General features: G+C 53.4%; 6 protein-coding genes and 2 long non-coding RNA genes across 14 annotated transcripts; 4 read left to right on the forward strand and 4 right to left on the reverse strand.

Annotated features, from left to right (window-relative positions):
* Positions 1-26,097: 26,097 nt before the first annotated feature.
* Positions 26,098-28,995, reverse strand: LOC121067995. Its single transcript, XR_005818549.1, has 3 exons — positions 28,867-28,995; positions 28,310-28,468; positions 26,098-27,572 (listed from the first exon to the last, which is right to left on the reverse strand). It is a non-coding gene; the product is annotated as an uncharacterized LOC121067995 (long non-coding RNA).
* Positions 28,996-35,559: 6,564 nt separating this feature from the next.
* Positions 35,560-40,919, forward strand: XKR5 (XK related 5). 2 transcript variants are annotated; one of them, XM_040553864.1, is made up of 7 exons: positions 35,655-35,940; positions 36,376-36,559; positions 36,645-36,826; positions 37,511-37,720; positions 37,828-37,997; positions 38,219-38,330; positions 38,981-40,919. In XM_040553864.1, the coding sequence occupies exons 1-7, from the start codon at positions 35,883-35,885 to the stop codon at positions 40,039-40,041; spliced, it is 1,977 nt and encodes a 658-aa protein (XP_040409798.1). In that variant the 5' UTR covers positions 35,655-35,882; the 3' UTR covers positions 40,042-40,919. The 2 variants fall into 2 exon arrangements, with proteins under 2 accessions (XP_040409797.1, XP_040409798.1); XM_040553863.1 differs by having other exon boundaries at positions 35,560-35,940; positions 36,376-36,826.
* Positions 40,920-42,568: 1,649 nt separating this feature from the next.
* Positions 42,569-60,481, forward strand: TRAM2 (translocation associated membrane protein 2). The gene is made up of 11 exons (XM_040553869.1): positions 42,569-42,870; positions 48,763-48,826; positions 50,302-50,411; positions 50,642-50,758; positions 52,910-52,968; positions 53,434-53,518; positions 53,637-53,707; positions 54,045-54,149; positions 54,520-54,678; positions 55,508-55,680; positions 55,906-60,481. The coding sequence occupies exons 1-11, from the start codon at positions 42,751-42,753 to the stop codon at positions 55,977-55,979; spliced, it is 1,137 nt and encodes a 378-aa protein (XP_040409803.1). The 5' UTR covers positions 42,569-42,750; the 3' UTR covers positions 55,980-60,481.
* Positions 60,482-60,528: 47 nt separating this feature from the next.
* Positions 60,529-78,658, reverse strand: EFHC1 (EF-hand domain containing 1). 2 transcript variants are annotated; one of them, XM_040553866.1, is made up of 11 exons: positions 78,546-78,658; positions 73,951-74,172; positions 72,165-72,452; positions 70,319-70,468; positions 69,026-69,218; positions 68,494-68,714; positions 67,548-67,688; positions 66,113-66,326; positions 65,359-65,506; positions 64,303-64,519; positions 60,529-62,266 (listed from the first exon to the last, which is right to left on the reverse strand). In XM_040553866.1, exons 1-11 carry the CDS (start codon positions 78,648-78,650, stop codon positions 62,195-62,197), a joined length of 1,971 nt encoding a protein of 656 aa, XP_040409800.1. In that variant the 5' UTR covers positions 78,651-78,658; the 3' UTR covers positions 60,529-62,194. The 2 variants fall into 2 exon arrangements, with proteins under 2 accessions (XP_040409800.1, XP_040409801.1); XM_040553867.1 differs by lacking the exon at positions 73,951-74,172.
* Positions 78,659-83,443: 4,785 nt separating this feature from the next.
* PAQR8 (progestin and adipoQ receptor family member 8) lies at positions 83,444-97,142 on the reverse strand. 4 transcript variants are annotated; one of them, XM_040553870.1, is made up of 2 exons: positions 97,024-97,142; positions 83,444-88,537 (listed from the first exon to the last, which is right to left on the reverse strand). In XM_040553870.1, the coding sequence occupies exon 2, from the start codon at positions 88,458-88,460 to the stop codon at positions 87,402-87,404; it is 1,059 nt and encodes a 352-aa protein (XP_040409804.1). In that variant the 5' UTR covers positions 88,461-88,537; positions 97,024-97,142; the 3' UTR covers positions 83,444-87,401. The 4 variants fall into 4 exon arrangements, with proteins under 4 accessions (XP_040409804.1, XP_040409807.1, XP_040409805.1 ...); XM_040553873.1 differs by lacking the exon at positions 97,024-97,142 and adding an exon at positions 96,390-96,507; XM_040553871.1 differs by lacking the exon at positions 97,024-97,142 and adding an exon at positions 89,386-91,287.
* A 3,524-nt stretch (positions 97,143-100,666) lies between these two features.
* LOC121068586 lies at positions 100,667-104,127 on the reverse strand. The gene is made up of 3 exons (XR_005818970.1): positions 103,005-104,127; positions 102,557-102,883; positions 100,667-102,161 (listed from the first exon to the last, which is right to left on the reverse strand). It is a non-coding gene; the product is annotated as an uncharacterized LOC121068586 (long non-coding RNA).
* Positions 104,128-104,243: 116 nt separating this feature from the next.
* Positions 104,244-115,034, forward strand: MCM3 (minichromosome maintenance complex component 3). Of its 2 annotated transcripts, XR_005818969.1 has the most exons (18): positions 104,281-104,555; positions 104,770-104,882; positions 105,413-105,621; positions 105,971-106,101; positions 106,731-106,969; positions 107,334-107,442; positions 108,091-108,244; positions 108,328-108,459; positions 109,194-109,402; positions 109,819-109,993; positions 110,500-110,626; positions 110,944-111,094; positions 111,312-111,452; positions 111,851-111,954; positions 112,209-112,291; positions 112,461-112,536; positions 113,332-114,022; positions 114,179-114,190. XR_005818969.1 is itself a non-coding variant. In XM_040553865.1 (17 exons), exons 1-17 carry the CDS (start codon positions 104,475-104,477, stop codon positions 113,528-113,530), a joined length of 2,433 nt encoding a protein of 810 aa, XP_040409799.1. In that variant the 5' UTR covers positions 104,244-104,474; the 3' UTR covers positions 113,531-115,034. The 2 variants fall into 2 exon arrangements, 1 of the variants encoding a protein (XP_040409799.1); XM_040553865.1 differs by having other exon boundaries at positions 104,244-104,555; positions 113,332-115,034.
* Positions 115,035-125,796: 10,762 nt separating this feature from the next.
* On the forward strand, positions 125,797-127,873 carry IL17A (interleukin 17A). The gene is made up of 3 exons (XM_040550786.1): positions 125,797-125,823; positions 126,737-126,975; positions 127,556-127,873. The coding sequence occupies exons 1-3, from the start codon at positions 125,797-125,799 to the stop codon at positions 127,791-127,793; spliced, it is 504 nt and encodes a 167-aa protein (XP_040406720.1). The 3' UTR covers positions 127,794-127,873.

Genomic DNA, 127,873 nt, shown 5'->3' on the forward strand with positions numbered 1-127,873 from the left:
CAAGGCATCAACCCCATATCCTGCACAGAGAAAGCAGAAAGCTTATCACCTCCTTGAAACTTCTCCCTTTTGTCTCTCTCCCACTCTCTCCCACCTCCTCTCCAAGGACTAACGAGTCTTAAGACATAAGAGTCAAATGCCCAGAGGTGAACTCATGGCTGATGGCTTAGAACTGTGCCCTCCTTAGTGCTGGTAGCCCTGACTCCAAGTCTTTGCAGAAGCATCAAGAACAGGACCGTGTCCTTGACCATCTCCAAAAGGTAACCTTAACCCTTTGCCAGCATGGGAGAGTCCTCTGCAAAGGCTGGGCAAGTCTTGTGGGGCTGAGGAGAATGGGGAGGTGCTGGCTAAGCTTAGGGTCCTTCAGCCCCACACAAGGCTGAATCCACACGTCCGAACCCACAATCCCCTTCCTTTCCGGGCCTCTCCTGTGGAGCGCATTCTGCAGATGCTGGTGGTTAGGTGTGGACTAGGAAGAGTTCTGTAACAATCATTTAAGTGGACAAAGGAGGAATCCCTTTCCTCAGCCAGGACCTTACCTGCTGCAACAGGGTACGAAACCGAAACATTTCCCAATCTGTGTTTCAGCGAACTGGCAGCCCCCAAAACGACAATTTCCCCCTCCAATTCTGCATTGGACAAAATTTCCTGTTGCAATAGAAAGTCATGCACAGAGAAGCCATTGTAGAGATAATTGCAACATGGGTCAGAGAACTGGGACTGCTTGTCAAGAGAGGTTCTGGATACAGCCTACTTAGAGATCATCAAAAGTCACACGGCCAGGCTCGAGACAAGGAGGCTTTGGGACACTGTGCTGGGGGTCGAAATGAAACCACGTTGAGGGCCAGCCATTCCACCAACCCAACATCCCCCTTGGGCTCTCTCCCAAAGGCCAAAAGATCCCTCTGAAAGACGCTGCTGTGCTAACCTCAGCCTTGCTGACGGGAGCTCTTGCAGAGACAAGAGCAGAGGAGCAGCTGGACACAGGCTGCAGCCTGCAGCCAAACCCCTTCCAGACCCCACAAGAAGCCAGGCCTTTATTCCAAAACATTTTCTGCACCCCACTTCCATGACCTCTTACAAAGACACTCAGAATGGTTCTTTTTGTCATGTTCCTTGTAACCTTTGCATCACTCCAACAAGTGGCATTGCTTCCCTGGACATGGAGGACCACACTGCCATGGGTCCACACCTCAGCCCATCTCCCTCCTCCCCCTCTCACCTGCAGCACCCTGGAGAAAGAGGAGGAAGAAGGGGAAGAGCAGGAACAGGATCTTCATGGCTGAAGCCTGGAGCAGGTCTTCACGGGGCTGCTGCAGAGAAGACAAACTGTAGTGATGAGGACCTGGGGGAGAACCCCAGGTGGTGCTGCAGGAGACTGGGCACAATTTTGGGTAACCCAAATAGGGGCTAGCTGCACCTACGAGAAAAAGATTTTTCCTCAGCCTTTCTCTTCAGAAGAGTTGTGAGGTGTGCACCTACCTGATGAAGGTCTTGGTGCTCAGGCACAAAGAGACCCAACAGGAATCCCTCGTGTCCACGTGCCCCTGCGGCCAGGGAGTGCTGCTTTGCCCTAAACGTGAGGGTTTTATGCCATTGCTGGTGGGTGGGAGCTGGGCTTCTTCCTGCTGCCGCCTCTGCCGCCCTTGGCCAATCAGTCAGAGACCCATGGGCGTGGGCATGGTGGGGTTGCTCCTCATCCCTCCTGGCTGCTGAGGTGCCTGCTGGGGCTGTTGCAATCATCACCGTTATCCTCACGCAACACAGCTTGTGACACCCGGGGGCACAGCGGGCACGCAGCCTGCGGTGCCTGGGCATGAACCGCCCGCCATGGGCAAAGCAGGTGGGCTGGGGCAGGCAATGGCAGCACGGGCACCCTGCAAGGAGAAGAAGGCTTCCCTCAGGCGTCCTCGCATATTGTTAATGATACGACATCTTGGGATTCCTTGGAGAGGGTTTGGAAGCAGGGGGGTGCGGGCATGGCCTCTGAGAGAAGAGCCCCGCAGCTGCCCCATGTCAGACAAGAGCCAGGTCCAGCCCACTCCAAAAGGGACTCGCTGGTGGCCAGAGCTGAGCTAATGAGCGACACTGGTTGTGCCTCTGTCATAACATGGAATCACCGAATCATTTATGTGGAAAAGAACTCTGAGATCATCAGGTCCAACCCAGAAGCGAGCCCTGCCAAGTCCACCATTTAATCATATAATCATAGAATCATTAAGGTTGGAAGAGACCTCCAAGATCATCTGGTCCAACCATCCCCCTACCACCAATGTCACCCACCAAACCACGTCCCTAAGCACCACATCCAACCTTTCCTTGAACACCCCGAGGGAGAGTGACGCCACCACCTCCCTGGTCAACCCGTCCCAATGCCTGACTGCTCTTTCTCAGAAGAAATGTCTCCTGATTTCCAACCTGAACTTCCCTTGGTACAACTTGAGGCCATTCCCTCTAGTCCTGTCACTGATTACCTGTGAGAAGAGGCCGACCCCCAGCTCCCCACACCTTCCTTTCAGGCAGTTGCAGAGAGCAATAAGGTCTGCCCTCAGCCTCCTCTGCTCTAGACTAAACACCCCCAGTTCCCTCAGCCACCCCTCACAGGACTCGTGCTCCAAATAGCCTGGGGGGCATCAGGCCCAGCACTACAGCCGGTCAAGAGAAGGGATTGTCCTGCTCTGCTCTTCCTGCTGCTGACTCACCTCGAGCACTGGGGGCAGTTTTGGGTGCCTCAGTGTCAGAAGGGATTACTGGAGAACTACTGGAGAATGTCCAAGGGAGGGCTATGAAGGTGGTGAAGGGTCTGGAGGGGAAGGCGTGTGAGGAGTAGCTGAGGTGCCTTGGTTTGTTCAGCCCAGAGCAGAGAAGGCCGAGGGGAGGCCTCATGGCGGCCTGCAGCTCCCGCACGAGGGGAGTGGAGGGGCAGGCGCTGAGCTCTGCTCTCTGGGGACAGCGACAGGACCCAAGGGAACGGCATGGAGCTGGGACAGGGGAGGGTCAAGCCTGGACAGGGGAGGGTCAAGCTGGGACAGGGGAGGGTCAGGCTGGGTGTAAGGGAAAGGTTCTGCACCCAGGGGTGGTCAGGCACCTGGACAGGATCCTGCTGGTGTCCAAGGCTGCTGGAGCCCAAGAAGTGTTGAGACAACGCTCTCAGGCATAGGGATTGGTTTTGGGTGGTGCTTTGTAGAGCCCGGATTTGGACTCAATGGTCCTTGTGGGTCTCTTTGTACCTTTGTGCTGGCTCCTGTGGCTGCCCGGGACACACAGCGCCTTCCTCACCCGCAGCAAACAGCCTGGCCCCACGGGGACTGCCAGCCCCGGTGTCCCTACGGTGCTGGTGGGGAACAGCACCCCTGGGCACCCTCTGGCACAAGGACACGCTCACGCTTCCCACCAGCTGCAATGCCAAACTGCACGCCTTTATTCGAGCGGGGAAAAGCAGCCTCTGGCCAAACGACAGCAGGCCTGGGGCAGGATGTCTCCAGCACACGGGTGCCCTCGCACCCAGCAGGAGCAGTGCTTCCACTCCCACGGGCACTCCACGCGGAGACTGCAGGGGTGGGAAGGGGAGAGGACGTCAGGAGCTGTTTCCAGGAGCGAGAAGCGAGGGGGACATCCTGCTCACAGAATTCAGGGTGTCAACCCCATGTGCTGTAAGAAGGAAGCAGAAAGCATGTCACTGGCTTGCAACTTATTTCTTCCTTGCTCCCAGTTGCTCCCACCTCCTCTGTTATGAAAACCAAACACATGGTGGAAAAGAATCAGCTTCCATGGATGTAAACAGCAGCCCTTTCTGCAGACACCACTGACACGTTATGCTTAGGGGTGGTAGCCCTGCCTCCAAGTCTTTGCATTGTCATCGAGAACAGGGTTGTGGCATTGACCCTTCTCCCAGGGAAAACCTTGACTGTTGTGCAGCAGGGATATGCCCTCTGCAAAGCTGCAAAGGTATCATGGGACTGCATGGTAATGTTTGTCTTGGGATTTTGAGCTGTTTCAGCCCCAAAAAGGGCACTTCCAAATCCATGAGGACTCTTCCCTCCCTTCCTGGGACTCTCCCACAGTGCATAAATTCAGCAGAATATTTACCAGGCATTGACTGGAAAGAGTTCCGTAACAACCATTTCAATGAATAAAGGAGGAATTCCTTTCCACATCCAGGATGCTAGACCTGTGAGAAACAAAGTTGTGTTTTTGCAGTGGAACGTGGTTTTGCAGTGGAAAATTCCATTAACTTTGCATATTCAAAAGTAATTGTGCAGGCACGACAGTGGCATAGCAGTGGGGAGTATGTTAAGCAGATAAGGGGAAGGTCTCACTGTCCCAGAATAAGGAGGATAGGTAAGAAAAACAAGGCAAACAGTGCAAAATCATTAAAAACAGAAAATTGCGGGCCTCTAGTCACGACAGAAGAAGGAAAGAAAAGGAAGAGGAGAAATTAAAGGTTGGTCAAATAAAATTGTACATATATGATACAGTAATAAGCATCAAATAGTTTGTGAACCTGTAGTACTAAGCTAGCGAGGAAATGGGAGGAATCAAGTGCAGGGTAATAGGGAATATAAGGTTATGATATATGTTTGCTGAGTGTTCCTGCTTGCAGGATGCCCACCATTGCAATCACGAGTAAAATAGCTTCACACAAGACCCTCCCTGAGAACATTATTGAGGTATTTCTCACAGACCTTACCTTCTGCAGCAGGGAACGAAATCTGCACATTTCCCAATAGCCGTGGCAGGGAAGGGACATCTCCCAAAGGTACAGAATCCCCCTCTTCGTCCGCACTCTATGCCATTTCCTGGAGCTATGGAGAATCATAGACACAAAAGCAGTTGAGGTGATGATTTGGGTGAGTTGTGAGTGCTTGAAGAAGCACTGACACTCTCCATGCATTCCAGACCAATATCTAGGCTCATCTTCACGCTTGCCATATGTGGGTCTTCCAACACAAGGTGTCTCACCCAGAAGGGCTCTTTCACACCCCTTCAGGTGCACACAAGAGCAGAGAGGGAGGAAGACCAGCGGGAAGACCAAGGGAGAAGCGTGCTGGCTGTCCAGCTGCGTGTCCAGCTGTGCCTGGACCAGCGGAGCTGTCAAGTGGGGCACCCATCACAGCCCACAGCCCTGTCCCAGCTGCTCCGTGAGTTTGAGGGAGCTCTGATGGAAAGCCCTTACCCAGCCCTCACATGGATCATGGCTCGAGAGAAGGGGGCTTTCGGACACTGTGCTGAGACACCACCAGGTCTCCAAATAGGACCGCTTTGTGTGCCGGCCATTCCACCAAGTCAACATCCCGCTTGGGCTCTCTCCCATCCCTGCACAGGCCAAAAGGTCCCTCTGAAGGACACTGCTGTGCTAACCTCAGCCTTGCTGATGGGAGCTCTTGCAGAGACAAGAGCAGAGGAGCAGCTGGACACAGGCTGCAGCCTGCAGCCAAACCCCTTCCTGACCCCACAAGAAGCCAGGCCTTTCTTCTTCAGCTCTTTCTACACCCCAATTCCATGTCCTCTTACAAAGACCGCTCAGAAGGCTTCTTTTCAACAGTCCCTCCTAACCTTTGCATCACTCCAACAAGTGGCATTGCTTCCCTGGACATGGAGGACCACACTGCCACGGGTCCACACCTCAGCCCATCTCTGTCCTTCCCCTCTCACCTGCAGTGCCCTGGAGAAAGAGGAGGAAGAAGGGGAAGAGCAGGAACAGGATCTTCATGGCTGATGCCCGGAGCAGGTCTTCACGGGGCTGCTGCAGAGAAGACAAACCAAGGTGACAAGGACCTGGGGGAGAACCCCAGGTGGTGCTGCAGGAGACTGGGCACAGCTTTCAGGAACTCAGACAGGGGCTGCCTGCACCTACAGGAAAAAGATTTTTCCTCAGCCTTTTTCTTCAGAAGAGTTGTGAGGTGTGCACCTACCTGATGAAGGTCTTGGTGCTCAGGCACAAAGAGACCCAACAGGAATCCCTCGTGTCCAGGTGCCCCTGCGGCCAGGGAGTGCTGCTTTGCCCTAAACGTGAGGGTTTTATGCCATTGCTGGTGGGTGGGAGCTGGGCTTCTTCCTGCTGCCGCCTCTGCCCTTGGCCAATCAGCCAGTGACCCATGGGCATGGGCATGGTGGGGTTGCTCCTCGTCCCTCCTGGCTGCTGAGGTGCCTGCTGGGGCTGTTGCAATCGTCACCGTTATCCTCATGCAACACAGCTTGTGACACCCGGGGACACAGCGGGCACGCAGCCTGCGGTGCCTGGCGGGCAATGGCAGCACGGGCACCTTGGACGGAGAAGAAGGCTTCCCTCAGGTGTCCTCTCATATTTTTTGAAATGGACAACTAGTATGCGATGCACAAGATCATTGATTTCAGTACAGCTTCTAGTACTGATGGTCACCAGTGACGGCGACTCCACCACCTCCCTGGGCAACCCATACCAATGCCTGACTGCTCTTTCTCAGAAGAAATGTCTCCTACTTTCTAACCTAAACCTTCCCTGGCACAATGTTAGGCCATTCCCTCTAGTCCTATCACTGGTTATCTGCGAGAAGAGGCTGACCCCCAGCTCCCCACACCTTCCTTTCAGGCAGTTGCAGAGAGCAATAAGGTCTCCCCTGAGCCTCCTCTTCTCCATACTAAACAACCCCAGTTCCCTCAGCCACTCCTCACAGGACTTGTGCTCCAAATAGCCTGGGGGGCATCAGGCCCAGCACTGCAGCCGGTCAAGAGAAGGGATTGTCCCACTCTGCTCTTCCTGCTCCCACCTCACCTCGAGCACAGGGGGCGGTTTTGGGTGCCTCATTGTCAGAAGGGCATAAAACTACCGGAGTCTCCAAAGGCGGGCTACAAAGGTGGTGAAGGGTCTGGAGGGGAAGACGTGTGAGGCGTAGCTGAGGTGCCTTGGTTTGTTCAGCCCAGAACACAGCAGGCTGAGGAGAGGCCTCATGGCGGCCTGCAGCTCCCTCACGAGGGGAGTGGAGGGGCAGACGCTGAGCTCTGCTCTCTGGGGACAGCGACAGGACCCGAGGGAACGGCATGGAGCTGGGACAGGGGAGGGTCAGGCTGGGTGTGAGGGAAAGGTTCTGCACCCAGAGGTTGTCAGGTACCTGGACAGGATCTTGCTGGTGTCCAAGGCTGCTGGAGTCCAAGAAGTGTTGGGACAATGCTCTCAGGCATAGGGACTGATTTTGGGTGGTGCTTTGTAGAGCCAGGATTTGGACTCAGTGGTCCTTGTGGGTCTCTTTGTACCTTTGTGCTGGCTCCCGTGGCTGCCCGGGACACACAGCGCCTTCCTCACCCACAGCAAACAGCCCGGCCCCACAGGGACTGCCAGCCCCGGTGTCCCTACGGCGCTGGTGGGGAACAGCACCCCTGGGCACCCTCTGGCACAAGGACACGCTCACGCTTCCCACCAGCTGCAATGCCAAACTGCACGCCTTTATTCGAGCGGGGAAAAGCAGCCTCTGGCCAAACAATTGTAGGTCCGTGGAACAGGACGTCAGGAGCTATTTCCAGGAGCAAGAAGTGAGGGGGACATCCTGCTCACAAAATTCAAGGCATCAACCCCATATCCTGCACAGAGAAAGCAGAAAGCTTATCACCTCCTTGAAACTTCTCCCTTTTGTCTCTCTCCCACTCTCTCCCACCTCCTCTCCAAGGACAAATGAGTCTTGAGACATAAGAGTCAAATGCCCAGAGGTGAACTCATGGCTGATGGCTTAGAACTGTGCCCTCCTTAGTGCTGGTAGCCCTGACTCCAAGTCTTTGCAGAAGCATCAAGAACAGGACCGTGTCCTTGACCATCTCCAAAAGGTAACCTTAACCCTTTGCCAGCATGGGAGAGTCCTCTGCAAAGGCTGGGCAAGTCTTGTGGGGCTGAGGAGAATGGGGAGGTGCTGGCTAAGCTTAGGGTCCTTCAGCCCCACACAAGGCTGAATCCACACATCCGAACCCACAATCCCCTTCCTTTCCGGGCCTCTCCTGTGGAGCGCATTCTGCAGATGCTGGTGGTTAGGTGTGGACTAGGAAGAGTTCTGTAACAATCATTTAAGTGGACAAAGGAGGAATCCCTTTCCTCAGCCAGGACCTTACCTGCTGCAACAGGGTACGAAACCGAAACATTTCCCAATCTGTGTTTCAGCGAACTGGCAGCCCCCAAAACGACAATTTCCCCCTCCAATTCTGCATTGGACAAAATTTCCTGTTGCAAGAGAAAGTCATGCACAGAGAAGCCATTGTAGAGATAATTGCAACATGGGTCAGAGAACTGGGACTGCTTGTCAAGAGAGGTTCTGGATACAGCCTACTTAGAGATCATCAAAAGTCACACGGCCAGGCTCGAGACAAGGAGGCTTTGGGACACTGTGCTGGGGGTCGAAATGAAACCACGTTGAGGGCCAGCCATTCCACCAACCCAACATCCCCCTTGGGCTCTCTCCCAAAGGCCAAAAGATCCCTCTGAAAGACGCTGCTGTGCTAACCTCAGCCTTGCTGACGGGAGCTCTTGCAGAGACAAGAGCAGAGGAGCAGCTGGACACAGGCTGCAGCCTGCAGCCAAACCCCTTCCAGACCCCACAAGAAGCCAGGCCTTTATTCCAAAACATTTTCTGCACCCCACTTCCATGACCTCTTACAAAGACACTCAGAATGGTTCTTTTTGTCATGTTCCTTGTAACCTTTGCATCACTCCAACAAGTGGCATTGCTTCCCTGGACATGGAGGACCACACTGCCATGGGTCCACACCTCAGCCCATCTCCCTCCTCCCCCTCTCACCTGCAGCACCCTGGAGAAAGAGGAGGAAGAAGGGGAAGAGCAGGAACAGGATCTTCATGGCTGAAGCCTGGAGCAGGTCTTCACGGGGCTGCTGCAGAGAAGACAAACTGTAGTGATGAGGACCTGGGGGAGAACCCCAGGTGGTGCTGCAGGAGACTGGGCACAATTTTGGGTAACCCAAATAGGGGCTAGCTGCACCTACGAGAAAAAGATTTTTCCTCAGCCTTTCTCTTCAGAAGAGTTGTGAGGTGTGCACCTACCTGATGAAGGTCTTGGTGCTCAGGCACAAAGAGACCCAACAGGAATCCCTCGTGTCCACGTGCCCCTGCGGCCAGGGAGTGCTGCTTTGCCCTAAACGTGAGGGTTTTATGCCATTGCTGGTGGGTGGGAGCTGGGCTTCTTCCTGCTGCCGCCTCTGCCGCCCTTGGCCAATCAGTCAGAGACCCATGGGCGTGGGCATGGTGGGGTTGCTCCTCATCCCTCCTGGCTGCTGAGGTGCCTGCTGGGGCTGTTGCAATCATCACCGTTATCCTCACGCAACACAGCTTGTGACACCCGGGGGCACAGCGGGCACGCAGCCTGCGGTGCCTGGGCATGAACCGCCCGCCATGGGCAAAGCAGGTGGGCTGGGGCAGGCAATGGCAGCACGGGCACCCTGCAAGGAGAAGAAGGCTTCCCTCAGGCGTCCTCGCATATTGTTAATGATACGACATCTTGGGATTCCTTGGAGAGGGTTTGGAAGCAGGGGGGTGCGGGCATGGCCTCTGAGAGAAGAGCCCCGCAGCTGCCCCATGTCAGACAAGAGCCAGGTCCAGCCCACTCCAAAAGGGACTCGCTGGTGGCCAGAGCTGAGCTAATGAGCGACACTGGTTGTGCCTCTGTCATAACATGGAATCACCGAATCATTTATGTGGAAAAGAACTCTGAGATCATCAGGTCCAACCCAGAAGCGAGCCCTGCCAAGTCCACCATTTAATCATATAATCATAGAATCATTAAGGTTGGAAGAGACCTCCAAGATCATCTGGTCCAACCATCCCCCTACCACCAATGTCACCCACCAAACCACGTCCCTAAGCACCACATCCAACCTTTCCTTGAACACCCCGAGGGAGAGTGACGCCACCACCTCCCTGGTCAACCCGTCCCAATGCCTGACTGCTCTTTCTCAGAAGAAATGTCTCCTGATTTCCAACCTGAACTTCCCTTGGTACAACTTGAGGCCATTCCCTCTAGTCCTGTCACTGATTACCTGTGAGAAGAGGCCGACCCCCAGCTCCCCACACCTTCCTTTCAGGCAGTTGCAGAGAGCAATAAGGTCTGCCCTCAGCCTCCTCTGCTCTAGACTAAACACCCCCAGTTCCCTCAGCCACCCCTCACAGGACTCGTGCTCCAAATAGCCTGGGGGGCATCAGGCCCAGCACTGCAGCCGGTCAAGAGAAGGGATTGTCCTGCTCAGCTCTTCCTGCTGCTGACTCACCTCGAGCACTGGGGGCAGTTTTGGGTGCCTCAGTGTCAGAAGGGATTACTGGAGAACTACTGGAGAATGTCCAAGGGAGGGCTATGAAGGTGGTGAAGGGTCTGGAGGGGAAGGCGTGTGAGGAGTAGCTGAGGTGCCTTGGTTTGTTCAGCCCAGAGCAGAGAAGGCCGAGGGGAGGCCTCATGGCGGCCTGCAGCTCCCGCACGAGGGGAGTGGAGGGGCAGGCGCTGAGCTCTGCTCTCTGGGGACAGCGACAGGACCCAAGGGAACGGCATGGAGCTGGGACAGGGGAGGGTCAAGCCTGGACAGGGGAGGGTCAAGCTGGGACAGGGGAGGGTCAGGCTGGGTGTAAGGGAAAGGTTCTGCACCCAGGGGTGGTCAGGCACCTGGACAGGATCCTGCTGGTGTCCAAGGCTGCTGGAGCCCAAGAAGTGTTGAGACAACGCTCTCAGGCATAGGGATTGGTTTTGGGTGGTGCTTTGTAGAGCCCGGATTTGGACTCAATGGTCCTTGTGGGTCTCTTTGTACCTTTGTGCTGGCTCCTGTGGCTGCCCGGGACACACAGCGCCTTCCTCACCCGCAGCAAACAGCCTGGCCCCACGGGGACTGCCAGCCCCGGTGTCCCTACGGTGCTGGTGGGGAACAGCACCCCTGGGCACCCTCTGGCACAAGGACACGCTCACGCTTCCCACCAGCTGCAATGCCAAACTGCACGCCTTTATTCGAGCGGGGAAAAGCAGCCTCTGGCCAAACGACAGCAGGCCTGGGGCAGGATGTCTCCAGCACACGGGTGCCCTCGCACCCAGCAGGAGCAGTGCTTCCACTCCCACGGGCACTCCACGCGGAGACTGCAGGGGTGGGAAGGGGAGAGGACGTCAGGAGCTGTTTCCAGGAGCGAGAAGCGAGGGGGACATCCTGCTCACAGAATTCAGGGTGTCAACCCCATGTGCTGTAAGAAGGAAGCAGAAAGCATGTCACTGGCTTGCAACTTATTTCTTCCTTGCTCCCAGTTGCTCCCACCTCCTCTGTTATGAAAACCAAACACATGGTGGAAAAGAATCAGCTTCCATGGATGTAAACAGCAGCCCTTTCTGCAGACACCACTGACACGTTATGCTTAGGGGTGGTAGCCCTGCCTCCAAGTCTTTGCATTGTCATCGAGAACAGGGTTGTGGCATTGACCCTTCTCCCAGGGAAAACCTTGACTGTTGTGCAGCAGGGATATGCCCTCTGCAAAGCTGCAAAGGTATCATGGGACTGCATGGTAATGTTTGTCTTGGGATTTTGAGCTGTTTCAGCCCCAAAAAGGGCACTTCCAAATCCATGAGGACTCTTCCCTCCCTTCCTGGGACTCTCCCACAGTGCATAAATTCAGCAGAATATTTACCAGGCATTGACTGGAAAGAGTTCCGTAACAACCATTTCAATGAATAAAGGAGGAATTCCTTTCCACATCCAGGATGCTAGACCTGTGAGAAACAAAGTTGTGTTTTTGCAGTGGAACGTGGTTTTGCAGTGGAAAATTCCATTAACTTTGCATATTCAAAAGTAATTGTGCAGGCACGACAGTGGCATAGCAGTGGGGAGTATGTTAAGCAGATAAGGGGAAGGTCTCACTGTCCCAGAATAAGGAGGATAGGTAAGAAAAACAAGGCAAACAGTGCAAAATCATTAAAAACAGAAAATTGCGGGCCTCTAGTCACGACAGAAGAAGGAAAGAAAAGGAAGAGGAGAAATTAAAGGTTGGTCAAATAAAATTGTACATATATGATACAGTAATAAGCATCAAATAGTTTGTGAACCTGTAGTACTAAGCTAGCGAGGAAATGGGAGGAATCAAGTGCAGGGTAATAGGGAATATAAGGTTATGATATATGTTTGCTGAGTGTTCCTGCTTGCAGGATGCCCACCATTGCAATCACGAGTAAAATAGCTTCACACAAGACCCTCCCTGAGAACATTATTGAGGTATTTCTCACAGACCTTACCTTCTGCAGCAGGGAACGAAATCTGCACATTTCCCAATAGCCGTGGCAGGGAAGGGACATCTCCCAAAGGTACAGAATCCCCCTCTTCGTCCGCACTCTATGCCATTTCCTGGAGCTATGGAGAATCATAGACACAAAGGCAGTTGAGGTGATGATTTGGGTGAGTTGTGAGTGCTTGAAGAAGCACTGACACTCTCCATGCATTCCAGACCAATATCTAGGCTCATCTTCACGCTTGCCATATGTGGGTCTTCCAACACAAGGTGTCTCACCCAGAAGGGCTCTTTCACACCCCTACAGGTGCACACAAGAGCAGAGAGGGAGGAAGACCAGCGGGAAGACCAAGGGAGAAGCGTGCTGGCTGCCCAGCTGCGTGTCCAGCTGTGCCTGGACCAGCGGAGCTGTCAAGTGGGGCACTCATCACAGTCCACAGCCCTGTCCCAGCTGCTCCGTGAGTTTGAGGGAGCTCTGATGGAAAGCCCTTACCCAGCCCTCACATGGATCATGGCTCGAGAGAAGGGGGCTTTCGGACACTGTGCTGAGACACCACCAGGTCTCCAAATAGGACCGCTTTGTGTGCCGGCCATTCCACCAAGTCAACATCCCGCTTGGGCTCTCTCCCATCCCTGCACAGGCCAAAAGGTCCCTCTGAAGGACACTGCTGTGCTAACCTCAGCCTTGCTGATGGGAGCTCTTGCAGAGACAAGAGCAGAGGAGCATAGGACACAGGCTGCAGCCTGCAGCCAAACCCCTTCCTGACCCCACAAGAAGCCAGGCCTTTCTTCTTCAGCTCTTTCTACACCCCAATTCCATGTCCTCTTACAAAGACCGCTCAGAAGGCTTCTTTTCAACAGTCCCTCCTAACCTTTGCATCACTCCAACAAGTGGCATTGCTTCCCTGGACATGGAGGACCACACTGCCACGGGTCCACACCTCAGCCCATCTCTGTCCTTCCCCTCTCACCTGCAGTGCCCTGGAGAAAGAGGAGGAAGAAGGGGAAGAGCAGGAACAGGATCTTCATGGCTGATGCCCGGAGCAGGTCTTCACGGGGCTGCTGCAGAGAAGACAAACCAAGGTGACAAGGACCTGGGGGAGAACCCCAGGTGGTGCTGCAGGAGACTGGGCACAGCTTTCAGGAACTCAGACAGGGGCTGCCTGCACCTACAGGAAAAAGATTTTTCCTCAGCCTTTTTCTTCAGAAGAGTTGTGAGGTGTGCACCTACCTGATGAAGGTCTTGGTGCTCAGGCACAAAGAGATCCAACAGGAATCCCTCGTGTCCACGTGCCCCTGCGGCCAGGGAGTGCTGCTTTGCCCTAAACGTGAGGGTTTTATGCCATTGCTGGTGGGTGGGAGCTGGGCTTCTTCCTGCTGCCGCCTCTGCCCTTGGCCAATCAGCCAGTGACCCATGGGCATGGGCATGGTGGGGTTGCTCCTTGTCCCTTCTGGCTGCTGAGGTGCCTGCTGGGGCTGTTGCAATCGTCACCATTATCCCCATGCAACACAGCTTGTGACACCCGGGGACACAGCGGGCACGCAGCCTGCGGTGCCTGGAGGGCAATGGCAGCACGGGCACCTTGGACGGAGAAGAAGGCTTCCCTCAGGTGTCCTCTCATATTTTTTGAAATGGACAACTAGCATGCGATGCACAAGATCATTGATTTCAGTACAGCTTCCAGTACTGATGGTCACCAGTGACGGCGACTCCACCACCTCCCTGGGCAACCCATACCATTGCCTGACTGCTCTTTCTCAGAAGAAATGTCTCCTACTTTCTAACCTAAACCTTCCCTGGCACAATGTGAGGCCATTCCCTCTAGTCCTATCACTGGTTATCTGCGAGAAGAGGCCGACCCCCAGCTCCCCACACCTTCCTTTCAGGCAGTTGCAGAGAGCAATAAGGTCTCCCCTGAGCCTCCTCTTCTCCAGACCAAACACCCCCAGTGCCCTCAGCCACTCCTCACAGGACTCGTGCTCCAAATGGCCTGGGGGGCATCAGGCCCAGCACTGCAGCCGGTCAAGAGAAGGGATTGTCCTGCTCTGCTCTGCCTGCTGCTGTCTCACCTCGAGCACTGGGGGTGGTTTTGGGCGCCACAGTGTTAGAAGGGCATAAAACTACGAGAGAGTGTCTAAAGGAGGGCTACAAAGATGGTGAAGGGTGTGGAGGGGAAGATGTATGAGGAGCAGCTGAGGTGCCTGGGTTTGTTCAGCCCAGAGCAGAGCAGGCCGAGGGGAGGCCTCATGGCGGCCTGCAGCTCCCTCACGAGGGGAGCGGAGGGACAGGCGCAGAGCTCTGCTCTCTGGGGACAGCGACAGGACCCGAGGGAACGGCATGGAGCTGGGACAGGGGAGGGTCAGGCTGGGTGTGAGGGAAAGGTTCTGCACCCAGAGGTTGTCAGGTACCTGGACACGATCTTACTGTTTTCCAAGCCTGCTGGAGTCCAAGAAGTGTTGGGACAATGCTCTCAGGCATAGGGATTGGTTTTGGGTGGTGCTTTGTAGAGCCAGGATTTGGACTCAGTGGTCCTTGTGGGTCCCTTTGTACCTTTATGCTGGCACCCAGGACTCCCCGGGGACAAGGGCTGCCTGTGCCCGGCAGTACCAGCACAGGGCTCCCGCTTGCCCTCCCCAGCAGGCAGCGCCCGCACAGCGACTTCCTCACCCACAGCAAACAGCCTGGCCCCACAGGGACTGCCAGCCCCGGCGTCCCCACGGCGCTGGTGGGGAACAGCACCCCTGGGCACCCTCTGGCACAAGGACACGCTCACGCTTCCCACCAGCTGCAATGCCAAACTGCACGCCTTTATTCGAGCGGGGAAAAGCAGCCTCTGGCCAAACAATTGTAGGCCCGTGGAACAGGACGTCAGGAGCTGTTTCCAGGAGCGAGAAGCGAGGGGGACATCCTGCTCACAGAATCCAGGGCATCAACCCCATGTCCTGTACAGAGAAAGCAGACAAGCATGGCACCTGCTTGAAACTTCTCCCTTTTGTCTCTCTCCCACTCTCTCCCACCTCCTCTCCAAGGACTAACGAGTCTTAAGACATAAGAGTCAAATGCCCAGAGGTGAACTCATGGCTGATGGCTTAGAACTGTGCCCTCCTTAGTGCTGGTAGCCCTGACTCCAAGTCTTTGCAGAAGCATCAAGAACAGGACCGTGTCCTTGATAATCTCCAAAAGGTAACCTTAACCCTTTGCCAGCATGGGAGAGTCCTCTGCAAAGGCTGGGCAAGTCTTGTGGGGCTGAGGAGAATGGGGAGGTGCTGGCTAAGCTTAGGGTCCTTCAGCCCCACACAGGGCTGAATCCACACATCCGAACCCACAATCCCCTTCCTTTCCGGGCCTCTCCTGCAGAGTGTATTCTGCAGATGCTGATGTGGACTGGGAAGAGTTCTGTAACAATCATTTCAATGGACAAAGGAGGAATCCCTTCCCTCAGCCAGGACCTTACCTGCTGCAACAGGCTTCAAAACCTGAACATCTCCCAATACGTCTTTCATGGAAGAAGCAGCCCCCCACACGACAACTTCCCCCTCTTATTCTGCAGAGGACAGAGTTACCTGTTGCAATAGAAAGACATGCACAGAGAAGCCATTGTAAAGATAATTGCAACACGGGTCAGAGCACTGGCACATCTTGCCCAGAGAGATTCTAGAGTCAACTTGCTGAGAGATTTTCAAAAGTCACACGGAGACGCTCGAGACAAGGTGACTGTGGAAAATTGTGCTGGGGGTCAAAACAAAACCACTTCGTGTTCCAGCTGTTCCACCAAGCCAACATCCCCCTTGGGCTCTCTCCCATCCCTGCACAGGCCAAAAGGTCCCTCTGAAGGACACTGCTGTCCACACCTCAGCCCATCTCCCTCCTTCCCCTCTCACCTGCAGCGCCCTGGAGAAAGAGGAGGAAAAAGGGGAAGAGCAGGAACAGGATCTTCATGGCTGAAGCCTGGAGCAGGTCTTCACGGGGCTGCTGCAGAGAAGACAAACCATGGTGACAAGGACCTGGGGGAGAACCCCAGGTGGTGCTGCAGGAGACTGGGCACAGCTTTCAGGAACCCAAATAGGGGCTAGCTGCGCCTACAAGAAAAAAATGTTTCTCAGCCTTTCTCTTCAGAAGAGTTGTGAGGTGTTCACCTACCTGATGAAGGTCTTGGTGCTCACGCACAAAGAGACCCAACAGGAATCCCTCGTGTCCACGTGCCCCTGCGGCCAGGGAGTGCTGCTTTGCCCTAAACGTGAGGGTTTTATGCCATTGCTGGTGGGTGGGAGCTGGGCTTCTTCCTGCTGCCGCCCTTGGCCAATCAGTCAGAGACCCATGGGCGTGGGTATGGTGGGGTTGCTCTTGTCCCTTCTGGCTGCTGAGGTGCCTGCTGGGGCTGTTGCAATCGTCACCGTTATCCTCACGCAACACAGCTTGTGACACCCGGGGCACAGCGGGCACGCAGCCTGCGGTGCCTGGGCATGAACTGCCCGCCGTGGGCAAAGCAGGTGGGCTGGGGCAGGCAATGGCAGCACGGGCACCCTGCAAGGAGAAGAAGGCTTCCCTCAGGCATTCTCGCATATTTTTTGAAATTGTCAGCTAGCATGTAATGGGGAGGATCATTGATATCTGTACAGCTTCTAATACTGGCTGTCACAGTGTCCTTCTGGAGAAAATGCCACGCATCAAGCTAGGTAAGAACAGAAGACCATAGGCAAACAAGTGGCTGAGGGGTCGGGGTCAAGGGGTTATAGTAAAAGGGGTTCCATTAAGCTGGCGGACAGTCCCCATTGGGATGCCCAGGGCTCCATTTTAGAGCCAGACCTCATCAGTGTTTTTTTAACTGGTTTGGATGCAGGACTCAAACACATTCTAACTTCACAGATGAGCCTAAACAGGGAGGAGCTGTGGATTCCCCCAAGGGGTGAGAGGCCTTAAAGAGAGATCCTGACATAGTAGTAGGCTGGGCCATCACCAAGGGCATGAAGTTCACCAAGAGCAAAGCTGGGATTCTGCACCTGGTCTGGGGCAGCCCCAGCTAGATGTAGAGCGTGGGGGAGGAGAGGCTTGAGACCAGCCTGCGGAAACGGAGCTGGGGGTTTTGGCTGACAGCAAGTTGGATCTGAGGCACCAGCGTGCCCTGGCAGCCAGGAGGGCCAGAAATCACAGAATCATTAAGGTTGGAGAATCCCTCCAAGATCATCTGGTCCAACCATCCCCCTACTACAAGTGTCACATCTTAAACCATGCTCCTAAGCACCACGTCCAGCCTTTCCTTGAACAATCCCAGGGAAAGTGACGCCACCACCTCCCTGGTCAACCCGTCCCAATACCTGGCTGCTCCTTCTGAGAAGAAATGTCTCCTCACTTCCAACCTAAACCTCACCTGGCACAATTTGAGAATATTCCCTCTAGTCCTGTCACTGGGTACCTGTGAGAAGAGGCCGACCCCCAGCTCCCCACACCTTCCTTTCAGGCAGTTGCAGAGAGCAATAAGGTCTCCCCTGAGCCTCCTCTTCTCCAGACCAAACACCCCCAGTGCCCTCAGCCACTCCTCACAGGACTTGTGCTCCAAATAGCCTGGGGGACATCAGGCCCAGCACTACAGCCGGTCAAGAGAAGGGATTGTCCTGCTCTGCTCTGCCTGCTGCTGTCTCACCTCGAGCACTGGGGGTGGTTTTGGGCGCCACAGTGTTAGAAGGGCATAAAACTACAAGAGGGTGTCTAAAGGAGGGCTACAAAGATGGTGAAGGGTGTGGAGGGGAAGATGTATGAGGAGCAGCTGAGGTGCCTGGGTTTGTTCAGCCCAGAGCAGAGCAGGCCGAGGGGAGGCCTCATGGCGGCCTGCAGCTCCCTCACGAGGGGAGCGGAGGGACAGGCGCTGAGCTCTGCTCTCTGGGGACAGCGACAGGACCTGAGGGAACGGCATGGAGCTGGGACAGGGGAGGGTCAGGCTGGGTGTGAGGGAAAGGTTCTGCACCCAGAGGTTGTCAGGTACCTGGACAGGATCTTGCTGTTTTCCAAGCCTGCTGGAGTCCAAGAAGTGTTGGGACAATGCTCTCAGACGTAGGGATTGGTTTTGGGTGGTGCTTTGTGGAGCCAGGATTTGGACTCAATGGTCCTTGTGGGTCGCTTTGTACTCAGGATATTCGGGGATTCTTTGACTCTATGATCATGACCAATATTCTTCTTTTTTTTTTTCTCATTTGTACAGTGTCAGAAGAGCTCTAATTCACAGCACTGGGAGAGCACAGCCAAGCTCCCCGCACAGCCCCTAGCGGGCAGGGCTCCAGCACGCTGGGGAAGGACAAGGAGGAACATGGGGCCATCAGAACAGATTGGGTGGGCAGCCCTGGCCATGCCGACCAAGGCACAGCCCTCTGCATGCAGCCAGCGCTGCTGTCACCCGTGGCTGCCTGGGACAAGAGATGCCCGTGCCCAGCAGCACCAGCACAGGGCTCCCGCTCACCCTCCCCAGCAGGCAGCGCCCGCACAGCGCCTTCCTCACCCGCAGCAAACAGCCTGGCCCCACAGGGACTGCCAGCCCCGGTGTCCCTACGGCGCTGGTGGGGAACAGCACCCCTGGGCACCCTCTGGCACAAGGACACGCTCACGCTTCCCACCAGCTGCAATGCCAAACTGCACGCCTTTATTCGAGCGGGGAAAAGCAGCCTCTGGCCAAACGACAGCAGGCCTGGGGCAGGATGTCTCCAGCACACGGGTGCCCTCGCACCCAGCAGGAGCAGTGCTTCCACTCCCACGGGCACTCCACGCAGAGACTGCAGGGGCGGGAAGGGGAGAGGACGTCAGGAGCTGTTTCCAGGAGCGAGAAGCGAGGGGGACATCCTGCTCACAGAATTCAGGGCGTCAACCCCATGTGCTGTAAGAAGGAAGCAGAAAGCATGTCACTGGCTTGCAACTTCCTTCTCCCATGCTCCCAGTTGTTCCCACCTCCTCTGTTATGAATACCAAATACATGGTGCAAAAGAATCAGCCTCCATGGATGTAAACAGCAGCCCTTTCTGCAGACACCACTGACACGTTATGCTTAGGGGTGGTAGCCCTGCCTCCAAGTCTTTGCATTGTCATCGAGAACAGGGTTGTGGCATTGACCCTTCTCCCAGGGAAAACCTTGACTGTTGTGCAGCAGGGATATGCCCTCTGCAAAGCCATTAAAAGTGTCATAGGACCAGTGACACATTGGTCTTGGGAGCTGGAACTGTTTCAACCTCCAAAAAGGTAGTTTAAAATTTATGAGGACTCTTCCCTCCCTTCCTGGGACTCTCCCACAGTGCATAAATTCATCAGAGTATTTACCAGGCATTGACTAGAAAGAATTCTGGAACAACCATTTCAATGGATAAAGGAGGAATTCCTTTCCTCAGCCAGGAATCCAGACCTTACCTTCTGCAGCAGGGAACTAGAAATGAACATCTCCCAATGGGTCTGGCAGGGAAGCGGCATCTCCCAAAGGTACAGAATCCCCCTCTTCGTCTGCATGCGCGGGAGCTTCCTGGGGCCATGGGAAATCATAGACACAAAAACATTGAAGCGGTAATTTGGGTGAGCTGTGAGTGCTTGCAGAGTGTGTGCACTAACACTCTCCATGCATTCCAGGCCAACATCTGGGCTCATCATCTTCACGCTTGCCATATGTGGGTCTTCCAACACAAGGTGTCTCACCCAGAAGGGCTCTTTCACACCCCTACAGGTGCACACAAGAGCAGAGAGGTAGGACGACCAGCAAGAAGACGAAGGGAAAGGCGTGCTGGCTGCCCAGCTGCGTGTCCAGCTGTGCCTGGACCAGCGGAGCTGTCAAGTGGGGCACTCATCACAGTCCACAGCCCTGTCCCAGCTGCTCCGTGAGTTTGAGGGAGCTCTGATGGAAAGTCCCTACCCAGCCCTCACAGGAATTGTGGCTCGAGAGAAGGGGGCTTTCGGACACTGTGCTGGAGGTCAAAACAAAAACACTTTGTGTTCCAGCCGTTCCACCAAGCCAACATCCCCCTTGGGCTCTCTCCCATCCCTGCACAGGCCAAAAGGTCCCTCTGAAGGACACTGCTGTCCACACCTCAGCCCATCTCCCTCCTTCCCCTCTCACCTGCAGCGCCCTGGAGAAAGAGGAGGAAGAAGGGGAAGAGCAGGAACAGGATCTTCATGGCTGAAGCCTGGAGCAGGTCTTCACGGGGCTGCTGCAGAGAAGACAAACTTTAGTGATGAGGACCTGGGGGAGAACCCCAGGTGGTGCTGCAGGAGACTGGGCACAATTTTGGGTAACCCAAATAGGGGCTAGCTGCGCCTACGAGAAAAAGATGTTTTCTCAGCCTTTCTCTTCAGAAGAGTTGTGTGGCGTGCACCTACCTGATGAAGGTCTTGGTGCTCAGGCACAAAGAGATCCAACAGGAATCCCTCGTGTCCACGTGCCCCTGCGGCCAGGGAGTGCTGCTTTGCCCTAAACGTGAGGGTTTTATGCCATTGCTGGTGGGTGGGAGCTGGGCTTCTTCCTGCTGCCGCCTCTGCCCTTGGCCAATCAGTCAGAGACCCATGGGCGTGGGCATGGTGGGGTTGCTCCTCATCCCTCCTGGCTGCTGAGGTGCCTGCTGGGGCTGTTGCAATCGTCACCGTTATCCTCACGCAACACAGCTTGTGACACCCGGGGGCACAGCGGGCACGCAGCCTGCGGTGCCTGGGCATGAACCGCCCGCCATGGGCAAAGCAGGTGGACTGGGGGAGATCCCATCAGCAAACAGTCCCTTACAAGGGTAAAATATTTGTCTCTCCCTCTCCTCTCAGTTTACTTAGTAATCAACTTGTGCATGACATGCAGGATCATGTATAATATTTTTCTTTTCTCTACCGTTAACGTTACAGGTACAGTTTTGTGTTTGGCAGGCCAAGATGTGACAGATAGGACACTATCTTTCTGATGGCTGCTGTGATTAACAGGTAGTGAGCAGAGGAACACCAGCTGGGTGAGTCCGCAGCTCTCCTATGGAGCTGAGTTCCAAGAGGGCTGTCCCAGTGCTCTGATGTACAAATGCTTTGGGACATTCATCCTGAAGAGATGAAGGGTCTTGAGGATGGGCCCCAGCCCCTCCCTGCCCTGCCCTGCTCCCTGGCCCAGGACAGGGATGTCCTCTGCCCCACCAGCTCCCATGGAGACAGCCCCATGGCAGTGCAGTGGCCACCCCCATGTCTCCCTTGAGATGAACACTGTTGGTCTGCCCCAACCCTTGCCCACAGTGCTGCCCCACAGCCTGGCCCCAAGCTCCCGAGTGACCCCCTGGCCTGGCCACCAGTCCTTATTTCCTCTGGGGCAGGATGATTTCCCCCCACCCCCCACAGCATCTCCTTGGTGGCATAAATACAGGCTCCACAGCTGGGGATGGACCAAGGCCGCCACAACCCTCAGAGTGGCACGTCCCTTGAAATAGCTTCAAAGGAACAACGCAAAACAGCCACAAGGGAGAGGGACAGCTCCTCCACTATCCTTTTCCTCTCATTCTTTCTGGGGCTTCAGATGCCCTGGGGGTGACCAGCTCTGACTCAGTGGTGTTGTGCCCCCAGGGAGGAAGGAGATGGAGAAAAGAGACACACACCAGCACACCATTCCCCAGGACACACAGACTCCTCAGCAGTGGGAATACAGACTACCGCCTTTTATTGGGGACAGAGAAGTGCTCGTGGGGCCATGGTTTGGCTGTCGAGGGTCACCAATGCCTCCGGTGCACTGCGAAGGTACATGGTGGCTTCGAAGTGCCGCGTGGAGATGAGCGTGAGGAGCCCCAGAGGCCGTCAGGGATACCATCGCCTGCAGGAGGAAAAGTTTGTCAGTGTCCATCCCAGCTTTGTGGGGACTTCTCAAGGGAAATGCCCATCTCCCTTTGGGGTTGTTTCTGAAGAGTGATTCTGGGGCTGGTGGCAGCATGGGAAGGGCCCCCACACTCTCCGTGGGTGGTGGCCCGGCTGAGCTGGTGGGAAGTTCTGGAGGACACCAGGTCTCTGCAGCCCCAGCAGCATCTCCCGGGCTGAGACCCAGGGACATCCCCATGCCCTTGGGCTGTGTATTCCCCCCCTTCTCCAACATCATCACCTCTAACCCCAGCAAGCAGCCTCCACCAGGCAGCCCTGACCTCACCTCCGACAGCAGAAGACCTCCGTGGAGCAGATGCCAATGCGACCGATCCCTGGAGGACACGACCTCTGGGAGCAGAAGCCCCCGCGGCGCTCACAGTCCTGGGGCGACCCTCGAGGAAGGGACAGCCCTACAGGGAGCAGGAAGAGAGCATCTCAGCACAGTCCTGCCCCCTGCATGTCCAACGTTTGCCCACCACAACTGTCCCCTGCCCTGAAGACCCAGGCAGATGGAAACAGGGCGATGTTCCTGGCACGTGGATGGGAGACGCTCGCCACCATCCCACAGCAGCCTCTGGGAGAGGGTCTCCAACACGTGAGCTGGCTCCCTCCTGGCACAAGGGAGGACATCATGGGGAGAAGCAGGACCTGCTTCCTTTCTTCCCCTCTCCAGGAGTGCTGCTGTGCCCTGGGGGTATGGAGAAGGTGGTGAAGCCTCATCCCAGGAGTGTGAGAGCTTTGTTGCAAGGTTCCTGCTTCAGGACCTGCAACAGGAGCCTTTCCTTAAAGATCTGGGGTGTGAGGGACCCCAGCGGGGTTCCGCAGTAACAGAAGCCACATGATTTGTGATCATCAAATTCTCCATTTCCCCCCACAAAATATTTACAAAGGACAAATCCTCCACACCCCTTTTCATGCATATCTTACCTGCTGCTGCCTGGAGCATCAGGAGGAGGACAGCAAGGAGGAGAGGCAGGATCCGCATGGCTGGGAGATGCCCCGAGGGTCACAGCCCTGGGAGAAGAGGAAGCAGGGCAGAGAGGAAGAGGAGAGCCCCTGCCCGTGGGTCACGCAGCACCTGCAAAGGGACAGGACTGAGGATCAGGGGCAGCCCATCCGGGAGGAGATGCTGCTGGGTGCTGGCTGGAGGAGCCTCCTCACCTCTCTGCTTCCAGCGGCAGCAGCACTTTGATCCCAGCTGCTCCCACCGCGTGGCAAAGGCCAGCGGCTTCCTCAGCCTCTCCTGCAAAGCTTCTGCCACGCAGGCAGTGTCCCTTGGGACCGCTGACACCTCAGGATGCCTGGCCAAGAAGCATTTTTTTCCTCTTCTCCTCCTGCCAGAGAGGACAAGGAATCGCCTTCCTCCTCTGACAGCTCTGAGAAGGATTCCCAGGCCTTCAGCCCCGGGTCTTGTGTCATCCCACCTTGCGAAAGAGGCGTTTGCTGCTGTGGTTTGCTGGACACGTCTTGGGACACACACACTGCGTCCCTGTTTGTTAGGCCTTGGCAAGCAATGTGCTTTCACAACACAAAGGAGCTCTGTATTCCTCTCCTCAAGTGAAGCGTGCTCTCTCCATGCTTCGCTTGAAAATTGCTGGGAAGACGCCACGCGGGATGACATCTCCGCTCAGCTGGCAGTCCTCTGAAAGACAAGCTTTAATTATGACTCTGCCACGTAAGAGTTTGCTGTATATAATCTGTTGCTGGTTCTCAGCAGATCGGTGGTGTACTTTTATAACCCCGTTTCAGATTCATCAATCGTGTGTATATGTGTGCGTGTGTAAATATGTATATGCATAAAAATGTACTCATACATAATGTATGTTCCGAGTGGTTACGTCCGTATACCTTGCATCCCAACCCCTCATCATATTTCTTTGCTCTTTCCTGCCTGAATTTCTCTCCCCGCTGAGGGAAGCTGCACCAGGCATTTGGAGCTGTGTCTCCAGGGGGACACAGCCATGCTGCTCAGGAGCAGGGCCCTTTCTGTTCTCTCCCCCACCCCAAAACTGAACTAGGACGTTTGTTGAAGAGGAACAACACAGGGATGTAGCTAATTACCATCTTAATGAAGCTCTTTAAGGAGCTGCCATGGGCAGGACTCTCCTGGCCACAGGCAGATTTTTGCGGTGATGAAGCTGTTGGGCTGAGCTCCTCACCTCCTGCTCCTTACAGATCATGTCCTCCTCGTGGTGATGTCCCAAATCATCCTGACAAATCCCACCTGAAAAAATCCTGCGTCTCTCCCATGGTCTATAAAGAGAACTTTGTGTGCAGGGAGGGCTGCTGGGGCCCTGGGGTGAGCAGATCTCCTGTCCTGCACACCTTTATGCCAGGAACCTTTGTGCCATGAAGGCTGAACCATCTCCACAAAGCCCTCGGTCTTTGTGCAAAACATCTTGTGCCATTCCAGTTTGTGAAAGAAGCACTCGGCTGCTGTGGGTTGTGCAAAGCTTCTTAGGACATAAACTGCAAATTGCTGGTTTGGTTCCACGCGGCAACTTCCTGAGGTCTCCATCCAGGGGAATCCCTGCGAGGTGGCCGTTGGCCCAGTTTCCTGCCCTTCACAAGGCTGTGGTTTCACTGGTGGCACTGAATCACTTGCGGCAATATCTGGTTCTGCAGGGAGGCCAGGTGCTCTGCGACAAACGGCAGGCTCTGGGCTTACAGTCAGTCCCTTGTAGGCTCTCGGGTTGCTTCCCTTAAAAGCCAACCATCAGTGCTGGGCATCCCTGAGCTGTGGGAGAGCTGGGGTTAGGGTTATTCTGGCACAGTGCTCATTTGCCTGGGTTCAACCCGTGGCTCACCTGGGCAGGACTCAGGAGACAGCTGGAACCTGTTGGTTGTGAACAGGCGTTTAACTGAGGTTGCTTTGCTTTGGAGGCTGCGCGTGGCTCTACATGCATGTGCTCTGCCGGGCCAGCTGGGCTCCAAACAGAAAGTTATTCACGGGCTGTAGCCTCTGAGTGCTGGGCTCAAGGCCAATTTATCTGCACAAGGATGCTGTTGACCATGGCAGGCCAACTGCGGAAGAAGAAGTGCTCACAGAGCAACCTGCACCTTCTGAGTTTTCTGTTAGGGTTCAGGGTGGGGCAGGAGAAACCTCTTGCAAGAGGAGTGGTTGAAGAGCAGGGGTATCGGCCTTTCATACGGGTTGTTTAACTGTAAAGAAGTGTCGTGGGTTTAATTCTGCTCACCTGACTTGCTACTGCATCTGACATGAATTTTGCAGATTGACTCCAAATTTATATAGCCCAAAATAACCAAGGGTAAAACCAGGCTTTAAATCTTAAAATAAGGTCACCTGCCTCCTTTTGTTCTCAGGGTCTCCTCCTCAGTTCCCGTAACAACTGCTGTTCTCGGCTCTGAAAGCTGTGGGCTAGGAGGGGAAACCCCAGATTTTCAGAACAGAGGTGCTCGGAAGAATCACACTGGAGAAGTGACTCCTCATACTCCCTGTGGAAGTGATGGCTGACTCCAGCTTTGATCCCAGCAGGAGGGAAAATTATTTTGGTAAACATTCCTGGTAGGTGTAACCTGTTTTCAGATTTCTTGTTCGAATTTCTAAAGATGAGTAATATTTCTAAAGAAACAAATAACAACAACACACCTGGCAGCCATACAATCTCCCTGGATACTGCTTTTATTGAAAGAATGACCAATCTTTATTGAAAGAATAACCAGTACAATGGTTCCCTGAATCCAGCGATGCAAGAAGAGATCATTCCCAGATCCCTGGAGATCCTGGGCAACTGGTCACACTACAACCTACACGAAGGAAAGAATATTTCAAGGTTTTCAGGCTTGAATTGATGGGGAAAATGCCACCATACAGAAGTTAAATGAAAATTTGGAAAGTCAGCTTTGTCCCAGTCCAATCTTAATCTTACCATCTACAGCAAGAATACCCAGCACGGCACAACCCCAGATAACCATTCCCACGAGGGCATTTCCCAGGGGTGCAGAAGGTCCCACGATAGCCACATCGCATAAGACTCTTTCGAGGACGGGGAAAGCCTGTACCATACAAAAAAAAAAAAAAAAAAAAAAAAAAGTACCCAGAGCCATTACAGTGCTAACGCAATGTCCAGAGGAGGGCTATGGGCAGTACAAGCAAACACATGCTCTAATTCCTTCTTCAAATACAAGAATTGTATCTCCAAGCCCAGGACTCCCTTAGAAACTCCGATTTTAGGAACAGACAGCAGAGACGGGATAGAAAACATTGCTTAGGACTTGGTTGCAATCCAGGAGAGCTGCACCAGCTCAGCTGGGAAGCTGCCACTTCTTGGGGCAGAATGACGAGGATTTATTTTTGTGTGCCTGGATTTCCACAGATCTGGCCTATTGTCCTCGCGGTAGGTTTCACCCAGGTCTCCCAGCAGGTCCTGGTGTCAAGAGGTCCATACAGATGGCCACTGTGTACAGATAAACCCATCAGCACATGCAAAATGACCACTTCTATGCCGGGCGTTGCCCTCTAGGTCTTGGGCCAAGCAGCACAGCATTGCTCTTGTCCACATGGCTACACTTTCTTCCCACATAAAATACGATATCCCCATTCAGACCGCTTTTGGGAATGGTTTGTACTATTCCCAGAAGGATGTCTGGGTTTTATCAGTGACAGTGTTAGTTGTCAGGGGTGAAAAATTGCCCCAGGGAGCAGACTACCAATTAATACAGCATGTTCCCTGGGCCTGCCTGGTCTTTTCCCATCCTTAAACCCCGGAGAACATTTACCATCCTATTCCCACATTGATCAACCCCAAAACTCTACTGACACTTGTGCTCATAGTGCCCTGCACTGTAATTTTGCCATTTTCAAGGATGCTGTTTAAAAACAGCTCCTTTTGCTGGACAATAACGTGAGTTTGGGGTTCCAGCACCCTGTGGGTCCCCCCAACAAGCCCTAATCCTTCCTAAAACACTTGTGGTTGCATAGGATTCCCCACCAAGCAGAGGGTACCACCAGCATTTTGACCTTGACTCGTGATCTTTTGCCTCCCCAACCCATGTGCAAGGTCCTCAAGCATATTTGGAAAACACGGGACCCAATGTCTTTTTTTTTTTTTTTCTATGTGGCTTAAGAATATTTGATTCGGGGTGGTTTGTTGTAGGGTGAGCCAGAGACAATGAAAGTGCTCCAAGAGTTGGCAAGCTTTAATGGGGGAAATGCAGGCACTGAAGGGGAATTAGGGGGCTGTCCATCGTGCTTTCAACTCAGACTGGATTTTTGGAGGAGTAGCAAAGGCACTGAACTGCTGGTCAGAGCGCTTGCCTGCTAATTTCATGCATCAGCTGTAATCTGCCAGCGAGGTTTGATGATATGAGTGAAGTTACTTTGCAGGAGGCAGCTTGGCTGCTTCCCAAAGGGGACCAGAGACCTTTATGAGACATCAGTATCTGCTTTTATCATTTACACCGTACCTGCAGCTCCATGAAATGCCACAAAGAGGAGCGCCAAGAGCAAGCAAAGGATTTTCATGGCAGAAGGCGGGCTGGGAGGTGCCGTCACTAGGGAGAAATGACACCAAGACATTAATAAGAGGTTTGTCCCTCCACAGGCATCGTGGGCTGAGGAGAGAAATACAAAAATGCTCTTCGAGACCAAGAGTCATCTAGAACACACTTTCTCTATAACAATGTCCATGGTCTTAAGCGTTCCCTGGAGCATGCACAGGACCATGGCACAGGAAGAAGCTTCTGTGCAGAAAAAAATACAATTTAAAATCCTCCTTTTAATTATTGTATTAATTAACCAGTGTTTATCCTAGGTCGCTTGATACTTTGCAACGCATTGCAGTAAGTTCAATTTGCTTTACAGAAGTTAAAGTTGTTAATTCAGAAAGCAAACTAAGACAATTTTTATGTATTTATACAAAGCAACACAAAGCATGTTCTCAAGCTTTTCTAAAAAAAAAAAGTGGAGAAAGCTTCTTCACGGTTAGCTTAAAATTCTCCACTTTCTTGCTTAGAGGCTGTTGCTTTTCATTCAACTCAAGAGCTACTTGATTTCCAGCAAAATTTCCTCTTAAATCTCTATCTGCAGCCAACAAAAACTCTTATTCCTTATCGACACTTTAAATTTCTAGAACTGCTTGAACTAGCACTTGATAGACCAGAGTTACTGCACAGGTAAGGTTAAAACAGTGTAACGCATGTAATACATGAAAATGTGAAATCTCTACCACTTTTCAGAAGGATAGAAGGTTAGAAGAGAGGCTGAATAACGAGAAGATTTTGGTTGTTACCAGGTAAGAGGAGGCTCTAGGTTGGAACGGTCCCGTGGATCAGTGTCAGCCACCCAGACACGTTAAGATGAAGGAGCAGAGCTTGGCTTTATGCGGTTTCTGGAGGCTGGTGAAGGATGCTTGCTCTTCACAACCGTCCAGGGGCCAATCAGAAGATCCCTGCAGTTTTGGGGAGAATCAAGGCAGTCCAACAAACCCTCTCTGTTAGCGTCCTCCTGTGAGGAACGGAGGTATTGCTTTCAAAATATTGCAGTATTGCCTTGAGAAATATACTGAGCTTCTTGCAAGCCACGTTGGGCCACCTCCAGATCAAATACCTGGTGGGATTTAACCAGCACGTGTCCACTCAGATGGCCACAGATCAGATGTCTTTCAAAGGCATGCCCTTCATTCACATCCCCATGACATGGAAGGAAATCATAATTCTGAAGCTATCTTAAAGCTGCTGTTTAGGTAGGCTTTGTGGTTAGTGTGAGCAACGCCATTTAGCGTTACTCAATTTAACTGCTCAATGAGCACAGAAGTATATTCTACTTGATGATCATATCTTTGCTTACCTGCATCAGATTTATCCCCAGGTGAAAAGGCAGAGCACTTCTAATCTCAGCCTCCGCCATGGAGTGACTTCATCTAAATTTCCTGCTGGGAATGGTCCCCGGTCTCTGCCAGCTTTGAGACCGTATCTGGAAATCGCTGGAAGAATGCAAGAGCCAGACTTGTGCCCGGGGAGCTCTGAGGATTGCACAGTAAAAATGTTTGTGCTTCAACGCCCAGGTTCTGCCCTGTTTGATTCACCGCCAGAGCTATATGGTAGGTATGTTAGGAGCCGATGGCTAAATAATGGTAAGGTGTTGGGCCTAAGCTTGCCTTTTCCTCTTGTAACTTCAAAAAAAAAAAAAAAAAAAAAAAGTAGATCTTAATATATTGTCGTCCAGCTATTTGAGGGATATGTAAAGATTTCCACCTCTAAGTATTAATTTTGCCTTCTGCAACATTGTGCTTTGGGTTTTGATGGGGGCAGTCATGTGCATCAGAGTGCTATCAATGATCTGGCCAGTTAATTCATCTACCAAATAAATCCCGGCAAGAATTTCTCCCTAAATACCCACAACTCATTAATGAGGAACCATGGACTCCATTTATTTTTAGTGCTTCCCTTTGAATTCTTTACAAAGGTAAAAAATAGGTCACCGCAGAAAGAAAAATAATAATCAGCTGGAATTAGGTTAAAAATAGCTGTGTTAAATGGGAAGTTAGCACTTCTGTGAAAATTCAGAAACAGGATTAATGAGCTGTTGTTACTATTACATCATTTCTGTTGTCAGAAGGGAAAATTTTGACAGGTTTGATTAACACTACTTTGATTAACAGAAATTAAAAAGATCTGCAATACGAAAAGGTGGGGGGGAGTGAGGAAGTAAAACAGAAATCTAATAGTTATGAGTAAAACAAGAAAAAAGGGAAAACTTCGGTTGTTTTTATTTTACTTTTTTTTATATAACTTCTGCACTAAAATATTTTCAGTACGTATTACCTCCACTGTATGCAAGATATTTTAAGCCACCAACTTGTGGAAAACATTACGTGAACCACCCCAACATGATGTTTTACATCTTTATTGTTGTTGTTTTCCCCTCATGCTGGTTTTCTAGGACCTTCCTCTTTGGTATGAGCCCAGGTCAATCTGAAGAAGAAGCCAGCCCTGGGTGAAGTTGTCAGAGAGGGGCAGAAGTTTGCATTTACCCTTCAGCAGCTTCTCTTGGTCTGCCTTCTCAAGGAGATACTTGAGCAGGAGTTGCTGTCTTCTGTGTTTTAAGGACTAGAAGTAAGGACTGTCACGTGCTGGGATGCTCCCAATACCATACACCTGGAAGCATCTGCAAGGCTACGTCAGCTTTCCTCAATTAATTTGGGGGACCAGGCAACACTGCCCATTTTCTGTGCTCGAGCAGGGTGGTGTCACCACAGAGGGCCAAAAGGTGGCTTCAGGTCTTCCTGCAACCCCAAATCTGTGCCGGATGTGGTGGTGCAAGTGACCTCTGCGCTGGGAGACCTTGGAGGCCAGCTCAGAGGCAGACACAGAGGTTGTGCAACCCTCTGCTGGAGGACAGGAAAAATCCATCCCTGCAGTTACAGCACAGCCTCCTGGGCCTCTGCGATATCGCCAGAGCTGAGGAGAAAACGGTCTGCCTCGAAACACCTGCGGCAGATTTTCCTGTAGGAAATCCTGTAGGAAAATCTGGTCGCATTTGCTCTTTTAGCCGTAGCTTAGGCTGTGAGAGTGATGAGTCCTTGTGGTAACACTCAGCTCTCACACCGGGCCAGGCGTGTCTTGCTGGGGCAAAAGTCCTGCAGTGCAAGGCCGAGCCCGGCCTTCTGCTAACCCTTAAGTGCACAACCCCCAGAGAGACAGAGAAACTCCCTTCAGCTTTCGTCCTGCACGATGAAAAAGGGGTGTGAGGGTCACAGAGGCCGTGCCTGACTCTCCCAGTCCACCCCTTGGACTTCCCAGGCCTCAACACCTCGTGGAGTAGGCCCTGCTCCAGGGCACAGAGTCAGCATGCGTTAAATATGAATGTTGGTTTCTTTTTGCCTTCTTTCTGCCATTTACAGAAATTTCTACTATTCCTTCAGGTATCTGTTGTAAAGGGATCTTTGCTTTCTTTTGTAGCCCTCTTTGACTCCTATCGGAACCTGACCTGCCACGCTGTATGGGAGCTGCTGTTCTCTGTCAGCCGCCTGTTCACCACAGCTCTACCCTGTGAGAGCCTCCCCTGACGTGCCTTTCATGCCTTGCAGGGATTTTTCTTAGACCTCTTTGTTTTCTTTTTGAGTCAAAGCAAATATTTTACTGAGGTTTCCAGCACAGCCTTTTTAACAGCTTACAGGCTGCCTGCAGGCTTCTTGCTCCTCCGGGCTGCTCCTTTTGGTGCTTTTCTCTACTCATTTTTGCTTTTTTGAGATTGAATATTTGCACGTTAAACATATTTGGTCTCAAAACATAGTTAAACCTAATTGTACTGTGGTAAATTTTTACAGAGCAGCTCTCCTCCAAGTAACTTTTGAATTAGGCCCTCTGCACCACTCACAACCAAATCCAGAAGAAACTTTTCTTGTGGGTGCCAGGACCAATTTTTCTAAGAATCAGCCTTTTCCTAATATATATACATATATATATATATAATCACCCCTCACGACAGCTCTGCTGCATCATCTGGAGGACGGGCACTACGTGCAGAAGATGTGACCCGCTCTTTGGGCCCATCAGGGAGGGACTATTGCTTAAACCCATCTCCAAGGTGTTGACAGACACTTGCAGCTCGGGTGTGTAGCAAAACATTGGTTGAAACAAGTACACAGACAGGGCTCAACACGTGAGGGCCATCCAGGTCCATGTGACATCTCATCTGTAGGCAAGCCAAGACCCCTTTTGCCTTTGCCTCCCAATTTCTTATGCATGGGGACAGTGCTAAATGGGGTATGGGGTTGCAAGGTGTCTTTGATGCTCCCCATTGCCCTCATTCACTGGCTGAGTGGTGCCTTCAACCATCCCATCTTGTTGAGCTTCAGATTATTACCCCCTTCAAACAACGAAGGTATTTCCAGTTCTGTACAATCCCAAATCTTACAGGTATTTCCAGTTCTGTACAATCCCAAATCTTACATTATCCTTCTTTCCGATGGAGGGAAGCTTCCTGGAAAAGAGGTTTTCCATACCTGCCCTATCATAGCCACGACAAAGCAATTCAGATTTCTGGGATGTGGTCAGTGATTGTGCTCTACACAAAAGGATTTGTTGTCTCCATTTGTTGGTCACAATTAAGAATGATTTTGTATGCTCCTCAGTGATTCCTGCACTTATTTTGGAAGGGAATGAACAATTTAGGACATCTCAAGATCTTCCTCCTCCTCCTGGCAGGAGACCAGGAGACAAAGGCCTTGCTGACACTTCCCCAGTTCATGCCCCAGTTTCTTCATCTGTGCAAGACGAGTGGAGATTTTTGCATTCTCTTTAAAGCACTTGACTTCAATGATTATACAACCACTACGGTGTCTCAATTATCATTATTCCTGAAAGCCAGCCCCATGAGAGAGTCACTGCAACTTTTTGGCATTCCACCAAATACCTGCTTTGTTTGCTATTGTTATTTCTTCTTCCTGAACTGCAGTAGCTAAAATTAATCCAGGTGGAAGAGCACGGCTTAATCAGAACAGCAGGTACCTTGTGTTTGCTCAGCTACCTCCTACGGCTGGTGCAAGCCCCAGTTCACGAGTACAAAGGACTTTCAAATCCCTAGATGGAAGGAGCGATTAAGGTTCAAATACCACCTTTGGGCTTGGAGAGCTTGGTTGTTATTAATGATTACTCCTTTGGTGGTGGCAACGTGCTACGCAATAACGTCAACTGCAGCATGGAGGCAGGACTAGCTGTGCCTGCAGAAGCTGCTACTCCAAAACCAGCACAGATGTCTCATGAGATGTTTAAGCCGTCTTTCTGGGCTGAATGAATCTGAGCTCCCCAAATGTGGAGTTGACCAAACCTCCTCTGGACTTGGACCCAGGTCTAGATGGCCTAGAAAACCTTGCCCAGGTTTGTAGGTGCCTGCCCATAAGCTGTGGCTGGACACAAGGCCCACAGAATGTGTGGTCCTAGGCCTTGGGAACCAGAGCGATCAAAACACTCCTCACCAATTAATGGCTTAAGAAGCTTGGCCTTAATACCCACACTTTATTAGATATTTACACAACTCAGATAATTTGCAGACCGGACTCTTTGGACGTGGTGAATACATGTTAGAGGAGAGAAAAGGAGCACAAATCACTCCCATACTGTAAGGCTGCGATATTTTTCAGTGTCTGCAAGACAGCAGAAGACTTCAGTGTCCAGCCCTTGCTGTATCACAACAGAGACCAAATGAGAGTTGGCCAGACCTGGAGAGGAGAAGCTGGGGCTGGATCAGACCTCACCACGCAGGAGCCAGCTGGTGAGGACAAAGGCAGAGAGACAAATCACAGGCAGGGACAAGGTGGGAGGAGAGCAGTGAGACTCCAAAGGCGTCCCCGTCCTGCAGCTCTTCGACATCGGTTGGTAGAAAGGGCAGTGTGGAAGTCCATGAGCTGGAGAAGGCTCCGCAGGGCTGTACTGTGACCTCTGAGGCTTGACTGGCACGAGCCCTCTGCACCTCACCCCTCCATGGGCTTGACCGAGGTGAAGGAGCGGGGCCATAACAGGGACCCCCTTCCCAAATAAACCTCTTAGAGGTGAGAACTCCACCTTGTGCTTTCCCTTCGGGACACCCAGGTGACAAAAGTGACTTCCACCAGCTCCAGGGATAGACAGCACCACAAACAGCAGCCAGGTAAAGCCGGACAACATTGCACTGCGGGTGTCACCGCTGCTGACCCTACCAAAGCCACCAGCCCCGACATGGACCACGGATGGTCATCACAAGGGTATGCAGCACTTCGCCAGGCCATTGTAGCAGGTACCGATGGATCTCTTGAACAAGGAACACAGCAAGAAGGAGCACTCGCCCTTGATCTTCCGACACATGACAGTGTCTGGCACTGTAATTGCAAAAAAAGAGCCTGTAAGCACCTTTCTTTGAATTTTTGCACGTGAAGAAAGATTGTCCCCATGTTAACAGGTCTTTGTGCAGATAGCACAAGTCAACCTAAAAAGTGCCCGGTGGTTGTGTTTGCACTTACCTGTGGCAGCCTGGCACGCCACAAGGAGAACAAGCAGCAGGAGGAGCATCACCTTCGTGGCTTGGGCTGGCATTGGGGTTGTCACCCCAAAGCTGCTGAGAGCAAGAGAGACTGCGAGAGGAAGGGAAGGACCTGTTTATAAGGCCTTGGTTAATGCAATCTGCGGGGATTTAGCAATCGAATAAATAAAGTACTTAAAGGATGCGCGCTGTAATCTCTAATTACAAATTCCCGTGTGGATGGCCCTAGAGGCCCCCACCCCGAGAGGAATTATCCTTTTAGCACTGACATCTGGCTCCCGTGCCCTGACCCAAAGCCCCATCTCCTCTGCCAACACCACATACAGGCGGGCTCACTTCGAGGTCTTTGTACTCAAATCTCAATCAGACGCACCTTTGCCTCCAGAAGTTCTGATTCTGAACAGAAAGGAGCGTTTGTTCCAAAAAAAATCCCAACGCCACATGGAGACTGAATCCAGAATCAGCCCCAGCAAGCTGTTCTGCCTCTCGGTGCAGCTCCAGCAGCACATCCAGCAGGTCTCGGCACATCTTGTGCTCCCATTTCCAAAAGGGGTCAAAATATGAGAAAGTGCAGCAAGCCATCAAAAAATATACATATAATTCGAAGACTGGAGAAACAGCTTTGCATAGAGGAGCTGGAGAACCTTCTCCTGCTAGGCTCGCTGAAGAAAATGTGGAGAGAGGACTTCACCGTCCTCTGCTCTTAGCTCTGCTGGAGGCCCGCGGGGCTTTGTAGCAGGACGGGCTCCCGGGCGCTGAAATCCGGCAGAGAAAAGCGCGGCCAAACCAGTGGCTGGAAGGCAGCCAGCGCAACTGGGAGTAGGCTGCGAAACCAGGGAGGGCGCTCAGCCCTGGGAGCATCCCGGCTTTCTGCAGGGCCGAGCAAAGATCAGCGCTCGCAGGCCACCAAGTGATGTTCTCTGGCCGGTTTCTTACCGTGAAGTCCCCACCTGCTCTCCAGGAGAAGCCTCGTCTTTGTGCCTTTCGCCTTCCTCGCTCCCGTGGGAGCCCCCGCAGCTCCCTCGCTGCTGGATTTGTGAGCGAAGATTTTGTTCATCTGGAAAAATCAGAGAACAGAGACCTGGGAAGGTCCCAGATCCCTCGGGAGTGGGATTTGGCTCCCTGGCACATCCCTGAGCACACGCGGGGGCTTTGGTTCGTCGCTCACCTGCACGTGTCAAGGGGGGAGCTTATAGGGTACGGGCAGTGCTGGGGACCTGCAGAGAACCCTGGAAACGGAGCTGGGTGACAAACTTTGCTCCTTTTAATACAGCAGAGTCCAGGTTTAATTCCCAGGGTGGCAAAGCAACTCGGTACAACTTCCAACAATAAAATAAAATAACCCAAAGCACTGGGAAATGAGTGAAAGCCTCGAACCGCCCTCACCGCCCCGGCAGCCCGGGGGATCTCAGAGCTTCGGGAGCCTCCTGCTTGATTTTCCGGAGGCACCAACAGAGCCGTCGGTGATATTTGGACTTCATTAGGCAGCCGACCGTCCCATGGGCACATCCGAATTAATTTATGGCTCCCCCTCGCACCTCCCGGCCGCCACCTAGCGCCCAGCCCCGCGGGGACAGCCGGGGGATACCGGGGGGGCTTTGCGCGAGGGCGCAGAGATCTGGGGACACCGGGATGCTGCAACCCCCCCCCCCCCCCCCCCATCGCCCCAAAACACCCCCCAGTGCTCCGTGCTGCACCCCAAAGAGCCCGCGTGACGTCAGCAGCGTGACGTCACATCCCCGGGGAGGGGGAGAGGGGGAACTGGGGGGGGGGGGGAGGCGCCCCGGAGGCTCCTTCCTCCTCCTCTTCCTCCTCCTCCTCTTCCTCCTCCTCCTCCTCGCAGGATGCGCGGGGGCTTCCCGGGGCTCTCCCTGGCGCTGCTGGCTGCGGAGCGCGCTGCGAGTGAGTGGGCGCGCAGGGAGCGCGCAGGGAGCGCGCAGGGAACGCGCAGGGGGCGCGCGGGGGGGATAAAGTGGGAGTAAGGGGAGAAAAAGGGGAGCGAGCGCTGCGGCCCCTCCGTTCCCCAGACAAAAGCTTTTTGTATCCGGACACCGCTTTCTCCCCCTTTTTTTTAAAAAAAAAAAAAAAAAAAAAGAAAAGAAAAGAAAAGAAAAGGAGTTTTTTGAATTTTTTGTTTCTTTTTAAATTCGAATTCCGGCGCCCTTTATCTGGGCCCGCCTTCGGCCAAGCCCCTCGGCGGCGATGGCTGCGCTGCTGCTGACAAGCAGCCCAGGAGCTGGAAGCCCGAGATAAAGGCGCGGGCTGCAGATCCTGGGGGAGGCTGTGGGTAGCATCTTTAGGGTGGCATCCCCCAGCACCCTCTCCGCTCTTTTCCAGGGCTCAGCACCATCATCCACTACCTGGCGCGGGGGCAGCTGGGCTGCTTTTGGCTCACCATCGCCTGCCTGGCACCCGGCTACGTGCCTCAGCTCCTCAGCATCCTCTGGTTCAGGGCGGACGGCCAGCCGCCCGGCTGCGGGCTCCTGGTCCTCCACGTCCTGCAGCTGGGCCTCTGGAAGCGGTGAGATCCTCACCCCACGACCCACCCAGCCTCCCTACGCCTGCCAAAAATCGTGGTGGACGTCCCGTTGTGCTGCCTCTTGCAGGTACTGGGACGTTTTGCGGCTGGAGGCGAAGGCGGGCGGCAGCGCCGGTGCCGGGGAGGTGCTGCTGCAGCTCGGGGACGTCTGCGTGCTGAGGCTGCTGGAGGCCCTGCTGCAGACCCTGCCTCACCTCCTGCTGCAGGCGTACGTCGTCGTGGCCGTCGAGCCCACCAGCGTTGTCCCCGGTGAGCGGGGACCTCCCCGGAGGATGCTTCGTGTTGCAGAAGGGGGGACGAGTTTGGGTGGGCGACGTGTTCCCACCCGGCAGGGCGCAGAGCAGGCTCTGGATGGAGAAGCGTGCTGCAGGGGGGTTAGGAAGCCCTGATGCAAGGCAATCAGGGATAAATACGGCTTAAAAATCCGCTGTGGTTGAGCCTGGAGGAGTTTCTGGGCTAACCATGGCTTTTCCCAGCTGGCACGGCCACTCCTCACATCGTACTGAGCATCTCCGTGGTGCCTCGGTTGGGTTTGGACCCAACGCCCGTTCCTCAGCTCCAGCCGAATCGTGGTGCGGCGCTGAGCATTTAGGGTTTGGGGGCTGTGTCATAGAAAAGGGGAATTTCCGGCTGTGTTTTGCAAAGGGAGAAGCTGGGGCATGGAGTTGGGACACGTGCAAGGCCAGTCTCCAAGTCGTGGCAGGCTCAGGTCCGACCGCGGCGAGCGGAGATGGAGCTGGGGGCTCACGCTTTGGGCAGGCACTGGCATGACGCGGAGACCAGATTTGGGGGTGAGGTGCTTGAAATCCTCCTCCAGCTGATAGGACCTGTTGTCTAGCTTGGATGGATGCCATGCTATGGGTGGCTCCTTAAAGCAGAAACGGGGTCCTCAAGACAGTCGGGTATCCTCTGAGCACCCCTGTCCCCATGCAGGTGTCAGCGCTGGGCTGTCCCTGCTGTCCCTCTCCTGGGCGTTGGTGTCCTACAGCCGCTTCTCCTGCCTGCTGAAACCCGGCCACGTCCGCCTGCCGGCCGCAGCCCTGCTCTGCCTGCTGCTCTGGAGGACGGGGATGCTGGGGACCCGCGTCCTGGCCCTGGTGCTCTTCACCAGGCTCTATTCCTGCTGGGTTTTGGCTGTGGCAGGTGAGACCAACGCTCCTCAGCCTTTTCGCCCCGTCCCGTTGGCAGCCGGGGAGCTGCTCCCACCGCCTCCGGGGCCGTTTTGCCCCTTCGGTCCCATCCCCTCGCAGGCGTCCACTGGCTGCTCATGGCCTTCTGGCTGGTGGCCCAGCAGACGGACATCGTGGCCCAGCCGTGCCGCTGGAGGCTGTTCAATGCCCTGGTGGGAGCCGTGTACGTCTTCTGCTACGTCAACGTCCAGCCGGGTGCCTCCAGGCACAGGGTGGCTGTGTTTTACCTGGTGAGTACCCTGGGCGTGGAAATCCTCTTTTATTTTTCATTTTTAAGCAGGGGGGGGGTTTATTTACTTATTTATTTTTGGGCTGGGACAAAAAGGGAACTTGCAATGTAGGTGCAAAAGAAATCAGCAACGTCTCGAATTAGACCTGGTGCTGGTCATTTTAAGCAATCTGAAGCCCTCCGAAGGACCCGAGTGACATTTCTCTCCCCTCTGCTCCGCAGGTAATGCTGGTGGAAAACACCCTCCTGCTGCTGCTGGCCACCGAGTTCCTGCAGGCAGAGACGAGGCACAGCCTGGGCGTGACCGGGGCCGTCTTGTTGGGGTCTGCCCTAGGTAAAAACCCCCTGGATTTAGCGCTTGGATCGCGTGTTTGGAGGGCAGCTCGAGCAAACGAGCATCATCACCTGTTTTAGTTGCATGGCAATATTTGCTTTATGTCTTCAAGCTTAAGCTTCTGGATTTATTTGGGTGTACCCGAATCCACCTGGAGTTTCATTTCTCAGCTTTTCTCAGTTTGGGGTGGAGGTAAGCGGGTGCTGTAACATCAGAGAGGTGAGGTTTGGAGCAGCCTCCTGGCGGGGAGTTAAATTTGGGAAGAGTTGGCTCCGAGTGGCATCGGATGAGCTTTTAAAAGCGAACGGTGATGGGGCAGCGGGTTTGAAGCTTCAGAAGGGCACGGGTGCTTGCAGGAGGTGTTTGTGGAGCTGGCGTCCAGCAGGAATGGGAGGCTGCTGGTGCTGGTCCTGCTCCTCCAGGAGGAAGGTCGGGCACCTTAAAATGAGACGTGGATGTGGGGTGAAACCCTCTGGTGTCTCTCATTCAGTGGCTGGAGAAGTGGGATGAGATGAGGGGGGAAGGAGTCCTGCACCGTGCTCGCACGACGTCCAGCCACATCCCTGCAAAGGAGAGACCTGGGCTCTCCTCCGCCCCTCACCAAAATGCGGCCAGGATTCGTCCCTTGACGCTTTTCTGCTCTTTTGCAGGCGCCGCGGCTCTGGTGGTTTATTACAGCCTGCTCCACCCCAAGTCCGCGGAGATCTGGGCAGGCTTCCTGGAGAAATCCTGCCGGGCCGCGGCTGCCGGTGACGATCGGGCTGCTGGGAACAGCTCCCAAACGGGGCAAAGTTTGGGAATTTCAGGAGATGGCGAGTCCTTGGAGGTGGAAGGGACCACAGTGGCTCCCAAAAAGGAGAATGGCTCGTCGCTCCTGCGTGTTGGAGGGTGCTTGGAGGACGGGTGGACAAACCATCACCACTGGCTGCTGGTGAGGCTGGCCTTGAAGACGGGGGACGTGTCCCAGGTCAACGCAGCTTTTGGGGATGGTGGCGTGGGAGAGGTGTACGCGGGCAAAGCCAGGCCTGGGGCAGAGCTGTGCCTCCCCACGAGGGAAATCGCTCCCGTGCGTCTCGGATCCGATCTGACCGATGCGAAATTGGTGGTGGTGAGAAACGGAGGAGGCAGCAAAGGCGAGGTCGGTGCTGAAGGAGCAGCACGGGAGGAGAGAGCAGGGCAGGAGCTTGGTCCTCGCCCTGCCACCTCCCTGCCCAGCAGCTCCTCCCCGCTCCCGGACGAGGTTTCCTCCGTGTACTTCACTGCCGACGCTAGAGGCATCACCTCTGCCGGTGTGGTGACGGCGACGGCCACCTCCTCGACCCTGCTGCAAGGGGACAAGGAAGCCCAGCCTCCCCCAGGCTGCCTGGCAGGAGGAGGAGGAAGAGGAGAGGATTCATCCCTCGGGATGGCGAGCATCAGCCCGATCCTGGGCTCCTGCGCCCACCGGCATCTGCAGAGCAGCTCTTCCCTCTGCAGGACAAGTGGCTGCGGGGCAGCAGGGCCCCCCGGGACCCCCATGGGGTGGCATCACCTTCAGGACACCCAGCAGGGGACCGTCCCGAGGAGCGAGCTGAGGCCGCCGTGCTTCACCTCCACCCCCAAGGCTGACCCTAAACCCTGCTGCCGGGCAGACGTGGTCCTGCGTGGTGAGGAAATCGCCTCCCCTCCTGGAGCATCTCCTGCTTCTGGAGAGCCTCAGCAGCTGGAATAGCTTAAAAGTCTGGGTCTGGGTATTTATTAAACTTATGTAAAAACCCCGACAGGCAGCTGGGGCATCCTGCCTTTTAGGTCTTTGGGGTGATGTGGGGAAAGGTGACCTGAAGCAAGTGCCTGTAGGAGCTGCGGGTCTGCCCGACGTGGACACCTGGCAGCTGTCTCCTGGGCTGCAAGGCTGGCCAAAGCAGGAATCTTCTCAGGACAAACAAGTGCCTCAAACAGAAATTTGACGGGCTTTACTCCTCCTCCTGGGCAGAGCAAGGCCCAAATCAAGGCTCAGCGCCGCTCGGTTCATTTTTCCCCCACCAATTCCTTCGTGAGAGCTTTACCCCTCTGTTTGCTGGGGCCACGCCGGAGCCCAGACCCCCTGCATGCTGCAGGTGGCAACCTCGGGACGTTGAATCAGACCAAAGCCGTATCTGCGTGTCCACGGTCGGGCTGATTGGGGTCTGTTAATGAATTATTAGGGTGAGCGATGCTGGAGCAGGCAGTGGTGGCTGCTCACCCCGTCCCCAAACCATGACCAAACCAGACCTAGGAGACGGAAAACCAAATATTTTGTAGGTCGGGTGGTGGGGCTGCCCTCAAACCTGTGCTGGCTGTCACCAGGCAAAACGAGGTTGGGAAAGAAAATGCATTCGAGGTTTGCTGTCCTGCCCTGGTCCACAGAAGGATTTACACCATCCTCGCTGCACTGGTGAGCGATAAATGTATTTAACCCGCTGGGAATTGCCCTGAACAGCCTCAGATCTGCTTTAGATGTAATCACAAAACTCGCCAAGGGTCAGGAGAAGGTTGGGAGGGCTGCGTCCTACAGCAAAGGTCCCGCAGCACCGAGCAGGGGGTGAGCAACCACCCCACGGGGCAGCCGGGGATGCTCCGTGTCCCTCGGCCACCAGAGGGAGATGCTGCTCAAGGCTTCCAAAGCAGGAGCCCCGCTGCGGGTGCTGGCACCCATGGGATGGGAGCAGTGGGGTGCGTGGGACCGTCACCACCTCGACATCCCACATGGGAGCCGGTGGGGGTGAAACGGGGGCCCTGGGGTGCTGGGGGTGGCCGATTTGAGTGCCCAGCGGGCGCCTGGAGGAACCCGGCCGTGGCTGCAGGAGGCTCCTTCCAGCTCCCCAAACGTCGCCGGGCCTCGGGGGAACTTGGGGAGCCTCCGCTGGGGTCTCTCACCCGCAGAAGGGCTGGAAGCTCGGCACGTTCCCCGTTCCGCCCCGCTCAGCCAGGCCCTCCGACGCCCCAGGGTAAAGGATTTCTGCTCGTTTGTGGCTGGCGAACCCAAGTTTTGCTCGCTTGGCTCTTCGGGAAGCCCTCGGTCATGCCCCAGCGCCACCGTCGTGGCGGGGACCTGCCCCGGGCAGCGGGGCGCAAGGAACGGGGTGACAAATGGTGACAATGTGGGGAGTGACCTGCGGGAACTGCCTGTGCCGCTCGTCGCTCACCTGGAAAAAAGGAGCAGGAAAAAAGGGCAGGAACGGAGCCTGCGTCCCTCCCGGCGCCGCAAACGATGCCCAGGGGAGCACCGGGATTTGGGGACTTGGCCGGCACCGTCCCCTCCACCCCGATCCCCTCCTCGGGTGGTTTTGAGCGCGGTCAAAAGGTGGGGTAAGATAAAGTGGGCTTGGAAGGAGGTGGCAGGGCACTAGGGGTGGCTGCAGCCCATCCGGCAGCGGGTTTGGGGTCCGACCTCGTCCACCCATGGGGATTTAAAGAGGAGAAGGTCCAGAAGATCCTGCCCTCGATGGGAGACGTCCCGGCGTCGCTCGTCTGCTGCTTTGGGACTAGGCACGGCGCAAAACACCCAGCTCCGAGGTGATGCAAGCCCCTGAGCCAACCCGGGAATGATTTACCCACAAAGAAAAAAAAAAAAAAAAAAATCTTCTCACTTCCAAAAATACCGAAACGGCAGAATTAGAGAAAAATATTTGCCGCCGGTGGTTGTTGTTTGTTTTTTCCAGGCTGTGACCCGGGACAGTTTTTGGTTCCCTTTTTGGTGCTTTGCCTATTCCCGTAACGGGCACGGGGAAGCTGGGGGTTCGTCAGGCCCCTAATGAGGGCCGTGACTTGATGAGACCCCAAGGACCGCGCTCGGTGTGCAGGATTGGGCCCGGGGAACCAATTGTGTGCACCCAGCACCGGGACCGGGACCGCTCAGCTCCCTTTTGGGGGGGATTTGGGGGGGGCGCGGGGTCCGTGGGGATGCTGCGGGTGGAAAGAGCCGGCACTGCTCGAATAGGGGGGGACCCTAAAAGCGGCCCTAAACCGGGGGGGGGGGGGGGGGGGCACCGGGACACTCGTGGGGTGGGCACGGACACGGGTGGGTGCTGGGGCGGGGGGGGGGGGGGGGGGGCGCAGGGATGGGGGGGCGCGGACACGGCGGGGGGGGACGGAGGGGCCACGGGTGGGGACGGAGGGGCCACGGGTGGGCTGGAAGGGACCCGGGTGGGCCGGGGGGGACCCGGGGGGGGGGGGGGGGGGGGGGCCGGGGCCAGCCCAGCAGCCGGGGGTGGGACCGGGGAGGGGTTTGCGGGGCGGCGGCGCCTGCGCGGGGCGGCGGCGGAGCTCCGCGAAGTTGTGCGGGGCCCGGGGAAGTTTGCGGGGGAGGCGGCTCCCGGTGCCCGGAGCCCGGAGCCCGGTGCCCGGTCCCGGCGGCTGTCCCGGTGCCGGTGGCGGTACCGGTACCGGTACCGGGCCGGCCATGGCTTTCCGGCGACGAGCCAAGAGCCACCCGCTCTTCAGCCAGGAGTTCCTCATCCACAACCACGCCGACATCGGCTTCTGCCTGGTGCTCAGCGTCCTCATCGCCCTCATGTTCGAGGTGAGGCCCCCCCCCCCCACGGCTCCCCCGTCCCTCCTCGGTCCCGTTTCCCACGCGTGTCCCCCCCCCCAGGACACCCCCACCCATCTCCATGTGTCCCACCCCACCCCCCACCCCCCCAGTCCAGCCATGGGTGCTGCACCCACGGGTGACCACCCCAGCAAGCTCTGGGGGGGCTGTGGGGCAGACCCCCGCTGGTTTTGGGGCACCGGACCCCCTCCATCCTTGGGGCGCCCCATTCACCCCCCAGCTCCCTCCCACCGGCACTGGAACCCCCCCCCCCTTCCCCAACCTCCCCCCCCCCCCCCCCCCAAAAATGGACCCAGGCGCGTGCAGGACCCCACCGCTGCCTTTTGGGGTGCCCCGTCCCTACCCCAAATAAAACCCTTTAGCACCACTGAGGCTCACTGCTTGCTGCTGGGCGCTCGCCAACCCCGCTTCTCCTGCCGCCCCCCCCCCCCCCCCCCAAATCTGCCACCCCTGCTGGGGACGGTCCCTGCCCCGCATAGCACCCCGAGCACCATCGGCCTCCCGTCCCGTGCCTGGAGGCTGCCTCGACCCCCGGCCTCCTGCGAGGAAACCTCGATGGGTGCTTCCAGGTCTCGTTTCGGGGCTTTTCCTTGACTTCTGCCCCTTTCCAGGTGCTTTCTCCGCAGGCAGCCGACCCCGCGCCGTGGGACGAGCACCGCGGGCTCCTGGGCCTCGTGCGGCTCCCCGCAGCCTCCCCTGGTCCTCCGCAGGGAAACTTTGGGCCGGCGAGAGCCCCACGAAGGCCGAGCGGTGCCGGGATCACCGCCGCCTCTCCCCCTGCTCCTTCCCTCTCCCAGCTCCCTTTTCTCTCTCTTTTCTTTTCTTTTTTTTTTTTTTTTTTTTCCTCTCCTCTTTTCGGGGAGGAGGCGGGGGAGGGCTGGAGGCCGCCGCGCTGCTTTCTGCCTCTCCGGCCTCCCTACGTGGAGGCAGCTCGGGTGGTCAGCGGCCGGAGCAGATCCCCCCTTCCCCTGCCCAAACCCTCCCCTCCAGCCCAGTGCCACGTTTCAAAAGGGAATCCGGGGACGGGAAAAGGGGGTGGCCGGGGGGGGGGGGGGCCTGGCGGAGGAGGAAAGGCTCCTTCTCCAGCAAATCGCAGGAGGAGGAAATCCATTTCCTTGGCAGCCCCCCCCCCCCACCCCAAGCTTTTCTTTCTTTTTTTTTTTTTTTTTTTTTTCCTTTTCCTTACTTCTTTTTTTTTTTTTTTTTTTTTCCTGCAAAGGCGTTGAATGAGCGAGCGAAACCCTCGCGCTGAGTGCGTGGCGTGGGTTTCTGTAAGGGACAGCTTCCAAAGCTCAAGCGGGAGGGCCGGCGCCGCTCCAAAACCGCATGCAAAATGCTCCAAAGTTGGGCTGCGAGTTTCGGAGTCGTACTTCAGCAAAAAAAAAAAAAAAAAAAAAAAAAAAAGAAAGAAAGAAAAATCATCGGGGTTGCGTCACCCACGGGGTTTCCTCTCCCCACAGCTGCTGCTTTCGGGGTGCCGCTGCTTTTGGGGGATTTCAGGGGCCGTGATGCTCCGACGGCTGTTTTTCCAAAAACCAAAAACCTCCCCGATGCGAGCAGTGACCCCCCCGTGGGGCTCTTGTGTTATTATCGTTATTATCACTGCCGTTACTATTGTGTTATATTCTGATTTCCTCCTGCTTTGTCTTCCCCCGGAGGAGAAATCCTGCTCTGCTCTTCCCCGGCCCCCCCCCCGAGCCGCCCCTCTGGGGTTCTTCGCGCCGCCCCCGCGGTGAGTTTCGGTGTCAGCTCGGCCGTGTCACCTCCCCGTGACATCCCCGGCCCTTCCTCCTCGTTGTTCTCCCCCTCGTCCCGCTGGGTTCCCACCTTCCCGACGGCGGAAACGGCCGAGTCCTGCTCACAATGGGGCCGTTTCCTGCAGAGGGGAGGGCTCGTGGGGCGCGCAAACGGGATTTTTAACCTTTTCCCAGGCGGCCCCGCGCCGGGCGGGGTGGAGGGGATGCTCGAAGGCTCGCCGAGCATCTCCCCGCCTCGCAGCGCGGCGTGAAATCCACCTCCAGCGTCCTCTTTGGCTCACGACCTCTTCCCGTTCCCAGCGGACCGATGGCACAAGGAGCCCGTTCAATTTTTGGGGTGCTGCCCCGGCTGTTTTGGGGACGCGGCGCTGGTTATCGGGGTGTCGTGCGCCTCCCGGGGATGCTCAGGAGGGCAGTGCTGAAACCCAGCGTGAAAAGTTTCCGTGGTTTTTGTTGATTTTTTTTTGTTGTTGTTGTTGTTGGTGGTTTTTTTTCTCCCAAACCATTTTAAGTTTGGAAACGCGAAACAGCTGCTCTCCGTCTTCGCTTTGCATATCTTTTTTTTTCCTTTTTTTTTTTTTTTTTTTTTTTTTTTCCCACCCTTTTTGGCAGAAAAACGAAACCGAAGCCGGGCTCGGCTGAGCCCGCAGCTGTCCAGCTCGCGTCAGGGCGCACGGTGCGGGCCCGGGCAGCATCCTCACGGGTTGAATTTTGGGGGAGATCGTGTTGTTTTGGGGGATTTCTCTATCAGATGCCACAGTCTGTGTATGATGGGGAAACTGAGGCACGGTCTTCTCGCTCCTTCCCACCCAGAACCTGCCGCTGGGGGCCTGTGGGGACGGGGCTCGAGGTGTGCTAAGGGTATTTGGGGTTTAATATCGGAGCTGGGAAGGCTCGAGGCTGCCTGGAATAGGGGCACAGGCCGGGATTTCGTGCAGAAGTGACTTTTCCCCGGCCGCCACGGCCGTGCTGGTGACCGACGGCGTCCCGGGCTGCGACACTCCAGCACCAGCTGACGAACCGGGCGCTACTTCCAGGCACCCTGCTAAATAAACTCTTCCCCTCCCCACGTGTGGAAAGGGCTTTGAGAATACGTCCTTCCCACTGGAAGGGGAAGGCTTAAAGGAAGGGGAATTAAGAAACGAAGGGGAATTTAGGTCCCGTTTAGGTCCCGTTCGGAAAGGGAATAAGCAGGAGGGAGGACGGGGTGCCGCGGGCGGTGCCGCGCTGCGGGGCGAGGGTGTTTGTGCTCTGCTGCCCGCCGAGGGGGGCTGTGAAGGCTGCTGTTTACCTTCCGGGGCTCTGGTCCAAAGTTTGGTCTTCAGTGTACATACAGGGCCCGTGTCGAGCCATCCCGACTTGGGGACCAATGTGGTTTTCTTTCAGCAAGCGCTCCGGCCGGCGGAGGGGAAGAAAACGGAGAAAAATCTCCCGACGGCGTTTTATCTGTAATTAGAAGTTGTTTTTCAAGCCCGGGAAATATTTTCCCAGCTTGGGCTGCAGCAGCTCCCCCGGCCTCCCCCGCCGGAGCTTCGGAGCCGCTTCCTTCCTCGGGAGGAGCTGGAACCCAAACGGGAGCACGGCTGGGACCCCGCAGGTCCCACCGGGGTGAGGTTTTGGGGTGCGGGCAGTGGGGACGGGTTTTGGAGAGCGACCTGGTGCTTCCCCAGGGAAGGATGCTCGTGGTCGATTGACCCCAGAGGGCCGTGCTGGCATCCCGAGGGGCCTGGGCAGGCAGGAGAGGGGGGCTGACACAAACCTGCAGCTCGACAAGGAGAAGCCCAAAGCCCTGCCCCTGGGGAGGAACAGGCCCAGCACCAGGACAGGCCGGGGGCACCCAGCTGGAAAGCGGCTCTGCAGAAACGGGCCTGGGGGGACTCCTTGGAGAGCTCCCCGAGCCGCCAGGATCTGGGGCTGGGCACCCTACAGGGGCACCCAGGGATGTCCCCAAGCCCCAGCCGTGCCACGATTCTGGGATTTTGGGATAGGTGCTTGGATTCACGTGCTCAGGGGCCTTTATTAAAAGCAGCTCGCGTGCTTGTACAAGTGAATTTGGGATTTTGGTTGGACTCTTGTCTCATGGGGAAGAAAAAAAAACATCGAAAAAGGGCCAGGGAAGCTTTGGTGCTTTGTATCAGAGACCAAACCCAAGCGATGTGCGGCTTTGATGCGTGGCTGCATCGCCCCGTGAGGAGCATCCCCGGGCCTCTCTGAGCATCCCACCTTCCCAAATCCAGCTGATTTAAGCACATCCCTCGTGCCAGGCAGGATGAGGAGCATCTTCCTCACCCCGCTGGCCTCGGGTTGGGTTGCACAGGGGTGCCCTTAGCCTAGAGCAAGCACCAAGCAAGGAACGTAGAGCATTTCCCATATGGTCCCCGCGTGGCTTGGCCAGACAAATCCCGCTCCCACCTTTGAAAAATTCCCTCGTTGGGCTCTCGTTTCAGAACAAACGCCGCTGCAGGTCTTGTGCCTCTGAATAATGCTCGCTTTGCTCTTCCTGCTTACCAACTTCTCCTTTCTCTGGCCAAGAGCTCGCCGTGTGCTGAAAAAGCACCGCCAGCCCCGGCGCTCATCGCGGCTTCCCGGGCCGAGAAAACCTCGGCTCTGCCTTGCAGGGGAGCCGGAGGTGCCCTTTCTGGAGGTGCCCTTCAAGTCGAAGTGGTGGGAAGGATGCTCTGAGCCCTCAGAAAGCCCCGGGACCGCCTCCGAAAACTGCAGACGAGGCTCCCGTGATGCCCGCCAGCACCCCCGGGGCTGGTTACAGCCCCTCTGGCTGGCTAGGAGGCTTCATCCCGGGGATGCTGCCTCACTTCCAGCTGCTTCCACCTCTGGGTGGCAGCCAGACGGAGGCGAAACCCCCAGCGCCTGGTGCCGTGGGCACAGCTGCGAGGCAGCCACCCGTCCCCGCAGCATCGTGGCCACCGCTGAACCCATGCATTTTACTTCGTGCCCCGCACCAGCTCGCCGTGGGGTTTGGCTGCACGGTCCCGGCCGTGCCGTACTGCTCCGGGGTGAAGTAACTTCGCCTCCCTCGCCAGCAAGGCTCGCAGGAGCCGGGAGCGTCTCCTTAAGCCAGCCACGCGATGCAATTTTTCCGTTACCACCGCGAATTCTGCCCGTGGTCTCCCTCTCCTCGGACACTTTGCTTCTTGTTTCTCCGCCAGCGTTTTGGTGCCGCCAGCACCAGCCCCTTGCTCAATGCTCCTGGGGGCGGGACGGGAGCACTTGGCAAAGCCCCCGGGGTTGTTTTTTCCCCCCCCCCACCCCCCCCTCCAGCTACGTCCTGCAAGACGTGAAGCAATATTTCCAGCTGGGTTTTTAATAGCCTGCAGCTCTCGAGCAGCTGCAGCTACGTCTCGGGGAAGCGCAGCTCTCCTCTTTGTCAGCTGTGGGATTTTGGGGGGCGGTTGTGCGCGAGGCAGAGCCCTTTTGTTGGAGAAAAGGAAAAATCGACGGTGTCCTGGCCAGGCAGGATGAGGGCACAGTCAGAGGCTGGTGCGGGATGTCTGCATCGCACAGGGTTTTGATCTAGCTTCGGCTTTGGGATGTGCCGGTCTTGGGGATGCTCCTTTGGGGCACCGGGACGGGATGCTCGGCTCTGCCCCATTGCCATGAATCCTCCTGCTTCTCTGCTGGGGGTTCACTGCCTTCGATTAAAAGCGATAAATGAAGAGCGAGCAGCGCAGCCCCGCTTTGCAGAGGACCTGATGTCTCATCCCAAGGGTTCTATTTCGTTTGATTTTATCTGGGGGGCGAGAGCAGGTGGGAACGAGGGATGGGGGCACGCAGAGCTCGGTGAGGCCACGGCAAGGGTCACGCGGGGATGGGTGCTGCTGGAGGGACGCTCGTCCTCAGTAGGAAGCAGGATCTCCCCCGTCAGGCTTTTCTGGCTTCTCCATCTCTCTCCTTCCTTTATCCACCTCTTTCTCCTTCCCAAATCCCCTCTCCCATCACCTGATGCCTGCGCATCTCCCTTCTGCCCTGCTCGCATCCCCTTTCCCAGCACGGTAGGGAAGGGGAACAAAGGTTGGCAGAGGAATTAATTAATTAATTTAACGAGGAACTTGCTTTCTCCCCCCCCCCTCCTGCGTGTTTTTGACAGGTCACAGCCAAGACTGCCTTCCTGTTTATCTTACCTCAGTACAACGTTAGCGTGCCTACGGCAGGTAAGAGGTGCTGCTGCCCCGTGCGATTGCCCCAAATCCTCGCTGCCGGCTCGGCTTCCACCAACGCACACCGCTTGGGTCTTGCCTGGTGGTACAGGAGACTTGTAAAATCAGAAACAGGGGGAAGCAGGGCTCGGTCCCTGCTTGTGTTTTGGCTGCTGCCTCCCAGCCTGGCGGTGATTTGGGCCCCGGCGCGGGCCAAAGATTTGGGGCACAAAGCCTGGCGTGGCAGCGGAAAGCTGCCCCTGAGGCCAAGAAATCATCCAGCTGAAGATCAGGGCGGTTGGGATTAATGAAAATAAGACGAGGGAAGACGGAAGGTCTGCCCTGCAAGTCTCCGAAGGTCAGGGTTGAGGAACTCAGCCTGCGTCCAGATTAAATTGTGGTCTGCGCTCCCCCAGAGCCCGGTCCAGACGGTTTCCGCTGCCCGTGCGCCGGGTGATTTATTCCTCCCTGCTGCCAGGAGTCCCAGGGGCTCTGTAATCACCTCGCCAGGCCCAGGTGCTGAGCTCTCCGTGGGCGATGATGGGCTGGCTGAGGCCGTAGGGAGAGAGCCCTGAGTGCAGCGAGCTGCCTTGCGGGAAGGGTGGCTGCTCCCCTGCGTTTTTGCAGGGCTTTTACCTCCCTTCCCCCAGAGATACCAAGAGCTCGCTCTCATCTCCCCTCTGGAGAGGAGAGGAGGCAGAGCAGTTGCAGACGTGCATAATGTTATTTTCATTAGCCTTGCCGTATTAGTTTATACTGGGGTTATAAGCTCCGATAGAGGCGATGTTTTTACCTCTGGTTTTGCGCAGCACCCAGCAGGGGGGCTCCTAGGGAGGGGGCAACGCACAGCTTTATTCCAGGTGTCTTCAAAAACCCTATTCCGACCTTATGCAGGTTCAAACCTTTAAAAAAATCTGGCCTGAAGCTTTGTGTATGAACAGGGTTGGTGACAGGCAGATCAGGTAGGCAGGATCAGGGGAAGCAGCAGCTTGGTGGGGGCTCAGCTTCACGTTGCAGAGGTTTCTGCAGCATGCCACGAGGAGCGGCAGCTTTTTCCCAAATCTGCTTCTTGCCCATAAGCTGCGAGGCTGCAAATGGTTACCTAAATGCAGACGCTGGGGGTATTTTGGGTGCTCTTGCTCTGGAAGAGCAGGGCCTCCCATGGGTGCTATTTCGTATCCTCCAGCCCCTGCTGCTGTCTTGGATCTCTTAAAGGCACCTCTGTTCAGGCAGCAGAGTCCTGCTCCTGAGTGTCACCTTGCTTGGACGTGTGACAATTAGAGGAGAAGCTGTCCCCCCTCTACTGATGACCTAACCCAGGCTGGAGCCCTTTTTCCAAGCCCAGCAGCCCCTGGCACAGTCCTGACCTCTCTCTGCCTCCAAAACAGCCCCGGCCAAGCTGTGTCGGGAATAACCCCACCCCAGAAGACTTAAGCCCTTGGAAATGGGTTGGGTTGGGAGATTTGACCCCAGGTTTGGTCTCTCTGCAGACGGGGAGCTGGTCCAGTATCACTACGGGCTGAAGGACCTGGTCACCATCCTCTTCTACATCTTCATCGCCATCATCCTGCACGCGGTGGTGCAGGAGTATGCCCTGGACGTGAGTGTGTTTGGTGTCTTGGGTTCATTGAATATCTCAAATATCATGATGGGGACGTGGTCCTGCTGCAGTTAAACATAGCTGTGTTGTGATCCATGGGCTGGGGTGGCCACGTGTGAGCCTTCATCTCTGGGGGCTGCTTGGGACGGGGAGGAAGAGGAGGAAGGAGAGTTGTTGACTCGACGGCTCACGTTTTCTTTTTCCTTTTCTCTCCCTCGGGCCCATCCCAGAAAATCAACAGGCGTCTCCATCTCTCCAAGGTCAAACACAGCAAGTTCAATGAGTCGGGGCAGCTCGTCGCCTTCCACCTCACCTCCTTGATTTGGTGCTTGTACGTCGTCGTGACGGTAAGGGCGCGGTGCCGGCTGGACTTGGGGTTCCCTGGGTGGAATTTTGGGTGGCTGGAGCACAAAACTCCCATGGGAGCAAAGAATCCCACATCAGCCCATGGGCTGAGATGGGCACATTTTAGCAAAAGCCTCTCTGCTAACCCAGGATCCCTGCGAGAAGTAGGGGAAGGAATGGGCTTAACCTGGGGTTTGGTTCCTGTGATGCTGCTCACGGATCTGCTCACCCCACCGATGCCAGCAGGGCTGGAGAAGCAGCGTAACGACGAAGCCTTGTGCTGCTGAGAGCTCTTTCCCACGCCCGCAGATGTAAAAAACCACGTGGTTTCGGTCCTAAGCAGTGTGATGGGGGAGTGGGAACGTGGACGGGACCAAGGTTTGAACGGGACGGCAGAACAGTAGCAGGGACAGAGGGTCCCCGTGGGGTGTGGGGACCAGCACAAGAAAATCGTGGAAAAAAATGTGCTGATCTCTGCCCTGTGAAAGGCTGGGTGGGATGAGTTACTTTGGCCACGGTTTGTGGGTCTTTCTGTGTTCGCTGACCTTTGAAGGGATTTGGGGCAAACGGGCAGATGTCCGTGATCCCTCCCTCGGCGAGGCGGCAATGGGGGGAACGCAGAGAAAAAGGGAAAACATGCAGTGCCTCGGGTTGTTTTGGGGATGTTTCAGCCCAAAACAGACGGGAGAAAAACTTGGAGTGGAAATGTTTTGTATTTTTTTGGAGAAAGGGAGGGAAAAACAACAGACGGCATCGGGAGGACCGGGCTGTTTTGGCAGCATGAAGCAATGAGGATGCTCTGCTATCGGTTGGGGTCCAGCTGTGGTCCCTGGCTTGGGGATGCTCGGGGGGAGGTCCTCTCCTGCTGCTCGGGGGTCCTGCCAGCCCTCCTTGGAGGACCTCTGTCACCTCCAGACCGGCCTTTTGGGGATCTGCAGGCTCTGTTTCTACCCCACGCTGCACGGAATAGGACATCCTATGCAGCACACGCGCCTTCCCTGGGCTTTCAGGAGTCATGCCAGCCATAAAAAGGACTTAGGGAAGTGAGGGCACAGGTGACAGTGACAACAGGTCTTGGGCAGGATGAATTTTCCATGCCAAGCCCTCTTGGCAAAGGCCAGCACGGCACCCCTGTGGCAGGAGCTGTGCTCGTGTGGAACAAGAGGGGAGCCCCTGGAATCTGCTCTGCAAAGATAGGGGAACGCAGGCGGCTGGAAAATTAAGCTATGCAATACATATTTAATTATTTTTGTGGGTGTTTTCTGTTCCTCTTTCTCCCCAGAAGCACTCCTTTTTGCTTAAGTTATGCTTGGGTCAGAAAGGCTGGTGGGGAGGAAGCCCCCTGGACCACACACACAGTTCCTGGTAGCTCTGCTGCTGGTATCTTGCTCCCACGCCTGCAGAGCATTCCCTTCCCAAACCCCAAAATGTCCTGCCCTCAGCTCAGGGCCTTTTGTGCGACCGAGCAAGCAGCTTTCAATGCCCAAACATGGGGGCCTCATGAAATGAGAGACCTGTGAATGTGGCTGAGCTTTGGAGAGCTCAGTTTTGGCTTGTTCCAGGGACGCAGTTTTTACTGCATGCTAAAAGGACTCGGGCATAGACTCAGAGAATCAGAGAATGGTTTGGGTTGGCAAGGACCTTAAAGATCATCAAGTTTGAACCCCCTGCCATGGGCACGACCCCTGCCCCCAACCCAGGCTGCCCCCAGCCCCATCCAGCCTGGCCTTGGGCACTGCCAGGGATGGGGCACCCACAGCTCCTCGGGGCAGCCTGCGCCAGGGCCTCGCCGCCCTCTGAGGGAAGGATTCCTTCCTAATGTCTGATCTAAAGCTCTCCCCTCTGAGTTTAAAGCCACCCCCCTTGTCCTGTCCCTACCCCTGACACAGAGTCCCTCCCCAGCCCTCCTGCAGCCCCTCAGGCCCGGGCAGGCCGCTGGGAGGTCTCCCCGGAGCCTTCTCCTCCCCAGGCCCAACACCCCCAGCTCCCTCAGCCTGGCTCCAGAGCAGAGGGGCTCCAGCCTCTGCTCATCCTCGGGGCCTCCTCTGGGCCATCCCCAGTTCCTGTTTTCACTCCAGCATTAACCCACCCCATCGTACCCATGCACTGCCTAATTTCTCTTGCTGAAGGCTCGCGTCTCTTCTCTTTTTCAGGAAGGATACATATCAAACCCCCGGAGTTTGTGGGAAAACTACCCGCATGTTTATCTTCCGTAAGCACTCACAAGGGCATTTTGTTCTCGGGCTGACCGCTTCCTTCCTCTTTACGGTTTTCCCTGCGGCTGGGAGCGGGGTGCTGACGGCGCAGCGCCCTTCGCACGCATCCCGGGGGTGGACATCTCCTTTGTGGCCGTGGGAGGGTGTTCCCGGGGGGCTGCCTTTGTGAAGAAGGTCTTCACGGCTTGGTTATTCATCCTGGCTGCCGCAGCACCTTGGGCAGGTTGCTTTGCTCTTTGTTTTTTTGGTGGTAGAAACCAAGTGGGGGGATAATTCTCCCTTCTGGGGTTTTTGCAAGAGTGTGGTTTGCTGAGAGCGTGGGCACAAACATCTGGATAAAGCCCAGACTCGGCCAAAGGGGTAATTTCAGCCCAGAAATGATGCCTCTGAAAGGGGCATTGCCTGGTGCGGCGCGGCCGGGGATCCCACCGTGCCCCTACAGCTCACCCCGTGCCTTTCAGGTTCCAGGTGAAGTTCTTCTACCTGTGCCAGCTGGCCTACTGGCTGCACGCGCTGCCGGAGCTCTACTTCCAAAAAGTCCGCAAGGTGAGAGCCGGATCGGGACCCGAGGCTCTTCGCCCTCCGGTTTTAGGGCAAGCGGGATTTGGGAGAGGAGGGGATGGAGAAGGGCGAAGGGATTAATTCTGCTTTCTGCCCCTGCCAGGAGGACGTCCCCCGCCAGCTGCAGTGCATCGCGCTCTACCTGGCGCACATCGCCGGCGCGTACCTCCTCAAGTGAGTCCCTGCCTCCATACCCCGAGCTTGGGACTGTGCAGAATTGTTGGTTTTTTTGCCCCAAAAGCTTCAGCCGGGGATGGGGGTCAAAGGGAGGAAAGGTGGCTTGGTGAAGCTGAACTCCCAGCTGTGGAATGGTAAACAAGATGCCTTTATGGGTGGTAAAGCTACCGGTTTGGGCTGCTTCATCTCCTCGTTGCTTCGATGTTTTCGGGACAGGGATTTTGAGGAGGTGTACAGCTTTGGGCTGGTGCTTGCTGCAGCAAAGGGATGGCAGGTGTGAAGGATCAAAGTTGACCAGCTCAGTGATACTCACTTCTTCTCTCCCTCCTTCTAGCTTAACCCGCCTGGGGCTGATCCTCTTGCTGCTGCAGTATTTAGCCGAATTCTTCTTCCACATGGCCCGCCTGGTCTACTTCACCGACGAGAACAACGAGAAGCTGTAAGCGGGCGAGCTGGCCCTGGCGTCCCACCTCCAGTGCCCAGGAGAGCCGGGGGGGGCTCGCTGTCACCATCCAGCTCAGCATGGGGGGCACCAGGAGGGCAGCACGCTCATTCTCATCTCATTTTCCAGCAGAGGTTGGGTTAGGGGTGGGATGGGGAGAGTCTGGAGGAGGAAGGGGCTGTTGAGCTGGCTGTGCTTGGCTGGGAGGTGGGATGTGCTAGGAGAGAGGTCTACAAAATGCTTCTGCAGCGTGTTGTGTCGTTGTGCTGCCGTCGAGGGGCTGTGCCGATGGAGTGACCTGCTGAGAACGTGGCCGCGGGGCATGGCAGCTGCTCCTGCCGACACCTCTGCTTGCCTCTCCCCCCAGGTTTAACGTCTGGGCTGTTGTCTTCGTGGTCACCAGGCTCTTCACCCTCACCCTGTACATCTTGGTCATCGGCTTCGGGCTGCCGCGGGTGGAGAACCAGGCCCTCGAGCCAGAGAAGGGGAATCTCTTCAGCTTTCTCTTCAACAACATCCTCTTCAGGTAGGGATGTCCCATACCTGTTCCCTCTTTGCATCGTTTCACGCGGACACTGTCGTGTGAAAACCGCCCCCGTGCGTTCCTTGGTTGTTCTCCCAGCGTGGGTGAAAAAAGCTGAGTTTGGAAACCCCAGAGGGGATCTGAAACTCCCTCAGGGGAAAGTCCTGGCGAGCAGGGAAGGTGTGCAGGCAGCCAGCAGGGGTGAAGGCTCCTGAGCCACGGCAGCAATGAAATCAAGTTGTTCATTGAGGGAAGTAACCAGTTGCAAAGGATGAGTGGAAGCAGGCACTGTAGGGAAGGACTCGCGGGTTCTCCCTTCTGCACCCATAACTGCGCTCGTGTGGATGCGGTCAGTGGAAGGGAGTTTTGCCATCTGCTTGGGTGTGTTTGATGGCTGTTGACGTGGGGAGCAGAGGATGGGGTGGGTTCCCTGTGCCTTGCCATCTGCCCACCGAGGCTGGGAGCCCTTCTCACCCGTGCAGCAGCTGCAGCTTCACTTCCGAAGTTGCTAGGACTGGTGCCTGGTGTCCATCCAGCCGTTCCCAAGCTTTATCAAGCCATGGGGCTACTGTCATGCCTAAGGATTTGGGGGATCCCCAAGCTCCCTTCCAACCATATCCAGCTTTTAATTAACGATGCACTAAAGGCAGTGCACTTGTACAGAGCAGCTGGGGTTGGCTTCCCCTGGCAAAGATGGGTTGGACAGTGCTGGTCGAGGTGAACCTACCCACCCGCTCCTTGGAGGACCTTGACCACCGCTGCAGGTCAAAGGCCGGGTTTGTTGCGTCCCTGCTCCTTTTTTCTCAGCCTGCCTCTTCTCCGCCCTTGCCAGAATGAGTGTGCTGCTGTTGGTGTGCCTCTTCCAGGCCTCGGTGATGTGGCGCTTCATCCACTTCCAGCTGCGGCGCTGGCGGGAGTACTGGAACGAGCAGAGCAGTCGGAAGCGAGCCGCCGCGGCCGCCGCCGGCGCCAAGCAGCAAGCCAAGCCTCTCAAGAGGGACTCGGGTGAGCATCGATGTGCCCTGGGGTGGCACCGTGTGTATCTGTTTGGTATCTGTGGCTTGGCAGCTGCTGCCCGTGGAGGTGATGCTGCGGTGCTGCCTCTTGCTGAGCGCGGGGCGACGTCCCAAGGGCCGCCGTGGGGCTCCGTCTGTGGGTCAGCCCCGAGAGGGTTGAGGTCTGGGGCCGTGCAGGGTGAGGCGGGATGAAGTTGTCTCTCTCCGTCCCCAGGTTACCACGAAAACGGAGTGGTGAAGGCGGAGAACGGCACCTCACCGCGAACCAAGAAGCTGAAGTCGCCGTAAGGAGCAAGGGCTTGGCTCCTGGGGAGGAGGGCGAGATACCAGGACTAAGGACCAGCCCGGCCTCCCGGGCCTCACAAGCGTCACCTTGAGCGGCTGGCACACAGGTCATTTTCCCAAGGTGTCTCTCGCTCTCCTCCCTTCCTTTCTTGCTCTCTCGAACCGTTTGCAATAAAACCAAAAAGGTCCCTTTCCCCTGCTCCCTCCCCCTCATAGGAGCCTTTTCCAAGCCTCCTGGTTTTGCCTTCCTCGTTTTCATCGTAAATAAGCGTGCAATTTTTTTTTTTTCTATTTTAGTATTTGGTTATTTTGTTGTTCGATTATTTTTTTTTGTTACAAATGCATTGTAGGTGGTTCCGAACATTACTTTTTTTTTTTTTATTCTACAGCATGTTTCTCCCCTCCCTCTGTGCTGCTTCCCTGAGCCCCTGCGTCAGGGCCATGGCAGTGTGAAGGCTCCGCTTGTCTCTTACGGGAACAGGCTCCTGGGGAAAAGCGTTGGGGCTCTGTGACCCTGAGGCTCAGGGGTGCTCTCGGCTGAGGTTTGCCTCTCCTGGGGCACATCTGGCCAGCACTTGGCACGTGCTGCAGGATGTCGATGCTGCAAATAGGGACGAGGGTCTGAGGGAGGAACCTCAGCTGTGTCCTGCCTCACGATGGACTTCTGGTTGAGTAGGGTTCCTCCAGCTCCTGGTTTTGAGCTAATTTTGGAGATCTGGGCAGCAGAGAAGGGAGAGAGGATCCTTCTTCCTATAGGACCCGCATCCTAGCCTTTGCTTGCCCTAGCTCTTCTGGTACAGCTGGGTCCCTTTTATCCTCTTGACTGCCCCATAGTTGTTTGGACCTCCCAGCAGCGAGAGCTGGGCTCGGGGCGCCGCAGCTCGTCGTGCCTTGTCGTGGGGCAGTGGCATCCTCAGGTCCGGGTGAAGCCTGGAGTCCTGCCCCACTCTGAGCCCTGGCCTGGCTCTCGTCAGCCTCGTGTGCCTCATGGACCTGGTGTTCTCATGGCTCGTAACCATGTCCAGATGAGCAAACTGGCTGCTGCAAAGGGTTTTGCGTTTATGGGACTGTGCCCCTCGTGCTGTCGCCGTAGCCTTCCTCGTCCCTACCGTACCGGTCCAGCCGTGCCATCTGCAGCCACCAGCTTCTCTTTGTTTCCAAAGGATACACGGCCTGTATCCGCCCAAGGTGCTATCAAATGCAGGGTTTCTTCCAAAAAACCTAGCCCCTTCATCCCTTTCTGAGCTGTGAATGAGGTGACATGGAAGGGGAAGGAAGCCGGGGCTGCAAGGAGCAGCTCGTACATTAGGAAAGGCCTGACCTGTGACGCACAGCTGTTGGCAGATGGAGTTGTCTCAAACCTACCTCAGAGGCCATCTGTTGCTGCAGACCACTCTTCCCTCTTGCTCCTGCCCGCTGCCACCCGTACGTGTTGGCGGGAGAAGCCCAAATCCCACCGGCTCGGTCCCCTGCTGCCTCTTTGCTGGTGGGCAGCATCTTCTGCCCGGGGTTTCACCGGTCAGTGGGCTTCTTTGGGTGCCGTGCACCAGCCTGGATTTGGCAGATGGGCACTGGACAGGCGCTGGAGGGGCACCTCTCACCCCGTAGCTCTCCCCCAGGGATGCTTCTGTAGCCGGGCTTTGCTGTTGGTGCCTTTTGTGCAGCAAAGCCGGCTGTAGGCTTCGCTCTGCATAGCTACGGCAGGAGCAGGCGAGCGGTGCGCGGGATCGGGGAGAGCCTGGCAAGCCTTCGATGTGCAAGCCGGGATCGAAGCTCACCTTCCTGGTGGGCAGGGGGGACGCGTGGTCTCGTGGCGTGTCCCTCGCTCAGCCCCGCGGGCGGCTGAGCTGAATCCGAGCGCGATTCGAGCTTGGGCTCTCTTGCGGTGAGGCTGGCACAGTCGTCTTTTGTACCTTTTTTATTCCATACCTGTTTTGGGGAATGGGAGACAGTTGATTCTCTGCCACTCTTTGAGTTTTGTTATTTTTCCCCCTCTTTTTGTAGGTGTCTTTTTTCCTTTCCTCCTCCTCTCCGTGTTGAGCCTCAGCTAATGCTGGGCACCGGAGGGAGAAAATGCGTAGGGACACGAGTACAGTCGGTCAAATTCCACTTGTTCCTCCATCCCCATGACTTCTGAGTGTCAAACGAGATGCCAGCAGGATTCTAGGGGGAAGGATTCCTCCTTTTTCAAGAGAACTGAGGAAGGAGACCTTGGAGCAGAGCCCTTGCTGGCCCCGTTGGCCCCATGCAGTCGCTCCTCTTAGTCCTTGCTGGGCAGATAATTCAGCGTTTGGCTCAAGCAGAGGCAGCACCTGCAGTGCAACATGATGAGAGGGCAGAGAAAGAGCTTGATGTGAGGGAAGATGGGGAGAAGGTCTGGTGCCTTCTCCTTTCCGCTGCCTCCTCCTTCCGCAGCCACCCGCTGCCACGTGCCCTCCAGGAGCACCCGGTGGTCGGCGTCTCGGGAGCCTTGGCGGTCCCTTTCGGCGAAGCCGGTGCCTCGCGGCAGCTGGGGCTCTGGCTCTGTTAACAGATGACACGTACAACCCCCCAGAAACTGGCTGCTGAATGATTCCTCCTCCTGCCTGCTTCGCTTCAGGCAGCTTTCCCACTTGCACAACCCTGCGTCTTCATGAAGTCGCTAATTGCGCGTTGTATCCCAAGTGCCTTAGGTTGCCAGGTAGCCTCGTGTGCTAGATCGGTGTGCTGTAGCTGCACCTGAAAGCCTTCCCTCTCTACAACTTATGTACAGCGTATGCCACATCCATGTATTTTTGTTTGTTTGTTGTTTTTTGTGTTGTCTTTTTTTTCTTCCTTTCTTTTTTTTTCATGTTTGTTTTTGATAGAGCTACCAGTAAAAGGGACGGTTTGGTTTGGAAACACTTCCATGCTGTTTTTTTGGGTTGGTTTGTTTTTTTAAACCTATAGCTGATGTTTGTTGTTGGTTGTTTGTTTGTTTTTTCCCCTCCTGTCTTTAGTCTTCTGAAATCTCCTCTTGTTGTGCCTGAGCGTGGCGTGACCCTGTTGTTTTTCTGTGTTGAGCCTTTGCTGTAAGGCAACACTCACCCTCGTCCCAGAGGTTTCCAGTCTGTCTGCTTCTGTCTCCGTCTTGTAGTGCAAAGACCATCCCCGGGCTGCGAGCCTGCAGTAACTCCTCTGTGTCCACGGCATTTCTCAGCAGACCAAGCCTTCTTCTCAGCCCAAAGAACTACTTCTTCCCCCAGATGGGGAATTTCCATTGCAAGCCCTTAGCAGTCCTTGACCGCTTTGCGTTACAAAGATGCTGAGAGCCCCCTTTCACTGAGTGGATGCTCTTCTTGCACCCCATCCAGTCCAGCCCCGTGTCTTCTGCAAAAAAAAAAAACAGCAAACCCAACCCCAAACAGGCGCTCTTGTCTGCCACAGTGCAGAAACTGGTAGAGACCATGCAAAACTGCAAGTTCCTACTTCTGGTGTAACACTTTTGCTTGCTCTGCACCCTTCCTGCGGGCATGAGACTGCTCTTGTAGTCTGTGTCCGTTACAGACCTAAGGTCGGGGACTGAGTAGTCCGTGATTTTTGGTGTGAAGCATAGTGTTTTCCTGCCCTACCCTAGGAAAGCTTTGAAAAACCGACAGTAGTTCTCTCTTTTTGTCTTAGATAGTTGGGGAATGGGCTTGGGAAGAGAAGGGGGTTGAGGAAGAACAGATGTAGCATTTCACTTACAATGTTTGAGTGACTCTTACATTATGGGGCATTACGGTTATGTTTTTTTGTTTAGGATTCTTTCTTCTTACTCATTTTTGGTTTAGCGGTAAAGAAGACAAGTTCCAGTTTCCCCGTAGGACCCCTTACCCTTAACTCACTGTTTTAAGATGTATTTTTGGTAGGCTTCCCTGCTGGAGGGGAGAAGGACTGCTCTAGGATGCCTCCCCCGACCCCAAGTTACTCAGAAGCCTGTAGATACCCCGGCTCTGTTGCAGTGCGTGGGGATTTACAGCAGCACCTGCCTCTTGCCTCGGATAAACTCTTGGTAGATGGACCCCGACGTGCATCAGCAGTAGGTGGAGATTCTGGGGTCTGATTTAGAGCCTTCCCGTAAGCTTTAGGAGCGTGTAGTAGACGGTTTGGCAGGCTTTACACTCAAACTGTGAAGTATGTTACTTAGCCTCGGGGCTGGGGGGGTGGTTGCTGGCACTGGGAACAGTTGTAAAAGCCAAGCGGAGGCACAAAGCTTTTCCTTGGATACATTGGGCTCTGTGGACCAAACTTCAGCAAAGGAACCCAAGGAAAAATTCTGTTCTTCCATATTTAGTGCGAAGTTCATGATTTTGGAGGGGGTGTGGGGGAAGTAACAGCCTCCGATATTTTATCTCATTTGTTTCATCCTTCCTGTCACTTCAATTTTTTTGTACGTTTTTTTTTGTTGTTGTTTGTTTGTTGACGTTTGTTGTTAAATGACTTTTGTGATAAACTCAACAAAAGTATTTTCTGAAATAAATAAATAAAAGGCATAGATTCCTCCATTGCTGCTGTTCACCGATGCTTTATCGTGGTGCTGAGTTGTACGGGTTTACAGAGCAGGCTGGGATGGGTCGTACTTCTCCTCCTGCCATGCTAGATGAGTCTGTTCCCTTTGCTGTGGCATCTGTTGTCCTCATATTCCCCCCAGCTATGGGTCCCATTCCTGAATTTTCCGTGTCATAGGCAGCTGCTTCTGAGTTAGTTATCTGTGGCTGCCTCGCTTGCTGGGAGTGGAGGATAAGGGCATTTGGAGGGTGTGATTTATTTGATGTGGCTTTGGTGCATGCTTTCTGGTGAGCTAAATTGTATACTTCCCGCAGCTGGCCCTGGGCACGCTACATGATTTGGTTGAGTATTAGGTTACCATTTCATAGCATGTGCAGAAAACAAATTCCGACTTTCTTTTCTACAGCCTACAGCTCCAGTAATTTCATCTGTAAGTTTTTGGCCTCTGGAAAAGCTGATTAGGGTGCCCTTTAGAAGTTAGCCTTTGTCAGCAGCTGCTTGGAAGGCACCTCATGCAACGCCAAGCCATGCTTTGAAATCAGAGGTGGACCCAAGATAGCTCGAGCGACTCGGTCGGAGTGAAGAGCAGCACAAAACGGGCCCAGAAGGGAAGAGCGGTGACCTTTTTAACAAGGGGAGGCAGGAGGGAGCTGTCGTGTGGAGACTCAGCTGGCTGAGGGGAAGTGGGAATCCACAGCACAAAAGCTGATTTAAATAAGCATTTCGTTCCAAAGAGCTTTGTTCTCTGCTGCGTGCGTGATAGCTGCCCTTCATCTGTGCTCAATGGCAATACCTGGCAGGTGTCATCTGGGCTGAGAAGGCTCCTGCCCCATTTACCTTCATGACGAGATGAGCAATCTGAGCGAAAGTGTCAGAGCTCTATTGCTATGCCAACTGTTAGTTTTTCCTTTTCATTGGACCTATCCTGTAAGATGACAGGTTGCCTGAGATGGGTTTAGACAGCATCTCGGTTCGAAAGCCATTCTCCCAACCTTTGTTAAAAAATGCAAAGCTGCTGTCAGCAGGTCTGTGTACAAACCCTGCAACTTCCATGAGATATGTGAGAGCTAAACCACTACTCCATTTCAAGTAAATCCAGAATCAGAATTGTTTCTGTGGTGGTATTTTTTTTTTTTTTCATTTTAATCCTTAGCTACTCGAGGCATAGAGGTACATTTATTTAAAGGGGACTTGTTAACGCTATAGCAGCCATACGTGACTTGCTTACATTCAGACTAGCAAGCATGAGTTTATTGTGGTCCATGGCAGGGCTCTTAGGTCTTCTTGCAATGCAAATAAAAAATTAAACTGGCAGTTGTCACTGCTTGAAGGTGAAAGGCACCTTTCAACTCTGTAAGAGAAATCCAGAGTGCTCATCACTCCAGGCTTTAGAGATCTTTTGCTCTAGCAAGCCTTGCTTGCTAGTACAAGCATGGAAAAGTTGAGGGGCCAACTGAAGAACCCGGCTTTTGGTTCTCCAAAACTTTTTTCCTGTGAGTTTCATTTCAATATCCAGCAGTTTGGAGGTTGAGTTTGGTGGTAGCAAAAAGGGCAGGGAGAGGTTGGGAAAGAAAAAAGTTAACCAAGCCAGGGCGAAATTAGTAAGGAAGTAAGTGAAGCAAAGGTGAAAACTAGAGCATCCTTTTTGAAGTATGATGTCTTCCAGTCAACTCAGCTAAGGATATTACTGCTGGTCTTGTGCTTCAGCTTCACGAGGGGAAGGCTCTGAGGAAGTCACGGTAATTTATCTTGTCTTCTCCACAAGAACATAGGTCAATAAGCTGGGGAAAAAAAAAAAGCAACACCATAAAGAGTTGGAAGAAGCTGCAAACATATTTTTTGTTAGGGAAAAGTATCCAGAGGTACGCCTTATGTGACAGAGCAGAAGATCTTGTTCCCCCGTGTGGAAGAGCCTACTACCTTAGTAGACCTGCATCACAGGTAACCTCGAGTGCTTATGGGTGACAGTAACCTATGCAAAGACAGGAGTTTAAAGTGTGTGAGTTTACCCCTGATTGCCCTCTAAGTGTCACCACAGTGACAACAGAGCCACAAAAAATGAAGTGTGACCACAGACTGACACAGGTCACAGCAAATCCTTCAGAAACCCCATAGAAATCCCTGCCAAAAGTGTGATGGAGGCAGCATATCTGAACAGTCACTGTTCAGTGGTGTCGCTTGCTGTGTGCACATGGCATAAAGTGGAGACACAGATAATTGAGCTCAGTGACAGCCCTGCTAATGAGCCAGTTCTGGTATCCATGCCTGACCCTGCATTGTGTTACAGAGCTATAGCCTTTGTATGCTTACGGGGAAGAAAGAGGGCTTTTGTTTCTTTAACTGCATAACTAATCTCCTTCTGACACCCAGGGAGATGGAAAAGGTCTAATATCACAGTTCCTTGAAAGGATTCTTCTTCCCCTTGTCGCCTGGAGACAGATTTACTAGTGTTGTTCTTGTGTGACTGACAGCTGTGCTCCTCTCCGGGCCAGACAGTAGTTAACTATCTGCCGTATGCTTAATTTATAGCGCCGTCACGGTCCCAAGGGCTGTGGGCACGTTCTTATTAAGATTTCAGGAGAGAAGAGGAATGCTTTTAGTGTTCAGGTCCTAGGTGGGGATTCAGACACAAGGTTTGAGCCTCAGTTGTCGCAGGCTCCCTGCGTGTTCTCGGGCAAGCCGCTTCACCTCCCATTCTTGGAGTGGGAGAAGGAAGGGTGGTCACCACCTTGTACTTTAAATTCCTCAGGGCACTGGGTAAAGGCCTTTACTCAGTGCACATGCAGAGAATTAACTACCCTGCCTGTGCACCTTTCTAACCACGGTTGTGATGCTCACATCTGTGGGTTAGAACATGTTGTTTTAGCAAGGGAAATAATCTCTCTGGTTTCTAGGCTTCCTTAAAGCATGAGTCTGCCTTTCCTGGCCCCTAATCTATTGTATATCTCCTTATGCTACGCAAGGATCCTTGCCAGTCATGTTCCTGGAAGCGTTCTCCCTCCCCTCTGCAAGAATTTTTCTCTTTAGTTTCTTTCCTGTTTTTGCTCATTGTGCCCAGCAAGTCTGTTTCAGTTGGGTTAACCAAGAGGCCACAGGCGGCCCGAGCTATGGGCAGCAGAGGAAGCTGGGTTGCCTTGTGAGCTGTGGGCTTGCTGAACTTCAGTGACAAATGGGCACAAACATTACAACCTGAAGAATGAAGGATCACGGGCTGACTTCTCACAGAGGGGTCAGGCTGCCAGCTGAATGTGGAAAGGATTAGTAATGGATATGATTATTACTATATTTTTGGACTACGCTTAGTTCTCAAATCTTGGATTCAGTTGCTGTTAAATTCACAATGTGTCTATGCTTTCCTAAGGTTGATCCCCCAAGCACCTCGGTGTCAACTCCCCTCAGGCCCAGGCGTGCCTAAGTCACGACAGACGCTCAGGAGCTCTGCAGTAGCCTGTTCCTCATCTCCATCATGATTTACAACCTCCTCGTCTGCTTCTATCTGAGACCTGACCCAGCAGGCACTTTCAGCTTCACCTAACAGTGCAGCTGAAAACTAGGCTGCTCATGTTGGGGGCAACCTGGGTTACATTTCTTCCCTTCGCTTAGCACACATGAATCATTATCTCATCCTTTAAGAGAAGAAAGGCTCAGTCCAACAGCTCAGAGGCCTTTCTGAATCTCACCCCTTTCTTGAAGCTGTTCCCCTTTGTAGGATAGAATAGCTGTTGGCCTAGCCTGGCTCGGGCTGGTTTGTAGAAGAGCTCTTTTGGAACACCCACAGGAGGGGAATTCAACATGCACAGCACCCCTTCCCTCTAACCTTGTTAACCAGGACGGCATTGGTCGGCACGCTTAAGCTGTTGCAAAGAGAGAAAAATTTTGCTTTGTCGAGGACACCAGAGTCGTCCTTGTCACACTGAAGAAACGCCTCCCGAATGCTGCTGTTGTTCAAGTAATTATGGAGCTTCAGCTCTTCCTGAACCCGCACGATTAATTCATCCAGTTCCTGCTGGCTGGTCCCTAGTGCAGGGACATCACTGTAGAAGGAAAGGGAGAAGAGGATTTCATGTAGAAGCTCTTTCTGGCAGCCCTACTGTGATGCTTCTGTGCTGGCTGCCCACCATGGCTGGCCAGACTGTATTTCTGAATACAGAGCAGGCTTCCGGGGCACTTGGTTCATATGGCAAGCTCATCTCAGCTTGGACTTACAGATGAAGCTTAATCTTCATCTTGGACATTAGGTAAACACTTTTTTCCATCTGCATGACATTTGCTTTGTGCACCCTTTGCCTACGATTACTTTGGGACAAGGAGGATTTTCTTGTATGCTTCATGCAGTCTGAGGAACTGCAGTGCAACTCCAGTTTCAACCAGACCTTCTGAAATACCATGCTATGAGCTGACTCTTTGTGAGGTTATAGGATTGTTACTAGGACACCTAAAATGGCTCCAGACAGACACCTAAAAAGGGTATGTGGTCTAGGCTCTGACAGGCCAGAGCAAACAAGAAAAAGACTCCACCGACCCTCCTCTGCCCTCGCAGCCAGATGGTGGCTCATGCAGACAGCGTTAGCAGCACCTATTACAGTTTACTGCTCTCTTTTGGAAAAAAAGATGACTGCATCCATTTAGCTGAAAGTGTCTCTTCTGCTGAGCCAGAGCTGTCCCACAAGGCTTTGGGGTCAGTGGCAGCCGTGACATTATATTGTACACACCTCATACCCCCTGTATGTGTTCAGACACAAGATTTTGGAGCTGAATTATAGCTGAGCAGCCATTAGACAGCAGGCTGGAGCCCATGGAGGCTGCTGAAAATCCCCTTCGTTGTCAGCCCTGAGTCTCATTTAGCTCCACAACACCATCCTTTGAAGCCTACCTTTTGGCAGTCTCCTCCACCACCTGCCGTGGGCGAAAATGATCCCTCAGGGACTGCAGTGTTGCTGCAGGGAAGCTCTCTGCATTGCTCTCCATGTAATTAAGCACGTATTCATCAGCATCGGTGATAACAAACCTGTGGCCAAACACTGTGGAAGAGGCATTAAAGCAAGCAGTGCTACCTGCCTTTCAGCGTGGTTAAGTCACTTCATCACCCAGGAGGGAGCATGTTTTCTCCCCTGTGGTTAGGGTCAGAGCTGACTGGGCTATTTGTTGCAATCCTTATAGTGTGAAGGGTTTCACTCACCCAAAGGGAATTCTGTCGCAAGAGCAGCTGCTGAAAGCAAAGACACCATGCTTGGGCTTAAAATGACTCCCCCATTAGCACTGGTGTGTTTCGAACATTTCAGTATTACATTTATGTTCCATACAGGATCGGTTAATGGCCTTTGTTACTGGCCACAGTAACAAAGTTACTGGCCGAGCTTTAACCCTGTGAATCCGGGCAGCTCCCAAAATGTGAACACCTACAATGAAGAACATCTCTCTTTTCCTAATTATGTCTAAGGTCCAAACACTGACAGTAGCAGAGTTATATCAGAGTTACTGGTGACCTGGTAACTCAATGCAACCAGATCCAGAAGGAGCTCATCTCTCAAATGCAGGAAGACTTGTGCACTGTCTGTGCCATAGAGGACAGGTCAGGCACTGGAAACCCAATGCTCAGAGAATTCCTAAGCCAGGCTGGATCTTACCTTCAATCGTAGAACCTATGATGAAGTCAGAGGGCCCGTAGTACGTGGCATTGTCTGTAGTAGAGCCTGGTTTGGCGACCCTGGTCTTTCCTAAGTACTTGCCCCCAATGATGCCGGAGTTACGGACTGGGGGTTCGTAGATGCTGATCATGTCATTGGAGAGGAAATAAGAGAGGATGAAACGACGCTTTCTGTCCTCGGGGTTTGGTGACTCCTAGAAGAAAGGTAGTAGCTTTGGAAAAGAACATTTGAACCAGGTTTCTTCTTTTCCTGAGGAGCTGAGGCCTACAATGGAACCTACTAATAATAAGCGCCCAGAGTTCATAGCTTTTTTTCTAGCTGACTAAACAAGGCAGTTGATACAGGCAAAAGCTGCAGATACACTGACACCAGGTAACGAAGCCCTAGACAGCATTAAATACCTGAATTTCAAAGGTTACTTGTTCCTGTTGGGCTAACAAGCAGAATTTGGGATGCAGTGACCAAATGCATTCAGTGTTTCCAGACTGAGTAATCCAAGAGAAAGGAATATCCTATATGGAATGATTCATCCAGAGGAATTCCAGCTGTAAAGTTTACCATTAAAGTTATATTTTTCATTCTAATGGTTGCCTGAGAGGGGCCGGTGCTGCTTGGTGCTCTTACTCACAGGAAGACACTCCCCTCACACACCAGTGGGTTTACTTGCTTAGTTTAAAATTAAGTTGATCTTAACTCGTCAGCTGTGACCTTTAGGAACTCGTGCACAAAAGAGAAAAGAAATCAGCCCTTGTTCACCCTGAGTGTTTGGAGAGGGCAGGCACCAGGCAGCACAGGAAATGCCATTGCTGCTGCTGGACGTGCCAGAGGTTCCTTGCATAAACCAGCTGCAAAGCTGGCACAAAGGCGAGGGCCTGAATGCTGCGGGTGGAAAGCGCCGTCCCCGTGGTCTGCCCCCAGCTTCTGCACCGGCACTTCGCCGCTCTGCCAGCACAGCCCCTTGCTGGCTGCTGCAGCTGGGACTGGCCTGGGGAAGGACAGGTGCTGAGAGCCAGCAGCAGAGAGACAGCAGGCTCACGCTTCTGGCAGCAGTTGGAGGCAGGCAGAGGCACGGTGCCCAGTTGCAATGCAGTTTCAATGAGGGCCATCTGTCACGTGCTGATGTCAGTGGGAGTTTTTCCATAAATGGCTGTGGTTTTGTAGCACGTCTATTTTGCACTGCCTGGCCTTGTTTTTTTTTTTCCTACCTTTGCGTGCTACTAATTGTCACAGCAAGTACACAGTAACCCAGGGGCATCCCCTAAGGGTCATGAGCGTTGGCTCAGGGAAATCTCTTGTCCCACCAGCACAGAAGAAAATTTGCTAGCAGCCTTGTCTGAGCAGCCTGTTTTTCCCATCCTTCTGACTCTGCAACATGAACTGATGTAAGCACTATATCATCACGGAAAACTCTTACCAGGGCCACCTGGTATCGCAGCACTTTGTGGTCGTTCTCTAGCATCTTAATTATATCTTTCCGGGGAGGCTTTGGAAACAGAGAAAAGCAGTTCTGAAGAGAGTCTTCAAGGAAGCCGTAACCATTATAGGGAGGAATTACCTGCAGCCAGGGGAGATACCAAGCAGAAACAGCTGAAACTAAGAACAAGACAATGTTTGCAAGACAGCTTACCAGAAACCATTTGTTTGGAAAGACCTCTTCTGTCACCAGGTGGCAACAGTTGTGCCACCCTGCCCAGTAAAGACGCTACTAGCCCAATCATGTGTTGGACCCCTTATTTATAGAAACACTTTAGAGAGCTAAGAAAATTTTAGTCAGAAAGCCAGGTAATTTCTTTGAATAAAGAGACTAATGGTATGCTAATAACTTAACCCTTCCTGTGCAGAGGAACTCAGTCATCTAAATGGTTACACTGCTAACCAAAGCCCCATCGCGTTTGTGAGCTAGGCCAGCTAACACTCTGCACTATTCCTGGGCCCAGTCTGGGAGATAACATGGGCAATGACTATCCAGCAAGCACTTTGGACTTAGCAACCCTTTTTTGGAGAATGAGGGAGAGCTTAGTGGTATGAGTACAGCCAGACTGTGCCAGTTAGCCTCCCAGTCAGAAAACAAACCCTGACATTATTTCATTTTCTAGTATAGACATAACCAGAGTGCTTTCTATCACCATTAGCAAGTACTCTGTCCTTTATGCTATTCACAGTTGACAGTTTCAGAGGGTTTTCCCTGTTATATGACTTATGACCATCCTTGCCTTGTCTTCCTCAAGGTACTTGCTTACAGCTTTTCTTTATGCTGAACCTCTTTACAACCTCTTGCTAAGCTGAACCTATACTTTAAAACCAGAGCTTACACAGACTGCAGCTTTCCCTCCCTTCCTTTGGGAAATTGTTTACAGTACCTGGGGCACTTCCTCAGGTGGTTTTTCCTTTATCTCCACTGGTTGGAAGTCTGTGATGCCAAATTTGTCACGATAGAAGTTTCGTGTGAACTCATCGCAATCGTAGATGAAGAAAGTGCGTCCAAGGAGGGTGGTGGATTTGCCAACAGCAAAATCTTTAGCTGTGTACCACTCAAGTACCTCCTGATCAGAGATTTCCAGCACACAGCTTGGGAAGGTCTCTAAAGCACAAGGGGGCAAAAAGAAAAATAAATCAATCAGGTAGATATTAATATTTCATTGCAAAAAGGAGTACAAAAGCAAGTTGTATAAAAATCTCCACGGAGCTGTTGGTATTGCTCTGCTTCCCAAAAGATAAAGACTTTAGTGATCACTGAAAGAACTTTTCTTTGGCCAAAAGCTGATGATGCTTGCAGTGTTCTCACATCACAGATGCTCCAGACTTGATGTATCCCTGACACAGCTTCCACATCTACACCCACCCACTGAGGCACTTTAGCACAAGCAGATGTGCTGGCTGGTCTAAACTTACTTTTCTTCTCCACAAAGGTTTTGGGCAAGCGTTGGCGTTTTATCAGTACTGGGAATGGGTCTCTGCCATCGTTGTGCTTGTGGACCTCCCGAACCTCCACCGTGTCATCTGCCAAGTAGTAATGTATGATGTAAGGCCGATTCTCACCAAACATGCTGTTGGTGTCATCCCACATGGCATAGAAGCGAAGGACCTGGGGTGGATAAAAAACAGGCACAGAAAACAAACATGGATTAGAATTACTAACACTTTGTCCAAATGAAGTTGATTGAAATGGGTGGGGTGACTGGAGACAACTCAGCACTCTTCTCTACCAGGAACAGAAGAACCAAGCCCTTGTTATACTGTGGGCACTGGGATGCATGGGCTGCTGAGGCAGCAGAGGGAAGGGCCTGGAGAGCTGAACAGGCCTGGCTTACCTTGAATGCAGCCACGAGAGAGAACAATATGTGCTAAGGCAAGAAATTTAGTTCAGGAAGTGTGAGGAAAAATGGGGGGAAAAGTGATTAAAAACTAGCAGAAAATAATTACCCAAGGTGAGTAGGGAAGTCCTCTTAATGGAGGTGATTTTTCTAATGAAACTTAACAAAGTAGGACAGAATATAGTTTTGACTCTTAAACCTCTTTGAGGTTTCATGGCCAATTCTTTACTACTCTCACGATGAGGAAGGCAGAGGGTATGGAGCTCTCCTAAGGAGACCGCATTAACTGTAGACCCCAACTTATTTCTTACTATTGGAAATATGTTTTAATGCCACAGAAGTCAAACACCTCATACTGCAGTGCTTCCAAGTCCATCGCTTACTGGTGCAACGCCTGCTTAGCTTTGTGGGATCATGTTGACCTAATGGCAATCTAACAAATTCAAGTGGCAGGCACTGCTTTGGGAGCGCTGCACTCAGTGGACCAGCTCAAAAGTTCCCCAAGGTGCAGCTCTCACAGGCAGAGCTGGCCCAGGCGTGACTGCATCATCCCCACTCACATTAGAACTGCATCTGCTCCTATCTGCTAACTTTCCAAGGCAGGTGGCCTACAGCATCCCAAAAGAAAGCAAGAAAGAGATGAAGGATCTGGAGAACGGGCTCTGCAGTCCAAAGAGAAACTGTTCACAAAGCACAAAGTTGAGCAAAAAAATGATTTTGTTTCTCGCTAACACCAAGAAAGGAGCAAATTTTGAGTCTGTCCAGTGGACTGAGGTTTTTTAGAATGATTAGAGTTGCAGGCACTCATAAGACCCAGGTTTCTATGACACGTATAGACTATAACGTGGGTGATTGCTGCCAGCTCACTCACCTGCTTGTCATAAGTCAGAAACTGCTTCAGCTGGTCGAAATCTGATGGCGTGATGTACATGCGCATGGGCATCCGACGCATTTCTGTGTAAGGATCAAAAACCATTTTCTCTGGAGGGTTCAGTTCAATTCCTTGGCTCTCCAGGAACACCTAGGAAAGTCACCTGAGATATTAGTTGCTGCCATGAGTTCTACAGATAAGAGGTGACCAGAGATAGGTGACTTTGTCTGCCTTTTCATTGCTCAGGGCAGTCCTGCCCTCAGTGTCCTAAGTCAGATTTTACTTAAGCACCATCTTCCTTGGCCTTAGGGACTTTAAATGGAGGATAACAGTTGGGTTGATCTATTTTACGTAAACCAAAAAGATTAAGTAAATGCATAACCATGGATGTAGTCAGTCTAAATTTGCAAGAGACACAGGGTTCTCCATTCCATCAGACAATGGAAGTTAGTGTGACCCATTCCAGGCCCACTGAGGCCCCTCTGGCCAGAAGGATATGTGTCTAGAGTAACAGCTTTAGCTCCTCTTCCAGGAGGAGCACTTTTCCCACAGAAGGAGAACAATCTGTTTGTTTATAAAGGGAATTTTTGGCTTACCTTGGATGCATAAACAAACTCTAGGGTATTGCTTGTGCACTCTGTCACTTAAAACAACCTCTGAAGTCAATGGACCTCTTCCCTGTTTGGCTTTGGGAAGTGGCCCATGAAAATATTCAACCCAGAAAGCACCTGTGCAAACATCTCCAACAGACTTGTGAGATCACCCTGAAAACTCACAAGGCAGGTTCACGTTTTCAGACTCTTCTGGTCTAGAGGATGCCAGTTAATGATAAAATTGACCAGAGACCTTGACATGTAGACCCATGTAGCTCATTTCATGTTTTCCGTCGAGCAACCAAGATTAACAGGTGAACCAGCTCTTCATCTGATGTCAACTGACTTTAACGGCCATCCAGTTCCAGCAGAGTAGGCCCCACATGCTCTTGACAGATATATATTAATATATTACACACGATTGGGAACATTCCTGGGCACTGAGGCCAACTGGCAAGGAATAACCCTTATCTAAACTCTCTCAGCCTCCAGGATGAGCTGGCTGCGTGCAATTCATCTATTGAGAATGGTCCCTGGAGCATTCTAACTCCTGGATTGTTCCTGGGAAGTGCTTGGAAGAATAGTGGTTAGCCAGGGCCCAGATTACACTGGGGACAAACTAAGAGTATACCAGTACATTGGTATTTGTTATTTTTGTTAATGCATTGTTATTATTTAATTTACTTGTACAGAAGTAGCCAGAAATAGAAAAGTAAGCAATGAGTAAGCGCTCTTAGGTCAGTTTGTACCACGATTCTCAACCCATGAGTGCTCTTCTGGGCTGGCTGTGGATAAATGCAGAGTTACTGACAGCATTCCCTTGCCCTGTTCTTACCAAAGGAGTATTAAGCTGGAAAAGAGCTAAGATCAGTAATTTCCCTTTCATATATGCACAATGGTTCATTAGGACTCCAAGCAGTTAAACCGTTGTACACATAGAAATGAACTTAGACCAATTTTCTTAACACAGAAATGAGCTTCGAGTTTTTGTTGTACCGAATCTTGAGGACAGAGAACGGAGTCAAAGCAGCCCTGGGGCAAAAATACTGAGCACTTATTGTGCCCTCAGCAAGTATCATACCTTGAACCACCCATTGATCTAAGGAAAGAAGTCTCCACAGAACACAAAACGAAAGATCTCAAGCAACCTCAGTGTGAAAGCTGCAGGTACAGGCTACTGGGACTCCAGCAGCTCTTGCCACCTGTACCTCCTGGGGTTCTTCGTGTCAGTATTCTCTGTACAGGCAACACACCTGGGTGAACGGGTCACAGTTGACTATGTGGTACGTCCTGCCATACATGGTGATGTCCATGCCCCGATTCAGGTCCTTCCAGTGGTAATGCTCCCCACGGTCATTCTTGGGCACGCGATGGCGTCTGATAAGTTTGCCTTGAGGGAGACCAGAGTTCTTCACAACAGGCTCTATGACACATATGCTGTCGTCTTCCAGATAGTAATAGATACCCACTTGGCGAATACGGTAATGCTCTTCTGTAGAGAGAGGAACATCTTCCTGGAAATAGGCATCGAACTTCAAAATCTGTTGTTTGGGACAACATCCCAAAGGGAGAGAGAAAGAAACAATTTGAAAATCATAATTAGTCCGAATAGTTTATTTGTAAGGTGTTTCGACAGTGCAAAATTACTGGATTGTAATCTATAGAATCATCAAAGCCTGCTGTAGCCTAATCCGTGACTAATGGTGGAGGCATCATGAGGGCTTTTATCAGCATTTGCCTTTTATTAGTTTGGTAGGCATGAGACACTTGTAATAAACGTGGTCCTTTCCCTCTTCCTTTGATCACCTGCTATTTTACCTCCTGCCAGGTGCTTGGTTGCTGCCAGTAATCTCGTGACTTTCTTTAATAGTCAGCCTCCTTAAACCAGGGTCTACAAAGCTACCTGGTGATTTTAGCTGAGTTCCACCACATCTGTGGACCTTAGGACCTGCATGGCTCAGGAACTCATATCCATGCAGTACTGAACGGAAGAGCCAGTGTGTGCTGGAGAAACGAGGAGAGAAATCAGGGCCCAGAGAAAACGCATGCTGCATACCCTGCCAAAAGCCAGTCGCTCACAGTTTCTGCGCGTGAAAGAAGCACAAGTATTCCCTCCAAGAACATTCACTGCCCCTAAGAGGGCGTAGGTGGCTAACCAAGCCTTGCACGCCCAGCCTACGTCAGCCCACAGAGCTAGGTAAGCAGGTGGCTGCTCCTCTGGCCTGAATGAAGGGGCTGAGAAGTGTCTGACAGATTAAATGGCAACATCGACGTGACTCTGAAAGAATGGCCTCTGAAGCAGCAATTAACACAGCACATCTGTTCCCCAGGCTGTCTCACAGATGGGCTGAGGGTTGGCTGCAGGCTGCCTTTGCAGGCCTGCCTGGCAGCGTGCAGCTCCCGCTGTGTGCTCAGGACTGCTGAGCCCTGCACACTCTGCAGGGACTGCTCCGCCTGGGGCTGCACACGCCCTCGTGCAGCCTGTGCAACGTTGAAAATCAAGGGTCAGCTCAGGACTGCTCCGGGCAGACACACAGCCACCTCCTAGACCGATACGATCACCAAGATGTAATGCAGGAAGTACTAACGGGGCAGTGCAGGCTCTAACACGCTGCGGTGACAAGCACGAGCATAAATAGATAGACCACAGCCAGACAGTGCGCGAGCACACCGTTGCAGAGTGACTTTTACAGTCTAAGCTCGGTTACAACCTCAATATAGTCCTGGAAATGCAGAGGGGCAGGCTGGCTTTTACAGAGCAACAGTTATAAACTGAAGCTTTTCAGAGTTAATCAAACTTCTTTTCAAACTCCTGCTGGCAATGCTCCGGCATAACTCGTGGGGAATGTCTTACATCGTTTACGTATTACAATCCTCCTCCTGAGCAAAGAAAGCCTCTTTCAGACTGGGGTTCAGCTGTCTCTGACTAAGGGCAATGGCATCTGAAAACTGCTGCACGCTGTCCCGTGAACCCTGGAGCTGACTGTTTATGTCTCCGAGCTTGGCCAGCTGATATTCCTGGAATAAGCTTCTTTATACCTTTTTGTCAAAAGCCACGTGTGCTGGAATGAAGCCCGAAGGAGGAGCCTGCCTGGCTTGCCCGTAGGTCAGCGCGGGTCTCGTGTTGGATAATTCATCTAATTCAGCCTGCGAAAGCTGATTCACGTGCAGTCGCTCCCCGCCGATCCCCACTGTTGGCAGCCGAGAAAAGGCAAAGCCATTTTTGTAGCCCAGGGTCTGAGAGCGATGAAAGGATGTTTTCTGGGGAAGAAAAACCAGATGTGAAAATACTACACGCACTCAGCAGAGACGGCTACTGAAAGCACAGAAAAACAGTAAGAGTCGGACATGCAGAATGCCTCCACGGCGTTTTATTAGAACCTACTGCAGCAGTGAATTACAATCAAATTTTATGCTTAGATCAAAAAGGCTGAAAAAAACAGTGACCGGAGGAACAAAGCAGCAGAGTGATCTCAAATCTAGCTCTGGCGCAGACTGACCACAAGCCTCGGTGTCCAGAATGGGGAAACAGCACTCTATCTGCCCTAGTATTTGTCTCACTAACTCTGCGCTCCCTTCTCTGTGCTCCTGCCGTACAACACCTCACTGTTATGCCTCATGGTGCTCCCTCGGCTATCGCACAAGGATGGTTGTGCACCTGCTGCGTCTTCTGTTGATATTTTGTCAAACCTCTCCTGGGGATGATATTCAGAGGATTTTCCTTGCTGCGTTGAGTCAAGGCGTGTCGTGCGCACGGAACTGCAGTCGTGAACCACACCAAAGCACAGCAGTTGTCCCACCACGTCTCCCCACAGCCTGTGCAGAGGTCCACACACGAAGAAAGCCACAACCACAGCGTAAGGCCCTGTAGCAGACTTGTGAGGCCTGATAAGACAAACAGAATTCTGTCTTTGTGAGCACTGAATAACGTTGTCTGTGGGAATCACCTGATATTTTTTGCTTTGATGGCTTCTTCTTGGTTTTGACCTTCTTAGAGCCCTTCACCTGTCTCTGCTCCCTGCTTCACGCCGGCTCCTGAGCCGTTCTTGAAGCTAAATCGTTATCCAGATGGCACAGGAAGGTCCCTGCTTTGCTTACAGATGCACAACAAGAGAAGATCAGAGCTGAAAACAGGATGGGATCTCCGCCTGCCCAGTCGTGTTCGTCACTGCTGAAGATGAAGACCGGACGTGAGTCCCCTCACAGACCACCACATCTGGTACCTCACCTGCAATCCCAAAACCATCTGAAACAGCACAGGGCTGGCTGCTCCCACCAGGCCTTCAGCACGCAGTGTTCCAGGGAAAACAGGAGAAACTGCGAGTCCCTGATAATAAAGTCTCTGACTTTACCTCGGGTTTTGCCAAATAAAACAGAACTGTAGGCATTTCCAGATTTTCTTCAGCTCCTTTTCCAGACCTAGACGTGCGATCGGTCCAACCCCAGGCATGTGAACCGCTTCTCCTCCTCCCCCTCTTCGCCCCCCATGGTTAAGCCTCTGATCTTATTCACACCTTCAAGGCCCCGCTTGGATTTCAAGTAGCTGCCTGTTTTCTCCCTGAACCGGCGCTGTGCATCTCGCAATGCTGTGGGCAGAGCAGTTAGGAAAAGAGGTTCAGGTGAAAACAAGAGAATTTACTGAAGACGCGTTGTTAACTGAGTGTTTTATAAACATTAGCCCTGCCACAGGATTGCCATTTCCTCCCGGGAACTAAGTGCCTTTATACAGGGAAAGCTCTGGGGAAAACATTCAAGGGAAAACCAAGAAGTTTGGCCTTAAATTGGGCAACAGCGGTGTTTGTCAGAGGCAGACGGGCTTTTAAGGGCCACAGCTGCCTAAAGAAAACACCTCATGAATGAACAAGGCTCCCACGTCGCCGGGCCAGCCTGCATCTCGCAGTATCAGGTAACTAATGTCACTTTGAAAGGGAAAGCCCAGAATGTAAACTCCTAATCTCAGTCGCTGCCGGTCGCTATCTGAGAAAATCCGCTGAATTAAGTCCTTGGCTAAGTCTATAAAGCCTCGCACAAATGCTGCTTCCCCTGCCGGTGTCTCTGCACACGCACACACACACAAAGCAATAACTAACCACAGTCTCACTCAAACACCGAGATTTTCTTCTGCACGTCTCAAAATTCACTTGGAAAACCAGTATCACGATGCTCATCTCATAGGCTGGCAAAGTGAGGTGATTTCACTCGCTCAGGCTCGTCCTGAGGAGCAGTGCAAAGCCATTTCCGGAGCCTGGACCCCCTTAAAAAGTTACCAGTTGTTATTTTAGGGTAACCAGAACTGTTGAACTATCTCCTCTGTTAAGTCCTGTGGGTGTTTCTTACACGCCGATGTCAGTACAGCCCTTCACGTGACTAAAGCACGCAGCATTTTACCGACAGAGGAAATAATATTTTGCCAGGAGCAGAGACTTGCATCGTAAATTTCCAGCCCAACAGCGAGAAGAGCGCTGAGACAACCTCTATAGCTGCCCGATCGAGAGTGTTTGTTACGAGCAAGTGACTCCACTTACTGCTGAAGAACTCATCGCTGACTTCGAAACCAGTTCGACTGTGCTGGAGGGCACCACTGAGACCGCACAGCAACAACGACGTGTCCCGGGCTAACCCACACACAAGCAGAAGAAAGAAAAGAGAGCTCCCTCCCCGCTCCCGAGGAGCAGTTAAAGAGTTATAGAAGTTTCTGTCGTGAGGGCACCTGGGAAACGCTGCAGCCTCCTCCGGAAATAACTTTGTGGTGGCAGGGGATGGAGGGGAAGCGACCTAGGGAAGAAGCCGTGGAAGTGCTGGGTCTGGGAGGGTCGGTGTTCAACAGGAGCATCGAGGACCAGGAGTACCATCTCCAGGCATCTCTCTCTCTCCCTTTTTTTTTTTTTTTTTTTTTTGATTGTTTTTCAGCGGAGCACGTCCCATGACAAAGGTCCCCACGCATGAGGTTCCTTTATCCTGCAATACCAGAGCATGCTGGGGCCCTGCCAGGAAATTTGAATGCATTGGGAGGGAGCAGGGGACAAACGAGGGGGACAAACAGGCCTCGCTTGAGTACTGAGCTCTCTGGAGATGGGATATTAAGGCCATCCTCAGGGATATTAAGCTCCAGGGGAACGTCAGGCATGCCCTGGTATATCTGCTCCCCGCTGAAGTTTGGGAGCATTGCTTCTGAGGGAGGCACTCCAGAAAATTCAAGGATATTGGATTCTCATCAGAAGACAAGTAATGGCGTCGAGACTCGAGATATTAGTTCCCTGGGGAGAAGGAAGCCGCTCCAAAACAGCACTGGAAGGAGCCCGGGGAGTGTCAATTTTCTTCTGTGCTACTGCTTTCACAAGAGGTTATCGGGATGGTTTGGGGTTATCAGAACCTCAGCGCGTGGACCGTTGGGAATGGGGAAAAGGAAAGGTTGCTTCTTTGCCTAGGTGTTAATTCAAGTGCAGAGGATGAGGAAGAGGCTGCTTCTTCCAAGGAGCCTGGGCACAGCTGAGTGGGTCTTGCTTCTTTGGGAGGATCCTGCAAGCTGTGATGGCATCAGCCCTGCGCAGGGATCCCAGTTGTCTAACAGAGTATTGGATTCTCAGGTTCCTGAGCATCCCTGTGGTCTGATTAAGTTCTCCAGGGGATACAGAGAAGGCATTTGTGGAAGCTATCAGGTGCCTGCATGGGGCCTGGTTCAGGGCAGTATCAGAGTGAGTATCAGGTCCTGAGATGGGGCAGAGAAGCTGTAGTTTTCCTGGGGGGGTTGGAGTTTACAGAGTGACTTTGAGGGTACCCCTTCCCTTGGGGTATCACATGAATTGGGAGGGGAAACCTAACTCTGCAAAGCTACCGGGACAATTTCAGGGGCTACCAGATGGATGCAAGATGCAATGGGTTCCTCGGGGATGAGTTTAAGAGTACCAAATCCCCAGGAGGGCAGGCTCAGGGACACCCAGTTCCTTGTGAACAGGCTTGAAACCACACTGGGGGCACTCAGGGAGCACCAGGTCTCCTGTGGGCGACCTCAGGGGTACCAGGTGGGGTCAGAGTGCTCAGGTCCCAAGGAGTGAGATCGGCAGGTACCTGTTGGCTTTGGGAAACACCAGGACACGGAGGGTCGGCGGGTATTCGGTCCCTTGGGGAGCACCAGGTGAGCTTAGAGGGCACCAGGTCCCTTGGGTGCCACCTCGGTGGGTGTCACCTCAGCGGGTGTCACCTCGGTGGGTACCCCAAAAGGGTGCCCAGCGCGTTTGCGGGCTTCCCAGCTCCCCAGGCGTGGATTGACAGGACGCCGGTGAACTGGGGAGCTACCACATCCCTCGGGGGAATCAGCGGGCGGTCTGCGGGACCAGCGGGTTCCCTGGGGCTGGGCTCAGGGAGGGACAACACGTCCCCTGGAAGGACAGCAGGTGGATGTGGGGCCAGCAGCTCTGCCAGGGAGCCAGGGGAGGGTCTGAGGGAGCGCTGGGGATCCCTGAGGGGGTGCCTGAGGCGGTCCCTGAGGGGGTGCCCGGGGGGGGGGGGGGGGGGGGGTGTTTACCCCCTAAGCCAGCCCGTTACTGGGGGGGGGAGGCGTCCCAGGAGGACGGGACCAGAAGCAGGGACGCCGGGGGCCCCGGGATAGCGTGCTGCCGGGCGGCTGGGCTCACCGTGGGGTCCCTGAAGGCGCAGCCCGGCAGGAAGGGCAGCGCCGGGCCCCGCTCCGAGCTCATGGCGGCGGCCGCGCTCCTTCCCCGGGGCGACGCCGTCTCCATGGCAACCGCCCCCCTTTCGGTGCGCATGCGCCCGCCCTCGGAACGCGCGTGCGCGCTGGGCGACCCGGAGCGGTTGCCATGGCAACGGGCGGGCCCGCGGCCTTGGCTGCGGCCCTGGGAGGCCTCAGGGCCCTGGGGTGTTTTAGTTTGGGAGCCCTCAGGTCACAGCTGGGGCTGTGCCCCCCGTGTTAAAATGTCCCCAACGGGTGGTGGGAGCCCAGCCTTCCCCTCTGGGAGTTGTGCACTGTGGGGTGCCCAGGGAGAGAAGGAGTTTAGGGGGCAAATCCATACCCGGAGTGCTCAAAATACTTCAGCAGAAGTGACTGTGCTGATTTATTATGTATATAGTTTGTATATTAGCAGTGCATTGTAGCACTGACATCATTTCCCTCTTCTCTGCATGATTTTTTCACTCCAGAAGGAAGCAGCAAAAAAAAGCAGGAGGGTCTCCAAGGAGAAAGTTGCTGGGCAAAAGTCGCTGTTAAGCATAACAGATAAAAAGAAAGCCAAGTAATTGCCACAGTAAAAAAGTTTTCTGCATTTCTTTCCCTTGGTGTCTTTATCATCAGCGTACAAGACAGACCAGGCTGCAATTCAAGGGCAGGCAGCGGGACCTGGGAGTTTTGTAAGCAGAAGTCAGGCGGAGAGAAACACAGTCTCTCTAAGCATGCTGTGGGAGAGAGAAGAAAAGCAGGCAGTGAGAGATAAAGAATGGCTCTGATGAGCCTAGAAAGGAAAATAATAGACTGAAGGCCAAGCAGGGCTGAAAGAGATGGGTCTGAGAGACAGCGAGCAGCTAGCGTGGCTGTGGACTCGGATGCGGGTGCTGAGACCCAAGCGCCTCTCTGATTTCTCCTGGTGTATCCAAGCACCATTTAGCAGGCGTCTTGAACTCAGCAAGGGCCAGAACCTTCCTCAGAGAAGGAAACTTGCCTGCTATCCTCTTACCATCCTCTAAGCAAGAGACAGCAGCTTTTTCACAAGGCTGTGTGGCAGTGTGCCCTTTGAGCAATGGGGCGGGAGAGCTGCTGTCCCCCACTTTGCATGAGAGGGGGACTAAAGCAAAGAGAGGCCATCACAAAGGGGGATTTTAGGCTCTAGACATGAGCAAGGAGAGGATCAGAACACTTTAGTCTCCGTGAATATATTCCCCCTGAGTGTTTCTGGGGAGATGGGAATGAAGAAATGACAAGTAAGCAAAGCCATGGCAGAAGCTAATACTTTGTTAGAAATAGTGACCATAAAGCAGGAGAGGGGAGAAATGGGGAATAAAGAATTGAACTCAGAACATCTTGATCCAGCTGCATCTTTGACACCCATCTGCTTCTGTTACAGGTGAGTCAGACTTGCAAAGGTTAAGGCGACCCTCTTTAGCTTCCTACATCTCTACAGCCCTACTCCTAAAAAGAAGGATCAGTGTTTCCTATATCAAGATTTCCTAGCTCTTATCTACTTAAAGCTCGTATATTTTGGAGCAAAGGCTGTGCTGTTACGTGTACTTACGCCCCTGTCATGTATGGTTACAAGAAGTCTGACCTGTGAATCCCATGCTAAGAGTGGACAATGATTCAGCACACCCCATCTGTGGTCTGAAAGGTCTGAGGGCTGCTTCCAATGGGTCTGTTAAAAAACACTTGGAAGCACAGGCTTGTTGGCAGCAGGCTGAAATTTGATAGTCGAGTATCCAAAATCAGGGATTCAGAAATCAGTCTGTTCTCCCTCACCACTTTCTACACTGCTTTGTCGTCATGCCCAGCCTTTGTCCAACTGACACCTTGAAGCAATGCAAGCTTGGATTTTTTTTCCTTTCTTCCACCTCATCTATTGGTCCTCAATAGACAAGTATTTGATAGAGGTATGTTAGGATACTGCTAAAGAATGAGGTTAGTGCTTTTCATATCTGGAGGAACTGTTTTTGATTGAGAGTAGGTCTTACCTTCAACCAGAAGAAAACAAAGAACTACAGGATAAAGAAAAGGAGATCACTGGGGACAGCTGCAAAGTTTAAGGCCCAGCTGGTAGCTTAATGCTTTATTTCAGGTATGTTCAATCCTGATTTTCAGGCTGTTAAGGCTCTACTTCTCTGTTCTGGTGTCAACAGGAGAAGCAGTCAACACTGGGAAGTATTCTTCCCCTGACCTAGTTGCTGAGACCATCTTCAACAGCTGCTTAACGGAACAGAGGAAACATCTCACTTAGAGCTGCTCCCTAACGCTCTGCCTCTTAGCCCATTGTTTCCAGAGAGCTGCAAGGATAAAACCAGGCAAAGATTGCCTGTGGGTAACAGAACCTCTTCTGAGGCAACTCAGAATATCTGCTGCAACATCTGAGGCTTGAAGTAAAAATCATACCTTCCCTCACATTCTCCCCTCTGTGGCCGGTGACACAGGAAATAACCAGATTAAAATACTTTGCTCCTCTGACACGGAAGCTCTTTTATTTTTTGCATTTGACTTCATCTGCTTGGGATAAGCCAGTTCACTCTCGCTAATAACCATATCTAGCTTTTCATGCATTAAGGATTTGTATATGTAAAATCAAAGAGTAAAGGGCACGTAGTAAACACGTTCCCTAAAACAGTATTGCCAAGCAATTTCTCAGCATACCAAAAGTCTCTATTTTTGCTTCTTGCTAAAAAGGTTAACAGCCCTGTTTTGGTATTTTGTCCCGTTCCTCTTCAGTTTTTGCTTCATGGAAACATAAAACTTTGCCCGAACTCATTTGGCAAAATCCCTGTCGCTTACGCAGAGGGCGAGACGTTAGCGAAGCACATCCCTCGCTCGGAAAGAAATGCATCTCCTCGCAGGGCTGGCTGCGCGCCCGCTTGAAGGGCAGCATTTTTTCCTAAGCTTGTCTGGAGAGCTGAAGCAGAGCCCTGAAGGCTCTGCTTTCGTGGCACCGGAGGCCTCTTTGGGCTACAGATGAAGACATCTCGCCCTCTGCTGGGTGAAAACATAATTGTACGGAAGCCTTGCTCTGCACATCCTCTTAAATAATGACTAAAATTATTCGTATGGTGCTAATAAAAGGAATTTTTTTTTTTTTTTAATGGGACTGAAATTCACACTGAGTGTATATCCTAGGGATGAAGTATGTATGTGATTGCACATGGCCCTACTGGTAAGGAGGGCTTTGAACTAGGAATAACAGGTGAGGGAGAGTTAGCAGCCCCTGCAAGGGAGCGATGGACGGGGTTGATAAGCAAATAGCTTGGAGACCTATGCCAGAAACGGATACTAAAATCAACAAAACAAAGTTTAAGCGGGGGCACCCGCAGCATTTGCATAGAAGCGAGGAAGTGCAGTAGTATGGAGAAATCCCCAAAACCTCAACACAAAACTCTGACATGAAAGGGAAGCACAGAGAGGATGAAAGCAGGGACAGGTTCCTGTATTCCTGCGATGAACACGGGAATATATGATTGAGCATCCAGGGATGAAGTTAGGAAAGCCAAAGCCCGGATGGAATTGAATCCGGACAGGGATGTCAAAGGCTACAGGATGGGCTTCTGTAAGTGCAACAGAGACAAAAGGAAGACTAGGGAAAATGGGAGCCTGTTGCTGCATGAATGCTGCTGGTGGTGCAGGTCTGTTTAACACCTTTATTAATAGCCTGGATGATGGGGCACAGCGCACCCTCAGCAAGGCTGCAGATGACACACAGCTGGGGGGAGCGGTGGATATGCCGGAGGGCCGTGCTGGCATCCCGAGGGACCTGGGCAGGCAGGAGAGGGGGGCTGACACAAACCTGCAGCTCGACAAGGAGAAGCCCAAAGCCCTGCCCCTGGGGAGGAACAGGCCCAGCACCAGGACAGGCCGGGGCACCCAGCTGGAAAGCGGCTCTGCAGAAATGGACCTGGGGGCCTGGGAGGCACTGAGGTGAACGCGAGACAACAGTGGGCCCTTGGGCAAAAAAAGGGCAGCTTTAGGCAAAGCATCGCCTGCAGGTTGAGGGAGGGGATCCTGCCCCTCTGCTCAGCCCTGGTGAGGCTGCACCTGGAGTGCTGGGACCAGTTCTGGGCTCCCAGTACAAGAGGGACGTGGACATACTGGAGAGAGTCCAGTGGAGGGTCCCCAGGGTGCTGCCAGGCCCGAAGCCCCCGTGCTGTGAGGAGAGGCTGCGAGAGCTGGGGCTGCTGGGCCTGGAGCAGAGGAGGCTCCGGGGGAGCTCCCCCATGGCCGTCAGTACCCGCAGGGAGGTGCGGAGAGGCCGGAGCCATTTTCTTTTTATGTGGGTGCCAGAGGACATCTTCAAAAGCTGCCTGGACATGGTCCCGGGCACGCTGCTGTGGGTGGCCTTGTCTGAGCAAGGATTGAACCAGACGGCCTCCAGAGGTCCCCGCCAACCTCAACCAGTCAGCGATTCTGCAAGAGGATGTCCTTCTGGCCATCGATGGCTGCATCTCTTTGGCTTAATTTTAAGCACACACTTACATCGCTTGCTTGAACAGGCTCCTGTATTCACAGCTCGGCCACAGGAGCTGCACTGCTTTGGGCCAGGCCACCACGGCACTTCAGATACTCGCCTCTGGCAGAAATCAAGGAAAACTGGGCACCCAAATACTCTTGTGGATGATGAACTTAATCCCTCTAATCAGTGTCAGGGCATAATTATCACAGAATTACTATGAAACCTGGAAGGTGGTTTGAAATACACAGATAAAATTACACCCTGGTGTTAATTATTGTTATAATTATTGCCCACTCTTCCTGTAAGGCCAAAGTTTCTTCCTCGTGACTCACAACCTTCTGTACTTGTGCATTTGGGAATTTCACACCACACCAATCATTTTCCTTTCACAGTTCTCTTTTTTTTTTCACTAAGGTTTTTAAATAATGATCAGTACAGTACAAAGCTTAAAATATTGTCAATGTTTTCACCAATACAAAGTCAGCAGATGGGAGGTGGGAAGGGGATGGTTAGTATCGAACACCCATATCCTTCCCTGTTTCCCAGGGGAAAAAAAAAACGAAACGAAACAAAACAAGAAACTCTTTTGTACTTCTGTTTAGTAAAAAACAGTGCTTAAAAATAATCTCGTCAGTAGAAGCTGTAAATTGCAAGGCACATGAGGAACCTGTCCTTGCCCTGCTACACAAATCACTAGGCATAACTGCAAGTTTAAGGCAAGTTTAAGGCACCTTTCTCCACCCTCCTCTTCTGCCCCGTACACCAGGCAAAGCCAGTCCCCGGTAAAAGCAGCCATGGGCCAGCAGAGAGCAGAAAACCCAGGAGGTGACAGCGTAAGGCACGTTGGGATGACTTCTCAGTTGACCTGTACAGATCCAGGCTGCAAGATCTGCTAAAATACTATCTCAGGAGTGGAGATTCCTGGGGGTGAGGGTTAGGACTTGGGTCCCTTCGTGATCAACCTTTGATGGCCTCCTCTTCACCAAACCCCTGCCACCGGTTCGCCCTTCCCAGCCGCGCCTCCTTAGGAGCACCAGGATGGAGGAAGGCGTGCTCCAAGCAGCGAGCCCAAGGAGAAGACCCCGACAGGCCCTCAGATGGGCTGAACATTCAGCACAGCAGCACTTTTACTCCCTCAAAACACAGCCCTGCTCTCCCCTAGATCAATGGCACGGCTTTCAGGAGGGTCTGCAGCCACTTCCCGGCCCCGCTGAGGTGCTGGAGACTGCTCGGCGTGTGGAGCCTGCGCAGGTAGGTAACCAGGTGTGTAAGGCACACGGATGAAGTCCTGAAAGAAATACGCTCGTTGGAGGAAGAGGAGGAGGATGGAGACGGGGATGGAGGAAGCTCCAGTGGAGACAAGCCCCCTGTGACACCAAGGGTGCATCCTCACAGCAGCAGCGACCCGTGTGGTGGCTCCCTGCTAAATTAACCCGTCATAGTGACCAGGAGGTCAGCTCCGGGTCCGAGCGCAGGGCCCCACGGGGACAGGAGTGGCCTCAGCTGAGGGCTAACGTGGGAGGATGTAGAAACACCACCGCTGTCACACAACGGTTGCTCCACGAGGAGAAGTTTCACTTCTGCTGGACCAGGCAGGAGACGACATACGGCCAGAAATACCTCGGGAGAGTCATGGGGCACCTCCTACCCCGCTGTGAACTGGGTGGCGTTACAGTAGTCATCCTCCTTAGCCAGGGGCTGAACATCTCATCTGTTTTCAAAGCCTTAGAGAAGGAAATGCCTGTGTGACCCCTGTCTTTTGGTACCGGTATAAGCAGGTAAGAGCAGAGCGCGGCTGGCTGCTAGCGGTGCCCACTCCCTCCGTTTTAGCCCAAAAAGGAGCTGGGAACCACCATGGTTTTTTCCCCTTCCTGCACAGAAGCCAGAGACCCACACGTAATGCTGCAAAGACCACAGAGGGAGAAGTCCATTGGTGTGGCCGAACTCCCTGAGCAACCCGCTGCTGTTGCTGGAACTGGAAGCCTAGAGTGATGAGAAAGGGTGGACTAGAAGACCTCTTGAAGTCTCTCCTACGGTTTCTTCTCCTGTCATCAAAAATTTCTCCCCTCCTCCTTTGTATCCAGGTTGTCGAGGAGGCCAGATTTCCAGGTTTGTCCACAAAACGCAGGTTGCAGCAAAGCACCCATTAATAGCTGAGCTTTCAGAGATGCTGTTGTCCGGCCCACCGTGCTCCTCCAGCAGCGTGGTGGTATTTCCTTCAAACTAATCTTGAAACAACTAGGAAGCTCTGTAGACAAAAAAGCCAAAGGCAAAGCCTTCCTGGATGTTAAACCAGGCATGCACACACATACATAAACACATCTCAATAGTAAAAAAAACAGATCAAGTGCAGAAATCAGTGCTTGTCATGATAAATCATATCCCCAACCCTAAACCCTGCCTGCTCAGTACCAGCAACCACAATTCGTTTGCCTGCCCTTGGATTCAGTGAGAGAGATCCCTGGCTGGAGTAGATCCCACGCCTCCCTGGCTTTCAGCAAAGATCTGTACCTCCTGGAGATGTCAGGGCATATGAGGCTTCAGGTCTTGCGTAGCGTACAGCTGGGAGGACCCAGAGCTTAGTGTGGAAAGTGAGCAGTGGGTCAGAGAGGAGGTGTCTGGTCTGAATGGAACAGGTCTCTGCGAGGGCTCTCAGCATCAGTCCTGTAAGTGCTACCGACTCCAGTGCAGATATGTGGCTCCATACCTGATATTCCCCTCCGCAAACCCAGAAGAGACTCATCTACTTGTGGACACCATAAACCAACCCTTCCTACACCTTGGACTGGAGTGAGCCATGGACGTCGAGTATCCCTGACCACTGTCTTTGCTACCCCACACGAGAATCACCATGTTCCAAGGACAAACCCATCCCGGGATTACAAAGAACCTTAATTCTGCCAACCTGCTCCTGCCTTTTGCCACTCTACCTTCATCTAGTGCTGATAAAAACGTGCCCGATCCACAGCCCTATGGGTCAGAGAAGAGCAACCTTGAAGCTTCACGGTCAGCTTCAAGGCCCACCAAGGATTGCTTGGCATCCCGAAAAGAACCATTAACAGGGGAACAAAGGCTTCACATCCACTTCACTTTCATCCCCTGTTGGCCACGACCATCCTAGGGCTGCTGGAGGCCCAGGGCCTGGAGCCTTATCCCTATCAGACCGATCACACCCAAGTTACTTCTACACCATGTGGGCAGCGTTGGAAGTCAGCCAGACTCCTGTGGCAGATGATACGGGGTCAGTCTACGCAGGAATGCACGAACATGTCACACACAGGCAGCCAAGACGGCAGGGGGTTGGGACCAGATGATCTTTAAGGTCCCTACCAGCTGCTCTGTGGTTCTAAAATGAGGCGCTGAGCATCGAATGCGTTTCCCCTCCCAGCGCCCGCACCCTGAACGCTGGTGGCCGCCGGGGAGCTCAGCCTCTACCACTGCTCCTGAGGAAGGCTGCGAAAACCAGCTCCACCCTGAGCCACGAGCAGCTCCTCAAAGGCAAGTAAGCTGTTAAAATGGAAGAGAGGAGCCTTCGAAGACTTGGGACAGCCTGACAGCTCCGCTGCAGATGGTGCAACCATGCAGATGGAGAAGATGGAGATGAGCTGACATCCCCACCTGGGCCGGGGGTGGCTGGACCCACACCAGTGCCTGGCAGACACGCAAGTTCAGACCCAGTTCATCCTAAAGAAGGTTAAGTCCAGGTCTAGATGCTTTGCTGATGCCACCTCAGCAACCTGGCACTGAGATACTTGAGAAGGAGGTCGTAGAGAGAACCTGGCTTAGCCCAGCCAGGAGAAGGATTATTGCAGCCACTGTACCACACATACCCTTCGCAACCGAACCCTAGAAGTGTGGACCCCTCCCGAAACCTTGCTACTGCCTTTGATGCTAACAGGTCTCCTCAGAGACAGCAGAGACAGCAAAACCCAAAGAGGTCACCACGTGCACCTCTGGGCCTCATGGCAGGTTCTCCACCGCCTTGTGAGCCCTGGGAGACCCCGCTATGGCTTCACAGCCCTCAGGCTGCCTTCCCTGACATTCAGCAAGATAACTCCCCTAGGTTTGCCAGAGTGAACAAGAAACCTCTGCCTATTCCAGCATCCTTGGTTAAGTGACTTGTTCTGGCTTAACCCCCCCCCCCGTCCCCCCGCAGGGCAGAAGGCAGCCCCTGCTGTGAGAACGCATCCAGCACGAAGTATCCAGCCCTCCACCCAAGTCCAAGGTGCAGGTTAGTCACAGTGTGTTAGGCAAATAAGCCAGTTACGTCTCTAATACGCTATGCCCCTTTTCTTGGTTTGCACCACCCCGGTGGTGTCGTGCCCGTCGCCTCCACGACCCTCAGGAGTCCTTTTTCGCCAGGCTGGCCTTGATCCTGCATCGCAGGACGTAAGCTGTGAGGGCGCTACAAGCCACCAGGCCGAAAAAAGAGACGCAGGAGAGATAGATGGAGAAAGGCCCGTGTCTCTTTAGGAAAATCTCCTGCCTGTTCTTGTAATCCAAGCAAATGGCCTCCAGCTGGGAGAGGGTGCAGATGGCCAGGAAGGTGTGGAAGATCTGGTGGGCATGGCCGACGATATCGCAGGAGCCAGGGAAGTACTTCTCGGGGACCGGGCAGGAGAAGAAATACGCACTGATAAGGAAAAACAGTATCTGGTAGGTGTGGTACCAAGCGGCGTCTTCCTCACAGCCCCCCAGGTGACACACGACCACCCGGTGAGCCACGGGGCTGATGTCCAAGACGAAGGCCAGCCCGGCTGGGATCACCTGGCACATCTTCCTCATGATGGGGTAGGGCCGTCGGTAGCGGTATTTGGCGTAGCAGCAGCCGGCGCAGGACAGCCAGCCGCAGAAAGCAGCAGCCGGGAGGAAGAAAAGCCAGAACTTGTCGTACCAGGCTTGGTCGGAGCTGTAGTAGAAATGGGCCAGGGCACTACCGTACTGGTAGATGCTGACTCCAACGTAGTCCACGAAGTAGAAGGTGTAGTGGGACAGCTCCGATTTGGACTGCAGCAGGTGGGCCAAGAGGCTGCAGGTCAGGTAGGTGACGGAGGAGAGGACAAAGATGAACAGAGGCAAGGACCACGCGTCCACGGGCAGCTGCTCAGCCTCCACGAACGTCTTGAACCTCAGCAGCACGGCCAGCGCCGCCAGGAGGTGAGTCCACACGTTGACCACCTCGTTGTGCTTCTGGAAGAGGCTGAGGAAGTAGTACCGCCAGTCCTGGCCGGTGGGACGGTACCCGGCGTGGATGTACGGCTCCCGAAAGAGCTGCGGCACCTCGGCCTCTTGGACGGTGCAGGGCATTTTGGGGAGGCCGTCCTCCAGCAGCCGGGGGAGGCGGCTGAGCTGCTGCCCGCTGAGGGGCAGCGTGCTGAGGCGCTCCAGGATGGCCGTCATCTCGTGGCGTGAGGCCCCCGGCAGCCCGGCTCTGGGGGACGTCGTCCTCGTGCCCTGCTGGACGTCGTCTTCGTGCCCTGAGGGGAGAGGAGATGGAGGAAACGTTAACATCAGGAGCAAAGCGTGGGGGATTTATCCTCAGGGGGATAAACCACGGGGATGTGGAGATGTTGGCCCTGCTCTTCGAGGCAAGGGGCTTCTTCTGACTTGGCAGACATAAATTCAGCGTGGAGGAGGATGGCACCGCCGTGTCCCGGCGGTTCAGCCTGTGGCAGATGGGCACTGCAACGCTACAAGCCTGCCCTCCTTCCTCTCCACCTTGGAGCATGTCTAGGAGTAGGCAGTAGCTGCCAATAAGTGGGTGCAAGAAGCAGTTAGATGTCAAGAAAGCACCCGCGGAGGGGATTTGTCACCCCTCTCCCCCGAACAAAGCACTCGGGGATGAAATCAGGGTGTAATGACTCCTCTACAGGATAACTTGCCCTTCTTCAACCGAGTAAACAGGGATTTGCAGCCAAATCGTGGAGGGTGCACACGAGCCTGGCTTCCCTGCTGCACAATTTACACATGGGGCAGAGGGAGAAGTCCACGGTCCCAAAGCCGCAGCCCTCATCCCTCCACGTGTAAGAGGCAGCAGGACTGGGAGGCGGTGGAGAAACAAGGGGCTGCCCCCAGAGCCGACTGCAGTTTGGGGACAGCATCCACAGGCAGGATCCCTAATGCCTGGAGATAACCTCACGGTGTTGAGTTCACTCCTAATACCCTCTGTTCCTCTTCCACCCGAGATGCTTCCCTTCCCTGACCACACTTTAACTGAACTGGATGCTGATGGAGCCCCACCGGGCTCTGTTCTCCTCCCCAGACACCACAGGCATGTTTGTAGGACCGGGGCCTGGCTCCTACGCTTACATACACCCTTACAGACCTGCAGTGCATGGAGCTGGCCCGAAATAAGTAAACGGCAGTGAGTATTTTGCCCGAGTGCGGGAAACGTCTTATTTTTCTTCCGTAGCATCCGCTGCAAGAGGCGAGGCAGAGGAAGAGAGAGCGGGTGCACGACGGGAGACCCAGAGCAGGCCGGCGACAGGCGACACGGAGGCCGGTGTCACCCACCAAGAGGAAGTGAAAGCAGAGAGACGGGACCCGTCAAACAGTCCCGGGGTGAGAGAGCACAAAGAGCAAAGCCAGAGCAGGCCACGCGCCGGGTCGCAAGTCCCACTTCCCCTCGCAACCCTCCGATAACACACGAACTGTTTTCACGTTACTTCCTCGTTCTAGCAGATGGGAGCTGCAACTGACAGCGACAGCGTTTTCCAGCCAATTCTCTCTTTCTGCTTTCCAGGCTTTCTCCGTTAGCACCTCTCAGGACTGTTCTTTTTTCCTTCTTTGCCACCGGGGAAGCTGGCTGCTGACTCGGGCGGAGCTGCCTTGGCTGCAGGAGGTGGGAGGGAAGGTGGTGCCCGCACGTGGTAGTTTACTTTCACAGTTGTGCAAGGCTGAAGGCAGGGCCCTTGCTGGGGTTTGATGCTGCACAGTCACAAGGACGTTAGTTCTCTCCTTCGCGTCTGCAGGCCTGGATCCGTGACAGGGCACACGCTTCGTTCAGCGGCTTGCGTATCCCCACGGGGTTACATGACAGCATTTGGGAAGGAAAATGTGGGCTCTGAAGCACTCCTGTTATGGGATGGCGTCAAAAAGGGACACCATTCCCTCTCTCCACTTCTAATGTAGGTATGTTCGCCTGAGGCAGTCTGTTCTGGCTCCTTATACCTGAAGGAGAAAGAATTCATCCACCTTATTCTTGACTTCAGCTTCAGAATAAGGCAAAGTCCAGGCAGGACCATCCCTGGCTATGCAGCACTGTGGTATCCCCTCTCTGCTGCCCCGTGTCTCCTTCAGATGATGTGGCCAGAACTTGGCTTGAGGCTGAGCACGATGCGGTGGGAACTGCAGGGAGGTTTTATGGCTGTGTCTCTACTGAGACAACGCTTGGCTTCCTGGTCCGGCTGCCCTGTGGAAAGGTGTGAGCGTGGACCCTGCGGTGCTTTGGGCGTCCTAAGCTCCACCAGAGCTGGCGATGGGGCTCACGGTGACGAGGCACGAGGGAAAAGGGCTCCCCAAGCCCCCCAGCTTCGCTAGCGCTGACCCCAGGACACCAGGCACCAGAAAAACAGCTCAGATATTGCACAGATGAAACAAGTGAAGCGCAACGGAGCAGGGTCAGGACATTCACCTCCTGCAGAGGAGCAGCAACACGCTGCAAGCTGCTGCAAGGAGCAAGGGCAACCAGAAGACGGCGGTGGAGGCTGGGCGCAGGGATGCGTGCCGACACGGGGGTCACGTCGTGTTTTCCACCACCGCGGCGTGCCTGCTTTGCATGCTGATGAGCACACGGGAGGGACGGCAGCGGCTGCACCAGGCACAGGCTGGCTCTGGCTCGTACAGAGCCAGGATTTTGCTCACGCCAGGATTTTGCCCCAATCTCTCATCTCATATAGTGAGCATCGCCCTGGAGCAGAGCGAGGGAGAGGCTGGATGCTGCTCATCCCCCTGACACCGCAGGGATTCTTCCAGGCAGGCTCACGGAGCTGGAAAACGCCGGTTTTTAACAGGAGGAGGGAGGTGCAGAGATTTTCAAAATAGCAGCCCGAAATCCCACGAAAACACATCTGATACTCAAAGAGCGAGTAAAGCAGGAATCCGGCAGGCCGCTTATTTTAAACCAAGCTTGTGACACGAAGGAGCAAGCTGGCAGTTTCCAGCGATCATGTGATGCACAAAGCGACGAGCGTTTAACGTTAGAGAAGGGAGAAAGAAGGGGAATAACAATAATACAAATACAAAAAAAAAAGGAAGAAAAGAACCCCCAAGGTCGGGACTGGCTGTTTTGCTTTCACAGAGCCCCTATTCTTTCCCTTTGGCGGGGGCGTCGCGGCGGCTGAAAGCCACATTCATCGCCGGGGCGTCTCGTTGCGATTCCGTCCTCGCCCCCATCTCCGGGGGATTCAGTTCTTTTGGCTGCTCCCAATTAACAGCAACCAAGTATCGTTTGTTCGGGGCCGGAGCTGCCAGGAGGGAAGGAGGAGAGTGGACGGTGGCCAGGCTGTATCATCGCAGCCACAACAAGAACCGCGGCACAGAGGAGGAACGATCCCCTTCCAGTTTTTTCTCTCCCTTTCTTCTGAAGTAATTGGAAACCCGAGCTTTTCCCAGCTCTTTTGCTTTTTGGTCACAGGCTAATGGAAGGGTTTGAATGAGAAATTTTCCTGCGGGGTACAGCTGATTTTCCCACCAGCCTGGCCCCAGCGTTAACTCTCTGCAAGTGAGGCTGTAGCAGCGTGATAATATTTACTTGCGGAATAGCATGCAGGCACCGGGCGTGTATCTCCTTCCAGAAAGGCAGCAATTCCTGGTAAACAAAGCAGGCGGGCCTGGGGATCCTAGCTGCGGGGAAGTCTTTAATAAATGCAACACATTTTAAAAGAAAAGTGGTTGTGGACGGCATGAAAATAACCGCAGGGATCTCGCAGCAGCCAGTTTGGAGAGCTGCACGTGATTAATTCCTGAATTCCTTTCTTCTGGGAGCCGAGCAGAGGCGCCTCAGAAGGACCACGGGTCATTTTGGATCCCGGGCTTTTCTTCTGACCACTTCCTACATGGGATCTGTCATTCCTACATGGGATCAAGTCTGGCATCGCAGCCTGTACAGCAGCAGGACGGCAGAAAGCAGCTCTGCTCACCTCCCCAGGGCTGGCAGGGGGTCAGGGAGAGGCTGCAAACTGCACGCAGCCCAGGTCCAACCCCAAAGCCCTCCTGGTCCTCCCCGAGCACCCACATCTCCTCCAGCAACTTGGGGCATCTCCCCCTTGCTTGGGGATTGCTTCGGAAGACCAGTTTGGGACCAGGATGCCAGATCCTCAGTCCCACGCTGTCTGGTGTTTTGGAGAGGCTCCAGCAGAGAAAAGAAATGAAGAGGAGACCCTATAATGCCTCACAGCAGTAATTCCTGTGTCCTCCTGGCACTACCTGCTTCCTCCCTCGTTGGCACATAAACCTGCCCGTGCTAACCTTCCTCCTGATGCCATCCCCAGAGGGAGTTACTGGGATTTAGGTGGGTGTCACCACAGCCACACGCTGGGAGAGGTGACATCTGATGGTTTGTGCCAGGGAGCAGAAGAATTGACCGATGCTCCAGCTTCGGAGAGGTGGAAGTCCCTCGGGTGCTCGAGACTCCTGTCAGTTGCTCTTCCACCTCCCAGTCTATAAAATGAGGATACAAATCTCCACCTGCCTAATGAGAACGAGATATTGTGCTCTTAACACACTGCTCAAACGCACCAGGCAGTGCTGGGACTACATAACAGAACATGGCACGGAATATTTCATTTTCCTTGACATGCTTGTGTGCCCCGTTACACCTACATCAGCCCAACAGTTGAGTTACAAGCGCTCACCCAACACGGACTGCCCGGGTCTGGAAGGAAACAGCTGATGTAGAACCATAGCACCACCTAGGTTGGAAAAGACCTTTAAAATCATCAAGTTCTGTCAAGAATTACAGCACCACAGAATGGGAACCTGGTTCCAGCCCCCTGCCCCCAGCCCAGGCTGCCCCCAGCCCCATCCAGCCTGGCCTTGGGCACTGCCAGGGATGGGGCACCCACAGCTCCTCGGGGCAGCCTGCGCCAGGGCCTCACCGCCCTCTGAGTGACAAATTTCTCCCTAATGTCTGATCTAAAGCTCTCCCCTCTGAGTTTAAAGCCGCCCCCCCTTGTCCTGTCCCTACCCCTGACACAGAGTCCCTCCCCAGCCCTCCTGCAGCCCCTCAGGCCCGGGCAGGCCGCTGGGAGGTCTCCCCGGAGCCTTCTCCTCCCCAGGCCCAACACCCCCAGCTCCCTCAGCCTGGCTCCAGAGCAGAGGGGCTCCAGCCTCTGCCCATCCTCGGGGCCTCCTCTGGGCCTCCTCCAGCAGCTCCACGTCCTCCTGGTGCTGGGCCTGGAGCTGAGCGCAGGGCTGCAGGGGGGGTCTCACAGAGCCCCACCACCAAGACCCTACACAACCTGACCTTCTGAGTCCCATCACTAAACCACGTCCCTTAGGGATGTGATTTACTGAAGACCTTGAAGGGAAAGCCTACAAATAACCTCAATTCTGCTACGGATCAAAGCAACCTTGTGAAAATTTTCAAATAACAAAACACAGCCCCGATTCTACCTTTCCATACACACTCGCAGCATGGAGCTGGAGCAGGTTTTGTCCGAGCGTGTGTTAATCAGGAACTTAACGCCTGACGAGGCCAGGACACCAGCCACAGGAGATGGCAGATCCCTGTGCTGCTGAAGCCGTGGTGGTGGCCGTTCCCCCGCGATTTGTGGCCACGCAAGCGGCCGGGCCAGCCGCCAGCCGAGCCGCGAGTGCCTCTTGACATGAGCTCGGCGTTGCCTGCGCGTTGGGCTGTGTCCAGGGGATGAGAGCAGCGGAGCCGGCACCATGAGCTCGCAGGGAACAGAGCAAAACCACAGCTGCGGGCAAAAACCCGCGTCCCTGCAGCAAAGGCAACGGGGACACAGCATCCTGCCGCGGATCTCGAGGTCCTGCGGTGTTTTGGGCACCCACGGTTAGGAAAGCAAAGACCTGGAGAGGCTGTGGGGCTGCGGACTGAACCCGGAGCCAGATATTGCGTGCAGGGCTCTGATTTTTGCAGCACCGAGTCTCTGCTTCGTTGATATTGATAATTATTGGATTGCATTGATTGTATTGATAATGCAGCTGATGCATGCGACGCGTGAATTAAAAAAAAATAGAAGGAAAAGAAACCCAACTCTGGCACTCAGTAGATGCAGAAGTGTTAATATTTGGTATTTAAAAGTGTTAATATTTGGTATTAATAACCAATTAACATCCGCAGACCCTGAGAAGCACTGATGCTAGGTGCTTTCGGGTAGGTGTGTGATGCCGGGGTGCGGCGCGCGGCCGGGTGGAGCACCCAGCCCTACCGGCTTGGTGATCATCGGCAGGCAAACAAGACTGCTCCGGCAGGGGGATTGGACTAGATGATCTCTCAAGGTCCCTTCCAATCCCTAAAATTCTGTGATTTTGTGAAGACCAGGGCACATTCCCCATCAAGGACCTGGCCCGTCAGGTTGCCGAAGTGTTAGCACGCTCCCAGCATGGTTTTGGTCCAGCTTTGTGAATGGGATTGGGGTAAATCCGCCCTGTTTTGGGGCAAAGATGGGTTAGGTATGTGGCTGCGAGCTGTCCGCTGCCAGTGAGCACCAGATCCGTCCCTGCCTGCTGCATTCGGTCGTGCCGGGACCACTGATGGAGCGGGGTGAGTGACCTGCCCTGCTTCGGATGCCAACGCTGGAAGGAGATGAATGGTGCCACAGAAATGCCCGTTTCTCTCCCCGCGGACTGAAAATGGAGCTGGGGTTTGTTTCAGCTGCATCCTGCTTTCACATCCTGAATTTCCTCCTGTGATGTCCGTGGGATACGGGGCGCTTCCCTTCCATCCCTGCGCAGCTCCGTGCACACAGCATCTCTGGGGCCAGTTTGCCCGCGTATGGGGTCACCGCCCTGATCCCTAAAGCCCCAGGAGCCCAGGTAACAGCCCCAGCACCAGTGACGGGACAAACCTTTCAGTGCCAACCTCAACAAGCCACCAAATCCCTCCTCGCCCAGATCCATCTGCTGGTGGGACAACCCCACAGCCACTCTGCCTGGAGGCAGAGAAACCCAAACCAAACCGACCGTGCATTTTTGGGGATCCAGAGCATTGCCAGGATGTCCCAAAGCCTCCGGGCTGAGGCTGCCTGGCTTTGCTGCAAACACGCTGTCATCCACCAATGCCTGTTGCCCGCACACATTTTGAAGGCTGCGCGTTTTAGAGCTTCGGTCATGAGAAAAAAATGTATATAAATCATGCGGGCTGCCGGGGAGAGCCTGCAGCTCCGTGCCAGCCCCCTGGAGCTGCGAGCTCTCGTCCTTGTCCTTGTCCCCATCCTCCTGCTTGGCCGAGCGAGCCTCGGGACGAGCAGCGCTGCCCCTCGGGGCGGCGGGGGGGGTGGGTACAAAGCCCCCAGCAATGGCAAGCAAGGATCAGAGGGCGGATTTCGCCCCGTAAATGCGGGATGCTGGGCGGCATCTGCATGCTAAAATCCCTGCTTCGTCCCAGAGGCTTACAGGGAAAAAATCAAAGCGCTGTGCCTGAAGGGCAGGGGACGTACGGCACGGCCACACACGCACAGCTCGCAGCCCCACAAACCCGCAGCCTCCTGGGGCAATTTACTGCTTCGGGGACTTTCTTACAGCACCGCGATTAAATACCGGGCTGACCCTTGGAGCAGAGCATATAAAGTACATCGGCAGCTAAACATTAAGCCGGTGCATGAGTCAGTGAAGGCGGATAAATAGCTGCGAGCACAAGCAGGTGAGGGGTCCTCAGCCGCTGCCCCGTTTTGTGCTCGGGGCTGCTCGCTCAGCCCGTGGTCACACATCTCCCCGCGCCAGAGGGACGCAGCCCCCCTCCAGGCACAGCTTGAGGGGAAATAAAGACAAGCAAAGCAGAAAGGAGGTTCCTGCGGGTGCTGAACGATGCCTTCGCGGGAGGAAACGGTGTGGCTGCGTGTGGTTTGGCCTGGCCAGGCTGCGCCCTTCTAGGAACTGCTTGCGGTGCACGGTCCCCCCTCCGATTCGGGATGGGAGCGGGTGCTGCAGCGATTCACAGCTCAGCGTCCCCTCCCTGCCCTGGAAGGGAGCAAAACGAGACCCAGCAGCCTGGTTTTCACTCCTGCAGAGCATCGCCTGCGCCCTTCACCCTTTTTCGTGACCTTTCCCTGATTTCACTCGTTTTCAACTACCGCTGCCGGGGCGGCGGCGCCCACATCCTCATCCTCACCCCCCCCCCGGGGCCAGCACTCCCCCCGCTACCTGCAGCCGTAGCACGGAGGGGACTTTTGCAGGATCAAGGGATTTGGGAATTACGGGGAATCGTTGCCCAGCTGCAGTCCCACAAAGCGGGGTCTCCAAAGGGGCAGGGGAAAGGGGTCTGCAAAAAACGAAGGCGAGATGCTCTCGGTGTTTTCCTCCGGGGAAAAAATCCAGGTGGGCAATAAAAGGAAGGTGACCGGTGAGGCCAGGAGAGCGTTGGGGAGTGTGAGAAGGGAACAAGCCCTTCGCTGGCCATTTTGGGGGCATTTCGGAGGAAGCGGGCGGGTGGCAGCTTGGCGACAAACCAAAGCTGGGTGTCCCCATGGGACTCGGTGTCCCGAAGCCCCAGCGTGCGAAACCCACCCGTGGCTCTCCACAGCCGCCGGCGGAGCGGCAGCACCAGCTCTCAGCACCCTTTCGGACCGGACAAACCCGGGGGACCCGGCGGCGAATCCCCCTGCCCTCAGCGGGTGACCCGCGGGGGGATGCTCAGCACCGCGCCCCAGCACCTCGGCGAGCCCGGACCGGGGCAAAACCCCGCTCCCCATCCCCGCCCCTGCGAGCCCCGGGCTGTCCCCGGGCTGTCCCCGAGGTGGCCCCGAGGTGTCCCCGCGGTGCCACCGCCCGCACTCACCGCGCCGCCACCGCCGGCTCCGCGTCCCCGGGGCCGCCGCGGCCACCGCCGGGCCCCGAGCGCATGCGTCCGGCTCCGCCCCGGGGTGTCCCCAGCGGGCGGGGACAGCGAGGGGAGGAGGGGACACGGCACGGGGCGGGGGGACCGGGAGGGGTCCGGGGGGTCCCCGGGTGGGGACGGGGCAGGGGGAGCCGCCGGGGCTCCGGGCTGGGCCCGGGGCCTCCGGGCCTGGCCCTGGGCAGCGCTGAGCAGAGCCCGGCTCCGGCCTCTCCGCACCTTCCTGCGGGTACTGACGGCCATGGGGGGGGAGCGGTTGTTCTGCTGAGGAGATGGGGGAGAGGATGGCAGGGAGGCGGCCCCGGAATGGGGCTTCCCGGCTCTGATAACAGCGCTCGGGGCTGGGCGGCTCTGCTCCATCGGCAGGGACCTGTGGGCGTGCGGGTGGGGACATCTCCGGGGTGAAGGAGCGGGGCGGGAGACCTCCTTTCCTCCTCGTCACCTCGCTCAGTGATGTGCCTGGGATGCCATCAGCAGCTCCTGGCTTCTTTGGTGACATCTCGTGCTTGTTTTCTGCCCTTCTAAGCCATCTCCCACTGTAAAACCCCTACTGCTGCTTCCTTCCTCTCCATCTGTTCTTTAAAGCCGCAGGGTGGGAGGTGGTGGTCACGGCACTGCTCTTTCTCTTTCACCCATTTTTACATCATTTCCCGCACAGAACCATACAATCACAGGATGGTTTGGGCTGGCAGGGACCTTAAAGCCCGCCTGGTTCCAGCCTCTGCCATGGGCACGACCCCTGCCCCCAGCCCAGGCTGCCCCCAGCCCCATCCAGCCTGGCCTTGGGCACTGCCAGGGATGGGGCACCCACAGCTCCTCGGGGCAGCCTGCGCCAGGGCCTCACCGCCCTCTGAGTGACAAATTTCTCCCTAATGTCTGATCTAGAGCTCTCCCCTCTGAGTTTAAAGCCGCCCCCCCTTGTCCTGTCCCTACCCCTGACACAGAGTCCCTCCCCAGCCCTCCTGCAGCCCCTCAGGCCCGGGCAGGCCGCTGGGAGGTCTCCCCGGAGCCTTCTCCTCCCCAGGCCCAACACCCCCAGCTCCCTCAGCCTGGCTCCAGAGCAGAGGGGCTCCAGCCTCTGCCCATCCTCGGGGCCTCCTCTGGGCCTGCTCCAGCAGCTCCACGTCCTCCTGGTGCCGGGCCTGGAGCTGAGCACAGGGCTGCAGGGGGGGTCTCACAAGAGCAGAGCAGAGGGGGAGAATCCCCTCCCTCATCAACCAGCATCCCCAGGTCCTTCTCCTCAGGGCTGCTCTCCATCCATTCTCCACCCAGCCCGTATTTGTGCTTGGGATTGCCCCAGCCCAGACGCAGGACCTTGCCCTTGGCCTTGTGGAACCTCATGAGGTTACACAGGCCCACCTCACAGGCCTGTCGAGGTCCCTCTGGATCACATCCCTTCCCTCCAGTGTGACGACCGCACCACACAGCTTGGTGTCTTTGGCAAATATGCTGAGGGTGCACTCAATCCCACTGCCCATGTCACTGAAAAAGACATTAAACAGTGTCGGTCCCAATACTGACCCCTGAGGAACACCACTCATCACTGATCTCCACCTGGACATTGAGCCATTGACCACAACTCTTTGAGCGCAACCATCCAGACAATGCCTTACCCACTGAGTTGTCCCCCTGTCAAATCCATGTCTCTCCAATTTAGAGACCAGGATGTCGTGTGGGACAGTGCCAAATGCCTCACACAAGTCCAGGTAGAGATGGTGGTCAGGACCAAGCAGGGCAGGGTGAAGGGGGCAGCAGGACAGGACATCCCTGCTGCAACGCTTGCATTGCGACGCTGCCAGGTTTCTGCTCCGACAACAGACTTCTCCCCCACTTATCTTCCAGGCTTGGCAGGTGCTTGCAGCGAGACCTTTCAGGGCATTTTATTTGCTTGCCCCGTGACCTGCTCCCAGGCGGCAGGGACCTGCCCAGCGGTGCTGCTCAGCGCTCCCCCTGCTTTTGGTATTTCACACCCTGCAATGAATCACCCGGTTCATTCCAAGGCAAAGCCCAGGTGTGGCTGTGTTTGCCCAGCAGACTGTTCCCAGCAGGTTTAGACTGAGCTGTGCCAGCCTGCGCTCTCCCAGCCCTTGGCACTCATCTGACACGATCCAAGCAGGCTTGGTGCCCTCAAACAGCCCCCGTACACCTCCGTTCCCTGCCCCAACATACATACACCCTCACTGCCGTGCAACACGAACCCTATTTTTGCAGGGTGCAAAGCGGTCCTGCCATTATTTTGGCTGCTGTGACTTATCCCCCCAAAGCTAGGACCTGACGGCACAGCAGCAATGCCCCAGAGGACGTAGAACTGCACCAGCCGTCTCTCCAGGGTGTAAACCCTGAGTAAAATGGGTGTGAACCCCTCCTCTTATATTTTAGGGAGGCCTTTTCACCAAAATGCATCAAAACATGTTGTGTCCGCACTGTGCTGATCAGGGAGAACACAGCAACTTTGCGCAGGAGACAACTGAGATCTTCACCCCAAATGGGATGCAGAAAGCAGAAGGAGCCACCTTTTCCCTGTGTGAGGTTGCAATGAATAATATCAAGGTGTGGAATCATAACTGGGTAAAAGAGACTTCTACACACCGGGCTTTGCTTTGTCAAACGCCTTTCCTCTGCACAGAATTTTTGCTCGTCGTTTGGCAGGATTTAGGCAAGATGGATATTATTAAAGATGGCAAAAAATGACAATTTTGGAAAGGATATAAACCTTGACTCAAAACAAAATCTCCAGTTTATGGGTCTCAGGAAGGAAATTTCTTTGTTGATATAGGAGTCCATAACTTACAGAGGGTTTTCTTTTTCTTTTTCTTTTTCTTTTTCTTTTTCTTTTTCTTTTTTTTTTCTTTTTCCTTTTCTTTTTCTTTTTCCTTTTCTTTTTCTTTTTTCTTCTTCTTCCTTTGTAAGAACATGTGCAAGTCTCAGGGTGCTGGGCTACATGAATCCTTTGCAATAGTTTTGAATCCTGTTTCTGTGCTTTCTGTAACTAGTAATTCAGAAAAACAGCCCTAAAAGCCCCGGGTTACCAAACCCAGCCCACGCAGTCAGAAGGAAGCACTGAGCACGGTTCATTTTGCCACCTTCCCTTGTTCCCCCCGCCACAGACCTCATTGCACAACCAGCGGGGTCAGGCCGTTTCTGCCTGATGGGGCTGAGCATAGGTCGTGACAGTCAGATGAGGATTGCTAATGGGGTCTAACCCCATTGCCCCATGTGCTGCTGCAGCTCCCTGTCTCCCAGAACTGGGCATCACCTGGAGAAGTGACCACTGGATCCTGCCTCGTGGCCAGAACCAGGCCCTGAGATCACCAGCAATAAACGGGAGCATCCTTGCTTTGTGGCTTTGCATACAGATCGGTGAATTCCAAGCTTGTTGGGGGGGGGGAGGAAAGAAAATGAGGAATAAAAAGAGCCAGCTGTCACTGTCTGTAGGAACGGGCAGAACTCATGACAGCAGATGAGCAGACAGAAATAGCAAGGCACAGCCTCCGGGGATCTATATTTGGGCCACCCGGACTTCCCTGGAAAGGCGGCGGGGTTGCCACATTCTGCAGACGCGCTCCTGGCCGGTGCTTCAGCCTCTCCTCCGGCTTTGTTTCCTCAGGGATTCATTTTCCATCGTGGCCTGTGGGTAGCTTTTTTTAAAATGCGTTTATTTATTATTAATTTTCATTTAATTGCCGTATTTTCCTCCGGCACAACAGGAGAGAGCGATTCACCCAGGGGATCCGGGAGGCGCTGGGGTAGCTGAGCATCAGACGCAGGACCACAAGATTTCACAGGCTGTGCTGACACTGTGCTAGCTGCTCCCAGCAGGGAAAGCAGAGCTGGGCACACGAGGCTTCCTGCTCCTGGAAGCAAGGAGGTGGCCACGATGCGTGCCAATATGCTGAAGGTCAGAGCCTTAGCTTTTTACCTACTTGCTGCGCTCTCCGGGGGAGATACGAGGAGTTCCCGGTGTGTTTAAGTAAAGATATCCCATTCAGCTACACTGATAGTTGTTTTCAGTGTTTTTCTGCCCAGACATCAGGAAAAAAAAAAAAAAAAAAAGAGGCAGATCAGTTTAAAGATTTACCAGAGCGCGTGGGAATAGCAAATACTTCAAGAAAATGACGTTGGAAATGCCTCAGATGGTGCAGATGCGAGCGGGTGAAATTCCTCAACCTATGTTATGTGGAAGGTCAGATCAGAGGATTAAGAAGGGTTCCTCCAGCACCGAGTTACGTCTTCCACATTCGGTCCTGCAGGGGAGAGAGTCACGATGGCTCTCCTCTTGCAAGGGCAAATTCCCTGATTTGGGGTCAGCTGCTGCAGGCGCAGCTGGAGGGCAGCCAGAGCGGAGAAACCCCTTACATCCCCTGGAAAACTTAAAATTTACACCGACAAAACCATGTCACAGGTAGTTTTAATTTTCCCATACGGTTACAATTATAAAAAGCATTTTTTCCCGTTCATTCCACGTCACTACACTTGTGCTTTATTACAAATACATTAAAAATCTCCACTCCAAAGCGTTGCTTGATGATGAGGTGACGCTCCGCTGGATGTGGGGTGCTGACTCCTCATTTTTGGAGCTGTGAATGGACCACAAGCCTCGCCCCAATATGGGTGAGATAATGGTGCTCAGCATGAGGGAAAGCTAATAGGTGGCAACTTGAAAACTGACTTCTGGTGTGGAAACCGATTTTTAGTTAAACCAAGGGAAAAACAAAGCATGGGAGGGACCACGGAGATCCCATAAAGGGATCTCAGAAACCTTGTGCACGTGCAGAGATGTAAGGAAAACGCACCCTGTAAACAGGCACAGCTGGGGTATTCTGCTCAGCACCCCTTGGGTGCAACTCACCCCTGGAAATTATTCCTGTACTCACCTGTGATTCTTCTGGGCTTTCATTCATTTCTCTGCGAGCTCTGCAGCCCAGGCTCTCCACGCATTCAGGTGCCTAATTCCTGTTTATTTTTTACTGGGTGCGAGGAGCCTAAATATCTCTGTGAGCCTGCTTCGCCTGCTCAGAACCAGCTGAGATGCGGCACGACATCGGGGCGGCGATTCCCTGGAGATCTGGGACAGAACCCAACTGAACCCTGAAGGGCAGAGATTTGCACAAGTTTTGCTATTTTTGCACTCAGTTTTGTTATTTTAATTCCTCCCCCCAGAATGCTTATTTTTAATATTTTGCATCGTAAACCTGGAACTTCTTGGTAACCACAGGTACAGTTAAATCAGAATTGCGAGGTCCTGCTTGGCTCCTGGCTGACAAGGGCTTCGAATATGCGATCCCTCCCCACCCACCGTGCTTCTGTGGCCGTGCCCAGGTCCCAGCCCGCCTGCAGCCACCTCCACCTCTCCATCCCATTGTCTTTGCCCTGTCACAATTAATTATTCACACAAGAGCCACACACCGCAGCAGTTGCTATAGGGCACGGTCATGAATAACAACGGGCAGCTATTTTTAGCCCTAATTCTCATTACCTTGCGGCCTGGAGCGACAGTTCCTGGCGGCTCCCCTCCGCTCTTCCCTTCTCCACCTGCTCAGCATCTTCGGGCTGGGACTTGTTCGGAGAGCAAGGAACCAAAACGTGGGCGAGATTCATTTGTGATGTAGATCTACGGGTCTGAATCCGACCCTGGTTGCTCTGGCTTGGAACGCGCTGGCTGGCAGCTGAACTCCTCGGGTGTTTTGTGGCCAGAGGGGCACGAGGAACTGCCCTCTGAGCGAGGTTTCTGCCCTTCCATCCAGCTCTTACCTGCAGCAAAGCCAGCAGGCTGCACCCATCGCTGGATTGAATGCACCACCTACTGCAGGGAGAGGGAAAACATCTCAGAGCTGCAATTTAATGCCGGGTTCTGACATCTGTAGGATACATTATGCTTCCTTTTGGGAATTACACTGGGACTGATTCCTCCCCAGTTTATGTACTTTGACTTTCCTTGCTAACACAGGGGCACACCGAAGGCTTTCTCTGGTCGCTGTCACTCCTCTCCTGCTGCCCTGTCTCACGTCACCTGCAACGGAAAGGAGAAATCTCCAGAAAATCATGGGAAGGGCTGGCTTTGAGGAGAGGCAGCAGGGAGGCTGCTCCTGCTGTGGAGAGCAACTCTGGAGCCAGAACAGCGAGAGAGAGTGGAGAAAAAAATAGAGAAAACAGCAGCAGAGCATGAGATCCTTCATTCCTGCCACCCTGCCAAATGCAATAACGCTCCATCAAGTTACTCCAGAGGAGGGCCCAAAAACTTGCGAAGGAAAATCTGAGCTTCCACTCTGACGCAAAACAACATGAAAAAAAAAAATAATCTTGCAAAAGCAGGACACATCTCCAGGAGGACTTGTGCTATGCGTGTCCTAAACCAGCCACATCAGTTAGTAATAATCTTTCCAAGTCATTTTAGAGGGATCTGCTGCAGATAAGTGAAAGGAAAAGGAGAAACGGGGGAGTAACCGTTCCCAGCATCTCCTGCAGATCACAGAATTGCGGAGGACGCCTCTGTCCCAGGCCAGTATTTATCAGCAGACCCCCAAAAGCTGGTTCTGGCTAAAACACCACCTGGGGACACAGCCCAGGTGGGGCGCCTGTTGTGACCTGCTGACATTTCCCAGCTTTTCCATTTTTTTCTTATTTTTTTGATCACGGTTTGGATTACTTATTTTTGAGGGCTAATATTATAGTATATCTTAGAGGGTAATATATATCATATATGCCATATGTTCCTTTTGAAGGGGTGTCAGTGTGTTCCTGCGCACGGAGAGGTCTCGGCGTTTGTCCCTGCCTCTGACACTTCCCAAAAGACGCAGCCAGCCCAGGAAAGCGTCACCTACAACTAAAATTAGGGGAAAGAAGTGCCCAGCCGGCACCCTTTGGGGCGAAAACACCCGGAAACGGGGCTTTCCGGAGACACAACGAAAAAAAAAAAAAAGTAATAAAAGAAGAAATCGGTATTTCCCCCCCAAAAAATATCGATTTGTGTGGGACGGGACCCCAGGGCCGGATCCTGGATCCCTGATCCCAAATCCCCAGGGCCAGATCCCGGAACCCCCATCCCCGATCCCGGTCCCCGCAGCCCCCGCCCTCAGCCCAAAGCGCGCCCCCGCCCGCCCCCCTGCTCGCCGCCGATTGGCTGGCGCTTTGGCGCGTCATCTCCCGCGCCCTCCCTCTGCGCTCCCATTGGCTGGCGCCCGGCGGCTGGCGGGAAACCTCCCGGGTTTGGCGCCAAGAGGGGAGCGCGGCGGCTGTGCTGCGCTTTGGGGCCGGGCCGGGTCCTAGCCGGTGCCCCCCGCTTTTTACCGATTTCTCCCCATTTTTTACCGGTTCCCCCGGCTTCTTCTTCCCCTTGCAACACCGGAGGCGGGGGCTCCGGCGCCCGTCCGGCCTTCCCCAGCAGCAGCAGCAGCATGGCGGCGCCGGCGGGAGGGCTGGAGGACGCGGAGCTGCGGGAGGCGCAGCGCGATTACCTCGATTTTTTGGACGATGAGGTGAGGAGCGGGGTGCTTTGGGATGGGGGGGGAAGGGGTGGTGCACCCCTTCGTCCCGGTGGTGGGGATTACCCCCTTCCTCTCCTTCCCCCCCCCCCCCCCCCATCCCCCCGCATCTTCTGCTCAGCACAGCTGATGCAAACCTGTATTTTGGGGGGTTTTGGTGTTTTTTTTTTTGTTTTTTTTTTTTTTTTGTTTTTTTTTTCTCCCGCAGGAAGATCAAGGGGTTTACCACGGCAAGGTGCGCGACATGATCAGCGACAACCAGTACCGCCTCCTGGTCAGCATCAACGACCTGCGGCGGAAGAACGAGAAGAGAGCCAGCCGGTGCGTGGGGCCGGGCGCACCGCCGCTTTGCGGGTCCCTGAGGTTTGGCCAAGAAGGGCCAGACCCCGTCCTGTGCTCCACGGGCAGCTGGGGGCCCCTGGAAATTTGGAAGGGCCTTCTCCTTCCCCGTCGCATCTATCCCTTCCAAGCTTGCTGCTTATTCATTTGGCAGAAAGACTCTGAGTGTTTGCAGTGAGCAGCAGTTGCTTGCATGATGCAAATCGTCCTGTTTCTACAACTTTGGGGTGTTCTTGAGTGAGCTTGCAGGTCTGTTTAAGTACACGTGAAGTCTTTCGGATACGACTGATACTTCTTCAGAAGCCTTTCAGATAGGACTGATTCATTTTCAGCTCCTGGCTGTTGGTGACTAGGAACTCAGATTATTTTTGCCTCACGTTCTCGGTAAACTTTGAGTGCATTGAGGCACCTGGAAGAGCTTTGAGTGCTTTGCCAGAGCTGCTTGTGGAGGAGGGCAGAAAGGGGCTGCCAGCGTACCTGCAGCTCCCGGTCATCCCCTCCCTCTGTTGCAGGCTTTTGAACAACGCCTTTGAGGAGCTCGTCGCCTTCCAGCGTGCTCTGAAGGATTTCGTGGCCTCCGTCGACGCCACCTATGCCAAGCAGTACGAGGACTTCTACATCGGGCTGGAGGGCAGCTTCGGCTCCAAGCACGTCTCGCCGCGGACGCTGACCGCCTGCTTCCTGAGCTGCATTGTCTGCGTGGAGGGCATCGTGACGAAATGTGAGCCCGGGGACTTGTCCGGGTGCACGTGGTGTAGCTGTGCAGGCTGAGGAGGTCAAGGTGTTTGCTGTGGAGGGGCTTGGAGGGGTTCTACCACCAGGTTTGGAAGGGTTGTCCATGGGGAATCCACCAGTGGTGGACAACCTGAGCGAGGGGGACAGGGAACTTGCGGAAGATCTGGATGTTGGGGTGGTCTTTGTGGAAGGAATTCGGCAAATCCTGTCACAAAACAGACCCTGGTTGCCGGAGGTCGTGTCCCACGTGGTGGCAACCCTGTTGGGCATTGCCTGCTGACAACCAGGTGGATTGGGATTTTCCTGCCCCCAACTCTTCTTCCTTCCCAACCCAGGCTCTCTGGTCCGTCCCAAGGTCGTCCGCAGCGTCCACTATTGCCCCGCGACCAAGAAGACCATCGAGCGCCGGTACACGGACCTGACGTCCCTGGATGCTTTCCCGTCCAGCTCTGTCTACCCTACAAAGGTGAGGTGGCCTCGTGGGAGGTGTCAGCAGGTTCCTCTGGGGAGAACATTCCTGCTCTGAGCCGAGGGTCTCAGATGCCTTTGGGCTTCCTCATCTAACGTGGCCTTGGGGTACAGAGAGGACACATCACATGTGAAGTGTGGTGGTGTGGGAAAACTGCTAGGAACAGATGACGAAGGTTTTTGCTGGTCACCAGACTCACTCGCAAATGCCAATTATGATCTTAGTTCTGCTGTAGGATGCTCAGCTGGCTTCTCGGTGGGACGTCAGCCAGTTTTGTGCCTTCTGGGACCTGCGAGCATGTCTGTGCTGCCCCGGAGAGGGTACACGGACCCTCGGGCAGAGGGGGAGTGGAGGAAGGAAAAGGATGACCTGAGTATTGTCCGCATTGCCCACGCCTTCTGCATGGGTGATGTGTTACCACCACCTGCACTAGGGACAGGGTTTGGAGGGACTTTTAATGGACCAGCAGTGCTGGCAGCGTTAGATCGGGGGAGCTGGTGAACCCCGGGCTCTGGCAGGCCTGGTAAAGCAGCCCCTTGCAGTGGTCTTCTGTGTGCTGGGTGATGCAGTCCCTTTTCCCTGTGCTCCCAAAAAACCGTTGCTAACCTTTTTACTTCCTCCTTAAGGATGAAGAGAACAACCCCCTGGAGACGGAGTTTGGCCTCTCGGTCTACAAGGACCACCAGACCATCACCATCCAGGAGATGCCTGAGAAGGCACCAGCCGGGCAGCTGCCGCGCTCGGTGGACGTCATTCTGGACGACGACCTGGTGGACAAGGTGAAGCCTGGGGACCGCATCCAGGTGGTCGGCACGTACCGCTGCCTGCCGGGAAAGAAAGGTGGTTACACCTCGGGGACGTTCAGGTGAGCATCCCTTCTTAGTAGGGTCGCGCCTCTGGAGGAGGAGATACGGGGCAGGCAGGTTGCCACCACAGAGCCGGGTGAAATGTTGGTTGAAATCACTTGGAAATGGTTTGCTCCTTAGGGTCAGTGTTGAGTTTTGAGCTCCAGCTGCCCACAGGGTGGGCTGGGTTTTCTTAAAGATGCTCCACGGATGGAGCAGTGCAGTCAGACAGAGGGATTACGGCTCTTGGAGCTTCCCATCCCTCTCCGTGACTTCCTAGAGCCAAAGATGATCCCCCGGAAGTTTCTGCTTTGTTGTTGCTGTGGCCCCCATGGGCTCGGTGAGGTTTGCAGGTGTGTGATCAGGGCTGTGTCACTTTCCCAGGACTATCCTCATTGCCTGCCACGTGAAGCAGATGAGCAAAGACGCTCGGCCTCTCTACTCCGCTACTGATGTGGCCAAGATCAAGAGGTTCAGCAAGAATCGATCCAAGGTATTTATTTGTCTTATTTCAGAGCCTGCCTTCTAGGATTTTCCACTGGCTTTCTTTGCGTTTCTGCTTAGACTTTTGCCAACTCCTGTTAGATTTTTGTTGCTGCTTCCATTGTGGTAGCAGAGCTTGCTGGCAGCTCTGCTGTGCATAGCTGTCGAGATGGAGATCCGGCGGTGTTGTGTGCGCCCTGACTCTGCTAGCTGGCTGCCAGAAAAGTTCCCCGGCAGAAGAATTCCGTCTTCCCTCGTTAAACCCAAGAACGGAATGAGATGACAGCATGGGTATCTGAAAGGAAACGCAGCAAAATTCCAGTCCGTGGGCTAAGGAGGGAATGGGGGTCAGCCCCAGCCTGGTCCTCTGTTCAGCTCTTTGCTTTATAGTGTGGAAAGGATAAAACCTTATTCTTATGGGGTTTGCTGCTTCTGGTGCTTGCTGGATGGTCTAGGGCTTCAGAGCTGCATTGATAAGCATAATTTAACAGAATAATGTTGGAATATTCTTCCAGTGTGGCTCTGTGACAGGAATAATATCTTTTTCTGTGCTGAAATGCACTTGTGAAGAATTGCTCTTATTGTTCTTATTTTGCTCTTACTGTTCTTATTTGCTACAGTCTGTCTTACGGGCTGTGCTTTACCCCTTCTGCTTTAGGATATCTTTGACCAGCTGGCGAGGTCCCTGGCGCCCAGCATCCATGGGCACGAGTTCATCAAGAAAGCCATCCTCTGCATGCTGCTGGGAGGGGTGGAGAAAATCCTGGAGAACGGGAGCCGCATCCGAGGAGACATCAACATCTTGCTGATAGGTCTGGCTGGGCAGAGGAGAGGCTGAGGTTGGTTTCATGGCATCGAGATGGTGGTTATTAGCAAATCTTCTTCTCCGTTTCAGGAGACCCTTCTGTCGCCAAGTCTCAGCTGCTGCGCTACGTGCTGAGCACCGCGCCCCGCGCCATTGCCACCACCGGCAGGGGCTCCTCCGGCGTTGGCCTGACTGCTGCCATCACCACCGACCAAGAAACCGGTAAGGAGTGGGCTGGTTCCCAGTGGGAACTGGTGGCAGGATGCTGGTTAAAACCCGGGAGGGATTCTACAAGGTCCAGGCCTGCTGTTTCACAGAATCGCAGAATCACCTAGGTTGGAAGAGACCTCCAAGATCACCCAGTCCAACCTCTGACCTAACACTAACCAGCCCTCCACTAAGCCATATCACTGAGCTCTACATCTAAACGGCTTTTCAAGACCTCCAGGGGTGGTGACTCAACCACTTCCCTGGGCAGCCCATTCCAATGCCTAACAACCCTTTCTGTAAAGAAGTTCTTCCTAATATCCAACCTAAACCTCCCCTGGCGCAGCTTTAGCCCATTCCCCCTCGTCCTGTCACCAGGCGCGTGGGAGAACAGACCAACCCCCACCTCGCTACAGCCTCCTTTAAGGTACCTATAGAGAGCGAGAAGGTCGCCCCTGAGCCTCCTCTTCTCCAGGCTGAACAATCCCAGCTCCCTCAGCTGCTCCTCGTAAGACTTGTCCTCTCTGCGGTGGCATTTGCAGGACCTGCTTTGTCTGGATGATTGAGGGCAAGGATAATGGTGTTTTTAGGGGTGTCTTCTCCACTGATAGGTGGTGGTCTCCTGTTCTACCAGGTGTACCCCCTGCGGGGCCTGGCTGACAGCCAGGAGCCTGGGGCTTTTCTTCTTCCTTGGGGGCTTGCTTCTCATCCGCGGCGTCCTGACCCCTTTTTTCTCCCCCCACCCCAAGGTGAGCGGCGCCTGGAAGCGGGGGCCATGGTGCTGGCAGACCGGGGCGTGGTGTGCATCGACGAGTTCGACAAGATGTCCGACATCGACCGCACGGCCATACACGAGGTGATGGAGCAGGGCCGCGTCACCATCGCCAAGGCCGGCATGCACGCTCGCCTCAACTCCCGCTGCAGCGTCCTGGCGGCGGCCAACCCCGTCTACGGCCGGGTGAGTGCTGGGCCCCCGCCGTGGGGAAGGCTGCTGGGGGCCCTCTTTGTGGAAGAGGCAGCTGGCGAAACCCCAAAGGTCCCCCAGGACCGGTGTTGTGGTTCTGAGTGGGACTGGGATGCTTGGGGCAGAGAACTTGTTTGCTTGGATCTCCTGGGGCTCGTGGGGTTTCTCGCCCCAGCTCAGTGCTGCCTCGGTGTCATGTGTCACCTCCAGGCTTGGTGTTTGACCTAGGATCACAAAAAATAGGGGATTTCCTTGCAAGTGAGAGCTACGCCCATCTTCCTGGATGGGGAAAAGCGGCCTTAGTGCTGCAGCAGGCTGGGGTTAGCATGATATCTTCAGTGTTCAACTGTCTGGGTTGTGGGAGTCTTGCGGATCTCCTTATTTCACCTCCTTACTTCAACCTCCTGCAGTACGACCAGTACAAGACGCCCATGGAGAACATCGGCCTGCAGGACTCCTTGCTCTCCCGCTTCGACCTGCTCTTCATCATGCTGGACCAGATGGACCCCGAGCAGGACAGGGAGATCTCGGACCACGTCCTGCGGATGCACCGCTACCGCAACCCCAACGAGCAGGACGGGGACGGTGAGTTACCCTTGGTGTCTGCGAGCCCAGGAGTTAGGGGGTTTCTCTGCCTGTGGTTGCTTCTCTCTTGCTTGGGGCAAGAAGAGACCAGACCCTTGTTCTGAGTGGGCTGTTGGTCATTTCTTTGCTGCGACCTTGAGGTAAAGAATGTCCATCGTTCCTCTAGCTGGTGCCCATCTCTGTCCTGGGCGGCGTGGCTCAGGTGACGGGGGAGCAGAGAGTTGGAGTCCTTGTGTTGAGGCACAACCCAAGCTTCTCTGGGTGGGAGCACCAGAAGAGCTGTTGGGTTGAGTCTGTCTTGAGAGGGAGATCAGAAGAGCAGCACCACGTTGCTGGAAGTCCTCGGCGAACTTTTCTTCCCCAGGCTCGTAGCTGTCCTTTCTGCGTTGTCACCTGTTGGCAGCTCTTTGGGTTCGGTGTCTGTGGTTTTGCTGAGTGCTACTAGTTAGGTGGCTTCTGGCTACGGGAAGCTAAAACTCTGGTTTTGGGAACCCTCCCCTCTCCAGCCATGCCCCTGGGCAGCGCCGTGGAGATCCTGGCTACGGATGACCCCGACTTCGCGCAGGAGGAGGAACAGGAGCTCCAAGTGTACGAGAAGCACGATGACCTCCTGCATGGCCCCAATCGCCGCAAGTGAGTCCCTGTCCCGTGCCCCCGTGGCTCTCTGGGGGTGACAAGTTGATGCCAAAACGCTATGGGTTTGGCTGGAGCAATCAGCTGGTGGCTTACTGCTGGGGACAGGGGTGCTGGAGGTGGTCCGCAGCAAGGCGTGGGGTCGGAATGATGGTGAGGCAGGTGATGGGGAACATCTGGAGCTGAATTTTCCACACGCCTGGATGCCCACGAAGGGCAGTGCCCTCCTTGGGGTGCAGCCTTGCTTCTGCACGCGCTCTTTGCTCGTCCCCTCTGCTCCCCTGAAGAACATGGGTGTGTGTGTGTGTCCCCCGCAGGGAGAAGATCGTCAGCATGGAGTTCATGAGGAAGTACATCCACGTCGCCAAGATGATTAAGCCCGTCTTGACCCAGGAGTCGGCGAACTACATAGCGGAGGAGTACTCCCGCCTGCGCAGCCAGAACCAGATGGGCTCGGACATCGCCAGGGTGAGCTCCTCCTACTCGTGCCAGGAGGAGGGAAACCTCTCCCCTTACGGGTGTTTTCCACCTCGAACCACGGAGTGGTTGAGGTTGGAAGGGGCTGGTGAAGGTCATCTGGATGCGACCATTTTGGGGTCGTAAAAGGGGTGAACCAGATGCTGCGTTAGGGGGTCACGGCCTCATGGGCTCTGCTGTCTCACCACCGCCTCTTTTTTCACCCCAGACCTCCCCGGTCACGGCCCGTACCTTGGAGACCCTGATCCGCCTCTCCACGGCCCACGCCAAGGCCAGGATGAACAAGACGGTCGATCTGCAGGACGCAGAGGCGGCTCTGGAGCTGGTGCAGTTCGCCTACTTCAAAAAGGTGGGGGAAAGCGTCCCTCAGTGGCTGTGGGATCCCGCAGGGGTCATTAGAAGGGGCAGATATGGGCGGTGAACAAGTGCAGGCCGAGCAAATGGGGCTGCTGGTGGGGTCTGGTGTCCTTCTGCCCGGTTGGAAGGGATGCGTCTTGGCATGCACTGCTGAGAGACCCCAAAAATACCTCCAGGAGGCTTTGGCGATGTGGAATAAGGCTTTGTGGGAGGTTGGTGAGCCCCAAAACTCACAGCAGGTCCGTGTGGATGGATGAAGCTCGGGAGGATGGGTCTTGTAGGGGGCAAGTTTGCATTGGGAGCAAACAGGGTGATGCTCTTGGAGAGCAGAGGGATGGGATCCTGCCCACCTTGAAAGGGGGCTGAGTCCTGCCTGTCATCCTTGTGCAGGTGCTGGAGAAAGAGAAGAAGCGCAAAAAACAGGTGGAGGATGACTCGGAGACTGAGAAGGAGGACGAGGAGACACAGCCAAAGGAGGAGGGCAGGAAGCAAAGGTAGTTACGGCAGGCCTTGGGGAAATACTCCACGTTTTGTTAAACCCAGCAGATCGTTTGGCCCAAACTTGTAATAGGGGAACCACGGGCGACAGCCCTAAAACTCAACATTTGTGACTAGGGGGTGGTGGATGAGCCCTGGGCTTACCCGCAGGCCACAACTACCCCGTGTGGTCCTGCAAGAGCTCTGGGGGGGGTCTCCTGAGCTGCGTGCTTGGGCTGGATCGCGGGTGACATCCTCTTCCCCCACCCAGGAGGAAGAAGGCACGCACGGAGGGCCAGGAAGAGTCCTATGACCCCTATGACTTCAGCGACGCTGAGCAGGAGATGCCGGAGGGTGAGTCAGTGGGGTTTCGTTGGCATGTGGTATCTCCTGGGAGTTTGGGTTCACCCACCCCATCCGAAGAGGCTGAGCACGGCCTGGTTTGGTTGCTGCAGCTCGTGCTTTGGTTCTCTGGTTGTCTGGGCACCGGGCAGGCTGAAGATAACTCTTCTTCCTCCTCCAGTCCAGGCACATACACCCAAGACGCCCGAAGCCTCGGCTTCTGGCGAAGCGAAGAAGCCAGAGCTGGCTGATCCGAGGTGAGTGGGGGCTGGAGAAGCAGCAGGAGGAGGTGTTTGTCCTGCCTGGGCCATGGGGGGATGAGCTGGTTGGGCCTTCCCTGCTTTGATACCCATAGAGCTCAGGTGTGGGAGGGTTTTTTTCCTGCAGAAAGCCGTGAGCGTGTTGTTGGGTTGCATGGTGGCGTCTTCCCAGCTGTGTGAGCCAAGCCGGGGCAGCCCGAGTTAGATTTGGAGAGGGGATTTCTGCTCAATACCTCCCGAGGTGCTGGTAATTGCAGCTCTCAACACCTTAAGGCTGCTGCCTTTTGTTTGGGATGCGAGCAGAGTCAGCTCCCTTCTTACCTGCAGTCACGAGGCTGCTGCTTAGACTCTGATGCTGCTTGGAGCTGAGCTGGTGGGTCCAAACTCTTGTCCAAAACGTTGGTTTGTATCCCGGAGAGCTGGATTTCAGCCAGAGGACTTGCACCCCAGCTGGTCTAAAGGGTGCTCTGAATGATAACACCGTGCCTCAAGTCAGACGCTGGAGCTGGATGTGGACGACTGGGTGCAGAGAGGGAGCAGGAGGGAGGCAGGGCTGGGTTAGCCCCAGGCCTGGAGCTGGTATCCATGGGCTGGAGATGTGCGGGGTGGGTGCAGCAGCTCTAGGGGCATACCCAGGTCTCTGGAGCAGACCTCTGGTGGGTGTTCCCAGCTCTAGCTTTGGTTTTCCTACTGGGTGATCTTCTGGGATGGTCGAGGGCTGCGATATCCGTGGCTGGGAAGGGAGAGGAAGGGCCTGTGTTTGGTCTCTGATGGGGATTACCTCTCACCTAGGTTGAAAGCATTCAAGGCTGCGCTCCTGGAGGTCTTCAAAGCTTCCCATGCCCAGTCCGTGGGCCTGAAGAGCGTGATGGAGTCCATCAACCGCGACAACCCCGAGCCCTTCTCGCTGCCTGAAGTGAAACTGGCGTTGGCCCACATGCAAGACGACAACCAGATCATGGTGTCCGATGACATTATCTTCTTAATTTGAGCCTCTGGGTGGAAGAACCCGACTTCTCACGGACTTTTAGCCTGAAGACTCTTCGTATTGACCTTCATCTCTCTCCTGAATGCTTCATTTGGCTGAGCTGAACTTTGGGGAGCTTGAGCCTGTGCACTTTAGTTGTTCCTCGCTGTGCGTTGCTGGCACCAAAGAAGCCAGGAAATCTGAAAGCTCTCTGACATGCCACCTCTGAGCTGCTGGAGTATTTGGAAAGAGGTTTGGTTTGGCAAGTAGCCAAAAGGAAGAACTTATGTGCACATTACTGATGGTTTTAAAGTGTTTTTAGATTTGGTCTTGGTTATGCAAGCTGGGGAGCTCAGGCTGATTTTACTCAAGGACAGTTTGGTTTGGTGCAGGGCTCCCATGGGCTTTTGCCCATGTAAATCATCCTTTTTTATATTTTTACTCTACCATGGACTTCCCAGACCGGAAGGAGCCTTTTTACCTCCTTTTTTTTTTTTATCATTTAATTAAAAAAAAGTTCCCACCCCCCCCCCTCAGTGTAACGTGCAAGCTCCCCAGTTGGTGGTAATGGTTTCAGCCTTTGAATAAAAAAAAAAAATTGGGTTTAGGAATCCAACATACAATAGCAGTGGTGGTAAGAAGCAGTATGGAAACTCACTATTAATAGTGAAGCTTTTTTCCCCCGCTTTTTTCACCCCTTTATTTCCCCAATTACGTAGCTTAGATCTGCTTCTCTCCCAAGCACAGACACCTCATGCCTGTCCTGTTGGCAGCGAGTAGCCTTGTGGAAGACAATTTCTGGCCATGCAGGAGCAAGTACACCCTGATCTGCTCCACTGCCTGGGGGTCAGCTCCATTGCTGGATTCTGCAGCCCTGCTGGGATTTTTAGCCCGGAATTGATGGGAAGGACCTGGGATGCTCTGAGCTGTCCAGCTGTGCCCCCACTGCATATGGATTAGGTCTCCAGCCCTTCTCTAGTCTGGGGTGGCTCCTGTATGAATATAAAATAGGAGGAAACCTGTACCTAAGAAAGGTCAGGGTTTTAAAAAGCACTTCTGGGGCCTAGGATCCTACATCCCCTGTATGTTGCCCAGGCTGTGTTGCTGCAACCCTTCCCGAGTCCCGTGGAAGAGAACCACAAGCTACTCAACCATGAAAGCCTTCCCTCACCCTTGGGCAATTTGTTTGTTTCATTTTCTGGGAATGTCTAGGTGACTAATTCCTGGAGATGGGATATTTCTAGAAACCAGCATGCTTTCATGGCCAGGGCTGGCTTTCAAGAAAAGCTGAACACGTGGTCAAACCTGTTTCTGTCGTCAGAGCTGTTGAAGGTTTGGGATTTTAATTTTTTTTTTTAACTTTGTCTTGGTGAATTTGATGTTAAGTTCTGGAGAAGGCCCTGAGCGCCATAGGCTTCTCCTGGTGTCTTTGCCCTTCTCAGGGCATCTGCGTGGTTAATGTGCCTTCATTTCTGTGTCAGTGACACCATAAATATCACCTTGAATAATAAAATGCATCTAGATACCATTTCTCACGTGATTTGCCATAAAAAGTCTTCAGGCTGCTGCCTGACTCTGGGTTCGGGGATGGGTTGGGGCACATTGCCCCACCACCCTGCCTCTGCAGGGACCTTGGTGGATCAGGACCTTGCAGAGCTGTCCTGGGGGTGGGTGGCTGATGAATGCAGACCCCCTCTTGCCCCTTAAACCAGGGCATTTGGCTCCTGCATGGCCAAGGCCATGCTGGCTCCATGTTGCAATTCCCTGGCCAGGAGCAATGCAGCAAATGTACCCAGACACCTTTTGCTGGAGGTAGATCTGGTTTTCTTACCGACTTGTGCATGAATGAGGATGTGCTTTCAACTGAGCACCCTCAGCAGCAGGAAACGTGCACTCCTAGATAAAAATTTGGTAAATGACGATAGAAATCTGCTGTTAGCCTTTGCCTGGTTCCACAGATCCAATCTACATGCCTCAACCCTCCAGGAAATCCCAAAAGTCAGCAATTCTGTAAGATGTCTGCTCCCTCCCAAAGCTGTCTGCTCCCTCGTGCAGGATTTGGCAGATCAGCTTTGCTGCAGTTTGAAAAAAACAGTTTAAGACCTTATTCCTAGCATGCCTCTCATTCCTTAAAAGCCACTCCTGATGTCCAGGGAATCCTACTGCTCACAAATAGCTCTGGATAAGAAGGTCTTGAGGGCTCAAGCTTTATCATAGAATCATAGAATGGCCTGGGTTGAAAAGGACCTTAAAGATCATCTTTATGCACCAGTAAGGGTGCAAATGCAATAAGGAAGGGGGATGCCTTATTGTCAATAAGGGGGAAAAAAAATTGGGGCTTATGCAAGCCCTTACCTTGTGGGCATCATGTGGGGGTATGGTACATGGTGTCCAGGTGCCCCAGGATCCACATGAGGATTATGGACCAGAAAGCCTGATGGCACAGCTGTAAGGGAAGCTCCAGTGTACAGGCTGGAGGAAAAAAAAAAAAGACAACACACACACACACTCTTAAAGACCAAAAACGAGGAAACACCAACTGGCGGTGTATTTCCACGTGTATTTTGGGGACCAAAATCCACAACTAGCACAGAAATGTGCTGGGGAAAGTGCTTTCCTTTTCCTCATTTTCTTCAAAGGGTGTCCGTTTCCACCCTTTGCAAGCATCCAGCCAGCTTTGATCTCTTTGCCAGTAATATATATATATATATCTCGCAGTGCCAGAATAAAAACAGGGAAGTGAAATGTGTGGTTTTGTCCTCCCTGCAGCATGACCAGGCAAAGGGGAAGCAGTTTTTAAGCATGTGGGAAGCTGTAGCAAAGAAAAAAAATCTACAAAGCTGGTTTTGATGTATACCAGTAGGAAAAGCTTGCTGGGTACTCTGGGGCGGCTGCTAAGCCCTTGGGGCATCCTCCGAACCTGAATCTTGAAGTCCATATGACATGAACATATGAGACATACGAGAGAACATATGACATATGAGAAACATATGACACTAGAGTAAGAGTCCTGCTTTTTTCAGACCTTGAATAATAGATGGGACCAAACACAGGACAAAAAGGCTGGGCTAGTCCCCTGACTGATGAATTTCTCTGAGTTGAGCAATGCCTGATGCAGTTATCTCCTTCCTTTTTGCCTGTGATGATCACCAGGTTGTTCAACACAAGAGGATCCTCAGAGCCTGAAACGTGAGCCTCTTCCGGCTCAAGTGAAAGGGCAGCTACAAAGCCGTGTGTTTCCATGTCTGTGTGACATCAAAAACCATTCACTGCACCGACACCACCATTTCCCCGACTGGGAACCACAAATAACCTGCATGCTCTGAAAAAAATAAAAATCCAGAATTTTGGAAACTTAACCTGACAAATGCAGCTTCCTACAAGCCGTGGAGGTGTCCCCATATTATCTGGGAAGGGAGAGATTGGGCCTGAGATGAAGCTGTTGGTGTTTAGCTGTGTAATCTTTCTAGTATAAGCTATCACACTTGATTAAAACACAATCTGTGCAGCCTTTGCACTGTACACAAATTCCCTGTGACACAACGGAGGGTTACAACACCCACCCAGCTTTTCTCTCCTGGAAAATTGCCTCAGCGCTCGTAAAATGTTCCCTGGTGATTTCTGCTGCGCCTATGTTGCCTTGTTGCAGGCCTGGGTTTACGTTCATCTCTTTCCTATCCCCCCACTACTCCCCTGAAGTTTGTAGGCTGTTCCTCCTTGTGGGTCACGGCAGAGAGTATGTGGTGAAAGTGGTTTTTCAGAGCCACCTCCCCTTCTCCATCCCCTACGGCCTTCGTGTTCCCTGTCCCTGCAGATGGAGAAATATTGTATTTCCCAGGACAAGGCACCAGGGGGAGCTCCAGGGTAGGCAAACCTCAGGTTTATTTTCCCATCCTACGGCCTACGACGGTTAGGAGTAGTCAGCTCCCTCCCCGTGCAGGCCCTTTGCAGTTGATCAGGACCCTGGGGAAGGGTCTTTGCTGACAAGGGGAGGGGAAACCCTGGAGGAAAGCTGCTGGGGCTGGTGGATGGTTATAGATCGTGGGCTGGTCGGTGGGGCCTGGGGGATGAGCAGGGAGCTGGCTGCTGGCCTCCAGGCCTTCCAGCATCCCCACTCCGAAGAGCGGGTGTAAATCCCAGCCACACGCATGAGGAGAGATGAGTTTGTGCCAGAAGGGTCTGTAACTCAGCAGCTGAGGGAACGGAAGGCAGCTGCAAGCTAGAATCACAGAATCATTAGGGTTGGAAAAGCCCTCCAAGATCACCTGGTCCAACCAGCCCCCTACCCCCAATGTCACCCACTAAACCGTGTCCCTAAGCACCACGTCCAACCTCTCCTTGAACACCCCCAGGGACAGTGACTCCACCAGCTGACTTGCGGAAAACGGACTCCACAATCAGTAAGATTGTAAAGTAGGTATGTTTATTCAGTGCTGGGCAGCACGGGGGGTAGTCCCACCAAAGTCGTGCGCGCCTGACGCGGCAACTTGCCTTGGTTATATGCAGTAAAGAGTTACATATGCATGAAGTTTCACAATACGCCTCTACATATTCATAACCTGCCCCCGCTTCATATTAAAATTGGTTCCAAGGAGTCATTTCCATAAACTCCTCCCATCTGCGCTTGCGCAGTGTATTCTGGTGGTTGTCGTCGGGGGTCGTGGCGATGAAGATTGATGACTCTTCCTCGTCACCGCTAGTTGACCTCTTGTCTTTGCACAGACTCAGTTGCTCCTTGGCTCTTGTCCATCTGCAGGACCAGTTTCTACCATTATCTTAAGATAGGCTCACTCTCTTATCAGGAGACTGACCTTGGTAAGGGGCCCAAGGCTTCTTGCTTTAGTTAATTTGCACAATGCACCATAGTTAGCAAAGACACTAAGTAGCATCCTAGTTTAATGCCGTCAGTGCTCTATCCCTACTTGATAAGGGTCTCCTAACTCCCTCTCTCACACCTCCCTGGGCAACCCGTCCCAATGCCTGACTGCTCTTTCTCAGAAGAAATGTCTCCTCATTTCCAACCTAAACCTCCCCTGGCACAACTTGAGGCCATTCCCTTTAGTCCTATCACTAGTTACCTCTGAGAAGAGGCCAATCCCCAGCTCCCCACACCCTCCTTTCAGGCAGTTGCAGAGAGCAATAAGGTCTGCCCTCAGCCTCCTCTGCTCCAGACTAAACACCCCCAGTGCCCTCAGCTGCTCCTCACAGGACTTGTGCTCCAGGCCCTTCACCAGCTTCGTAGCCCTTCTCTGGACACACTCCAGGGCCTTGGTGTCCTTCTTGCTCTGAGGGACCTTGCAAGGGGAAGAGGCCATGTAGGCAGAGGCACTGCGAAGGCTGGGAATGCCTAAAATGTGGCTTCATTTTAGCCACCCTTTGGCCCATGTGGGCTGAGGTCAGACCAAGAAATACACCCTCATGTGCTCTCTGCAGGGCTGTGCTTTGGGTAAACGAACGTGTAGTTTCCCTGCCAAAGGAAGTTTGGCCTTCCTAGACCTTATCTAAGAGTTCCTATGAGGGCCTGTGAATTATGGTGGCAGTAGGCAGAAGAGTGGTAGGAGGGAGTAGGAGGGAAAGGAAGAACATCAGCTTTCTGTCCACATTAAGAAAATTGTCTTGGCAGTGAATGGTCAACTAACACCATTAATGGAAGACCTGGACTTACAAGCTCCAAAACAGAGAAGTTCTTGGAGAGCACCTCCCTGCAAGCAGCCTGCGTCTGCTGTTACAGGAGAGGTCATCCAGTTCTTGGATGCTCATCTACGTGGGGACTGAAGCTCTATCTGCACTAATAAAACTCACGGTGTCAGGGCACAGACTTGGGCACTGTACCTCCTCTGTCTCTGTTATTGTTTTGGTCCTTGGCACAGTTTTGATGGGGTTAATTAGCCTTGTCCCAAACAAGTTTTGGCCATGGTTCAGGAGTCTGCACAGACCAAAGAGCAGTTTTGTCGTAACCACATTTTGGAGGCTGGGAGCTTTTGTCCCTGTAGGGACATGGACAGTTATAAAGATTTTTGTCATTCTTCTTGACATCCTGAAAGTAGTGGCATCATGGTGCCAATGCAGGGGTGTTTTGCTGGCTTTCCAGACAAGATGATCTTTTAGGAGGCTTTTTGACTAAGTCACTGAGAGCTCAGGACTGGGTGGATTGTGACTACCCCAAACTCTGTTGTGTATCAGATACAAACTGCCCAGCAAGTCCCTGGAATCTGTTAGAGCTTTTTTGTTTGTTTGTTTGTTTTCGTAAAAGAGAAAGAGCGAGGAGATTTCATTTGTAGGCTTCATTCTTGCTGATGTAGAAGAACCCTTTGAAAATTCCGGAGTGGATGAAAATGATGATAGAGTTTGTGATACTTAGAAAGAAAAGGATGGAGACCATAGAATAAAGACTGCAATTTTGAAGAAACCTAGTTGAGCGATATTAGGAGTTCAATAGGCAAGATCCCACAAGAAGACATCCTGAAAGAAAAAAATATATGTGTATATATATCTATATCTTGAAGGAACACTATTAAATGCAAGCCAGGTAAAGAAAATTTTGGATTCCTATAGGTCATGATTATATCCTATGTAGATGTAACTAAGTCTGAGCATCTGCAGGCATTACAATTAATTGGGATTATGATTGATAGAGATTAGCTGTGGTTTAAATGCATCTGTTCCTCTCCTTTGGGTTTAGAGTAAGCCTAAATTGTCAAGCTCAGCTCCACATTTTAGATGACTGATGTCAGTTGAACTGAATGAGTATACTGGATTCAGTTAGGGAAATGTTGGAGGACAGGTGAAGAAAACTGGAAAGAATTTAAAAAAAATGTGGTTTAAAAAAATGGAGAAAACAGGGAATACTACAGTTTCCAGACAGCTGCAGGGACAGATAATAAAGCAAAAGTTGTATGCAATAAAGAGATAACAAAACTATACAGCAAATCATACCCCAGTGCTGTTCAGTGGCTGGTTATGGGACTTGTGGTTAGGAGACGAACCACAGGTGTGTTTTATAGTGGTGTTATTAAGCCTTTTGATAAATTTGCGCATCACTTTCTCATAAGCATGCTAAAAAAAAGTGTTCTAGAAGTGAAGTTACAAGTTGGTGGGCTAATACCTGCTTGGAAAAACCCTACTTGGAGTGTAGTTGTCATATGGGAGGATGAACAGAGCAGGACTCCCCCAGGGGTTTGACCTCGAAGCAGTACTAGTCACTGCTTTGATTAGCAGGCTGGGCATGGGAAAATAATATCTTCCTGCTAATAGCAGCAGGTGATGGCTGATTGAGAAGGGCCATGAACATCCAAAAGACACAGATAGAATTGAGGAAATATGAAATGTATAACACCCGGTTCAGTCAAGATGTGTACAGACTTCTGAACTGAAGGAGGAAAAATCAACTGCTTTAGTCAGAGACAGGAGGCTGGTGGGGAGAGAATAATCCTTTAGGAAGAGACTTGGCATTGACCAAGTGGACCACAATCTTAACTTGAGCCAACAATGTCATGCTTCTGTCAGGACCCCCATATGATGTTTAAAATGCTGTCTAAAAGCCAAAAGACGTGGTTGTTTCAGAGAAAATAGAAATAAGCTTTGACATTTTTATTTATTTATTTATTTTTTCCCCTTGGCCACACACAGAGGAGAACAGTGAGCTGAACTGTACCATGCAGATCTCCAGGAGCAAGTTAGACAGTCACCGATCAGGCCTGATGCAGGTAGAGGTGCTGCTATGCTGAGCAAGAGGTGGCAGATGCACTAAGCTCCTTTTCATGATCCTTTCCAGCCCAATTCTCTGCAGAAGCCTATGAGGTTTCTGTAACCACCTCCTTTGGCTGTGGGATGCCATCGCAGAATACTGCATGCTAAGAAGCACTTGGACCCAAACTTTCCAAGGGATCTGGAAGCACAGGAGGCCAGCTACCTCCACGTCTCTGGGGTCTGACCTAGGGAAGACCTACCAGACAGCAGTGTGCAGAGTACAAATGCAAATGCAACCTACATTATCTAAGGAAGAGCCTGTATGTGAGCAAGAGGTTGCTGGGCTTTCCCCAGAGCAGCCCTGATAACGTGCTGACTGAATCTTACCTCGGTGGGAAAAAATCAGATTACAAAGCTGGTCGCGTCAGCGGGACCAAGGGCAGCACCTGACCTTTTCAGCTTAATTCTGCGAAATAGATAAGAGCATAACCTTCAGCTTCCATTGGGAAATGGGGAGCGTGCAATTTCTAGAGGGTCATCATGATTCTTACAAGAGAAGATCGCAAATAATAAGGGTTCAGGGCCAGTGATTCCAACCTGAGCCACCGAGGCATTTGGTCTCATGCAGTGCTTGCTGTCTCCTCTCAAGTGTGGCTCTAACAATTCCCCTGGTCTCATCCCTGCTGGATGGAAGAATGGGAATCCCAGTTCTGGCCCTGCCCCATGTCTTGGGTTGGGTGATGTGGTACAGAGTGCCTGTGTCCCCTAGCATCCCTTTGTCTTACACTTCGTAAATCCTCAGTCACCCCACTGTCAGCAGGATTATTGCTGCTAGAAACTGAATGTCCTGCTTGCCTGCTGAAGGACAGGTGAGCGCCCACAGTGCAGAATTAGGGCTGAAATCCCTGAGCTGGTGCGAGCAGCACCAGTTAATCCCTGCCTCCTACTGAACCCACAGCCCTGGCCAAGGCGTGAAGCGAAGCCGGGCGTGAAAGCCAAAAGTGAGGTTGACAATGCCCGTAGAGGGAGCTTGGTGGTGCCATCAGTCCCCAGCGAGGGCTGCGATGACACAGGGCTGTGGTTGCTGTCGTGCTGGGGCAGTACATACCGATGGCCCCATTCAGAGATATTTTTTGCTGCCGGCATCTGTGGCACGCTCGGTCAACCACACTTGCTCTTTCCAATCCACGGCTCCGGGCTGCGGTCGGCAGCTTGGTCACGCACCTTTTTGGTGTGATAAAGCACTGTCAGCAAACCCAGCCAGGGTAGCACGGGTGAGTGCCGTCAGCTTTCTGAAGCAGAACATAGGTGACTTCATGGTGTCACACGCAATGAAGGGAAAAACCAGGGGTGGGCAGTGAGGCTAGAGTACGAGCTGGAGGTAGGAGCCTTGCCCTGGGCTTGTGCTTCAGCTGACCTGCTGAGCTCAGCTCTGAAATATTGGATTTAGTTTTGGGATCTAGAGGGGGTCACTATTTCAGCCCCATTATCTCATTTTCTGCCATTTCTTCTGTTCTGGGTTACGGAAGGTCCTCTGATGTGCTTCAGCTGAGCTGGCTGGGGCATCTGCCCCCAACACTGCCCCCTCTCATAGCAGGAATCACAGGGGCTTGCTTAGGTGTCAACACCAACTCTGAGTCAACTGGACCCCATCCATGGGACGAGGTGGTGGTGGGACAGAGAGTAGCAGAGTAGCAATACCTCCTGAAAAATCCTATAAATTTATTAGGATTCCAGCCACACCTTGTCTCCCCAGTCACAGAATCACAGAATCACTAAGGTTGGAAAAGCCCTCCAAGATCCTCTGGTCCAGCCATCCCCCTACCACCAATGTCACCCACTAAACCACGTCCCTAAGCACCACGTCCAACCTTTCCTTGAACACCCCCAGGGACGGTGACTCCACCACCTCCCTGGGCAACCCGTCCCAATGCCTGGCTGCTCTTTCTGAGAAGAAATGTCTCCCTGTTTCCAACTTGAACCTCCCCTGGTGCAACTTGAGGCCATTCCCTCTAGTCGGTCCATCCTGCATGGTAGGGATGGACTTCCAAAGCAGAAAATGCTCATGTCATTGACTCCTGACTACCAGATGTGAATATCTGCAGAGAAGCAGCTGGGAAATGTCACTTGCTTTGCCTGGTAGGAAAGTCAGTGGAACGGTCAGAGGTTGTTCCTCTAGGTGTAAAGGCATTTGAGTACTTTTAGTTTCTGCCCCCTTGGTCCACATCTCCTTGGAGGAGATACAAGTGCCTCACGTGAGTTGTGGAGGCTTAAATTTGAAATGTCCAGAGGAACTTAAACGGATGTGGCATCCAAACCCAATCTGAAAAAAAGCCACCACATATGCTTGCAGCATTATGAAAACCTTCACCTACATGTGTCATGAATCCCACAGTGCAAACGTGTTGTTTTTTTAACGTAACTCAAGTGTACAAGAGTTCTTGTACATAAAATTAAAAATCTCTCTTTGATTTCCAAGTCTTCGTCCCTATCCCTGTTCCAAGCCCTTGAAACACAGGAGTGAATAGCTTTTTGTAATAATGATTTTAAGATAAATTTTTCCTTCCTTGTAATGTTCCGTATTAGGTGACCTCTTTTTGATCAAATTTTCAGCGACCTTCAGCTGAAGGTAAGCTCAGTCATAGGAAATACCTTGTCAAAGAGGGAATCCTTGCTGAAGGTGTAAGCTGCTGAAGACAGAAGATGTGAGTGGAAAGTGGTGGTCAGGGCTAATAAGCCAGCATTTGGCATGATCATGTCACTGCTTCATCACACGTAGCAATTTCCACTTAGCCCTGTACCTGCCAAATCCAACCCATTCTCATGGCAATGCCCTTTTCCCTTCGTTGCAAGCAATCAGTGAGGGGAAAAAGGGGGTTCCAAGCTCAGCTACGGAAGTGGGTTTCTGGTAATTTTACCTTCTTCTGGTCTTCCATGCTCCACATCTCAGTAGATGCATCATGGATATATAGATATGAACAGTCAAAATAGGAATGTGTGTCATGAAATTAAAAGTTAAGTGAACTTAATAACCTGAAATACAAAAAATTTACTTGAGATGAGTTGCTGGTCTCTGAACTGACATTAAATCAGACCACAAAATCATAACAACATCCTGCAATGACATAAAACATCAGCCGATGAAGATTTCTGCCAGTATTATTCAAGTGAGGTGATTGAGCAGGGACCTGATTAGTTCCTTTTGGCTTAAAAGTGCAATGAATCTCTAAGAGGCTCCTGATTTTCTCCAGGTTCTGGAGGACTGAAGATGAATTTGAGTGAAAAGTCCTCTTTTTTCTGCTTGGTTACATGGCTTCAGGAGAGGCTTTTCTCAGGGCATTCCTCCACAGAGATTTTGATCAGACTAGTTTCATGGACTTTTTTGGCCATAAAAATAGCTTTAATTCCAAAATTGCACCATGCACCTGAGAGCTGAGGATGCTTCTGGGGAAACAGCATGTGCACTGGCCTTTCCCCTCCAGTTTGTGGCTGATCTCTGGTGACTCATGGCCAAGAGGGTCCTTTCTCCTGCTTTAAACAGAGGAAAAAAAAAAAAAAGAAAATGTTCACAAATACTTTATATTTCCTTTAGACCCCCTGTTGCCCAGAGGAGGCCTAGACAAAAGACAGTGCAGCAGGGCCATGGAGATGGCCTACCACGCATGTCCAAGAAGTCGACCCAGGAGAAAAGCTGCTCCAGGGTCTATGCAGAAGGCAAGGTCAGAGCTGGGACTGGAGACCAACACTGCTACAGTATAATTCAGGCAAGGACAGCGGGCCCAAAGCTGAGCTAAAATGGGGCTCCTGTGGAGGGAGGCCCAAGGCGAGGCTGGTTGTGACCAGTAAGGTCTCTTAGTGCCCAAAGGGCCCTGACAGGGTGTGCATGGGTTTTCTAACTGTAGAATGTGTCAACATGGGATCTCAGACAGGAATGGGGAAAGCCTCCCAGCTCCTTGCAACCCGCGGCCCACCGGGAGGACTTCCCATGGGCATCTACTTTTCCCGTGCCCATCCACTTCAGTACATAGGAATCCCCTAGACAACGTAGGGGTGGATTGTGTAACTGAAGCAAAAGGAGGTTAAAGCATGAAATCCCATGTCCTGTCCTCATTTTGAAACCCTGGTTGGCTGCCTGACTTTGCAGCTTTCTGATCTCTGTCATTTGATCTGTGTGAGGCACGTGGACCTGTCTCCTCAGATGAGTTTGTGGTGAGAGAACATTAATATTAGAAAGCGGGGAAGGGAAAAAAAAAAGCTGTCTGATCATTTTTTTTTCTTCTCTCTTTTTTTTTCCCTTATCACTTTATCTGTCTGAACAAACTGTGTTAGTTGACTTGGGATCCTGATGACGTGGTACCTGCCCTCCCATTTCTGGGGGTAGACGGAAGGAAGTGGGCTAGATAAATTAAATACCAACTCCTAACCTTGGGTCAGGTAAGCCGGCTTTATGCAATGGAAAAGGTTGTAGTGGTTGAACTGCACTATAAAAAGGGCACCACGACTGGCTTTGAGGCACATGCAGGCTGAAAGAGGTCTCAGAGAAGAAGAACCTGCGTGCTCTGTCACCGTGTGCGCTCGCCTACAGCAGAAGAGAGGTTGCAATGGCTTTTGCTAGCTACGCTGCAGTGGTAAGTCCTTATATCCGGTGTAAGTGCTCAGATATCCTATTAGCTGGAAGACAAAAGCTGAATGCAGATCCCATGATGTAGGAGCAACTCTTGTTGGTCTTAGTGAGAACTGAATGGGTTGTGAGGTGTCTGATACAGCTTTCTGACCTAAGCTTTTGCAAGTAGATTTGGTTCTTGACTGCCGAGGCAAGCTGTGTCCAAGATGTGACCAGCCTGGCTGGGGAGGCAGCGGGCTGTTATTTATCTGTAAGGGCATCATATGCGACTGGGAGAGACAGGCCTTTTCTTAGTGAACTTGCTATCAAAATTGTTGAAAGTTGAGAAGAGAAAAGGAGGAGGCACTGTGAAGTGAATGCCTTTGTGCTTAAATTCCAGCCTGGGTAGTATTTTGCAGCACTGTCAACTCTTCGGATATTCTTAAAAAAATTACATTTATCTTTTTTTTTTTTTTTTTTTTTCTTCTTTCCTGAAACCCTTGCTCCTGGAAATGGACCGAGAATATCAGATTTCTTTGAAAAAAGCATTATTTCCAGCAAGTGGGTTCTAGGTGGCCAACTTTTCCTGGCCTAGGAAAGCATAAGGTTTACCTGGAGGTCTAAGCTTAGGGATGGGGTCAAGTGAGTCCTTACCCCACCTTGTAGACCAAAAGACATCGCTGTTTGTCTCTGGAGGAGGAGGATGCTCACTGGAGAGATGCTTTTATTGGTGCAGTGCCAACTATGAGTCAGCATTTGAATCAGAATTTAGCCTCTGTTACGATGAGTATTGTTCACATACTTGCACTGTTTTTTCATGCTCACCCAAATGAAAGTATGATCAGCCACTGCCCGTTGATGGTCCAGTCTAGTCAAGCCATGCTTCCTCATGCTCTCTCCCAGCTGAGCAGAGACAATGATACCTGTTTCTCCTCCAGTTCAGGTCACTCCTTTTGGTGCTGGTTCTAGCACTCACCGTAAGGAGCTCGCCTCACGGGAGGGTAGCTCATCCTCGACCCAACAAGCACAGTGGCTCTGAGAGGCTTAATGAAGACTGCCAGAAGGATCCCAAATTCCCTACAACGGTGAAAGTTGACATTCGCATCAGCCGTTCAGATTCTGCCTTTAAGATAATCCATGATGTCAGGAACCGGTCTCTCGCTCCCTGGGATTACAGGTAACTCTTTAGATAGTATCTAAAATGCAACAGCTGTGCTACACAGCTGTCTTTTGTGGTAAAAAATGGCTTGTTCTTAGTATATGCCTGGAGTCTTGTGAATATCACAAGCTCTTCTTGACACACACATTCATTTTGGTGTTGGGTGGAGTTTCTTCACAATAAACTGCAGTGCAAAGGGACATAATTGGAATGGTTTCTAATCGCCAGTCTTTGTCAAGGAAAAGAAGAATGTCGGTACATTGTAATTTTACATTTTCCTGACTGAAACAAATTTTTGAATGCCGAAATTAAAACAAATGAATATGAATGGTCCAGTTGCTATCAGTTCCATATTTCAATCAGCTCCACTCCATTCATATACTAAAAAGATATGGCAATATTAGTTACCAAAATTGATTCCACTCATAGATAATAGTTCTAAAAATGTTAAGGAGACTGAAATTCTTTTGTCATGTTTCATAATGAAGATATATAGGTAAATGGTACAGTGCTTTCATGGAGGTAAAAAAGATCCTACCAAAACACGTGCACAGGCAAATAGCAAACACATAAAACCCTTTTGTGTCCCTGTCCCCAGGCTCGACGAGGACCCCAACCGCTTCCCCCAGGTGATCGCTGATGCCAAGTGCCGCCTCTCCGGCTGTGTGAACACACTGGGACAGGAGGACCACAGCCTCAACTCCGTCCCCATCAAACAGGAGATTCTCGTCCTCCGCCGGGAGCATCAGGGCTGCCCGCCAACCTACCGCCTGGAGAAGAAACTCATCACGGTGGGATGCACGTGTGCTGCTCCGGTCGTCCGCTACCAGTCCTAGGAGGAATTAGCAGTGGGTGCAGCACTGGGAAGAAGAGGTCTCTCCTATGAACACCTTGCAGGAGGAATCCCAGGTACCCA

This window comes from Cygnus olor, chromosome 3 (genome assembly GCF_009769625.2).
Source record: "Cygnus olor isolate bCygOlo1 chromosome 3, bCygOlo1.pri.v2, whole genome shotgun sequence".
In the NCBI taxonomy this organism is placed as follows: Eukaryota; Metazoa; Chordata; class Aves; order Anseriformes; family Anatidae; genus Cygnus; species Cygnus olor.

Coding starts and splice junctions, on each gene's coding strand:
- XKR5 (XM_040553863.1), top strand. CDS start 35,560: ATGGCTCCCCCTCGCACCTCCCGGCCGCCACCTAGCGCCCAGCCCCGC. Junction 37,998..38,218: donor GGGTGGCTGTGTTTTACCTG/GTGAGTACCCTG, acceptor TCTGCTCCGCAG/GTAATGCTGGTGGAAAACAC. Junction 38,331..38,980: donor CTTGTTGGGGTCTGCCCTAG/GTAAAAACCCCC, acceptor GCTCTTTTGCAG/GCGCCGCGGCTCTGGTGGTT.
- TRAM2 (XM_040553869.1), top strand. CDS start 42,751: ATGGCTTTCCGGCGACGAGCCAAGAGCCACCCGCTCTTCAGCCAGGAG. Junction 52,969..53,433: donor TACCCGCATGTTTATCTTCC/GTAAGCACTCAC, acceptor CGTGCCTTTCAG/GTTCCAGGTGAAGTTCTTCT. Junction 53,708..54,044: donor GCCGGCGCGTACCTCCTCAA/GTGAGTCCCTGC, acceptor CCCTCCTTCTAG/CTTAACCCGCCTGGGGCTGA.
- EFHC1 (XM_040553866.1), bottom strand. CDS start 78,650: ATGGAGACGGCGTCGCCCCGGGGAAGGAGCGCGGCCGCCGCCATGAGC. Junction 72,453..73,950: donor ACGTGGCTTTTGACAAAAAG/GTATAAAGAAGC, acceptor CCCAAACAACAG/ATTTTGAAGTTCGATGCCTA. Junction 66,327..67,547: donor TGCGATACCAGGTGGCCCTG/GTAAGAGTTTTC, acceptor CCTTTCTTCTAG/GAGTCACCAAACCCCGAGGA.
- PAQR8 (XM_040553870.1), bottom strand. CDS start 88,460: ATGACGGCCATCCTGGAGCGCCTCAGCACGCTGCCCCTCAGCGGGCAG.
- MCM3 (XM_040553865.1), top strand. CDS start 104,475: ATGGCGGCGCCGGCGGGAGGGCTGGAGGACGCGGAGCTGCGGGAGGCG. Junction 108,460..109,193: donor CACCACCGACCAAGAAACCG/GTAAGGAGTGGG, acceptor CCCCACCCCAAG/GTGAGCGGCGCCTGGAAGCG. Junction 111,095..111,311: donor TGGGCTCGGACATCGCCAGG/GTGAGCTCCTCC, acceptor TTTTCACCCCAG/ACCTCCCCGGTCACGGCCCG.
- IL17A (XM_040550786.1), top strand. CDS start 125,797: ATGGCTTTTGCTAGCTACGCTGCAGTG. Junction 125,824..126,736: donor TTGCTAGCTACGCTGCAGTG/GTAAGTCCTTAT, acceptor TTTCTCCTCCAG/TTCAGGTCACTCCTTTTGGT. Junction 126,976..127,555: donor CTCGCTCCCTGGGATTACAG/GTAACTCTTTAG, acceptor CCCTGTCCCCAG/GCTCGACGAGGACCCCAACC.